The 144179-nt window shown below is 35.8% G+C and overlaps 4 protein-coding genes across 5 annotated transcripts; 2 read left to right on the forward strand and 2 right to left on the reverse strand.

Moving 5' to 3' along the window:
• Nucleotides 1–16040: 16040 nt before the first annotated feature.
• LOC140768595 (small ribosomal subunit protein eS8) lies at nucleotides 16041–19136 on the reverse strand. Its single transcript, XM_073108929.1, has 5 exons — nucleotides 19011–19136; nucleotides 18821–18893; nucleotides 18337–18673; nucleotides 16438–16613; nucleotides 16041–16355 (listed from the first exon to the last, which is right to left on the reverse strand). Exons 1-5 carry the CDS (start codon nucleotides 19012–19014, stop codon nucleotides 16268–16270), a joined length of 678 nt encoding a protein of 225 aa, XP_072965030.1. The 5' UTR covers nucleotides 19015–19136; the 3' UTR covers nucleotides 16041–16267.
• Nucleotides 19137–31024: 11888 nt separating this feature from the next.
• On the forward strand, nucleotides 31025–83107 carry LOC140768848 (DNA topoisomerase 3-beta). Of its 2 annotated transcripts, XM_073109284.1 has the most exons (15): nucleotides 31025–31162; nucleotides 31245–31301; nucleotides 38163–38266; nucleotides 44923–45016; nucleotides 47649–47748; nucleotides 48474–48717; nucleotides 49913–50075; nucleotides 50167–50286; nucleotides 58955–59034; nucleotides 60836–61114; nucleotides 75277–75445; nucleotides 75602–75730; nucleotides 75846–76058; nucleotides 81348–81527; nucleotides 82161–83107. In XM_073109284.1, the coding sequence occupies exons 1-15, from the start codon at nucleotides 31139–31141 to the stop codon at nucleotides 82800–82802; spliced, it is 2598 nt and encodes an 865-aa protein (XP_072965385.1). In that variant the 5' UTR covers nucleotides 31025–31138; the 3' UTR covers nucleotides 82803–83107. The 2 variants fall into 2 exon arrangements, with proteins under 2 accessions (XP_072965385.1, XP_072965386.1); XM_073109285.1 differs by lacking the exon at nucleotides 31025–31162 and having other exon boundaries at nucleotides 31257–31301; nucleotides 44928–45016.
• Nucleotides 83108–91631: 8524 nt separating this feature from the next.
• Nucleotides 91632–92965, reverse strand: LOC140768603 (uncharacterized). The gene has a single exon (XM_073108939.1). The coding sequence runs from the start codon at nucleotides 92834–92836 to the stop codon at nucleotides 91976–91978; it is 861 nt and encodes a 286-aa protein (XP_072965040.1). The 5' UTR covers nucleotides 92837–92965; the 3' UTR covers nucleotides 91632–91975.
• Nucleotides 92966–109592: 16627 nt separating this feature from the next.
• LOC140768561 (uncharacterized) lies at nucleotides 109593–110812 on the forward strand. Its single transcript, XM_073108883.1, has one exon. The coding sequence runs from the start codon at nucleotides 109674–109676 to the stop codon at nucleotides 110541–110543; it is 870 nt and encodes a 289-aa protein (XP_072964984.1). The 5' UTR covers nucleotides 109593–109673; the 3' UTR covers nucleotides 110544–110812.
• Nucleotides 110813–144179: the final 33367 nt, after the last annotated feature.

A 144179-nucleotide genomic window follows, 5' to 3' on the forward strand; every position in this document is an offset into this window, starting at 1 on the left:
CAAGACTTTCAATTTTTGTTGGACCCATCAAGTCCATGTGAACTAATTGTAGCACACGGTCAGTGGTAGCTGTATTTACCTTCTTATGTGAGATACGAATTTGTTTTCCAATTTGACACGAACCGCACACTCTTTTTGACATTTCTTTTATCTTAGGTATTCCTCTTACCACTTCATGTTTGGACAGAGTAAATAATTCCTTGTGATTCACATGTCCAAGACATTGATGCTAAAGATCTGCAATGTCGAAAGACGCACTGTTACATTTCAGTTTATGTGAAGTTCCAACGACATAGCAATTATCAGATGTTCTAAATCCATAACATATAACATTACCATCATGATCTAGAACAGTATAATCATTTTTGAAGAATTTTACCTCATAATCTTCATCACAAAATTGACTGATGCTTAGTAGATTTGCTTTCAAGCCCTTAACATAAAGAACATTTTCGAGACTAGGAATCCCTAGAGTACTTACCTTTCCTTTACCTATTACCTTTGATGAATTTCCATCTCCGAATGTCACAACTCCCCCTTCATGTTTTTCAAGATTAGAAAATAACGACTTGTCACCCGACATATGTCTTGAACAGTCACTGTCTAAATACCATAAATCAGAATTTAAAGCTTTCAAGGCTGTATGCACAACATAACATTTCAAATCACTTTTCTTGACCCATATGGTTTTTGTTTTCATCCCATAAATGAAAGCAGTTCTAGGTTTTTGCAAAAATTTGCAATGTGGTCGAATATGCCCTAGAATGCAGCAATGATAGCATGTCGGAACAAACCTTTTTCTACTCACCTTATGTCGAGGAGAGTGATTAGAGTTTACCTTTGGTACCGTCGAAGATTCACCAGTTTGTATATTCAAGTTCTGTTTAGAAGGGTTCATCCACGATTGCTTTGTAAATGCGGTTGATGGCTTCAGGTATTCTTCCTTTTGTATACCTGCAGAAACAAATACAGTTTTATTATTATTTGAATTACCAGTGTATCCAACACCATACCTGTCTTTTCCAGAGATCTGAGCTTTTAGAATTTCGTCAAGTTTGTTCTTCCCTTTCACAAATGTAACTTCCTTATGCAATCACTCTAGTTCAATTTCATCAGCCTTCATTTTATTAATTGCATTGTCAAGTTGTTCAGAAAGGTCTTTGACACGTTCAAACTCCAATTTGTACATCTCTTCAAATTGAATTCTTTCTGGTTCAATTACCTTGAGTCGTTGAAGTAGTCTAAGATTGCTTTTCTTGAGTTTAAACGACTCCAGGTATAAGTCATTATATGCCTTTTGGATTTCAGATTCATCTTCCTCAGCAGGTAACATATCCTGATCATCTGTACTATCAGTATCAACAATAGAGTCAGTATAAAGTAGAGAAGAGGTAAAAGCTACAAAGTTTTCTTCGTCCTTTTCAGAATCATCAATAGATTCATCTGAGTCATCCCAAGTAACTTTCATAGCTTTGCCCTTCCTCTTAAGACGATTAGGGCATTCTTGTGCGATGTGTCCAAAACCAGAACATTCAAAACATTGAACTTTATTCTCAAAATTCTTATTTTTCTGTTTGACATTGTTGTTGGTACCACCTGTATTTCAACTCACAGTATTCTTCCTTTTTACAAATGCTTTGCTTTTCTCAAGTTTTTCAGCATTTAACTTGTTTGGTTTCCGAAAGAATTTATTGAACTTTTTGACAAACATAGCCAACATCTCAACATCTAAATCACCTTCATCTTCAGACTCCTCTAAATTTTGTTCAACAGTGGATAGAGCTATCCCTTTGGACTTCCTCGGTTTTGAAAGACTGGACTCAAATGTTTGTAGATTTCCTACCAATTGTTCAACTTTCATTGAATCGATATCCTTACTTTCCTCAATAGCTGTAACTTTTGCCTGAAATCTTTCTGGAAGGGACCTAAGGATCTTACGGACAATTCTGTTTTCAAGAAGTTTCTCTCCTAGGTTGAAACTAGAGTTGACTATATCACTCAGCTTTGCATAGAACTCATCAAATGTCTCATTCTCCTCCATACGTAGGGTTTCAAAACTAGTAGTCAACCTCTGAAGTTTCGAAAGTTTTACAGCCATGGTTCCTTCGTGAGTAGTTTCTAAGATCGTTCAGGCTTCTTTTGCTATCTCACACGTAGAAATTCTTCTAAATTCTTCCGAGGAAACACAACTAAAAATAGCATTTATTGCTTTGCTATTCCAGCCGACTTTGTCATAGTCTGACTTATCCCATGAGTCAATCGGTTTCTCAATAAGTTTTTCATTCACCATGTACATTGGTGGACTCCAACCGTTCACAATGGCCATCCAAGATCTCTCATCTATAGACTTCAAATAAGCTCTCATCCTAGCTTTCCAATATCCATAATTTGATCCATCTAGAATAGGAGGTCTAATAGATGAGGGTCCATCTCTTTGAAAATCCATGCCTATTTGATCTCTCTCAAAGGGTGAGAGAACCTGCTCTGATACCAATTGAAAAACCCCTAGACACACGTATGTATCTAACCTCTAGGCAATGATATTTCTCGTTCGCTTAAGTAAAAGTTGGAAGAAATATTAAAAACGAAAGTAGAGATGAACACGGCCCGAGTGCGTTCGAACGGCCTAACTTAATCTCAGGTGCGTTCGAACGGGCCCAAGTGCGTTCGAACGCGACAGCTTGAATTCTTCAGGTTGCGTTCGAACGTGTTTGTGAACGCTGCTCTCGATCTGTGTGAACGCAGTACCCGCGTTCGAACGCGCTTGTGAACGCGGCTCTCTGTCTGTGTGAACGCAGTGCCCGCGTTCGAACGCGCTTGTGAACGCGACTCTCTGTCTGTGTGAACGTAGTGCCCGCGTTCGAACGCGTTTGTGAACGCGGTGAGAACGCGACGGCTTTTCTCCAATGATCTTGCAATTCTTCACACCAGTGATATTCTAGACTTGTGTAAAGCTCAAATACATGAAAAAAATACACTTAGAATATTTTGTACAAAATTGCCAACAAATAAAAAACCTAACACACTGTACCTTGACAATCAAAATATTGTTCAACTTGAAATACCCAATCCGTTAGATCACCGCCTTAGAATTTTGGAAAGTCAAAACATGCGGTTCTCCCCCGAATAGCTTTGTCAAGTTCGCGAAAGATCCTTGGTTCAGATCTAAACCTTTGTGCATGTTGATCACCTTCTCTAAATCCTTGAGCACGTCCATCACCAACTCCATAAGAATCAACCTCATCCTTATAGTGCCAATCCTCCTCATCGACGAAGCGCACCGGTACTCCACGCCTCTCGGGTTCCACCACCATCGGTCTTGGGTTTTGTAACGGAGGTGGGGGATGATGTGAAGGCATAGGTAGGAGGGGATCATTGACACTCATATGACGCACCTGGACCTATGGGATATCGGTTCTATGGGATCCCACCGCTGGTTCTTCTTAAAACTCTGTTCGTCGTTGAAAAGATGATGAACCCTATCGATTCATGATATATTCCTTGAATTCATTATGATCCTTTTGTATGTTGTCAACTCTATGCAACAATATTTGGAACATGCCCCTTAGTTCATCCATATTCGAACCCATGGACGTTGGTTGACTCGGTCCTGTCATGGTCGCTCCAAATGAATCAGCCTCATGGTTAGGATCATCGTGCATTGAGTCCTCCCTTGTTAGTGTGCTCTTCATAGGTCTTCTTGTTGATGTCATCTTCCTTGTTTCAACCATTAATGGAGGTCTGAGGTTCTCCTGCTCTAATACCAATTTGATGGAGTCTGATACCAATTTGTTAGGCTCTGATACCAATTAATGAGCTCTGATACAAATGATAGGATCTAGAACCAAAAATAGGCTACGCTTAAATTCGTTCAAGATCTGAATTTATCATAGGAATCAATCCATGCAACTATAGGAAAATATTCATCAGATATTCTTCGGTGGTCAGAAAATTATGAAACTAATTGAGTTGGATCTGTAACTTCCTAATCTATAGTTTTCGTATTTACTCCCTTCACAGATTCGAACTGTAGCAGGGATAAAAATATGGAATAACATAGGTAATGGTGGAAATGACGGGTGGAGTGGATGTTAGGGTTATAGATGGGTATGGAGATGAGGGTGGATTGTGGAAGTGATTAAGGGAAGTAGTCAAAGGAAACGAAGTGGTCGAGATCCCAAAGAAGAGGGGTGACTCAACAAACGAGGGAGATTAGAAGTGAGGAGAAACCTTGCCAACAGTAGATGTGGAAGGATGGTGAAGAAGGAGGAAAGAGGAGTCTAGAGAGAAGATAGGAGGTAAGAAGCCAAGAATCCAATAGCATAATGAAGTTGGTCGCCATCCACATATTTATAGAGGCTAGCCAACAAGTCCTAAACTAATATAAAACCCTAATTCTAGAGGATCTCCGTCAATCGCGTTCGAACGCACTCAAAAAAGTTCCTTCTCTGGATTTGCAAACGTGACACATACGTTTGAACGCGGGCGTTCGAACTCGCCCGACAGCGTTCGAACGCGGGCATCATAAGGCGTTCACAAGGGCGTTTGAACGCGACTCCACCTGTGTTCGAATGCAACCTACAGGAATTTTATTTTAATAAAAATAAACACCTAATGCAATAAGAAAAAAATCCTAATTAAGTGTATCATATAGCGACATCTTACAAAGTCATGGTGGACTCCCTAATTAAAAGATGAAATGCATGTTTCTCTCGCCACCAATGCTCAACTAGAGTTGTAATCAATGACAATAATCTCTGTTATTTTGTAAGCAAAGTAAAATCCACTCTGGATAAGAAAATGAAGAACTCGTGAATGTGGCACCCACTGTCTCAAGGTTCGTATAAAACAATGTCAACGAGTGAGGCTACTAGGATCCTATAATTTGCAAAACCAAAAATAAGTAAGTCATATAAACCACTTAAAGTATGTCATATGAATCATCTATAACAAGGTTTTTAACCAATAAAAAAATCCAATGACTAACAATAATTATTCCACCTTCATTAAGTCTTAAGGGAACGGAAAAGATGGTAAGTAAAAATAGCTCTTACCTCGCCTCTTCAAATAGCCTCAGACCTATGTTGTTTTTTGGAACCTCAAAACGAATCCATCCATAGGGCCTAGATCCTCACATACAGCCATATGCTCACAACTACATAAAATTACATTCATAAGTATGCTAAAGGTTATGACATAAAAAAATAACATGACACATAATATAGTAAACATGCTAAATATTTATGAAAGTGCAAAATTATTATATTTAAAACAGTTTCTGTGTAATTCTTCATTTGTAACATGACAAGTTCATCGATTATGGCCTTGCTATTTGTAATGCCTATATGTGATTACTTGACTCCCTTCCCTTTCATCCATCTCATTATGAATCCTTGTCAATTTTGCTTGCTCTTTACTAATATGTTTTATTAATGGATCAGGTAATAAGGTTGCACCATCGTACTCGAGCCAATAATCTTGATTGCTAACTGGTGTAAGCTTGGGTCCTCATGTATTCATATATGCTTCCATTGTATATATCTTATCAACAAATTGCATCTAGTCAAGCATAATAGACTTACAAGTGGTAAGTAAATGCATGCAAGGATATCTATATTGTTGCCATTTTCCACAAGTGCAAGTGTTGTTGCTCACATTAACTATTTGGTCATGTTCACCTCTTTCTATACTTCATAAAGAACATGCAGTGGTAACACTAAATATATCTTGATGGTAATGAAATACATGCATAGTGTATAAGTATGCTATCTCAAGATCTGCACTTATAGCAATAGTGATATTAGGCGTGAACCGTTTGTTAGTTCTTAAATAATCATCTCTTTGTTTGTGCCTCTTATAGAAGTAGTAATCTGAGTGAAAAAATATTACTTGCACCAAAACTGTTATTGACGAGAATTGAGCATTAAGCAATACGTTATTAACCACTTTAAGTCATGAGTCCGCAACAATGTCCACCATCGTGAGCTAAAGTTCATTTTTCAACTAGGATGTCATCAAGTCATTTCTTTGCATCTAGATGTAATCGCTCGATTCTTGACATTAGAAAGTTAAACTTTCGGACTTGATTTTCCATAACAATTTGATAAAAAAATTCTTTAAAATAGTATTGTGGAAATGGTTATTAAAATTTCTAACAATATGGCGCAAATAAATGCAGTGATAAGCCATTAGCTTGTCCCAACCATTACTGGAGTTATTCACAATTGCTAATATCTTAGCATGCCGATCTGAAATCAAATAAATTCTGTCTTTGATGTACAATAAAATGGTGCAAACATGCAAGAAACCAACTTAAACCCGACATATTCTCACTCTTTATAATAGCAAATGCAAGAGGAAATATCTTTTCATTTCCATCGATGCTTGTAGAAATAATTACTATACCTTTATATTTACCATATAGATGTGTGCCATTAATACTTATTACAGGCCTAGAATGTTTGAGTCCATAAATTGAAGATCCAAAGGACTAAAAAACACACCTAAATATCTTTGTATTTGGGTCATCCAATCTGACTTTATCCTAGTGAACCACTATATTAGGATTTTTGCATTTTACTTCCATCATATATGAAGACAATAGCTTACATGATTATGCCCAATCACCAAATAAATTTCCCTTGACCTTTTGTTTTGCTTTTTATGCTTTTCGGTATAAATTTTGATAATGATAAGTATAAATAATCTCTTGTTTGAGAATAATTATTTTCATACTTATATTTTTTTTCTCACAGAATCTGTAAATTCGTGAGCTACAAATTTGATATCTAATTGATGATAATTCATATTTAGTGAAGGGTTGAGACAAGTATGAGAACCAATATATTTTGTTATTTCCCACATACCATGGTTAGTGTGAATATATGCTCATACTCTCCATTGACAAATAATATCTTATTGACACTTCACATTTAAAATGGTAGGACTAGAATATTTAACCTTGTAGGGTAGTGTGATGCAATTATATACTTTTTTAAATATATCTGCAACTCTTCTTTGCTTTTAAACAATAGACTAATACTTGGCTCACCACTAATATTCCACAAAGCAACTGATATACCATGTACTTGATTACTAACAACCATACAAAGTGCTCAATCTATGTTACACCACTCTAGTGGAGGTTCAAATAAAGGTGGCACAAAATGATCATGATCATCTTGATCAGCCTCTAGTTGTTGGTCAATATCCTTATCAAATGTGGAAGCATGATCATCATTTATTTCTACACCACGCATAATATCTACTATGTGCGATATCAACTCTACCACTTTATTGACTTGGGTCTACGGTATACTGATCTTCATTACTATTCAGATGTATTACCGATTGAAATATATAAAGGTGCACATTATTAAAACTTGACTAACTTGAACCAGTATAATATTGTTCATGATAATTCAGATCAACTGGTGCTTCAGATATCAGTAGGCTGATGTTGTTAAACCTTAGTTGACTTAAGTCTGCATAATATTGTTCATAAAATTTTTTTTAAGTTTACATATATCACTTGTTCATTAGATTGTATAAACAAAGTAGCGAATTTCATCAAACCACCATGTACTCTCTCATTTGGCATAGACTCTATAAATAATTTCACCAACCACCACTTATTCAAACAAATCAAGCATTGCATCCACAATTTTGTCATCAACAATCAACATAGTATTAAATCACGACCAATGTTGCATATCTGACAATGCAATTCCAAGTTTCATTCAACCCTACTTATTCTCATAAATATCGATATTTTATCTAATAACTCTTTATATCTTGACCTCTTATCCACTCTAACAAGTCTTTTCATTCCATTATCATAGTTAACACCATTGAGCCCTATCGTAATTGATCCACTCTAATAACAAGCAATAGACACAGATTTCAAAATCATAATCTATATAAAAAATAGTAAGAAAATCTGTCAAATATATAATTGAAGAACTATACGACTTCCTAAAATATCAAAATTTATTAAATAGATGAAATTTGGCTTGACATAACATATTGATAGTTAGAATTGGAATACATGATCATATGAACAATCCCAAATATAAAATAATGTCCCATTTTTCTTGCTTTCTTGGAATAATCGGTGCTTTATGCTTATAATTGAAGAGAATAGTCTCTAGGTATATGACAATAATGCCAAAAAGTTATGGAAGTGAAAATGATGATTGTAAATGTAGCTATTAAAATTGCCTAACTCCTATGCTTACAGACTTTCCTATATGGCTTCTCAATACTTAAAGTAAACTAGGTATAAATTCTCTATTCACCTACAATGGCCAAAATTGAAGAACATACTGTATAAAATTAAAAAAAAAACCATATGGTACAAAATTTAAAATTGAAGAACATATAATATAAGATAAGTTTCAGCAATTGAAGAATCCACTTCTTAGGTTAACATTTAATCATAAGTACCGACAATGGATTTTTTTTTAGCAATTGAAGAATTCCCTTCTTAGATTAACATTTAACCATATTACACTAAGAGAGAGCTTACATTGAGAGAGAGCTTACATTGAGAGAGAGGGAAGAAAATGCCATGAGAGAGAGGGAAAGAGTTGTCGCACTACTCGTCGGCAATCGGCCAGCGACCCACGGGGACTGTGAGATAGAGGGAGATGGCAGCGAGAGAGAGAGAGTGAGGTCAACATTAAGAGAGTGCGTGCAATAGAGAGAGAGAGAGAGGGGGAGGGAAAGAAATGCTCACTACTCGTCAACAACTGACCAACAACTCACGAGGACTATGAGGAAGAGAGTCACGTCGCTCGGGTATGAGAGGAAGAAAGGGTTGGGAAAATAACTGAGTGTCGTGGGTTGGTCTTTGTATAAGTTAAATCGCTCTCTAGGAGAGTGATTGTTAAGTTGCTTCCTAAGAGAGCCATAAATCACTTTTACTGAAAATGATATATATGGCTGCTAAATAAGACTGTGGGACTTAGTTGATTAATCGTTTTTCTATATAGTGATTTATAAATCGCTTTCCCATAGAGCGATTTATCAATTGCTTTCACTATTACTTAGAGATAGGACTTGATGATTAGAGGAATAGTAGTCGCTGTCCTAAAAAGTGATTTCCTTATAGTACTAGTTTAGAAAATACAATTCACTGTAGTAGTATTTTGGTCAAAACTCATGATTCGATACTAATCAATTAGTTATTAAAAATAATTTTCATCTTGTTGGTACATTAAGGGGGTATATAAGACATTTTATTTATGTGACTAGATTAATTAGTAAATGTACTAGAATTTACATATTTTTTATTTCTTATTTTTATAATTGTTTCTTTAATAATAGTAGAATATGTGGAGAAATTTATCGATGATTTTTTAATATTTAAAATTCAACCCAAAATTTTAAAAAATCAATTATTTTAATTGAAAACTTTAAGTTTAAATATGGGAATTAGTCTATTCTAATTAAACTCAAATTTATTTATAACAATAAATAAAAAGAAATTTAAAAATTTTACTTGCCTCGGACTAGGTGGGAGGAGTGCCGGCTTCTACCAAATTATTATTCTTTTAATTTTTTATTAAAAAAATAGATAGCTAAGAAAGTGAAATAAAATATGATTAATTTACCCTTACAATTTAAAAAGGGTGATCAATCTTCCTGTTCATATGATCGATACTCAGGTTAATTCAATTTAGTATTATTTAATCTCAACCATTGAATTAGTAGAGAGAATTTAGTAGTTCTTATTGAATTATTTATCTAATTTATAAAAGTTCACGAAAGTAAGGAGTATGGCGAAGGGGAAAACCCCCCAAACACCTGCAGGGGGTGAGGACGTTTCACTTCAGAGGGCCTTTTCTTCCAAAGCAACTGAGCCAGATGATGTCAACCAGCCTGGGAAACATTCGCAGGAAGATTTCAGAGGAGCGTCAACGGCAATCTTGGGTTTCTATGGTCGCGAAGGAGCATCAATGATGGCTATTAGGGAAGATTTTGGAGGAGATCCTTAACAAGCTCAAAGCCCAAACAGATGATTGCGTAATGGTGGATTTGATAGTTTTGGACAATTGCAAGGAGCGATAGAAGTTGTCTCTATTTGGCCAATTCCTAGGACCTTCTATCCCTTTGCCATGGCTAAAAACCATGTTGGCAAAGCTCTCGAATGAGATAGATGGATTTGCGGTGTTCGATATGGCCGAGGGGTTCTACGTCTTTCGGTTTGAGAAAGAGGAGGATATGCTAAATGTACTCACCAATGGCCCCTAGACCTTGAATGGGAGAGAGCTTAATCTCATTAAATGGCGTAATGACTTCAGATTGTCGCCAGAGGCCTTCTCGACAACAGTAGTGTGGATCCAACTACCGGATCTCCCATAGGAATATTGGAAGTTGGAGTCATTAATACTGGTAGCAGCTTACTTCGGCAAGCCACTATGTGTTGATGAGGCAACCATCGACCAAATCCGAAGCCGTTTTGCTAGAGTATGTGTAGAAATCGACCTAAGTAAGTCATTGAAACAATGTTTAGCTCAGCCCCAAGTCCCATTGTGAGAGGTTGGGCCATGTTGAGGCAGCCTACACGGAGAGGCACGCAAGTGATCATAGATCAGGCCATCCTAATGGGCCAATGAAAGCAAAGCGGGTGAGAAAGGAAGAGCTTGGCGGCAATAGCGAGGCAATGACACAATCCACCTATGGACCATGGATGAAAGTGTCGAGGCGGCATAAGCCCATGGCAGCCAAGACGGCGGGGAGCGAGTCAATTCCATGGTAGGCCAAGACAACAGTGCCTTCGGCGAACAAGGTGAGAACACAAGGTGGGGTTCGAGAAGTTCGGCGAGGTGAGACAAAAAGACAACACGGAGGCCTAGGCACCTTAGGAGGAGGCACTGCACCAAAACATGGAGAAGTGCACAAGCAAATAGGGTCTGCTCAAGATAGAAGATCTCCTTCAAACCAGAGTCGCCTGACTAGAGCTAAAAATGGAAAAGGAATTCTGAAGCATAGGGAGTTACTAGAGGCTAAAGTGGATAAAATGTCAATCTCAACTCCTTCTAGTGAAAGAGATAGAGCTAAGCGACTCAAGACCAAAGTAGTTGTCCTAGCATCCACATCTAAGAGTGCATTAATTGAGGGCGTGGGGCCCAAGGCCATGCAAAGGATTGAGAGTCCTACAAGTGGATGTGTTAGCGGGAATCAATATGGGGTGACTTATGTGGCAAGGATAACTGGCTATATTAGTAATGGGTGCATTCGGCCAGCCAAAAGCTCCTTTGTCAAAACAGTGAAAGCAACGAAGCCAAATTTTAACAAGGTTTTTATCCCCTCAAAAATATACTCGAAGGGGATAGTCCAGGATGGGATCGCCTCCCTTAGCAAAGGGCCTACACCTGAAATAGTGACGCAGCCTCCGAAGTGTCACGTTAGGGTTGTGGAACAGCTCAAGAGGGAATTGACCTGTGATCCTAAAGCATCCAAGGAAGACCATATGGAACATGGTCTACCTGACCCGCAGGCTGTTGTTGTGTATGTGGCCGGTTCCCAAGTCACGAAAGCTGCTGACGAGTTTGGGAATGAAGAAATGGATTTGGATAAAGTAATGGGTAAGGGCATGCCTGCTGCCAAACAAGGGAGGAATGCCTAGTGTCGTCCATTATCTTAGGTGCTTTGTTAACATGAAAACGGTAATCTGAAACGACAGAGGGGCCTTTAAGAAGGAGGCCTTGGACAGAGCCCGTGATCTTAATAAGGAGCATGCTTTGGACTTTCTATGCTTGTTAGAAACTCATGTTGGTTAGAGGAAAAGTGGGATAGTGGCTAGGGCACTAAGGCACTAGGGAGAGCTTGGTCTCATTTTAGTGTGCTTACCTTAGGTGCCTTGGGGGGAATGATTGTTTTGTGGAAGGATTGAGTTGGCTGGGTAGACGTCATGGCAATATCAAGATATGCTGTGCACCTAGTCATCTCACTTGAAAATGGTAAAACTTGGAGGATGTCTATTGTGTATACTAGCAATGACGTGAAGGAGCAGGCTAAGCTGTGGAGGGAGTTAGACGCATCTGCTCCAGCAAACTTGCCATGGGTTGTGGCCGGGGACTTTAATGCTTTCCCCTCAACTAAAGAAAAGAAAAGTGTGGCACAAGTAAGCTTGGATTCTAAAGCTAGGGGATTTAGGACTTTGTGGATGAGGTGGGCCTATGCGACTTAAGTTTTGCTGAGGTACCATTTACTTGGTGCAACAACCTGTTCGGGGAAGACAGAGTTTGGGTATGGCTGGATCGGATACTTGCCAACCCAACTTGGCTCAACAGGTTTCAGCAGAGTCATGTCCATCACCTGGACCACTCTACTTCTGACCATGCCCTACTTCTCCTTGTAGATGATGATGGTTGGTCAAAGGGGAAGAGGCTTTTTCGTTTTGAGCTTAGGTGGCTAGGGTATGAGTCTTGTAGAAGGGTGTTTGAAAAAAACTTAGTCTTCGGCAACTAGGGGTCATACCATGCAGGCCTTTTCTCACAAAGTTCTCAATCTACATAAGGAGCTTCGAAACTCGAGTAGATGCCATGTGGGAGATGAGGAGAAGAGGTTAGGCGAGGTTCAGCACTCCATCGTTGATCTGAAGGAGCTGGACGCGACCTTGGGGTTGGATAGAGATAAAGAACAGCAGCTGAGGAGTCTCTATAATCTGAAGAGTGCTCTTAGCCGGCAAGCAAATATCAAATGGCTCCAACGATCGTGCTTGAGATGGGTTCTAGATAGGGGTGAAAACGGGTCATATTAACTCCGATCCGACCCAATTCAGATTGGATTCTGATAGAAAATTTCTATCCTATTCAAATACAAATAAGAATACGGATAGAGTTTTTGAAAAAAAATCAGATACGGATTTGGATATAGGTTGTATATATTTTTCGGATTCGGATACGGATATCGGATATCCGTTTATCCTCATATTTGTTTTGAATGATTTACAATTTAAATAGTAAATATTAATATTGTTACTAATAATATATTATATATTATTTATAGAGATTAATTTCTCAAATTTTACATATTTGACATACAAAAAATTTATTTGTTGTAAAACTTTTAATATTTTTGTATTAATTATATCTAAATAAAATATTATAATTCTTTTAAATTTAATCAATATTCGTTTAAGATCCGATCCTTTATCCGAAAATTATTCGTATCCGTTTAGTTAAGATATAGTTTTAAATTTTGCTATCCGTTCAATATCCGTATCCGTATCCGAATCCATAACCGGACTAAAAATATGAATCCGGATATGGGTTGAGCACTATCCGATCCGTATCCAATCTATTTTCACCCCTAATTCTAGACGGTGACAGAAATACGCGCTTCTACCACCTAACTGCTATGATCAAATGTAGAAGGAACCGTATCTCGGGCATTCTGGACACAACAAAGGTGTGGACGGAGGATCCGGAGGTGATAACTCAATGCTTTCAAAATCACTACAAGGAGCTTTGGGGACCACGGGTGCAACTCAACGAGGAGTTTGATAGGTGGGAGGAGATCAAAAGACATGCAGACCATTGATGACATGGAGGCAGAGCAGCTTACTACGCCCATCACTAAGGAGGAGATCAAAGCGGCGATGTGGAGCTTGCCGCGTGGCAAGGCGCCAGGCCCGGACGGTCTCCAAGTAGAGGTGTACATCGACTTCTGGGATATCATGGGCAAACAATTGTGTGAAGAGGTGGCCAAATTCTTTGAGCAGGGCTTTCTTCTCACACAGTGGGGGAAAACCTATATAACATTAATCCCGAAGGAGTTTCCAGTCTCAGTTAAGGACTATCGACCCATCGCTTTGTACGATGTGGTGTACAAAGTTATATCGAGAATATTGGTCAGCCGGTTGAAACCGTTGCTGCCTAAGTTAGTCGAGGTGAAACAAGCGGCTTTTGTCACCGGCAGATCAATCCAGGATAACACCTGGCTGCATAAGAAATAATTTACTCCATGGTGAATGACCGTCGAAGCCCTCCGTAGATGATGATTAAGATGGACATGGAGAAGGCATATGATTGGGTGTCGTGGAAGGTGGTGCTTCGGACGCTTGAGCTGATGAAGTTTTCATCTAAATGGAGAAAGTGGATCGGCACCCGCCTGCAGTCTCCCAGCTTCGGCATCCTCATCAATGGTAGCCCAGTGGAGTGGATTAAGCCTCATCGGGGGCTGAGGCTAGGCGACCCGATTTCTCCTTATCTCTTCATTCTCTGCTCGTATCTCTTAACTGCAATCCTCGACACAAAGGTTGTGGAGGGGCAGCTTGAAGGGTATAGGTATGTCAGAGGCCATGTCTCTCACCTACTTTACGCGGATGATTTGCTGTTAGTAGCTAGAGTGAACCTGGCTAACGTGGAGGTGCTTACTGAGGCCATGGAGCTATATACGATACTTACCAACCAGAAGATTAACAGAGATAAGTCAGCGGTGTTCCTATCGCCTTGGCTTGAAGAAGAGACGAAGAACTGTTTGAGAACTCGACTAAACCTTGAACTGGCTACTATGCCTTTAACCTATTTAGGTATCAAAATCTCTAGTCATCTTATTCTGGTTATTGGGCATCGGGATCTTATAGAGAGAGTTTGCTGGAAACTAGCTTGTTGGAAACGCAACACTCTCTCTCTAGCAGGGAGAATATCTCTTGTAAAGTCCACGCTCTCATCCATTCCCTACTACTGGATAGGTTCCACCAATATCTCGAACTCAGTTTTGGATGAGATCGAGAAGATTGCTAGGTCCTTCATTTGGGAGAAGAGTGCAGATCAATGTGGGTTGCACCTCATTAGCTGGGAAACGGTAACAAGCCTAAAGGATGACGGCGACTGGGGAGTTCGCTGCCTTCGTACGGCGAAACACGCTCTTCTCGGCAAGCATGTCTTGAGCGTGCTTAGAGGGCGAGACACTCTTTGGGTGGGCATGGTCCAGTCAAAATATGGTTCTCTAGATCCTTGGAATGCTAAGCCAAGCCCGTCTTGTTCCTGGCTTTGGAGAGCGCTGTGCCAGACCACTTCTATGTTCGAAGGCGGGATTTTGACGATGTATCGACATTGCAGAAGACACCGAGCTGTTAGGGGAGGCCTAATGTTCGTCGATCCTGTTGGGTCTTCAACCTTGCATAGTTAATGTGGAAATCTTCCACGTCGATTCAATGGTGGCTGAGCTCATGCAAAGTGGTACGCGGGACATGCATAAATTGAGTAGCGGTTTTAGCAGCCACCTAGCCTATGAAATTGCCATCATTCCTATTGGTGGGGGGGAAGTGGAGGACAGCTGGGTGTGGGCCCACGCTCCATGTGGAGAGGCCAGATCCAGTTCCATATATGCATTCCTTGGGAGGCCCGCGGAGGGGAGCTGGCCAGCTTGGGCAACGTTGTGAAGCCCTAGGGTGCGAGCCTTTATATGGAAGACCTTTTGGAATTGTGTCCCAACTAGAGAGCTCCTATACAAGATTAAATATGGACCGAATGACCCCTGTACTTATGTTCAAAATTAATAGGCTTGATAGGGGTAAAAAAAAGTTCAAAAAGATATACTGATTGTCATTCAAACTGGAAGGTAAAATTTATCTAACAGAACAAAACTTTTATTAAACAAGGAATTTATTATGTTTTTGCATATTGGTCAGCTTCGAACGAACCCGGTGCACTTTGCAAATGGTGAAAATCAAAATTTTAAACGGCAAAGTAAATTCATTGCAAGTTCTTACGTGCTAATACAGATCATGGAAACAAAAATGACCAGCTCTACCCTGGTTATTTCTTATAAGAAATCTAAACGACACTTTCCACTCTTTACAAGCTGCATGTATTTTTCAAATGCAATGAGGTGCTTCTCATAATGGCACTAGCACAATAAGCCCAAATTTTTAGGACAGGAATAATTCAAGAAGAGTTTATGCAAAACTACTAAGCTCTGTTGTTGAACTCCAGCAAACAATGTCAATTGTATGACACTTGCATACAGAATAATTTATTGTATGATCTACCAAAACTTCTCTCCCTACATAGAATAGTGAAATATGCTCAACATCTTCTTACCCTAAACAGAACATTGTCTAGAAAAGCTCAAAAGTGACAATCCAATCGGAGAACATAACTGATCAAGTGTTCTTATAGTGACAAAAGATAAAATGCATTTTCAAAATCTTTGAGACATATAACTTGGTTCTCAACTTCGAATCTTAGAAAAAAATTATAGATCAGACAACTTTGAACATGACGACAACTTTAACTTGTCCCAAGTTCACTCAAGCAGCAGCACCCGACCCACCTTTGCCTTTCTTCCTCTGAATCTTTTTCATATAAAACTCCAGCTCCTTACCTTCCAAGATATATCTGTTCGGCAATATCAAAAGAGAAATACAGCAGTCAGTGTGAAATTAACACAAGGGAAAATGAAAATAGCCATTTTGCTTACCCATCAGATCTTCCACATTGACCCGGACGAGAAGAAATGCAAGCCAACAATCTCCCCGTACCAAACTGCTCTTCAACATGAGAATCAAGATTACGACCCTGCTGGCGCTTCTCCAACTTCCTCGTAACATGGTTGCTCTTCTTTGCTTCCTCTACAGTACCATCACCTTCCTGCCCCTGTACAAACAAAATAAGAAGTAGCTATCACCTAGGATGCGCTTCAATGCATACCAAACAACAAAAATTAGATAAAAGTATTTCCACATAAGTCTAATTAAAGGCAATTTAGTTTGCCAATAAGAACATTGCCTATGTTTTCTACATGCACATGTTATAGTCGTTCGGCAGCGAGAGATAGTATAGCTACTAGTGCCAGCGATAATCTTGATGATCCTAATGATACAACTACTGGTGAGATCATCTCTTCCTCATTTGCTGAGGGAAGTCAAGAAGGCATAGAGATTGAAGACAGAGAAACTGAAGATGTACATACATATCAGCGACGTCGTTATCAGGATGTTGCTTCCTAAGATGGTTCATTAAATATTTATTGTTTCGAACCATCACGGGATCCATATTCTGATTATTATCCTCCTCAGTATCCTCAATATCCTTAGATAGAAGATCTACATATTGATTATTATCCACCTCAGAGACAATAAGATCCAATTGATATGAATGATATGATGCAATCACTCTTTGGAGCACCAAGCCCTAGACACTATTATTTACAAACTTATGGTGATTATGATGAAGACGACCACATGGATTACGAGAGCCAACTCGATATTCATCGAAATTTTGTCTTTTAAGTAATTAGTACTTTTATTTAATTTTTAGGGCTTACATGTGAATAATTATTATTTTCTTCTTTTGTCATGTTTTCTAGATTTTTTAAAATTTTCCTGCATTTTTAAAAAATATTTAAAATTTTATGTAATTAAAGAAAATCTAATCCGATTCGGACAACCGATACGGCCAATATGGACGATCTGACCAATACGTATCATTTTCCCGGAAGGCCGATCCCAATCTCAATTTTTTGAACCTTGATGCAAACACAAATATGACCCGTTAATTAAACGGGCCAAAATTTATAAACACGAATACAACTTGTTTATTAACAAGTTACACGGGTTATAAATAAGTTATCGGATGGCACAAATTATTTAAATTTATATAAGTTATTCAAGTAATAAACGAACTTCTTCGAGTTATAAAATGAGTTTTTTGTATTGTAAATAGATTAGTCGGATAATAATTGAGTTAGTCGGATAACACAAATTATTTAAATTTATATAAGTTATTCAAGTAATAAACGAACTTCTTCGAGTTATAAAATGAGTTTTTTGTATTATAAATAGATTAGTCGGATAATAATTGAGTTAGTCAGATTTTAAATGGGTTAGTCAAATCATAATGGAGTTATTGAGTCATAAAACATGTTATCAAATCATAAACGAGTTATTGAGTCATAAACAAATTGGTACATCGGGTCATAAATAGTTGAGGTAAAAAACATGAACACAACACTTTTAATAATCGAGTTTAATAGATTGTCTCATTTGCGACTCCAACGTGATTAGACTAAACACAAACCTATTTAAAAGTTGAGATATTATATCGGGTTACTGGATCGGGTCAACTTTTGATCCCCCTAGTACCAACTATTTATCAATCTTTAGCCACAACAATGCATAACACTTCATCAAATATTAAGAGAATGTGTTCAATTCCAACTAATAAAATAGCGTACAATTATACTAAAAGACAAGGTAAAGTTAAACTACACTTAAAAAATAAATCTAAGAAAAAATAGGCAATAGATATGAGACAGGCTATATGCAACACATACATCCAAAATTTGGGAAAATATCGCAAGGAATCAAGCATGAGGTACCTCAGTAGCATCCTTCTTGGTGACAGCAGGACCCTTCTTCTTCCTACCAATCTCAACGCCATAGTGCTGGAGGTACCACTGCTTGAAAGGTGCAGCATCCACCTGCACAATGGCACTCTTCACAAGAGTCTGCGTCCTCACAAGCTCATTGTTCGAGGCATTGTACACCACATCAAGGATACGGGTTTTGCGGGTCACAGCTTCGCTTCCCCAGGAGTAGTTCCCAGTGTCCAACCTGAGGGCTCTCCATTTAACGTTGCCTCCTCTAACCCTGACCCTCCTAACAGTCTTGTTGCTCGACAGCTTCGTGTTCGCCGGCTGCCGACCCATCTCATACCTTCCATAAACAAGCCCCAAAATCCAAATCAATCAACATCACCATAGCAAAGTTTCAAACTTTCTAATAAAAAACAGCTACGTAGATCGCAATTTTCATATTCTACGATCGGATCTAGGGTTTAGGGACAGATAAATGAAGGATTACTTCCTCTTCTTCCTCCAGGCCTTCTTCTTCCCTCCGGTGGCCCGCCTCTTGTGCATGGAGTCTCGAGAGATACCTGCGCGCGAAATAAACGGACGCCATTGGAGTCGGTTCCGATAAAGAATCGAAGGGATCTATAGGTTTAATCCAATAAACGGGTGATCGAAGGGGGAGAAACGAGGGTTTTGCTTACCCATTGTGGCAGACAAGCGGCGGCGAGGCGGGTAGGTATTTCTCTTCTCTGTTGTTCTCCCTCGCGCGGCTCCCCTCCTGATAAAAAACAAAACGAAAAAACCCTAATCCTAACTATAAAAGGTGGCCGACTAGGAGCTTTTGTATCGAGAGAAGGGTATTATATACCATCCGGAAATTATGAACCCTCCGCGTCACCGTGCCCCGAGATCCGACCAAGTCCATTGATACTTAGGATGGATCTGGGCTAGGGCTGTCAAAAGTGGGCTCGGCTCGATTAGACTCCATACTTTTATATATATATATATATATATATATATATATATATGGCAAATACTTTAATGCAACTTTAAAAATTATAATCTTAATTCAATGGCTATAATAGTTAGTTTTCATACCCGGTACCTGTTTTCGGTACCGGTTCCAAAACCACATTACGTAAGAAAAAGAGCATATTAGTTAAGAAGATTAATTACGTATGCTTAATTTTTTAATTTTCTTGTTATACCCTTGAAGATCTTAACCATTAGATGTTCATCAAAGTGATTGATAAATAATTAACTTTACGGTACGGAAGAAGCGCTCTACATGTTTTTTTTCTTCCGTTAAGATTTCTCTCTTAAATATAATTATGCCTTAATTATAGGAGATATCATTTAATATTAAATAATTTAAATTTGATTATTTGGAGATAAACTTCAATTTAAATATAATTCTCTATCTCTATCTATTAAAATTTAATTTAAATCAATCTTAAACTAATGAGAGATATATATAAATAATAAAAAATAATCAAAAAGATAAAATATAATTAAATTTTCATCAAGTTAATTATAAAAGACATCAATACCCTTATTTTGATATATATACATTACTCTCAGTTAATGATATATATATCTTTTACTTAATAAAATATTAAAATAATATAATTGTTAAAAAATAATGTGCAAGATTATATATCTAAAAAAAATTACCTGCTGAACCGGTAATATCTTTCATTCCTATTATGCCCTTAAAGATCTTAACCGTTAAATCTTTATCAATTGATTGATAAAGAATTAATTCTATTGCACGGAAGAAACCCTATATATATATATATATATATATATATATTATGTTCACATAAATTATTAGAATTTTTATATTAATTATTTATTTGTATCACTGTATATTTGTATAAGCTAATTTTACCATATAGCATTTATATTTTTTAAATATTTGGCTTTTCAGATTTTTTTTTTTATTAATATCGACGTTCAATCAATTAAACTTAAATAAGCATATCGAGCTATCGAGCTAGGCTCAAACCTTATCGAATTAAAAATAAGCTTAGTTGAGCTATATTTTACTAACTCAATTCGAGCATGAGCTAAAAATATTCTGCATCTAGCCAAATCGAGCTAAGTCCAACTCACTCAAGCTCGATTTTGTTTAAACCCCCTAGATCTAGCCCACGGGGATAGCCAAGAAGAGCTCCATCTATAAAAGAAAATTTGAGGTTTTCTTTTGCATGCGAACTTTCAAAAGAATTTTAGTTACTTATATGGCCCCCTCTAAAATTGGCATTTCGTATAATCTTTTATATGTTAATATGCATAAATAACCTCGTAGTTGCATTTTAAGTTAAGTCTTAGAATATCCTTAACTAAGTGAAATACTTAAAACTTAGAATAAAGATATTTTTATCTTTTTGTATTAAAATTTTAAGAAATATTCACACAAAAAGAAATAATTTTAAAGATTATACATAAAAAATTGTGTATTTTAAAAAGCATACATGCAAATATCAATTTAGGGGAGCATACAAATAAATAAGAGATTCTTAAAGGTATATATGCAAAAAAAATATCTTACTTTTTTTTTTGTTGTTCATTAGTTTGAAAATCCCCCTATTATTTGGATAAATTATCTTTGTGCTGTGTTATAACTATTTTAGGCTATGTTCACTACTAGGAACCTATTGAATTAGAGTATGGCGCATATTTCTTTTTCTTCACTTTGTGAACTTGAGTAAATGACAAATGGTCGTATTTCTTTTTTGGTCAGCTGGTTAGGAGTCTATGAAATTTTGTGATTGCGAAGGCTGACGATCAAATTTGTAGTATTTTGAAAACCTTAATGAGAATTAGATTATTTTTGGAAAGGAAAAGATATGGATGGGGTATTTACTATTGAGGCCAAAATCCTTGGCATGGCCACCACGCATTAGCAAACAATTTATCTCTTTTGATGGGACCCACTCTTTTAGATTTGATAGTCTCGATCCACACTAATCGATCTAGTGATTTAACAAATGGCTTAATCTGACATACCTCTAAAAGTATTTTGTAAGTATATTAAAATTACTTTAGTCTGTGGACCCTTTTTTCCAAAATAAAAGTCAATAACTTATATTGCTGCTAACTGGTTGTATGTATTTTATTTTTTTAGGTAGGAAGATGAACTTTCTGTCTAACCTAGGATAATTTGGTAAGTCTAGATAAAGCTGCAATGATATTGTTGCATATGCAAAGATTATGGTTAGTCGTCTGTAGAAAGCCTAATTTTGATGGACATCAATTAAGTAAAATTGATTTTCCTTATCTACTTGGTAAGCCTTTGACCTTTGTCACTGTAGGATATCATCTTTGAAATATTGTCTCAATTTATTTAAGATTATTAAGAGAGAATGAAGCCCTCCATAAGCATTAAGAAGGTCAGAATTAAAACTTTCTGATACCTACAGTGTGAGGAAGTTCTAGAAAGAGAAAGTAAGAAGAATATGGTAGGTGATATAGATGTTTAGGGAGTCAAAGTTGTTTTATCATTTTCTAACCTTAGGGATATCATACATTTTGACATTTATAGTGTTTGACTAGCACTTAGACTGAAAACCTCTAATACAATTATAGAAAGTGAAAGTCATTTGTTTCGCCTCTATAACCTTTATAAGTGTGGTAGAATGTCTTCAAAAATTTCTGCTCGCATTTGAGCTGACTAGAAATAGTTCAAATTGTTTCTGCAATATTACAAAATTTGACTTGATTATAAATAGTGTAACTTGATCATACATGAAACTTTAGATTGTACTTCATATTTACTAGTATTTTGTGTTCACTAATTTGTCATTATAATTTATTACACTTACAATTTTATTAAAAATAATAATATTTAAAAAATAAAATTGCTCTATGACCTTAACTTTCTGTTTCTTTTCTTTTATATTAAGAGAGAGTTTTCATATAGCTAATTATTAAAAATGGCGTGTCCTCTCTGCCTCGTCCTCTCTTCTCCTTCTTCTTCCCTTTCCCTTGCCGTGCACGCCACATTCCCCACCTCCTCTATCTCCTTCCCCTCACCGTAGCCATCCCCCCATTTCTTCTTCACTTCACTACCCCTCTCCCTCTCTCCCTCTCTCGCGGGTTGCCGACACTGGAGCCGACGAAGTGCCGTTGCCGACGAAGCCGAGCGCGCGGATCGTGGTAAGCCTCAACCTCGTCGTTAAATCTCGATAGCTAGCTTCCCTCTCTCTCGCGATCATCCTCGACGGCCGCGACCCCATGTCCGGCCGCCGGTCTGAGGGCTCCGGTGGGAGGAGAGAAACCCTCCCTAGATAGGCTTCGGGCCCTTGGTGAAGGGAGGAAGGACCCCCCCTATGGCCGCCGGCCATAGAGCGCGGCCCATCGCCGTCGGGCCCTCCTCCCCTTTCTTTTCTTCCCCTCTACCTTTTCTTTCCCCCTACCACCCGTCGGTCTCGTGGCCGTGCCGCCGGCCTCGTGGCTACGCCGTCGGCCTCGTCGCTGCACCACCGGCCTCGTGGCTACGCCGCCGGCCCTATGGGCCTTCCCCTCCCCTCCCTCTCTTTCCTTCCCTTGGAAGGGAAGGGCGTGTGAGGGTGTGGGTGGTTTAACCCCCACCCATGCCCCTGCTGGGCTGCGGCTTAGACCGCAGCCCACGAGACTTGTGGGCTGTGGTCCAGCCACAGCCCATGAGCCCATCAGGCCTGTGGGCTGCGGTTCAGACCGCAACCCATGGAGCCCGTGGGCTGCAGTTTGGACTGCAGCCCACGAGCTATTTCCCCTTACTTACTGAGTTGGGCTTGGGCCTAACCCAATACCCCCAGCCTAACCCATTTGGAGCCATTTGGACCCTATAATCCCGTTTACCAATTTTCCACCTGATTTAATTAGCCTAACCCCCATAATGACAATTTAGTTTCATGTGAATTTTAGGATAACAAAGGACTCGCCCTAGTAGACCTTGACTCATGTATTTGCCAAACATAAATGTTCTAATAAGATAATTAATTCTATTAGTTTGCTAATCTTACGTATGACGTTACTTGCGTGAATTAATAGGATTGACACCGCGTGAGGAGGATTTTAGGATTCCGGAGGAGCCGGCTAGCTGACGAGTTTTACCATACTGTGGAGACCCCCTAGGCGAGTAGAGTTATACAAATCTAGAATAATATAATTACAGTCATTATACCTGTCATGACACTGTAGGAAATGTCGGTATTAATGCATGCATTTAGTACACCATGTTATATTTTTACATATGTAGTTATTGATAACTTGTTTATCATAATATTATGAGAATGTTAATGTAGCATAAGATAATGCTCTACATGTATCCTATATGGTATAGCCTTGCATAGATGTATATTTGTTGTAAATATAGAATGTAACGATCATGATGACTATGACATGCTTTATACACTTATAGACATTGCACCACTTCCACATATCATTAGTAGTTGGATTCTGATTAGACAATACCCTTACTCACTCAGCCCAGGTTTAAGGGTAGAGTGTATTTTATATGACTATACTATTAGCGGTCTACACCTGAGGTCGCCTATGTGGCATTCAGGTAGTTATACTGCATAGTCAGAGCTAGATTATGATGATAAAAGAATATGATTGTGAGACGGGGATATAACTCTAACGATACCCGATGACACAGGGTTAGGGCGTCTGTTGATGAGCAGAGAGCTCCTTATTCTCCCGCTGAGGGCGGTGATGATTTAGAAAGAGTGAGATATGGGCTTACGACCGGGGTCCTTAGTCTGATGGCCACAGACAACCGGTCACTTGTAGTGTCGCCATATACGTGTAGGTAGCATTATCGCTAGATGTGTATATATCCCCTCTCGATGTATGATTATGTGATGGATGATTGTTTCTTGAGAGTATTTACCCTGTGTGGTGAATAGCTCGGTGAGCGATGATAAGTATGATTAATGCTTTGGTAGGCATGAGATGACTAAACTGCTATTTTATTGCTATGCATAACATGTAAACCCTATGATTGAGATGTGTACGAATAAGAGATTGTATCAGGCTTTATATCTGTGTGGACTTATCGTGATACGTTTAGAAACTAGCATGTTCCAAGATAGTGACTGGTAATCTTTATCAATTACATTGATTTAGTAACTCATGGCAAGTCATTTCAACAAGCAAATTGCTATTGTTAGCAAATATAGGCATACATTGGATATACACATGTGATTTCATTATTTTAGATTGTATGGATCTTACTCGCTGGGTTTTAAGCTCACCACCTCGTGGTGGCATTATTTCAGAGCTAGGGGACATAGGTGCGGGTAGCGAGGAGTAGCTACTTTTCTTTTTCAGTATGTCTGTTAGTTGTATTAAGCCCTGCGATGGCGTTATGATGATGTTGTATTTTGGACTTTAGCATTGTATTTTGGATGTATATTTGGAAGGCTTGTTGTGTCTTGTGGAATTTGTATCCGGACTCTTATAGTTGAGTTTATTTATAGTAAAATTGTGATGTTGTGCCTTGTGAAATCTTTGTACTGACAGGTCATGTGATGCATCGCGTTGGGGTATTTACCCACGCGGTTTACATGTGTATTTGGAGGTTTGGGTGCTTCAAGTGGTATCTATGATCCTAAGTAGATTAGATAGTTATGCATAAAACAATAATGAAAAGATTTGAGACAGGTTAAATAGCAAAAAGATTAATCCCAAAATATTAATCTATGAATAAACATATACAAAACATGACCTTAAAATTACAGCTTATTTTAATCCACAATTTCAAATATGAGATAAAAACATAGATAGAATAAAGTAGATATAAAAACATAGATAGAATAAAGTATCCTTGATGTGAATAGAGAAATGCTTGATCACGAGTTAACGATCAAGTAGATGTGAAGATATTTTACTCAGTTTTACAAACCAAATCTGGACCGATTTGGGCATAAGAAGATTATGAATTTAGGTGGTGGTAGCCTCACGAAATATGTCTCTAATAGCTCTAGTTTTAAGTCAATTAGATGTTTAGATGAAGGATATAATTAAAAATAGTGGAACAAGGTCAAAATGGAGCAAAACGGTAAATATCTGACGTTACGGTGATCGTCGGAGGATGGCGAACAGCCAAGAGTGATGGTGAATAGCTGTAAGGTAGGGTGGCTTATAAAAGTGATGGTGGTTATGGGTTGAATGTAGAATTGGAGTTTCTAACTTAGATTTATTCATATAAAAATAAATAGCTATGATTAACTTATTACTACTCCTAAGATAAACTCAAGACTGAAATAATTTAACAATGCTTGGATGCTTCGATGAATAAATAAAAAATAGTCATCGGTCCTAATTTTTTATTATGGCCTAAATGTAGCATTAGTTTAGAAATAGTGATCGGGCGTCTTCCTCAGATAGCTATCTTTTTCTTTTTTTACTGCAACACTAGTATATGTGTGTTCTTGTCGTATGTCACACTCTAACCCTAAAGATCATAAAGTATTTTATCATATTACAACCTCTAACCTTATTGTTTGTAAATGCATCAAGATAGCTGTGTTGATCTAAAGCTCTTCTAATCTTTATTTTATTTTTCTTAATTATTACATTTTCTTTCCAACTTTGGCAGATGCTTAAGAGTCCTAGAATTATTAATAGTTACTTTTTTGTGTTATCCCTTAAAAAAATATACTATAGTTACTAAAACAAGTTGAAGATATAAAAAAATTCTGAAGTATAAAAAATGAGATTTTATATATTAACAAATTGATACTATGATTAAGTAGAAATATTGTTTATTTTATTTTACTGAGAGACATGAGGACTTAAATTGATATCGTTGGGATTCAAACTTGAGATCACTTATACAAAATTTCTCCTCTATTGTCACACCTTCTCCTATTAATCTCTTTTTGTCATGATCTAGTTAACAACCCCACTAATATAAAAAGTCATACAACTATACAAATCTACATCTTCACTGGAAGAGATGGTTTCTCTAATGATGATGTATTTTGAAGATTGTGATTGCTAATTATCAGCAATGATTGCCTTTTTCCTTTTTGTAATACTATTAGTAAATGTGTGTTATTGTTTTTCTACTCTAGCCACTTTACAGCCCATGCCTGCTTGACCTGAAAGTCCGTAGAGGATGTCATTAGAATGGCAGTCTCTGACTTATTTGTTGCAAAATGTGTCGACGTAGCCTCATATATATATATATGGAGAGTGAGGCCGGGGAGTATTGCAACTGGAGAGGTGGAACAAGGGCCAGGCCATTGCCAAGAAATGGTGATCGGAGAGGGGCCGACTGAGATGGAAGTTGCTGCATCATTGAGAAAGAGTGAGAGAGGTTCCGGTGAAGGAGGAGGCGTGAAGGGCGAGGCGGTTCTAGTGGAGATTGACTGAGGAGGGGTACAGTTGGAAACAAAGGGCGGATTTGGAGAAGATGGGGGGGGGGGGGGGGGGGGGGGGGCATGGTGAGGAGTGGCGGTGGGCCTGGAGAGGAGCGACGATGGGCATGGTGAGGAGCAATGGTGGGCTTGGCGGTGGATGCGGCGAGGAGCAGCGATGGGCGCTGAGGGGAGTAGCAGGGGCGAGCTGAGAAAGAAGATGAAAAAAGAAGAGGGAAATGGGGAAAAGGGAGAGGAAGAAGAGGAACGAGAGGAAGAAGAGAAAGGGGAAAGGAGGGTCTCCCCCCTAGCCTGTCAGCTAGGGAAGGGAAGACGGCGAGGGAAAAATCCCTTCTAGAGGGAGGGAAGACTTGTGCCAAACCCTAGTAGAGCTAGTGCCGGCACAAGAGAAATATGAATTTCGTACTTAAACTACAAAATTCTAATACTATGTAATTTAGCAAAATATTCATAATATATGTATATATGTATTTAACATTCAAAAAATACGAAACTAATTGGATAAAATCCGTGACATCATGATCTAAAACTTTTATATTTGGGGTTTTTCATATTTAAAATTTATCTACAGTGAAACAAAGAATTTGATAAGAAATTCTTAGTTTAAGTATGAAATTGGTAGTTTACGTATGAAATTCATAGTTTAAATATAAAATTCTGACAATAATTCACAGTTATTTAAGTATATATTGTAATTTACTTATAATATTAGATTAACTTTTTTATTCGGAGTTTCTTTAGATTTGAAATATATCTATAGCGGAATGAGAAATTTATAGTTTAAGTACGAAATTCATAGTTTAAGTATAAAATTTTGACAAGAATTTATAGTTTAGACTATCTCTAACTAGTCTCTTATTATATTAATTAAAGAGCGATTAGAGAGACTTGTATAGAAAAAATATCTTTAATTAATCACTTTCGTAAATATTTAATAACTTTTATTGGTTTTTAACAACTTTTGTTATTTTTTTTACATTGTAGAATTTATATATTTTACAATTACAATTTACATATAAATAAATTAGAGATAGTAATTGATGAACAACATTTTAGGATGTTATTGAGGCGGTATGTAATTGTCTTCTTTGATGACATCCTTGTGTACAACTGCTCATGGAAGGAGCATCTTGTCTAACTCCGCGAAGTGTTGCAGATTTTGAAAGACAATGGTCTGAATGTGAATGAGTCCAAGTGTTTATGGGGTGAGAGTGAAGTATCTTAGCCATATCATATCAGCGACGGGAGTGGAAGCTGATCCCTCTGAGGTGCAGAACATGGTGCAATGGCATGTTCCAAAGACATTGAAAGAATTACGGGGCTTCCTTGGATTGATGGGCTATTACCATCGATTTGTTGCCAACTATTGCAAGATCACCGCCCTCTTGACATTACTATTGAAGAAAGGGGAGTTCTAGTGGACTGAGGCAATAACAAAGACATTTGAAGAATTGAAGAAAGCAATGACCATGACGCCGGTTTTGACACTACTTGATTTCACCAAACCTTTTGTGTTGGAATGCAACGCGTCAAAGATTAGAATTGGGGCTATCCTCATGCAAGAAGGGATGCCAGTGACATACATGAGCAAGACGTTGTCAATGAAGAACTAGATAATATCTATATATGAGCAAGAGATACTAGCCATTATCCATGTTGCCACTAAATAGAGACCATATCTCATCAGGCAGCGATTTGTAGTGTGTATTGACCAGCAAAATCTTCCCTACTTCGTTGGACAATAGATACACACTCCAACACAACAGTAGTGGGTGATAAAGTTGCTGGGCTACGACTACGAATTAGTGTACAAGATGGAAACTGAAAAGCGGGTTGCCGATATGCTATCGTGGCAACTCGAACTGTCCAATCTAGCCATGACTTCGATCCTGATTTTCCCTTCTCTTTCAGAGATTAGATTTGCATCTTTAGAAAATCTAGAGATGAAGGAACTCATGAAGAAAGTAGAGGAAAAATTAGCAAGCTATCTCGGGTTCGAAGTGAAGGACGGTCTACTACTAGACCAAGGGCGAGTGCGGGTACCGGCCAAATCTGAACTGCTAGTGACACTAATTTGCCACTTCCATGATACTCTTATAGTGGGGCATAAAGGAATATTCAAGACCTATAAAAGATTAACACAAAATTATGTATGAGCAGGAGTGAGGAAAGATGTGTTGTCGTATGCTAGAGCTTGTGAAATCTGTCAGCGTGCTAAGGCAGACTCGATGAAACCGATGGGGCTGTTGCAACCTCTCCCCATTCCGGACTAAATTTGGGAAGATATAGCAATAAATTTCATTGAAGGACTTCCACAGGTTAGAAGAGATACCATGATAATAGTGGTGGCCGACAAGTTGATGAAGAGTGCACCACCTCGACGCCGGTTACTCCTAATCCCCCTCGACTATCGGGTCCTCCCTCCTTCTTGGGATTTCGACCACCTTCTCTCTTCTTATCCTTCTCCCAATAGCACATCGTGCCACCAAATCCATCACCATTATAATCACTCTCATCACCATCATCACTATCACTTGTCATCTTCACCTCCATCGTTACATTACCCTTTTTTTCCTTATCTCTAGTCAGAATCTACGAAGGGCGTGAATATCAAAAACGTAGGTCAAGAAGATCCCAACTAGTTTCATAATTTTTTTGACTATGGGAGAATATTTTCCTCCATCTGTGCGGATTGTTTTCTTGCATCCAAGCTTGATTGAGTAATAGACGCTCGGTTCATATTAGAGGCAACATGGTGTAGCCCCCCATGCATCCCAGGGGCACCCAAACTCAGTATCAGTACCCACAGCAAGAGTACAAGTAGGTGGAGCTCCCGGACCGGTTGGAAATGACCCAAAGTCGTTGGCTGATGAGTTCCTGTAGTGAAGGTGAAATAGAGAGATATAGTAAATGAAAATGAAATAATTACATGAGGGTTAGGAGCTAACCTAAGAATGGTTTTGGGGGCGTATGGATTAGCTTGGTTCAACTTCGGTGCTAAGGTTTCGTTCGCTCCGGCGTCAACGACACTAGAGAAGAAAGAGGGAGGACGTGAAGGTGGAGTGAAGAGGGAGGATGAACAGTGGGGGGAGGGGGTGGATTAGCCAAGGTAACGCACGTGATCGGCGCGTGCATCACGGTTTTTTCTTCTTAGGTGTTACACGCAACATCGAATAATTACTAATCTATATTTTAGTCATGAGTTAATTATCATGAAATGAATATTGAGTTTAGACAATTTATTACTATTGTCTTTATCTTTTATTATAGCTGTTAGATTACTTTTATCTTTGTAGGAGTAGATATTAACCATAAAAACGAACCAACCTTCCAAACCCTACCCGCTATCTTCCTATATGAGCCACCCTGTCGTCCGCCACTCTCCGACAATCGTCGCAACATCGGATAATTACCAATATGTCCAATTTCGACCTTTCTCCACTATTTGATTATATCCTTTCACTTCGACCTCGAAATCACGTTAAACAAAAGCCATTAGATCCCTAACTTATGAGGCTATCACCTATTAAAATATCATAATTTTCATACAGACAGACCTGTCCAGATCTAATTCGTATCATAGTGGTAGAGAAGGCCATCATTTTTGGAACTAGATCTAAATAGATCGATCTGTTTCTTCATCCACCTTGATCGTGTTGGACTGTAGTTATGTCGAACAACTATGACCAATGTAACATTCTTATGGCCCCGTTCACTTTAGCTGTTCATTGGTCATAGAGCTCTTCACAAGTAATTTCTCTTGGTTGAACTAATGGACTTGTTGTTACGACGATTGGCGATGCCTTACAGACCAACTTCGAAGTCATAACCTGCTTTGATGATCCTTATCGGTTGTCATTTTCTGAACATTAGTAGGTGAGTTGTTAGAATAAGGAAGTTTGGCAGAATTTGAGAGAGGGGAGATAATGGATGAGATCGAGAATCCCATTATCTAAGAGGAGAGTTGACATGACATGAGAGATTACTGCAGTTAAATTAAAGGGTAAAATATTAATTATATTAGAATATGTATAAAATTTAAATTGGATGAATAACATTTATATTTTGAAATATGGCTATAATGATATTTAGGGCTAGGGTTTATAAACTATTTTTTGAACCCAAAGGTTAACTCATCTCTAGTCTCCATCACTCCACACGTCGCTCCACCTCGACGGCTCCTCCGGGAATGCCACTCTATTAGACCCGTTATTGGGGGGACTCGAAAGAGCGGGGTCGGGTCGGACTCAGGTCCGATTTATCTCGGGCAGGGTTTGGGCCAGGTGATTTTGTTCTTCTCTAGTTTATTAGGAGTGAAAAAAACAACCCAAATAATAATACTGAGAGTTTAGGTGACGTTGCGCTTCTCTGCGATTCTGATTCCATAACACCCCATCGTTCCCCCCCAAATCTCGCTCTTCCTTGCCGCCTGTCAAACTGGGCTCTGTTTCGCCATGGCACCGCCCAAAGTCCTGATGGTAAAAAGAGAAGGTTTTTGAATCCTCCTACTCTAATATTCACTCTATGCTTTGGGCTTATGCATCTCCTTCCCCGTTGCAGGTGGCCGAGAAGCCCAGCATCGCTCTCTCCATCGCATCCGCTCTTTCCGGCGGCCGGGTGAGTGCGCTTCCTTTCGTCTTCCTTCCGTCCGATTCCAATTCTGCTCCCATATAAAAATATAATGTTTGATGATTTTGGGTTTGTTTTGGAAATTTCAGTTTTAATGTCTTTTAATTCATGAAGAGTATTTCAATATCCAAAGATATTAAAGAAAGAATTCTAACAGATTGCTGTAGCTTCGGCAGCTCTACTGGAGCTGTAGTCGGGTGATGCAAGATAACAGAAGTTTGCAAAGTTCTCTAAGAAAAAAAATTGGAAAATATTTCATTGAAATACTAACATACCTGGGGCTACCTGTGACACTCAATCCTTACCGGATGCCAGAAAAACTGTGATGATCTTGCTCTAATAGGTTTTTCTCAGGATGGAGAAGGAGGGGTAGTGAGAAAGATAGGTGCTGACCCTTGGCCCCTGTGATATCTAGTACATTTCAGTAAAAAAAAAATCAGATATGAGCCAAAATGGATATTAAATATGAGTTTTTCAACTAACAGATTGAACCAATTGCAACTAACTTTTGAAGTCTTTTTTCCGGTTTTGAAATAGCGTCCAAAATTGACATGGTTTCAATCTGATGTACTATGCAGAAACCATGTTCTTTTTCAATTTCAAGCCACATTTGGAGGAAACAAGTTGGTTTTGGTTGAATTTTGAAAACATGTAGACACCTTGAGAGTTTTAAGAGAAGTGATTAGTACATTAAGGGATACATTTTAGAAATAAATTAGGGCCCAATTGTAAGTCTTGATTATGAACATCACATAGTGTTTCACATAGTTAGAGTCCTACTGGGATTTCTAATTGGTATAGTTACCCTAACTAGTTTTCTTTGATGTGTCTCATAACAAGAAGCATTCTGATAAACTGATGCAGAAAAATATATGGAAATACATAAATCCACGCCTATGGAGAGGGAATATAGGAAGACATCTTAGGTCTTTTTTTCTGCCTCCAACTAGGAGGGAAGAAGAATTATATTTAGACTTATTTATAAAATAAAATGTTCTTCAAACCATGGAACCCAGTTTCGGCCGATTCCGAATTCGATTGGCTGTATTGATCAATCTTGCTCGATACAGGTGTGGGTGGTCAGATATGGGTTGGATCCGACCCGTATTCGACCTCCCCGGTCCACCTCTCTCTTTCTCTTTTTCCTCTCTCATTTTCTACTCTCCCACCAAATCCATCGGTGTCCAAGCAGATGATGTCGATATCCGGCGATGTGCTCCAACAAAGATTCAACGATCTAGACCTCCGACAATCTCTAGTAAGTTTTTTGTTTTTGTTTCTTTCTTCTCTCTCTCTATTTCTTCCTATCTTTCTCCTGGCAACCTTCAGTGAGCCTCCTCTCTACTCTCTCTCTCTCACTCCCTCTGAGTCTGCAGTAGAAAAAATCTGCTGCAGTAATAGTTAGAGAGGAAGAGAGAGGAAAGGAGGGAAAGAGAGAAAGAGAGGGATGCGGGCTTGCGGTAGTGAGAGGGAGAGGAAACGAGAGAGAAAGAGAGAGGAATGGAGGGAAAAGGAAAGAGATTGTGGTCTGCAGTAGTAGGGGGAAAGAGAAGGGAGAGAAAGGAAATGGAGGAGAATTGAAAGAGAGATTGTCGGTTGTGGTAGGAAGAGGGAGAGGGAAGAAGAGGGGGGAAGAGAAGAGAGAGAAGAAATGGAGGAAAAAATATAGAGTTGTGGGCTGCGGTAGTAATAGAGAGGGAAGAAGAGGGAAGAAGAGGGAGAGAGAGAGAGTGAGGAAGAGGAGGGAGAGAGAAGTAATAAAAAAAATTAAAATTATAAATTTTTTTTGCCTTGTGGCAACAAGAGAGAAGGAAATATGGATAGAATTTTTTTTTTGGGGATTTTTATAAATCACACTTTACATTTTATCTATTTTGTGATTCACACCCCGTCTTTCGGAATTTTATAACCTAATCTTTTATTTTTTCCTGTAATTCTTATATAACAACCTGATATTATATTGACTAACTAATGTCAACCAAGTCACTAAAATACTCCACCATCTCATATTTTCTATATCCTTTCACCATCTCCCCTACCTATCTCCTCTACTGTTACCATCATTGTTGTCACCATCGCTACCTTTTCTTGTCTTTCCCTCTCTCCCTCCTCCTCATTCTCCTTCTCTTCTTCTTCTTCTTCTTCTTCTTCTTCTTCTTTGGGAAGAGAAAAAGAGGATGAAGAAGACAGGTAATTTAGGTATTTATAAATTATTATGTATATTATAATGAAATAATTTTTTTCTAGTATTGTCTAAATTAACCCAGGATTTTAAATGAGAATTATAGGAGGAAAAGGAGGGATCGGATTACAAAATCCTCAAATATGGGTGTGAATCACAAAACATGTAAAATGTAGGGCGTGATTTGTAAAATTCCTATTTATTTTTTTTTTAAAATTTAAATTATTTTATCTTTCATTTTGATCTTTGTTTAGGTTTAGTTATATTAAAATTTGAAATAGCTTGAAAAGAAAAGTCACACGAAGGTAGAAAAATATAACAGGTTGCATTAAAGTGGTTGTAGAATTTAGAAAATAGATGTTGACTCATCTAATAAGTAAAAAAAAGAAAAAATAATTTGTATATTAAAAATGGTTTGTGAAGAAATGATGTATAACCTTGAAGATATTGATGATGATAGTCGTGAGCAAAGTGGGAATGATGATGATGAGGGAAAGATGATGTATAACCCTGAAGATATTGATGATAGCAGTGAGCAGAGTGAGAAGGATGATAATAAGAGACAGATGGGGAAGGTAATGAAAGAGAGCAGAAATGTGCATAGAGAGGAGGAAGAGATGACAAGAAGTAGTAGTGGTAGTTTTTAAAGACCTATATCAGTTTATATACAAAGAGAAAGAGAATATGGAGGGAACGGTTCTACTCCTAAGACTCCTGATGTACAACAGAATATGAAAATATTAGACCAATAAATATATATCTTTAAAAAATAAAAGGTCGTACATAGACTAGTATTAAAAGAAATAAAAATACAAAGAAGCATATTGATAAGGTTATCTTTAATTTTTTTTTCTGTAATCATATTTCTTTCACTATAGCTAATACATCTTAATATCACACTATGATGGATGCTACAATCAATTAGGCTTTGTGTTTTTCTTTCTAATTCAAATGATAGTGCTACTAAATATTTTGAGTTACATATAAATGAGCTTCGCACATACATTAAGACATTTAAGAAGTATTAGGATAAATTTAGTTGTACATTGATGTGTGATGGGTAGACTGAATAAAATAGAAGAAATATAATTAATTTTTTGGTATACTCGGGCATAATAACAATATTTTTGAAGTCTATGGTTGCTATTGCTCATTTTAAAAGTGAAGATTATATTTGTCATGGATAAGATAATAATAGAAATAGGTGAAAAAAGAGTAATTCAAGTGGTTACTAATAATAGGGCCAATGATAAGGCTGTTGGAAAATTACTTATGATGAAGAGACATCATATATATTGGACATTATGTGCTACACATTGTATTGATCTTATGTTAGTGGATATTGCTAAAGAGCGTGAAATTTATACGGTCGTATATGATGGTTAGACGATAATGAACTTTATATACAACCATAATAGGATTCTTAATTTATTAGGAAGATAACTGGTGATAGGGAGATCATCAGACCTGGCTTTGTTAGATTTGCTACTTAATAGCATTGAAGAGCATTATGTGCTATAATAATGATATTATATAAATATTTATATCAGAAACAGTATCTCAAAACTTGTTATTATGATCGGGATAAGTTGTCTGAAAAAATAATTTTTATAATATTGGTTCTATTAGTCACTCGTATAGGATTAGACTATTTTTTAATTATATAAAATTTTAAATATTATTTAAAAATGTAAGAAATTTTCTAAAAATCTAGAAAAAATAATAAAAAAATAAGAAAATAAAAATAAAAATTTATATAACTTATTCAAAAGCTAAAATTTTGACGAATTTCGAACTAGCTCTTATAAATTCCTATGATCTTCATCATCATGATCATGATAAGTATGTAAATATTAATGTTTAGGACCTAATACTCCAAAAAGTGATTGCATCATAGTCATATCATATGGATTTTGTTGTGCTTGAGAAAGATAATAATCACTATATGGATCTTATGTCTAAGGATATTAAGGGTCACTAATATTTATCAAACAATAAATACTCAATGCACCATAATTATAGAAAGCGACATTCTCATGATGCTGCTGCTGATATATATGTAAATACTTAATTTCTTTGTCTTCAATCTCTATACCTCCTTGACATTTTTCAGCAAATGTAGAAGGGATGATTTCGCCAACAAGTGTATCATTAGGATCATTAGGGTTATTATTGATGGTATGTGTACTATCTTTTGCTATCGAATGACTCGTACCGGCCTCTTCCTTCATTGTGATCTTTCCCAATACTTCATCTAATCATGGGTTATCTCTATCATTTAATAATTTATTCTCTAATTCTTTGATCCATGGAGTTAAGATATCTTATTCATCAAAAACATACTTTAAATCTAGCAACTATTTTATTTTTTGCCTTACTTTTTAAATTTCTTTTCTTCAGTTTTATATTATAATGATAAAAGAATGAACTTCTTAAATCTTTCTATTGTCAATTAATTACATTTTCTAATGTGGATTAAGGAAAAGTAGTCTAGTTTCTTTCACACTATAATGAAGACATAATTTAACTTAAAATTTTCTTTATTATTACTGTTAAATTTGATACATTTTTCTATCTATAAATAGACCACCATTCAGCTGAAATGTTATGAGATATAGCTATAATAACTTTAGCAGTACGAAATTGTCTAGCTCTCAATTTATATCTTTTCATCTGAAATATATTATTATATACATTTGATAAGAAACTAATTATTTTGAAAGTTAAAATTTGAAACAAATAAAATTATGTTAAAAGTTAAAACTTGAAATAAATAATAATAAAATTATTTAATTGAATAACTTACATTTCTATTGTAAAAAATTTGTTTATGAATGTTGGTTCTAACTTGTTGATTATCTTTTTAACTCCTAATAAGACTTCAGTATTATTGTTGACATTTGTAGAAAATTGAAATCTTGGATTAAGATAATATATATAGAAATTTAAATTTGTAAGCATTTAAATTTTTAAATAGTCATAAATAAAATTAAATTGGTAAATAAAAGTATGCCAACCAATAGCATGTATATCTCTACATAGTTTTTTTGTTTCATTTGGAATAAATCTATCTTCCACCACTCTCTGTAACTTGTACCCATATTTTTTTATTGATTTTTTTGCTATGCTTATAGCCTCATATAAAAAATTTGTGTTAGACTTATCATCACTGTCCACAATACTTGATCTCGATCAGGCAAGTTTCAGCTGAAACAAACCAAATCAGGAGAGAGAAAAGGAGAAAAAGGGGGAGGATAACAATAAAGAAAGGGAGAAAAAGAGAAGAGAGAGAGCGAGAGGGGGTAGGGAGCTCATCGGGAAGAAGGAGAGAGAGACAGAGAGAATAAAAGAAAAAATTACATATCTAAAGTTGACGGAGCTAGATATATGTCGGAGGAGTTCATCAAAGGTTGACGGAATTGGATCTATGTCAAAATAGTTTGTCAGACGTTGATGGAGGCCGGAATTACATTTGAGAAGTATCACTTTAGAGAGAGAGGGAGTAGGAGAGGAAGATGAGATTGCGTGGGCTGGGGTGGGGTAAGGGGTGGGTGGGGAAGGGAGAGAGGTTTTGAGGGTTCGGATTTTTTTTTTTGAGGTGAGAGAGAGAGAATAGAGATGAGATTGGAGAGAGAGAGTTAGAAAAAAGTTTATCTGTGTGAGAGGGGGAAAGGAAGAGAGGACGAATGCGTGAGTGGTACGGAGAGAGAGAGATTGGGATTAAAAAAATATTATTATTTTTTAAGTTTTAGATTTTATATATGAATAATCTATATTTCTATATTATTATTATTTTTTTCTAAAACTTGTATTATTTTTTGATATTTTAAAAATTATTATAAAGTATAAATTGATATAGACAGCAGATACTGTCGATACGACTAATACGTATCGTTTTTTCAGATGGTCTATTCCGATCCCAATCCTATACTTGAGACCTTAATTTGAACATCAATTTGAGGCAACATTTGCTAGAACATGTGCTTGAGCACCACCTTTATTCATATGCTTGAGGCCACAAATTTACTTGTTAACGTGAGAAATATGAAATGACATTAGACTTTTAGGCATATTTTTGTTGCATATGTTGCTGCATAAGTTAGTTTATTCTTAGTTGTCTTCCGCATGTTCCCTGCATAGATGTGACTATTTTATTACATCCTGAGTCAGTGCTTTAGATAAAGGGTGTGGAGTTCATCTACTGAATAGCAGTAGTCCAGAACATCCTCTTATATTCAAGTCCTCTAAGTGAATATGCTATGGGCACCTCTTTCAATGGGAAACATCATTGTATGTAAACTGACTCCTGCCAGAGGAATGTTGCACAATCTTTTATAGTTTATTCCACCATCAGAAGTGCACACCCAATTTCCTAGAATCGATGCATCTACTTCTCACAATATTTAACAAAACAAACTCATGAAATTCTTAAGATGGTATGTTTGTCATATATCTTTTATTATTTAGAAAGCCACCTCCAGCCTCTTTTGGTACATCTACTCTTGCACTTTCATCTGCATAAACTTATCTAGCTTCTGTGAGATTTTCTCAATTTCTCCACTCAATTTGCTATTTAGATCTGTTTTTTTAACATCTACAAGTAAGTTTAATGTTACATTTATTCTTGCTAATTGTTTGTGGTCCATGCTCATCTTAACATGATTCAGATGTCTACACGGAGGGGCAGTACCGATGTCCATGAGTTTGAGGGAATGTTTCGGGGATCTCATGCATATTTTAAAGTGACATCTGTTATTGGACATGTCTTCAGGTTGCCATCTTATCTTTGACTTTAACTATAAGCATTCTTTTGCATAAAATGTCATCTTCTCATCTGAATGTTGTCGATCTTGCCTTACTTTTCCTTCTTCATAACCTTTTTAACTCTGCATATTCACGTGATGTTTCAAGATAGTGTAAGAAAGTTGCTGTTATGCAGTGTTATTTCAATTTTTAAGTTTGTTTATTCTACTCCTATGGCTGATATGGATGTAAAGTACTTCTAGATCATTACTAGTTGATATATGCTGTTGATTTGGACTGTTCTCAGAGAAAAGGAAGTATCTCTACTTTGGCATAGTTGGTAGCATATCAGCACTGCTGACTATCTAAAAACCAATTTGTATTGGAAAAAAAATAATGGAAAGAAGACAAGAATCGTAATAATGTCACATTGTCTCTGCATTGGTTTTGTCTCTCCCATTCTTGCCCAACCTCCCATAAATCTGCCTTGTCGTCACTTTGCTCTGCTACATGTGTTGCGCTGCCATGGCCTTTAACTAGACGTCTGTTCCTGCCACAATGCCGCATTGTGGCTCTACCATTCTGATGTGTGATCCATCCCTCTATTATTGTTCCCAAACCTTCTTTCCTACCTCTTTCTTTCTCTTGTACTTCTCTTGGTTTTCACTTGCTTGTAGGGATTTACATTTTTCATTATATTCAAAAAGACTAATGACGGGGATTCTCTTGGCTTTTGAGGCAGCTCCAAGAGATAAGCAAGGGCATAATCATCCATTCCTGCACAATTAACTACTCCTATTGGATACACTTATAAGGATGGTTAACTAAGTCAACGAAGTAGAGTAAACCTTTTATTCCTTTTATAAAGAATGAGTTGTTTTGTGAATATCTAAGCACTTAAATTTTTTCCACCCATGAACCTATGCGTCCTAATGGTTCTGAAGTGAATTGCTCTAAGCGCTCTATAATTCACCTGAACCTTACATTCAGGTTGGTATCAGAAGAGTTTGAGTTATATAATTAGGTGGAAATTGACCAAACTAGCTAGTGCGACCATGAAAAGGAGGTAAGGTTGTGCTTGAAAGTGAGTTGTAGTTGACAGCTAGTAGAGAAAAATATTCATTTTTTTGCCATAACTAGATATCAGTTCACAAAAACAAAATTGATGATGTAGCCTAGGGACGAGGAAACATGCCAATACGGAAAAAGATAAAAATGTACCTAAATCTACCCCTAAGGAGAAAAGATAGGGCTTATGTGAATCTCTTTATCTGCCTCCAAATAAAATTTTCAAACTAGCATGACTAGATATATAAGAAAGATACAAAATAACCAATCTAATAGTGGGAGAAAAAATCAGAACTATATAATGTAGGGGATAAAGAAAACATGGAATTCACTACAAAAGAAATAAAAAGGAAGTAGGAGAAGAGGGATGAGAAGGGAAGAGGAATAAATATGGAACCCTATACAAAATTATTATTTATCTGATCTCCATCCTTGGTTTTTCGGAATTCTCAACACCTTTATTTATAGAGATTAGGAGATTGCATCAAATCAGAAGTTGTTCTTATTCAGATTTTTCTTAAACTAACATATAACTAAACTAGGACTCTTTTAACTTAAAAAATAATCAAATCCTAACAAGCTTACCTCTAGATTTTTAGGAGTTTTAATCAAATTGGACTATCTGAAATCATATCTAATTTTTTATAAATGAAAATATATTGATAAATAAAAATAAATAAAAATTTAATTCTTGTCATTCGCTTTCACGGTGCAAATCTTGTCTTGAGATTATCTTTACAATCTGCATCTTGAAAACTTTTTTCATAAGATAATTTGATCATTATGCACTCAGTCTTAATATTTGAAAACTAGATATTCTTTATGATTGAATCAGATCTAAATTTGCTTTGGTACCAAATTGATGTGGCCTAGGGACGAGGAAACCAATCGATACAGAAAAAGATAAGGGGGTACCTAGATCTACCCTAAAGGAGAAAAGATAGGATTTCTGTTAATCTTTGTATCTGCCTCCAAGTACCATTGTCATAGTAGCATGGTTTAATAGATAGAAAAGATAAAAGATAACCTATCGAACCTTGAGAGAAAGAAAATCAAACCCACATAGATTGTGGGGGATAGGTGAAGTATGGAATCTACTACAAAAGAGAGAAAAAAGAAGAGTAAAATGGAAAGAAGGACAAATGTAGAATCCTTGACAAAAGTATTATTTCTCAGATTTCCATCTTTTTTCTTTTCTTCAGAATTCCCTTCACCTCTCTACATAGAGATGAGATTACATCAAATCATAAATTGATCTTATTAAGCTCTTTCCTAATCTAATATATAACTAAACTATGACTTTTTAACTTAAAAGGCAACCAAATCTTGATAAACTAACCTCAAAATAAACTAACACCAAAACTCCTAGATTTTAGGTTTAAACTAATTTGGACACTCTAAAATAAAATCTAATCATTTAGATAAAAATACATTGAAAAATAAAAAATAAACGAAAATCTAATTACCATCATGTTTGGGGACAAGGCTTTGGTAAACTTATGCATTGCAAATTGCCAACAATAATATGAGTTAATGAAGTAGCTCACATTTGCTACATTGAGAAAAACAAGTATAAAGTCTTCTACCAACCCCTCTATTTTTGTAATTATTTGTGTTGTTTTGAATAATTTAGATTTCTAGGTTTGAAGGTCGAAAGTCAAGATTGTTGCATCTATATAAAACTGCTCTACCAGTACAAAAGCCACTATGCCTCGAAATTTTAACTTCTAAAAGGAAGCTAGTCATCATTAAGGATTTGTTATGATAAAATTTGCAAACAATATGCAGGGGAGGGGTGTCAATCTAGCTCGCAACCCACTTGAGCTCAGCCTATTTTTGATCGTGGCTTGAGCTTAAAATTTGAGTTTGTTTACTAAACGAGTCGAGCTATAGGTGAGCTTCCATAATGGTCTACTTCTCTGAGGATTTAAAACTCTGAACTTTTATCTTAATATCATAAGGAATCCTTCGGAACTTGAGTCATCCCGAGAAGAATCAAGCCATCTCGGTAATTCAGCGAAAGTTTCGCACGTCGAGGATTTTAGTAGACTTGCACATGGAATGGCTAGGCGAGCTCAACACTTATTGGTGTTGTTGAGAAGTTGGGGTATTATCTTATTATTCTCCATTCTAACAAGTCCCAAGTCCCAACCCTTCTACTTTGTAGCAACAATGAATTGACTTTCTAGCTTCCCTTGCCAGATTGATAATAGATTATTTGGCATGAGGGGGTGTGGGCGTGTCACACATTGTTCCGGCAGTGTTGATCACTAGTTGGTAAGCCTTGATCTTCTAGCATGATGGTCCTGCCAAATGCATCAAAAACCTTATATTGGAAATTTTTGACTATATAAAATTTTTAGCGCCTCTTGCTAAAGAGAGATTTTGGCAAGAAAAATTGTTTTATGTTCCATTGATGATATTGCATTCTTTGTGGCTTCTTCCAATTTAATATGCTTTTATGTAAATAAGAAAAAAAGTATGGACAAAAGAAGAGATTTCTACTAAATTGGCACTCCTGAATATTTATTTTACATGTTTAATACACTTTATAATTTAATTACGAGACTAGGTGTGTTTAGAGACTGTTGACTCAGTCAGTGATTTCCAATATATGAAAATTTTGAATCCTCTAAAAAAATTGCTAAGAGTGAAGTAGTACTTTTTAGGGATAATTTCCTTTTCACCCCTTAAACTATCACCCATTTCCACATTGACCCCCTGAACTTTTTTTTGGTACATATTGACCTCCCAAACTATCAGAAATACCTCACTTGACCCCTTTCGTTAGGGTTCTGTTATTCATTTCCATCCAAAAGATGTCACGTGATAATCACCTGACAAATATATGACAATTTACCCTCATACATGTGCAAGTCACATGCTAAGTCATGAGAAACTTTTATGTGGACAAAAATACCCCTCATTCTCTTCCTCCATTGTTGCGGTCACAACCTAGCCCACCGCAGCCTCCACGGCGTTACCGTCGTTGCCTCTTCTGCAACCATGGCATTGACCACCGTCGCCTCCTCCGCAGCCTGCCGTCGCCCTCCTTTTTGGCGTGCTCCAGCTTAGATCCACTGCAAGATCTGCATCCCCGTCAAAGCTGGATCTTGGATCAGTGTAGTTTCGGCAACTACACCGTTGCCTCTAGCGACTATAGCTGATCAAGGCGAGACAAATCCGCCTCTTCTCCGAGCCCCGCCTCGGCGCCTAAATATAGAAAAATTTCTAACAATTTAAAAAAATGAAAAAATAAAAATAAAAATTCTCACATATGAAGTTTAAAAATTAAAATATATTAATTTTTTCAATACTTTGATGAATACTGAGTTAATTCTTGTAAATTCCTGTGGTTGTCGTTATCATAATTATCATAAATTTATAAATAATGATGTTTATGACCTATTGCTCTAAAAATGATTGCATCATATTAGTCATATTAAATGGTTCTTATTATGTTTGAGGAGGGTAATAATGAGTATATGAATCTCGTGTTTGAGTATTATTTTTAAAATTTTTTAATAATATTTTTTATATATATTTTAATTATTTTTTTTAAAAATAGTTCATACTACAAACTTTTTTAAAAAATAAAGTGAGTTAGTGTGGGCTTAAAAGTTTACAAGCCTGTAATCACTTTATAATTTATTGTGATTTAGTAAATTTTAAAAAACAAATTGGAGGGAAATGTATTTATTTTGGAGGGAAATTATAGATAGATGAGAGAAGATTTGAAATAGAGGTACAATTATTACTTTGATGTGACATGAAAAAGTGAAAAATATTTTTTTTTAAGAGAAATTGAGTATGTCATGCAAATAGTACTAAAATATTATTATTAAAATTATAAAATATAGATGCACGTTAGCTATTTTAAACTATTGTTCGTCGGATAAGTCGATCCTAATTAAGCCCGATCCGAACTCTCTGTCTCTTTCTCTCTTTCACTCTTTCTTTTCACTCTCTTTCTTTTCACTCTCTTTCTCTTTCACTCTCTTTCTCTCTTTCACTCTTTCACTCTTTCACTCTTTCATTCTCTTCTTCTCTCTTTACCATATAACTATTGTTTTTTTTTACGGATAAATCTATCTTCGGCAAACTCCAGCATTGTAGATCTAACTACAACGAACTCCCGTATATAATTTTTTAATTAATTTCTTTTTTTCTCTCATTTTTTTTCATTTTTTTATTCCCTTTTCCTTCTCTTTTCTTCTTCTTCACTGCACCATAATTTTTCTTTTTTTATTTGGTTTTCTTCCATTCACTCTCTTTCTAATCTCTTCTTCTTTTTATTTTTCATTGCAGCATAGTTTTACTTTCTTTATTTTCTTATTTTTGGTAATTTTTTTTTCTAAATTTTTAAAAGTTTTTCTGTATTTTAAAATAATATTTAGAATTTTACATAATTAAAAAGTCTGATATGATCTAGGCGATTGATACGACCAATACTTATCATTTTTTTGGAAGGTCGATCCCAATTTTTTTGAACCTTGTTTTAAACTCATATTAAATCTATTAGTAATTTTTTTAATAACAATTTTTAACTTTTTTTTCTCCTGTGGATACAAATATTCTTTTTTTCAGGGTTATTTTTTGTGAGCCATGGTGAAAGAGGATTTTATAATAAAAACTTATTTATTTTTTTGGAAGAGAAAGAGAGAAAAAGGAAGGAGAGAGAAGAGAGAGAATATTGATAAGACATAAAAATGATAGATTTAAATCATGTCAAGGGTAGAATTAAAATCATCAATTTAAATTTATATTAGAAATTTTATTTTATTCTTATTTTGTTTATTGGGGACTAAATTTGATTAGGTAAAAAAAGGTTAGAAAGGTATTTGGTTACTAAACTTGGCTAGGGATTCCTAACTAAGTTTCAAGGAACCCTCCCCTAACTCAAAACAAACAAGACCTTACCTTCGGCTTTGATGATCTTAGATTCTATAATCATTTAATATTTTGCGGCAACTCTTTAGGCTAATTGGTGGGGATACCACTTTTCATCATGTTTATTCTCGTAAGCACAAAAGGGCCGCACCCGTGGTCCTTTGGCTTCACGAGGGTTGTGACTAGTCACCTTCTAGGGCTATTTTTCATCTTTTGTCTTTTAGTCACCTTCTAGGGTTATTTTCGTCTTTTGTCTTTTACTTTATTTGGCCTATATAAAGGCTTGTAATCATCTTTTATTGGTTAATGAATATTTTGAGAGCTTTTGCCTATTGAGTGTTTGTTGGTGGATTCCAACGTCGGTGGATTCTGACACCCCGATTAGTGGATTCCTCGGGTTTGATTATTTCTCCCTACTTTTTCTTCTCAACTCTACAATCAAGACGTTGTTGTTCTGCATCACTAATGCCTTATTATGGACTTGGACATCAAGCCTTATGCCTTTCCCATATTATAGGATAGGCCATGCTAAACATACTATATACGTCCCTCCTTCACCACTCCAAATCTTTTCACCGCTCACTAACACAGGAAAAAAGAAAAATGAAAAAGAAAATATATGTCCTTTGTTATTGTAAATGTATGTGTGTGTATATATGGGTATGCATTAGTTTGTCGTGGTTGGAAATCTTATCTTCTTATCAGCTTCATATTATTATCTTGTAGTGTAGATTTTCCGCCTACATATCAGAATTGGGAAGCAACTGATCCTGCGGATCTATTTGAGGCCCCTATTTTGAAGTCAGAATGCAACCCGAAGGTAATGTCTCTTTATGCTTATGAAAATTACATTGGTGTTGAAGTTGTTCAGGTATCCCTTTTGACAACAGGCTAATTGCCATGTTAATGTACCTTTAGGCTCAAATATTCACAATAGGATATGAACATACATAGAAGTGCAACTTGGGACCTCCTAAGCATGGATACTTATGTGGGTTAGGGATAAAGTATATGAGACGATATAAATGCATTTATACAACAAAAACAAAGATGAGATATGCTAATTATTTGTGAACTTATCTATGTATATGACTTTTATGCATGCATGCTTCAGTGAAAATATACACTTATGTATAAATGTATTTTATTTAATTATAACGTCATTGATTTTGTTATTATTAGTCGAGATTGGAGAGTACCCAGTGTGACTGGAGAACCTTGCTTTGTGTAGATCTCCAATGTAGCAAATACATCTCTGCTGAAGCACATTGGTCTTTACCTAAATGTCAAGATGTTAGAAAATGTAGGCAGATGCACATAGAGGTGTACAGTAAGGTATATCTGTCCACATGATAGAGCACTTTTAATCTGTTTTGAGGAAGGTTGATGGGGGAACAAGCCATAGTTATTTGACACATCTATTGTCTTCTGGAACATTATCTTTCAGCGGCAATACACTAAAATGTTTATTATACTTAGCCTCATTGGTCATGTGCAAATGTTACAATATAACCTGAATTTGATCCCAGATCTATTGGTTGAGGTAGATCTACACTTATAAATGGTGTATCTTCCATTACCAATTTGATGGTGGATCTAGGGAAATAGACCTTCAATGGTTGGAGGCTTTGAGAAGTATCAAAATACTGTCGCAAGAGATTAGTTCTTATGATGGCTATGAAGACTGACCTATATAAAATCCAAACAGCTAAGAAGGCTACAAAAGAACAAAAGGTTGACATTGGTAGGTGGCTTGTTGAGCATGTTGCAGTAAACAAGTATGAGGGGATTTCTCTCAATATCTCTCTCAATTTGAAGATCCAGGATTTGAATTGATGTCCTTTCATTGATTCCTCTCTTTGCATCCAATTCTTCAGACCCAACAATCTTTGAGAGGGTGGTGTACGTATCGGTGATAGGGGCAGTAGTTAGGGTGTGGATCTTGACCTTCATGCTACAGTAGAGGCATCTCGTGAAGGGTTTAGTGTATATTTTTCATAGATCCACCCTAAAATTGCTGGATCTATGGAAAGTTGAAATAACTCCAGTTATAAGTGTATATCTACCTCAATCATGGTAAACACATTCCTATTTCACTTAATTTTCAGAATTTTCTCGAATTGTTTTGATTTTGGAGGAAAAACCAAATTCCTCCCAAATTGCACTAATTTAAAGTCTATTTTTCATATACCTTTTATAAGTCTATATGTACCATTGCCCACAATACAGTGTCAAAATCCCATGAAAACATTAATTACTCTGTGCGCACTTGCATAGTCATTCTTGCCTAGTGACATATGGGCCTATGGGGTACTTTGGCATGCCCTTGTACCACATGCTATGCACTCATCAGTGCAAGAAACATCCTTCAATTACCTCTGCTAGCCCATCGACACTGTACAACCATGGTTTCAAATTTTTGCTCAAATTTGAAATGTTTTGTCGAAACATTTCACATTTCTGTCTTACCCTATCCAAAATTGCCTTGGAAACCAGCATCAAGCCCCAATAATTATAATTTTTTGAGTATCTTTCAGATATCCGGTTGGATTTTGCTGGAATCTAGCTTGTGACTAACCCAACATCGATCCTACTGCTCACATGTTATTAGATGAAGTACAAAAAATTGAAAGTCAAGAGAAAGATGAGTAAATTTATACACATATAGGCTTGATTAGGTATGGATTTTATCCTTCCTTTTTGGCCCTAAAGGATTCTTTCCAACTTAAAGCCTGAGAGCCTGAGAATATGATCCATTATCTCGTTTTCAACACAGATTCAAATGATGCAAGAATACAAAACACTCTTTTCTCCATTTCTCTTGCACTCAGCCCTCTTGTCATCTTCTCATAATGACGAAGACCGACAATACTTTTGCTTGTTTCATAATGTTATGTTGTCTTGTAATTTTTCCTATTGTTCTTAACCTTTTGTTTAGTTTATATATTTCCTGGTACTGTTTAGAATATTTTTGAAACTTTCTTTATTGGAAGAAGGCTGAAACTGATACCATGGAAACTAGATACGGCATGGCTGAAATGTTTTGTTTTTTTTCATAGAAATTTTGATACTCTCCCATGCCAAACATGTTGACTTGTGGAATTCAGTGCTGGCCCAATTCTGACAAATATAGTGACCCATGTCAAATCGGCACATTTTATCCAAGGGGAAGCCTTTTCGTGCCGGACATGTCAACTGACATATAACCTGATGGCTAACTTGTAGTCTCCCCTCTCAATTATCATGGGAAACATTATTTTATGGTTATTTATTAGTAAATATTAAAAGTCTATGTTTATTTGAGCGATTTGGCATGTTAAGTGAACATTGTTGATAACATGATTGCATATGCTTCTCAACTTTTAGGTGTCATTTGCACCCAATAGATTATTCTGCTTAATATTCATTGCACTTAATTTGAGATGAAATGCTGACAAGCTTATATGTGAAAGGCTCATATCCATAGACATCTATCTCAAGAAGCTCGAGGATGTGCCTACTTGGTACTATGGTTGGATTGTGATCGTGAAGGTGAAAATATATGCTATGAAGGTACATTTCATAGTATCTTCCCAGAATGATGACAAACCTGCATACGTTTATGACTAATTTTATTTGATAATACTGAAGTGAAATTAGACTAATAAGGTTCCATAAATCGAATTATTTTTATCTTTCCCGTGGATTAGGCTGTAAAGAGTAAAGACTACTAACTATGTATCTAGCTAAAATTGCTATATCCCAACATGGTATTCATCTCTTCTTGAAAAGTTCACTTTGAGTGTCCTGAAATTTTTTTACTTTTCGATTAATCAGTGAGGTGTTTTCAAAAATATATTGTAGACTGATTGAAATATCAGTGCTTACCTTTCAGTATGATGGAAAGTATTTTTGGTTTCTTTTGAGCATATATTTTTCATAGATACAAGATTGGAAAAGGTTTACTCAAATAGATTGATGTTCATTCTTTTTAAAATAACATTTCACAACATAGGTAGGCCATTAGAACATTCGTCTAGGATGAACTTATATAGTTTCGATGGGTCTGCTGATGAAACTGAACATGAAAAATAGTAAAATAGTAAAAATATTGAAATGCTCATCAAGGTTAATCTGTTCTTAGGCAATCTTGAATAGCAAAAATATCAAACCTAGCATTAATTTTACCTATTCTCTTCTCTAATATTTAAGCAACAAAATACTTTGGTCCTTTAGATCTTGGGAATCTTTTTGGTAAGATGAACAGAAAGTTGAAACTAAGCAACTCTATTTTCCAGTTATTGAATGTACTGGAATTCATGAGGCTGAGTCTGGGAGAAGAATTTACCGTGCCAGATTTTCATCTGTTACTGAGAAGGATATATTCAGTGCCATGGACAACCTTGTTATGCCCAACAAAGATGAATCATTATCTGTAGATGCACGTCAAGAGATTGACCTGAAGGTAGGAGTAGCATTTACTCGTTTTCAGACCCGCTATTTTCAAGGAAAGTATGGGAACCTTGATTCCAGGGTTATTTCGTGAGTTCTCATATCCCTCTGCTCTGGCAATGTTTATGCCATTTTTCGTCTTCAGTTACCTAATAGTCTTTCTAGCACCTCGTTTGAAAAGATACCAATTTTGAATCTCTATGCTCTACTTTAGTAGGTTACAGTGTTATAAACTTGTCCAATGTTTTCTTTGTTTGTTATTATCCTGTTAAACACCTTCTTTCTTATGTTCTCTGTTCGATTAAATGCAAATTGAATGATTAGTGTTTTCTGAAGTCGAAGTCTAAATTGCTGGTTGAAATTCTCTTTTTCCATTTTGTTATATTTCTTTAATCATGAGATTGTAGGGACCTACAATGAAATTTGAATCTTTTTTATTAATTTGTCTTAACCTAAAGAGACTTCTCCTATGTGGGTTTGCTGACGAGTTTCAGAGTTTGATTGAAGCAAAATTGGTTTAGCTGTCTGGTAGGGTATTTCTTAGTTGCTCAGACCCTCAGTGTTATGGTTGTTTGGAAATAGTTTGTTTCAGTCCAAAAAGCAAGGAGATGATATCCTATCCTTTAGAAGACCACCCAGACAAGTTCACCTTTCTAATACCACCTAGAGAAAGCATACCTTTTGAATTGTTACTTTATTTTGTTATTTTCTCTTATTTGGGGAGACCAAGTAATTTCAAGACTCATTTTTTCATTTCTGTGAAAAGAAATTGGAATACCTAAATCATATGAGATACTCCCTACCTCTTTACTGATAACTGTTAATTGTCATTATTTTATATGACTTGCACTTCGATTCCTCTTTTTATAATCATAATTTTGGTGAAATTATTGAGATCCTAGTTTGTTGTTACTGAAGCTTATTTACTGGGAGGACTCTTTTTTTCTTCTCTTTTTTGTTATCTGTTATTAAATCCTTGTTAGTTAAGTGTTGTACGCTTCTTAGCTATATTTTCCTTCCAAATCTCCTTTTCTTTTTCTTGAAGTTCTCCTTTCTAAAAGTTAGTCTTTGGTTTTAAGGCTTTAGCTATATTTTCCTTCCACATCTCCTTATCTTTTTCTTGAGCTCCTTTCTGAAAGATAGCCTTTGGTTTTAAGCCTTTATCCATCATATGTCTCAGGTTATATTTTAGACTTAACCTATTTAAGTTCTTAACCAAGATGCTGTCCTGTGATGTTAACATTCCATATTTGAGGTCTTAACATATACTCTATTCGATGTTCAGCTATGGTCCATGTCAAACACCTACTCTTGGATTTTGTGTGCAACGCTACTTGCAAATTACCACATTTAAACCTGAAAAATTCTGGTCATTGAATCCTTATTTTATTAAAGATGGCTATGAAATACAGCTGGAATGGGACCGCAATAAAGTCTTCGATATTGATGTAAGATTCTGTCCTGTTGGTGCCTTTCATATCCCATTTATAGTTTATCTTTATATGTTTTGCCAAGTTTTCTCTTTCTGCCAAATTGCAGGTTGCCACAATGTTCCAAAAAATGGTTGTTGCTGATGGAACTTTAAAAGTAACAGATATATCAACTAAAGAAGAGTGCAAGAGCCGCCCTTATGGCCTTAATACAGTTAACATGCTTAAGGTATCACTAGCAACATTATTCTTTACCTAAACTACACTATTTAAAATTTGTTACTTGGGTTTGATTCCTTTCCATATAATGATGGATTACCTTCGTTTTGCACAGTTATATCTTCTTAGTTGTTACATTTGTTATTCTTTTCTTAACACATTCTTCTTTTATGGTCTGTGATATCTAATTAAACTGAATGGATACTATCTTGAATGTGGCATTTAAAGAGTTTATTTTCTCTATCTCCTTTGATGATAGCTTATTTTATTGGGTTTGATAGCAAGAGAGGTTCCCATGTGCAATTCGGAACACACTTCCTCAATGGAGCATTAACTGATTCATCACCTGGCCTCTGGTTAATTTATCATCAAGAAATAGCAACTGAATATGATTTAAAGAATAAATTCTTAACAGAACAGGTATGAGTTTACATGAGAAATCCTAGAATATGTGAATTTTTTTTAGCTATACCAAGTCCAAATTCTTTTGGATTGAGAGACTTCAAGATTGATTTAGAAGGTTGAGTTACTAATATATTGTTCTAATACCAAACTCTAGCAAGACAACTAGGTCTATACAAGTTGATGTAGGAGCATAAATATGATACCAGTTTGATGCCTACAGGAGTAGGGAAGGGATCGGATTGAAAATGAAAGGTTTAGGACAAAAAATAGAGACCAAAATAATAAGTAAGCTTTTTAAAGGTTTCAAGACTCAATATCGAGATCGAGATCAACCGCCTGGGGAAATAGTATGTATCGACCGCTTGTATCGGACTAGACTATTTTTTAATTACGTAAAATTCTAAATATTACCTAAAAATAAAGAATTTTTTTAAAATTTTTAGAAAAATGAATAAGAAAATAAAAATTACTCACATATAAAGCCGAAAAACTTAATTAATATATTAACTTACTTAAAAGTCAAAACTTTGATAAGTATCGAGTTGACTCATAAATTTTTATAGTCTTCATCATCATAATTAACATAAATTTATAAATAATGATGCCTATGTTTTGATGCTCTAAAAAGTGATTGTATCATTACTAGTTATATCATATAGATTTTGTTGTGTCTGAGAAACATAATAACTAGCATATAGATTTCATGACGACTCTAAACAATAAATACTTGATGCACATCTTCAGTTTTTCTGTTTTCAATTCTCATACCTTCTTGACTTTTCTTAGTAAATGTAGAAAGGACGATCTCACTAATAAGTGTATCATTAGGATCATTAGGGTTATCACTAGTATTGATATGTACTATTTCTTATTGCTGAATGACTCATACTAGCTTCTGCTCTTGTTGTGGTCTCTCCCAGTACCTTATCTAACCATGAATTATTCCTATCATCTAATAATCTATCATTTACTTCTCTAATCTATGGAGTTGAGGGGTCTTCTTAATAAGAAATATGATTTAAATTAATCAACTATTCATTTTCTACCTTCTTAAATTTCTCTCAATCTCATATTATAATGTCAGAAAATTAATTTTTTTAATCTTTCCATTGTCAATTGGATGCGTGTTTTGGTGTGTATTAAGGAGAAAGTAGTCAAATTTTTTTCACGTTGTGTTGAGTACACATTTTGACTTAATTTTTTTTATTATTGATATCAAATTTGGTGTCTCTTTCCATTTATAAATAGACCACTATCTAACTAGAGTTTTAGAGATACAACTATAGCAATTTTAGCAAAACTGAATTGCTTAGCCTTCAATTTCTTGCCATTTGAAATATATTATTGTATACATTTTATAAGAAATTGATTATGTTCAAAGTTAAATTTTGAAACAAATAATAATAAAATTATTTAATTGAATCGTAACTCACTTTTCTATCACAAATGATTTGTTTATGAATGTTGGGCTTTAGCCTGTTGATTACGTTATCAACTCTTAACAAGACTTTAGCATTATTATAGACATTTGTAGAGAATTGAAATTTTGGATTAAAAAAAATATTCTATAGAAATTTAAAATTAAAATTTGTAAGCATTTAAAATTTTAAATATTTATAAATAAAAATAATTAGTAAATTAAAAACATTCCTACTAGCAGCATGTTTATCTTGATGTAGTTGTCCGTTTCATTTGTTATCAATCATCCTCCACTTCTTATAACTTTTGCCCATATTTTCTTATTAATTTTTTTGCTATGTTTGTTGCCTTATATAAATAATTTATCTCAGACTTGTCGTCACTATTTATAAGTTGTAATAGTTTGCCAAGAAGCTCATATCTTTGATGGCAATTACAATACTATACCAAAATGCATTTTTAAGAACTATATTTTTCAAAATTTTACTTAAAGTTTTATATTTATATTTCATATTCTTAATTTTTATAGACCACTCATGTGATGTAAATATTCGCATAATATCATCTTTGGTATGATGTTCTTCAATACTAAAAAAATGAGTAGCAAATCTAGTGAGACTGGTTCTGATGATCACCCTCCACCAGTTATCTGTCTAAGTAAATTAAGAACCTAAATATGGTGGTATATAAAATTTGTCAAATTCTAACATTTGTGAATGATCATGTCAATTCATGCTCTTTGGTAATATCCTCTAATATAAGACCAGTGTGCAGCATATGACATCCAATATAAATGATATCTCTTCATCATAAATAATTTTCCGGTAAACTTATAATTGATTACATTATCAGTAACCACTTGGACTATTCTATTTTTACCTATTTTTTCTACTGCCTCATCCATCAACTAATAAATATAATTTGCACTTTTGAAATAAACAGTAGTATCCACAGACTTCAAAAATATTATTCTCATGCCCGAGTATATTAAGAAATTAATTATATTTTTTATATTTTATGTAATCTACTCTTACACATCAGTGTACAACTAATTCATTTTAATACTATTTAAATGTTTCAATATAAGTCTGAAGCTCATATACCTCTGATTCTAGATATTTTGTAGCTATATTATTTGAATTAGAAGGCGGAATATCAAACCTTACTGATTGTATAACATCTATTATAGTATCATAATGAGGACTATCAACTACATTGAAAGGAATATGATTGTAAAAGAAAAATTTAGAGATAGCCTACTAATGTGCTTCTTTGTATTTTTATTCTTTGAGAGCCGTCTTGATAGTAGTGTTAAGATTTGATTTTAGAATTATGATTGGCCATGTACTTCAATACACTTGAGATACACAAAGCCTTAACTAATACTTTTTTAAGTCCAGAATAATAAGAATTTAATAATGAATATCAATTCTAATAAATATAATCCAACAATAAATAAAGTAACTAAATATCATCTTTAATGTATCTCTAATGAACTAAAATAATAGATGGTTTAGAATATAATGTCTAATACAACTAAGGGATAAAATATTAAAATCCTAATTGGAGGTAAGGATCCCAATACTCGCTCAATAGCCATGTTGATCAGTATGTAAAATATTAGAAGATGGATCCCATAAGCCAATAATACAACTCAGTATGTGAAATCCACTCAAAAGTCTAGATAAATATAAAATTCGTAGACATAACTTTAGATAAATCCAAGTCCAACGATATTCATCGACAATTTCACTAAGCATGCTTATATCAACAATAATAATATAACATAAATAATAACAATGAAAGTCATATATTATAACATGCTTGGTATCAAGAAACTAAATTTTTCTTCATATTAATTATGCTATATGTCTCAATTGAGTCAATGCTCTATGGATTCATATCAACTAGAAATTATCTCGAGATGAGCTCGGATCTTTTTCTCATTAGCTGATATGGTTAGAATCACCAATTGATCTTACTATATTATAAAAGCATCGTATCTCTTTCTCTAAGGATCACTAGGAGGTGTCACTATATAATAAAAGCATATCGTCTCTTTTACTAACCGTTTAGCGAGATTAGAGTCAACTTAAGAAGTCTTTCGATTTAATTCGGGATTGGCTCCTAATCTTGCCAAAGTCATCTAAGAAAGTCATTTTAGTGATCTAAAATAATACTCTCATGGACATCCAGGTAGATTTGAGTTACCACATAAAGTCACAAGCGATCGATACCGAAACTATTCTTTAAGTCATACCAAATATCATCTATGTTTTTCCACTAATATTCATGATCATAAACATTATTATTTGCACAAAGTATAGCAAAACAATAAGTAATATATTTTGCATAGAAATATAATAATTAATTTGTACACAGAAATATAATATTGAATTAATATATAGAAAAATACGTGATTATGTAAAAGGTATGAAATACACAACAGATAAAAATGTGAGTGAACCTATTCACCTAAGTCTAAGTGACGCGATTGAAATCTCTAGTTCATATGCTAAAATCAGCATCTTTAATAATAAATAAATAACATAATTTTAATTTAACCAATATTATGATTTCTAAAATTTAAAATTAATTAGATTATTCAAATGGGCTAGATTAAGCTCAAATGGTTGGGCTAAGCTTTAGTTGGTTCACAGCCCAACGCCCAAACCCAATAACCAACGGGCTGGGTTGTGGGTTAGCTCGTGGCCACCAAAACCCAATAAATGGTTTGGGCTTAAGGCCCAAACCCACTAATATTTGTGGACCCGGCTGTGGGTTAGCCGGGTTGCACCCATGACATATTAATTTTAGGTGGGGTCTTTTGGATGAGAGATCCAGACTCAAACTTGAAATTGAATTAGATTGGCTTGCGTTGAGCTCGAGCCTGACCTTATCTTCTTGATCAAGGAGATCAATGAGAGAGAAAGAGAGAGGGAGAGTGAAAGAGAGGGATAGACCATTAGCAATCACTGTCGTCGATGGTCCACCAGTCGCAATGTAAGTTTCTTGCCACCCTCACAACCACACCTACCACACAAGGTGGATTGAGAAGCCGCTGAAGACAATCGATAGCCCTATTCTATGGTCAGCAGCAATTGAATTAGTTTTTACAACAAATTAAGCTAGGAGGGCTCAAAAGAAATGCACCCACGACACCAGGCCAACGCCTTGAACAATCGATGCATGAGTGACAGTGACTCGAAACCATCAATCGGCTCGATTTATTGACGAAGCCGCAACACCAAAAATTTTAGGTATTTATGATATAACCTATTAAACTTTAATTAATTACATGTGGTGGGAGAGCACTTATTGGCGAGTCGAGTTATGTTCTTTGATTGCTTTGGCAGTGCTTCAACGCTCTAATTCGGCTAGAAGGATAGAAAAGAGAGAGAGAGAGAGATAGCATTGTATGGAAGAAAAGAATAGGGTTAGGATTTTTGATTTATATGGTAGGTTTTGAATCTAATTTGGAAACCTACGAGTTGGCCGAGAAATTCGCAGCCACCTCCTTGTCGTGTAATAGGCAAGTAAAGAAGGGGGTCGCACGTGCAGTGCATGTGAGCAATTTTACTTTTCAAGTTCTTACAATCAAGTGAGTTGGCCGAGAAACTCGCAGCCACCTCCTTGTCGTGTAATAGGCGAGGAAAGAAGGGGGTCGCACGTGCAGTGCATGTGAGCAATTTTACTTTTCAAGTTCTTACAATCAAAGTTCCCAGTTTCGACTGATCCCAAGTGGGATCTGCCGAAATAGATTGGGATCAACGCGTTGGTTGGTTTTGGTTGGGGTATCTGCCATTTCGGCCGATCCCTCCCGAAACTGGCGAGAACGAGTGGGATCTAACCCAGACCCCATCCCCCTACCTACCTCTCTTTCTCTATTTTCTCTATTTTCCTTCTTTCTCTCTTTTTCTCTCTCTTTTTTCTTCTTTCTCATTTTTTCCATCGGTGACCGAGCAGATCTCTAGTGACATTCTCCGATGAAGATTCAATGACCTCAGATGAGTTTTTTTATTATTTTTTTTAGTTTTTATTTTCTCATTCCCTCTCTTTTTCTTCCTACATATAGTAGATCCGATGACCTTTACTGTTGTTGCTGCAGTGAACTAGCAGCATCAGTTGCTGAGAGCCTAAGAGAGAGAGGCAGGAAGGGAGAGAGAGAGGGGGAAGAAGTAAAGAGAAAATATGAACCTTGTCTATGTAAGTAAATTTTGAGTAACTTTTGAATTTTGAGTGGGAGAGAGAGAGGGAGCTCGATATTCATCAAAATTTTGAATTTTAAGTAAGTTTATAATTTTTTTAGTTGTTAGGCTTCATATGTAAGTAATTTTTATTTTCTTATTTTCCTTTCATTTTTTCTAAATTTCTAGAAATTTTTCTGCATTTTTAAATAATATTTAGAATTTTACGTAACTAAAAAATAGTTTAGTCCGATTTGATACGAGCGGCCTATACTATTGATACAGTCGATACGTATCGTTTTTTCAGACAGTCAATACCGATCCCGATACTAGGAACCTTGCTTAGATATAGTTTATGTACAACCATTTTTTATTTGAAGATATATATATCTATTGGTTTAATATTTTTAGACTCTGTTGTAAAGTTTACAAGTAAAATTGATGCCCCCATATTCACTTTCTCCCTGTATGTGAAATAATTTAAATCTTTGAAAGTTACAACTGCTATTTTTTACCTTTATGCATATTTGTGCTCTTTTTTAGCTTCTCATTTGTCTCTCCTTGTAGTTCTGCCCATTTTCCTCACTGCTATTATCATCAATGTGTATAGGATTATGTATCAATCCTTCATGAATAATTGACTTTTTTTGTTGTGTAGTTTGCTTATTATTTTTTTTTTGCCTATTAGATGAATCAACATCTGTTTTTTAATTTTCATAGCTACTTAAGTGCAAGTCATTATATTTTCTTATTTTCCAGCCAAATGTTCTTTCAAACGGCTAAGAGCATCTCCAATGCTTTGGGCTCCAAATATGGAGCCAAAAATGGAGCAAGAGCCTGGTGCACTCCAATGCACCGGGCTCCATATATATTATAATAATAATATAATATATATTATTATATTAGTTATTTTAAATTGCTTAATAGATCATCTTAGCATTATTATTTTTTATTAAAAAATATATGGTTAGAAAACTCTCATCGAGATCTTTAAAATAAGATTAATATTCAATAGTTTTAGAAGTAATTTTAAATTACTAATTTTTTAATTAAACACATCGAAATTACATTACACGAAATAAACATCGAAATAAGCATTACATGTTATTAACTAAAAATATCAAAATTACATTACCTAAAATAAGCAGAAATTAACCAAGCATAATAAAAGCAATAGATGTTTAATATTCTGGTAAGTCATCTCCGTAGTCACCGGTTCCGGTTCCGTAGCCACCGATAAAAATTGGGAATAATTTTGAGTAATTATATTTTAGGATACATAATTTATTAGACTCATTTTTATAAATAAAAAAAATTTAAATTTAAATTAACTCAAAAGTAATTTAATATTAGACTCATTTTAAAGGTCTCGATGAGACCTTTCCAATGGTATTATTTTTGTTAAAAATCGATTAGTAAAACTAATTATATACTCAGCTTAATTAACTAAATTATTTAACAAAAGATACAAATGGAATTAAAATTATTGAATATAACACTTATTGGGCAATTTTGGCATTTTCAAAAAGTTGATATGACAAATGGAGCCCGGCTCCATTTTCATGGTGGGGCTCCAAATTTGGAGCCCCATTATTCATGGCTCCAAATTTGGAGTCTCATTTAGAGCTTGGTTGGAGCTCCACCGGGCTCCAAATTTGGAGTTTTGGAGCCCGGTTGAAGATGCTCTAATACCTCCCCTTATTTATTTTCCACACTAGTTGTATTTGATACAATTTTTATCTTGCTAAATAGTATTGTAATATTGCTAACCAATGTCGGTATGATGTGACTTTTCTATTGGAGCTATTTCAATTTTCACTATAAGTAAACTAAACCTAAATCAAAATAAAATATAAAATAATGTAAAATTTTAAAAAATAAAACCCTCTCTCAAGATTTTTTTCTAATTTCTTTTCTTTTGTATTCCTTCTCTTTCCCTCTCTATCTCTCTTCCTCTCTCTCAAATTATTTACTACGGAAAGAATATTTCTAATTTTTTTTAATTATTTTCTCCATTTCTTCTCTCCGTTCACTTCCCCTTCTCTTCTTCCCTCTCTCTTCCTCCCCCTTTCTCTCTCTCTTCCTCTTTTTTCTCTCTTTCCCTCTCTTGCTTTTCCTGTTGCTGTAGCAAATTTCCTGATAGGGGAGAGAGAGGGAAAGAGATAGAAGAAATGTATCAAATACATTGTCTTGGTCATCTTGTCTTGGTCGGAGAACATCGCCAGAAGTCGAGGTTGCCGAAGATCTACTTGATTACCTATGGTGTAATCGTGGAAGTGGTGACAAAGATGAGAGAGAGAGAGAGAGAGAGAGAGAGAGGTTGGGAGAGTGGGAGGGACCTGGGTTCGATCCGACTCGAAATGGATCAGGCTGATACCCCAGCCAAAGCCGGGATTGGCTAAAACTGGAATCCATGCAATTAAGATGATGATTTTAGTACCAATTAGATTATCAGTAGTTAATGATGTCTGATTTACATGTCATCACATTTGAATTGAAATTAAAGTACTATCCTTCCCTTACAAAAAGTGCACCACTCCATTGTCAGCGTACAAGAAAGCAGATTCCTTTTTAGCTGAATACCTTGCAGTTAAGTGATTTATTTATCCATCAAATCAACTGTGAAATTCAAAGCTTTTGTCTCATCCTTCTTCTATTTTTTCCTAGGTTGCATCAAGTGCGCTAGGCTTTGGACCTCAAATGGCCATGCAGTTGGCAGAGCGGCTATATACTCAGGGATTTATCAGGTCTTCCATAATACTATACTGCAGATATCAACTAACTCTTTTCCTATCTTCACAAAGATATTTATTATTTGTTATAAGAGAGTTTGAACTCTTAGATCTTGAAATAACTAAGCCACCATTATCTTAAGTCCTTGAAATTTGTCAAAATGACAGACATACTCAGAGTGAGTAGCTCAGCATAGAATATTACACTAGAGAGATTTTTATCTATGCTTGACTTTCGTTGTAGAACTATTTGTAGTACTTGTGTTAACTGTTGAGATTGTAAAATAGTTACAACCATGGATTGAAGTTTTGGCCAATCCTGATCTGTATTGCCAAAACGGATCGGCCGACATGGCTGATTTGGCTGATCTCCGATCTGAGTCATCTGAAGCGCTTCAGAAAACATTGTCACTGAATATATCTCTAGATGCTTGGCTCCCTCATACGAATGAAGCTGATGAAATTGAGTCCTTTGTGCAGTAACTTATATTGGTTTTGATGCAGAGAATTGTCAAGACTGTAGTCTCAAATTTGTTGAGTATCAGATCATAGGAATTAAAGAAAAAGAGGTAAAAAAGTAAGAAGTATCTTAATTCTGAAAGCCTGATCTTAACTGCCTTGCCTCAGGTCCTACTCAAATATTTATTGGGTATTCTAAAACTAGCCTAATTTAGAAAAATACGAATATTCCAGAATTGAATATTTTTGGGCAAAACCAATGACTCCTTAATATATGAAACACCAATCATTATGCTAGTCCAAACAGAATCAGATTCTGACATCTATAAAGAAAGTTACTTCCATAAATATCGGTAGAACTATTTGGAGGGTGCAAACAATCTACTTTGGTAGAAGGCCTTCAATTATGCTGATCATAGGTTGTGATAACTTTTGTTTCTCAACATGTTTTCCTTCAGCTTACCAGGTTTCATCCAACTCTGATTGTGCACTTTCTGCATTACATTTCTTCTATTCCATCACCAACTGTTAATCCCATTCAATTTTAAAAAGAGAACACCATAATCACATGTATTCTTCTGGCATTTCAGATATATATACTGTACCACAAATAACCAATTAAAGATTATGTAGGATACATTTAGTGTAAAGCTTAAGTCATCATGCTCTATTTGGGTCAAGCTATCAATTACTTGATCTTCACTAATATTACTAAATCACTTTACATGTGTGTTCAAGGTCTCACAAAGTGAGGTCCCCTCGGGAACTTTTCTAGTCAAACATATCATAATTATGTAGAAGGTATAACCAGAACCCTCTTGTATGGTTTACCTGCAATCAAAACTCTGTGTTAGATCTATGAGATTATTAGTCAATATATGAATGCATTCTTTTTAAGTGTTTTATTTTAATGTATATTATCACAGAATGAGTGCTACAATTTGAATCCAGATAGTAATGCCCCTCTTGCAAGTATATAATCAATTAATAGGTGATAAGATGGGAGGGAATGAACTTCTGTGGCATGGGTTGCTTGTATTGCATGGTATGATATTTATTTTTCCCTACATATATTAGATGCCATTAGGATACAAATTTATATACTTCTAATTAATTTATTTATTCCAAATCCGAGGTGTATCCTATCCTCTTTCTTTAGAATCTGCCAATCACCATATCTATATGGAATTGTATCTTTATCCATGATTTGTTGATTGCTTGTCAATTTGTCATATGCATGTTTGTTGTTACAGTATTTTAACGTAATCCTACAACTGTCTAAATGGGTTGCTTCATTTGTTATATTATCATAATCCATTGAACATTCTAACCCATTTGAATTTTTTTGTATAACCAGTTATCCACGTACAGAGAGCACGGCATACCCTCCATCATTTGATTTCAAAAGTGCACTTGGAGCACAACTTAATAATCCTGTATGGGGTAGTGATGTCAGAGCACTACTAGCTGATGGGTTCCATAAACCAAGGCATGGATCAGATGCTGGGGACCATCCTCCTATTACTCCTGTGAAATCCGCATCAGAAGATATGTTGGGAAACGACGCTTGGAAGTTGTACCAATACATCTGCCAACATTTTATTGGCAGTGTCTGTCCTGATTGCAAGTATACGAGGTAATATTATTCTCGTTTTTGTGACAATAGCTTGCTTTCTATATGTAGTTGTACCAAACCGTTTTGCTATCTTTCTACATATGACTTGAATACTTTGGAATTTGCCCTATACTGTATGTAATGAGGACCAGTTCATGGACTTAACGCCATCTTTTTGGTGACATTGAACAGAATGGGATGTTGCACATCCTTTAAGAGGTTTTAGTCCATGAGATGCCGTAATAACAACTTAGAACTTTTTCTACATGTATCTTGCAATATTTCATCAATTTGGTGCAACAGATCTTTATCTTCTGAGTATTATCTGGAATATGGTTGCTAAAAGCATGCTACCATCAACTTTTCTTCATCTCCCTTTAACTTTCTTTTCTTCCTTCTCACTGGGATTAGGGTTAGATCTACCTTTCATATCCTCTTCCCCTTTCCCCCTTGCCAGAGCTTTGAGAAAAAACTTTACTCTCACTCCCTTTCAGTACTGAATCCTTTCCTTCTACACCCCAAAATCTCATCCACACCTGGAAATGAGGAGGTAGTAATTTTAATTCTCTGACCTAGATCCATTTATCCTGCTCTACCAGAATCATGAAAGAATGGTGAGATCCTGATCTTGAACTTCCTGCCTCATCCCTTCCCAAAATCATCCAAATCAACCCCCTAAATCACCTTACCCCTATTCTTAACCAGATTCAAAGCCCTAGGATCTTGGTCCAAAGGCTGGGAGGATGAAGGATGAGACGACGAGGAAGAAACCGCCATCATGTCTGTTCTTGAGTTTGACTATTCGAAAATATATGGAACTTGTTGCTTTTCTTTTATGACCATTGTTTGTTCTAACGTTTACGTTAGTTTAATCCACCATGATGGCTCTGCATTTCCTGATACACATTATAGCTTGATATTAAAAGCCAGTCCGTAAAAAGATTCGTAAAATACTCACCACACAATTCAGATCCTCCATTGTCGCCCTTAAATACATTTGAATAACAGCAGGTATAAATCTGTCAGTTTTGGAGTCATTTGGAAAGTTTACATAGTTTATAGCATGGATTTTGAGTGCTGCCTGCATCTGTCTAGGTCAGGTAGCACAGCTCATGTCAGTAAGAAATGCCTCCAATACAAAGAAGAAGATAGGAAAGAGAGAGATGTGGTGAACAAAGACATAGGAGTAGACTGAGGCAAGCAGTGGGATGGAGAGTAGGTAGAAGAGGGAGGGAGAAGATAGATATAAGAGGAGATAGATTGGTGGATACAATTTGTTGGGCATGAGGCAGAAGATGTGCTGTTCAGATTGGATCGAATAGCCTAAGCACAAGCAACGTGCATTGAAACCCATTTGGGATCCAGTGTGAGTCATGCAACACAATATAACCCGTTATGAAATGGTATATATGTAATAAGACCATTCCTGTGTAGCTCATATATTACTAGTATATTCCTATCCTTAAGGGATGTTGGAAGTGATAATGTTTTGATACTAGTGGTTGCGAATCATCTTTGCTTAAAGATTTCATTATTTGTTATTCATACTTATTTTTTTTTATTTAAAAAAAAAAAATCTTTCATGGCAGCTACCATGGCAGATTCACCTTCCAACTGCCACATTATTTGTGGCAGTGGAAAACAAGGATTGGAATATGGTGTCTGCCATGGCAGATTATGACAGCTGACATGACTAATGCAAAGCTATTATAGCAACTTCATGTTTCTTTTTACCTCTCCTCGCTGTCCTTTCTTTTTTCTTTTTTGTTGCTGCTGTGATTGTCAAACAGAGCTGGCTTCCGACTATCTATTTCCTTTTGTGACTTTTTAGTTTATGTGAATATATATTCTTATTTTTCTGCCATTGTTTCTATTTTTTTAGGATTTTTGTAATCTTAATTAATTAAAAAAAATTGTCCTAAACAACTGATGCAATAATTAATACATTGGCCGGTACAACAGAAACAAATGTTTTTTCTTGTAAGGGCAAGTTGCCGGTTGGATCCAACTTTTGATCCTACCCAAATCCAACTCAAGGCATCAATAATTGATCTCCCGAGTGTTCCTGTGACTTGTTCTCACTTTCTCTTTTTTCCCCTCTGTTCTCTCCACTTTGCGCCTCCTTTCAAGCATTGTACTTTTTCGGCTATCTATGTTGCAAAGGTGTTGTCAGGCCATCTCTATTGTGTTCCATCTCTCCTTGTTTCATTTTGTGGTTTTTCTGACCACCTCCTTGTTTTTCTTTCTTATTATCTGGTTTATGCCAGTAATCCTTTTTTGAGTTTTTAAGATATTCTTAAAACATGTCTTTTAGAATTTTATGTAATTAAAGAATAATCTGAAACCCAAATGGCTGATATGTGCTTGTCTTTTCTGGTGACCGATACTGATTACTTCTTTAAAATGCTATTACTATAATGTTTGTTGGTTATGATGGATAGAAAAAAGTGATTTGAGAAGGTCCGGAGCTCTGAATTTCTTTGAGTAGGAAGTTCTGCTGCATAGGCAACCAGATTTGTAGTACTGGAACATAATTATTCCACTTCCGTCCATGACACTTTCAATGGCATGGATTTGTTTGATACAAGTTATGAGGCTGCTTGCTTTCCCATCTGCCACAACCATTGTTGGAGGAGAGGAAGATTTGGTTTGACGAGTAGCATGGAGCAGTGCCAGAGAGCAGTCCTCTTTAGAGTAGGTTATTGGCTTCTGTGGAATAATTGAAGACAAAGAAACTCCATTTTACATGAAAACAGACCATCATTTCATCAACGATCTCTACTGTTTGGAATTTACTGCAATTGCCATCAGCCAATGATTGGCTGCCAATTTTTCAGTTTAGTTGCTGCATTGTTATGAAGCCATTTGAAGGCTGCCATGTGCCCTTACTGCAGAAAATTCCTGCAATCAAGTCTGTAGAGGGTGTAAGATACACAGAAGATGAAGAGACCACTTTAGAAGAGGGGGCAGGTGTCTCAACAGGTGAAAGATAAAGTGGCAAGTATCATCCATGTAGGCATGATTATTTATGATTTTTTTAATCCCAACAGACCTATGAAATTGGACTAGTTGAGCCCCTTTTTTAATTGCAACCGCCTCCTATTCAACTGAGGTGACCTGCTCTGGTTCAATTAACTTATGATCTGAATTCTTTATCAATAGCCTAATTACCGGAGAGCCCTAAATCTTCTAAAATAAGCACTCCTTTATATGCTGTTTTATTCATTTGCCAATTTTAACTTCAAAACATATCAACATTACCACTTAGAACCTTGAATTTGAGGTATCTAAATTTTAAACTACTACTAATTATAAAATTGTTGAAAATATAGTGAACAACAGATCAAATAAAAGTTCATACTTTCTGAAATTGCAGAAAGCCCTCTCACAGCATAAAATACTAAGGTTCCTAGTATCGGGATCGGGATCGGTATCGGCCGTCCAGAAAAACGATACGTATCGGCCGTTCGTATCGGATCTATTTTTTAATTATATAATATTCTAAATATTATTTAAAAATGCAGAAAAATTTAAAAAAATGACAAAAAATAAGAAAACAAAAATTACTCACATATGAAGTCTAAAAACTTAAAAAAATGTATTAACTTACTCAAAATTTAAAACTTTGTTGAATATCGAGTTGGTTCTCGTAAATTTCTATAGTCTTCATCATCATAATCACCATAAGTTTGTAAATATTGATGTCTGGGATCTGATGCTCCAAAAAGTGATTCCATCATACTAGTCATATTGTATGGATTTTGTCGTGTGACTTGCGTTTGAGGAGGATAATAATCAACATTTGGATCTTGTGCCTGAGAATACTGAGGATACTGAGGATAATAACTAGTATATGGATCTTGCGATGGCTCCAAACAATAAATACTCGATGTACCATAATCATAGGAACCAAAATGCATCTCATGACGACGTCGCTGATATGTATATATATCCTCAGTTTCTCTGTTTTTACTCCTTATGTCTCCTTGACTTTCCTCAACAAATGTAGATGGAATGATCTCACCACCATATGTATCATCAGGATTATGACTAGTACTAGTAGGTATATTATCTCTCGCTGTTGAATGACTCATACCAGCCTCTGCCCTCGTCGTGGCCTCTCCCAATATTTCATCTAACTATGGGTTATCTCTGTCATCTAATACCCTGTTCTCTATCTCCCTGATCCATGGAGTCAAGGGGTTTTCTTCATCAAAAACATGATTTAAATCAATCAGTTCATTTTCTGCCTTTCTTCTTAAATTTCTTTCCCTCAATCTCATATTATAATGACAAAAAACTAACTTCTCCAATCTTTTCATTGTCAATCGGTTGCGTGTTTTTGTGTGGATTAAGGAAAAAGTAGTTCAATTTTTTTCACACTGAGATGAAGACACAGTTTGATTTAAAATCTTCTTTGCTATTGGCGTCAAATTTGGTGCCTCCTCCCATCCATAAATAGACCACCATTCAGCTGGAGTGTTATGAGATATAGCTGCAGCAACTTTAGCAGTACTGAATTGCCCAGCTCTCAATCTATATCTCTCCATCTGAAATCAGAAATATATTATTAGCTTATTGATTATATTGATTATTGAAAGTTAAAACTTGAAACAAATAATAATAAAATTATTTAATTGAATCATAACTTACTTCTTTATCGCACAGGATTTGTTTATGAATATCGGGCTCAAACTTGCTGATTACCTTTCTAACCCCTAACAAGACTTCACTATCATTATTGACATTTTTAGAGAATTGAAATCTTGGATTAAGAAAATACCCTGTTGTAACGTTATTAGGCTTGACCCTAGATTGGGTTGAGGGAGAAGAGACAAGGAGAAGAGAAGAGTTGGGAGAAAAATGTTTTGTATTTTCCTGTTGATGAAAGAGAGAGCAAGGCTCTATTTATACAAGGTCATGATAAAATAAGATAAATGAATAATATATAAATCTAATAACTCTAATACCCCCCCTCAAACTCAAGGTGGATCATAAACCGAGAGTTTGCTGACTAAATGCTCAAAACGTGGAAGGGGAAGAGACTTTGTGAAGAAGTCGGCAATCTGCTCCTCAGTGCTGAGGCGATGGAGCGAAATAATGCCAGCTCGGTACTCCTGACGAGTGTAGTGCATATCGACTTCAATGTGCTTTGTCCTCTCATGAAAAATAGGATTTTCAGTAAGCTTTTTAGCACTATCATTGTCGACATGAAGAGGAGTTGGGAGGGGTAATGGAACACTCATATCACTAAGGAGACGACGAAGCCAAACAATCTCCTTCGTCGCCGCACACATAGCACGATACTCTGACTCAGTACTGGAGAGAGACACCATATTCTACTTCTTACTACGCCAAGAAATTAGGGAATCTCCTAGAAAAATGCAAAAGCTAGTAGTAGACTTTCGATTAGACCTGTCACCAGCATAATCTGCATCGGAATAAGCTCGCAGAGCCAAGATGGAAGTCGATGGCATGAAAAGAGAGCGAGTGATGGTGCCACGAAGGTATCGAAGAATACGTATAAGAGCGGCATAGTGGGCAGATCGAGGAGCCTGCATGAACTGAGTAACAAGACCAACTGCATAAGAGATATCAGGCCGGGTAATGGTCAGGTAGACGAGTGCCCCAACCAACTGACGATATCTTGTCGGATCTGGAAGAAGTTGACCATCATCGGGCTGAAGCTTCACATGAAGCTCAATTGGGGTAGTACAGGACGAGTATCAGTGATGGTGGCACGACAAAGAATGTCTGTAATATACTTTTGTTGGGACAGTAAAAGGCCGTGTGATGACTGAGCAATTTCGATACCCAAAAAGTATCGAAGAGAACCGAGATTCTTCATCTCAAACTGATGCTGAAGATGCTATTGGAGAGAGCGAATACCGGCCGAGTCATCTCCAGTGATAATCATATCATCGACATACAAAAGAAGGAGGACCCGACCCTGAGTAGAAGAGCGCAAAAACAGAGATGGCTCAGATGAGCTCTCCTGAAATCCGTAGGCTGTGAGAACACTGCGAAATCGATCAAACCAGGCACGAGGGGCCTGCTTGAGCCCATAGATAGCTCGGCGCAGTCGACAGATGTGACCTAGAGGAAGAGGGAAACCAGGTGGAGGATCCATATATACCTCCTCATTAAGAAGACCATAAAGAAACGCATTCTTCACGTCCATCTGATGTAAAGGCCACTGACGATTAGAAGCAATAACAAGAAGAGTGCGAACAGAAGTTATCCGGGCAACTGGAGCAAAGGTCTCCTCATAGTCTATCCCGTACTCTTGAGTAAAGCCTCGAGCAACGAGACGAGCTTTGTACCTAGCTATAGATCCATCAGGTCGATACTTGACCTTGAAGATCTATTTACAGCTGACAGGCACAATGTCTGGTGGGTGAGGGACAACATCCCAAGTATGCATCTGCTGAAGGGCCTGAAGCTCATCTGCCATGGCTTGCTGCCACTCTGGAACCTGGATGGCCTCACGATAGGACTTGGGCTGAGGGGTGGAGTGGATGGCTGCAAGAAAAGTGTGAAACTAGGGGGAGTATGTAGCAAAAGACATCATAAATCCATACCAGTTAGGAGGGCGATGCTCACGCTCTGGATAGCGATGAGCGGGTGTAGGAGCCGTCATAGTAGAGGATGGGACGATCAGAGGGATACTACCAGTAGAGGAAGGCTCAGCTGTAGGAGGGGGACACGACCTGCGAGTGTAAAAGTATGAGAAGGTCGTCATGGGAGGGGGGTTCTCCTCTAGAAGAGGTGGAACCTCAGTGAGAGAGCGGTCTGGAGAAGCAGATGGAAGTGATAGTAAAGGAGTGTCGATGGGTAGAGTATCAGACAAGTGGGGGGCAGATGGTGGGGTTGAGGTAGGGATATTCGAGGGGACGGAGGATAGGATAGGTGTAGAGAGATCCAGAAATGATAAGTCCGAAGGAGCCAAAGTGTCGGATGTGAAGAAGGGTATCTCTTCCAGAAAAGTGACATGGCGTGATATCCTAAGACGACGAGCATAAGTGTCATAACAACGATAACCTTTATGCTCAGGACTATATCCTAGAAAGATGCATTTAGCTGCTCGAGGGGATAACTTGTTACGTTCACCGGGAGGAAGAAGAACAAAGCACGTGCACCCAAAGATACGCAGATGACCATAGGATGGTGAAGTACTATGGAGACGCTCGTACGGGGTCACACCATCAAAGACTGAAGATGGAGTTCGATTGATTAGATAGAGAGCAGTAAGAAGAGCCTCAGCCCAATAAGAACGAGGAACAGAAGCCTCAAAGAGAAGAGCACGAGTGGTCTCAAGAAGATGACGATGCTTCCGTTCGGCAACACCATTCTAAGCAGGGGTATAGGGACACGACTGCTGAGGTAGGGTGCCGGCAGAAGCATGAATAGAACGAAATTCAGAGGAAAGGTACTCCCGAGCACCGTCAGATCGGAAAATTTTAATGGATCGATCGAACTGAGTATGAACCATGGAAGAGAAATCACGATAGATTTGACATACTTCAGAGCGCTGACGCATGAGGTAAACCTAAGTGAAACGAGAGAAATCATCAATGAAACACACATAGTAAAGGAAACCAAGACCCGAAGACAACGGAGCTGGGCCCCAAATATCAGAGTGCACAATGTGAAAAGGGGAATCAGAGATATTTGCACTAAGAGGGAAAGGAAGGGCCCGGTGTTTTGCCAACCTGCAGCCAGTACAAGGGGACAAACAAGAAAAATGACTATTGCCTAAGCATCCAGACCGGGATAAGGTCTTGAGACGCTGACTCGATACATGACCTAGACGCCGATGCCACAGATCTGAAGGAGGGAGAGGAGTGACTGGACAAGCACTGGGGCGAGGTGATGGCAAATGAAGCTGATCCAGGTAGTAAAGCCCGTGGATCCGACTACCGATCCCAATCCTCTGGCCTGTAGACGGGTCCTGCACAACACAAGAAGTAGAAGAGAAGGATACAGTATAACCAGAGTCAGAAAGCTGAGTAATAGAAATAAGACTCATGGTTAGGCCAGGAACAAGCCAAACATCAGATAAAGTAAGACGACTCGTGGGATCCGTGGTAGGGGTAATGTAGCCAATGTGAGAGATGGGATAATAGGTCCCATCAGCTGTGTGAACATGAGGAAGGGTCATAGGGGCAGGCGTGAGGCTAGTAAAGATGGAAGAGTCACCAGTCATATGATGTGAGGCGCCAGAATCAAATATCCAGGGTTTGGTCATACCAGAAATAGCAGAGGCAGAAGTAGAGGCACCAGTGAAGCTGAAAGCTCCATGAATGAGTTGTTGAATCTGCTGGAGTTGCGCACTGCTGAAGGTGGGATTGCTGGAGTGATCTGATGAGCTCGTGCTTCGTACAGCGATCGAGGAAGCCAAGTGGCGACTTTTGTCCTTACTTGATCCCCCCTTGCCAGAACGGGGAACAAGCTCAGGATGAAGTCGATAACAGCGAGCGGCAAGATGATCAGGACGACCGCAATGAGTACACATGGGACGCGATGAGTGATGATCTCGTCCAGGCACATGAGAGACGCGACCAACAGTCGAAATATCAGGCGTGACTGTTATAGGAGCAGGAGTAGCACCAAGCACACTCTCTATGACAACAGACGACGGTATAGAGGTGACCTGCTGAGAGGGTAAAAGACGCTGCCTAAGCTCCTCAACCTGTAGCTCAGCTATGACACTGTCCAAACTCGGGAGAGTGGAGCGATGCAACAGATGCCGAGTCAAATCTCCAAATTTCGGACGAAGGGCATTTAGGAAATCCATCAGATGATCCTCGTCACGGTGGCACCGAGCAGACATCGAGTCAGAGGGACAGAAAGTAGGCTCCATTGAGGTAAGCTCACGTCATATGTCAGTCATGCGGGCATAAAAGTCCTGAATAGAGAGCTGACCCTGTCTGACCTCCTGAGCCTCGCGACAGAGCTGAAAGCGACGCATCAGACTCGACTGAACAAATCGGCGACTAAGATGGGCCCATATGGCCTGAGCAGAAGACAAGGTCTGAAGCTGAGGTCGAAACGATCGATCAATCTTAGGGGTGAAAACGGATCGGATACGGATCGGATAGTGTTCAACCCATATCCGAATCTGTATTTTTAGTTCGGATACGGATTCGGATACGGATATTGGACGGATAGCAAAATTTAAAACCATATCCTAACTAAACGGATACGGATAATTTTCGGATAAAGAATCGGATCTTAAACGGATATTAATTAAAATTAAAATAATTATAATATTTTATTTAAATATAATTAACACAAAATTATTAAGAGTTTTACAACAAATAATTTTTTTGTATGTCAAATATATAAAATTAGAGAAATTAATCTCTATAAATAATATATAATATATTATTAGTAATAATATTAATACTTACTATTTAAATAAGCAAACTAAAAACTGTAAATCATTTAAAAAAATATGCGGGTAAACGGATATCCGATATCCGTATCCGAATCCGAAAAATTTATCCGACCCGTATCCGAATCCGTATCCGAATTTTTTTCAAAAATTCTATCCGTATCCGAATCCGAATCCGAGTCGGATAGAAATTTTTTATCCGAATCCGATCCGAGTCGGGTCGGATAGCGGGTCGGGTTGGAGTTAATCCGACCCGTTTTCACCCCTAATCAACCTGCAAGATGAGGTAGGTGCAAACCTCTATGTCACGCAGGGCCCACTCATCATACTCCAGAGACGGAACCTCCGACTGAATAGCCTTGGGTGTATCAGATTCAGTAGAAGCCACAGTGGTGGCCTGGATGATAGTGCGAGGGGGAGCACACCCCGTAGAGATGCCATCGATGTGCCCGAGAAGACGACGACCGCGGAGAACTGTCTCAATGGAAGAGGCCCATGTGGTCAAATCCCGCTGAGTCACAAGTAGAAAACCGACTAATGATACACTCTCACGACCGACCGGGACATAAGACGCCATTAGAAGGGACGACAATCTATCAAACACCTTGAAAGCGATTCAAGATTTCCAACTTGATCCCACTCAAGCCTTATGTCGAACACTTGGTGAGCAGGACTTTTGAATAGTGCAGCAGAGAAAAAAAAGAAAGAAGGGGAGCTGCGGATACAATAAACCTTCACGTGGTGGGTACTAGTTAAGAAAATGCTGCTGTTGCAGAATCGAAAAACTGCAAAAGAAGAGGGCTATGGAGACAAGGACTTTCGTCGAACACCTGGTGGGCACTAGCCCAAGAGAAAAAAAATTTCTGCTGCTGTTTTTGGATTGAAGAAATATGTGGTCGAGCTGTTGCTACTGCTGCTGAACACAGCGCTGCTGCTGCTGCTGAACGAAGAAGATGGTGAGAAGGCCGAAAAAAAAAACATGTTGTGCTGCTGTTGAAAACAGTGGCTGATTGCTGCTGCTGCGTCTGCAGCTGTGGTGGAGGCTGCGGCAATGGCTACTGCAGCAGCAGACAAGCTCGAGGAGTGAGGGGGGCAGCTCTCGAGATCGAAAATGGTGAAAGAAAGAAGAAGAAGAAGAAGAAGAAGAAGAAGAAGACACAATCGAAGAGGGAGATGGAGAGGGACTGTTGGAGAATGAGAGATCCAACAAGTGTCTCTAGAGATCGAGATTGCTCTGATACCATGTAACGTTATTAGGCTTGACCCTAGATTGGGTTGAGGGAGAAGAGAGAAGGAGAAGAGAAGAGTTAGGAGAAAAATGTTTTGTATTTTCCTATTGATGAAAGAGAGAGCAAGGCCCTATTTATACAAGGTCATGATAAAATAAGATAAATGAATAATATATAAATCTAATAACTCTAATACCTGTAAAAATTTAAAAATTGTAAGCATTCAAATTTTTAAATATTCATAAATAAAAGTAAATTAAAACTTAAAACTTAAAAGCATGCTTACCAGCAGCGTGTATATCTCTATGTAGTTGTTTGTTCCATCTAGAATCAATCATCTTCCACCACTTCTTATAACTTTGGCCCACATTTTTTTTTATTGATTCTTTAGCTATGTCCATTGCCTCATATAAGAAACCCATCTCAGACTTGTCATCACTGTCTACAAGTCTTAATACTTTGACAAGAGGCTTAAATACTGCGGTGGCAATTGTAATATTATCCCAAAATGTATTTTCAAGAGCCATATTTTTCAAAGTTTCACCTAAAGACCACTCTTGTGATGTAAACATCTGTATAATATCATCTTTGTAGCGCATGATGCTCTCCAAGGCTAAAAGGTGAGTGGCAAATCTAGTGACGCCGGGTCTGATGATTTCCCTATCACTAGTCATCTGCCTGAGTAAATTAAGAACCCAACCATGGTTATATATAAAATTTGTTAACCTCTGACCTTCACATATGACCATGTCAATTTCAGGTTCTTTTGCAATATCCTCTAACATCAGATCAATACAATGTGCAGCATATGACATCCAATATAAATGAGGTCTTTTAATTATCAATAAATTTCCATCAGCTTTATAATTTGCCCCATTATTAGTAACCACTTGGACTACTTTTTTTTCACCAATTTCTTGTACTACCTCATCCATCAACTGACAAATATAATCTGTATTTTTAAAATGAACAGTAGCATCCACAGACTTTAAAAATATTGTCCCCATGCTAGAGTACACTAAGAAATTAATTATATATTTCTTCTATTTTGTGTACTCCACCCATCACACATTAGTGTACAACCAAATTCATCCCAATATCGTTTAAATGTCTCAATATAAGTATGAAGTTCATCTACCTCTGAGTCAAGATATTTAGTAGCAATATCATTTGAACTAGGAGGGGGAACACCAGACCCTACTGATTGTATAGCATCCACTATAGTGTAATAGTAAGGGCTATCAGCTACATTGAAAGGAATATGGTTGTAGAAGAAAAATTTAGAGATAGCTCTACCAATGTGTTTATTTGCATTTTTAATTCTTTTGAGAGTTGTCTTGATTGAAGTCTGTGTACGACCCCTTTTTTTTTCTGAAGATATGTATCCATTGGTCCAATATTTTCAGACTCTGCTGTAACACCAGGAGTCCTATGGGTAAAACTGCTGTCCCCATATTCTCTCTCCTCGTATATTAACTGATCTAAATCTCTAATAGTTACCACCAGTGCTTCTTCTCATTTCTTCCTCTTCTCTATGCATATTTCTGTTCTCTTTCATTGCCCTCCTCATCTGTCTCTCCTCCTCATCCTCCTCACTTTGCTCACTGCTATCATCATCAATCTGTACAGGATTATGCATTAATTCTTCATGAATCATTGACTCTCTTTGTTGTACAAATTGTTTATCTTTCTTTTTGCCAATTAAATGAGCCAACATCTGCTTTCTAACTTCCAAAGACACTTGAGTGCAAGCTGCTACATTTCCTTGTCTTCCAGCTAAATGTTATTTCAAACGGCTGACACCACCACTCATTTCCTTTCCACACTAGTTGCATTTAACGCGTCTTTTATCTTGCCCAATAGTGCTACAATGTTGCCACTCAATATCGGTATCATATGACTTCTCTTTTGGAGCCATTGATATTTTAGCTCTGCAAGACTGCAACTAAAAAACATAAACAAAAATCAATTTATGAGGCATAATTGCATAAGCAGCACCAGGTGCTGCTTATGCAGAGAAGTTGCTGCTGCCTGCTGCTTCTGCTGCTGTGCTGAGAAGCAGCAGCAGCTGAGCAGCTGCTGCAGTGAGCAGCAAGCGCAGCAGCAGCTTGCTGCTGCAGTGCTGCTATAAAAGGGGAAAAAAAAACTGAAAAAAAAAACTTACCGAAGGTCGCCGGAGATCGAGGTCGTCGGAGAACGTCGCCGGAGGTCGAGGTCACCGGAGAGACGGAGATCTACTCACCACTCAGTCGCCGGGGAGAAAGAGAGTAAGAGATCCGTGAGAAAGAGAGAGAGAAAGAAAGAAAGAAAAGAGAAAAAGAGAGGAAAAGAGAGAAAGAGAGAGAAAAAGGAGAGAGGCAAGTGGGGGATGGGGACATCAATAATTGATGTCCCCCAGGTCGGATCTGACCCGTTCCCACCCGTTTCGGTCGGGATCGGCCGAAACGGCCGAAACCAATCAACCTGGATCGGGATCGGCCGAAACTGGGAACCTTGTAAAATACTATTGAATGGTTGAATACTTCTTGTATAAAAAGGTTTATGTTTGAAAGTTGAAAGGGCATTTGATGGAGGAGTATAAAGGCCAACAAATATATTATAGATGAGAGAATTGATACTTGATAGTTAGTCTCCAGTAAGTGTTAATTTATTTAGGTTATTTTCTACTTTTAATAATTTATTTTGCATATATACATGTTTTTTCATAAAATTTTGTATTTGACTCTGTATTAGACTCACTTTAAGGCCTTTTGGGTCAATAAATTAGTATTTGGTTAGGTTATATATATTTATTTGTATCTATACAGGTAGGGTACTAAGGTCTCTTTTGCCCTCCAACTAGGAATTTGAGTTTGTTCAGGTTTTTTTAATTCATCCTTTATTAAAACACAGGATTAAAATCTTTATAACAATGGCAATGGTTTCAAGGAGATAATGTAAAGAGACTCTCTTTCTTCTTCCAAGCATCAATGGCTATGAAGCCAACTCTTTGGTGTGATTCTAATGAGCCAGAGTGTTGATAATTATCCTCTTCCTCTAATATATTCTTACTACCTTTTCTTCTCTTTTTCTCTTTGTTCTTCTGCTACTGCATGTACTGATTTCTTGCAAACTAACCCCTAGTCCACAACTGGTTATCTAACATACTTGTTGTTTCTCTTCTTTCACTGTAGAAAACCAAGAAAGAATTACTTGTGGATTAGTACTGTAGCAATCTGTACGACTTACAGTGGCTGATGCGATATTTTCAGTAACATTTTTGGACTTACACACATTATTGGACATGCGGCCTACACATCATCTCACTCAATCAAAATCACCATTGGCAGAATAATGGTTTGGATTATAATGGTAGACTTGAGTAGTTTAGAGGGTTATCATATAAACTTTTGTCCTTGAGGGGGTCAATGTGAATAGGATGTAGTTTGGTGATAAAAGTGTAATTTTACCCCAAAAAAGAGAGTAGTAAATATCATATGTTTTCATTGTGCTTCCTAAGATGGACTATGTATTTTATGTTCCTTGACAATGAAGCCTTGTCTTTATGGCTATTACAGGAGTAAAGTTGAACTTAGAACTGGTGGGGAGATATTCCACTGTGTTGGACATCATGTTACAGCTAAAGGATTTACATCTATCATGCCATGGTTGGCAGTTACTGAGAAGAGTCTTCCACAGTTCAAAAAGGGTGAGAAAATCAGTATTCTGAAAGTTGACCTTTATGAGGTATATTGTTACACTTAACTATATTTGTCTTTACTATTATTATTGTGTTTTATTATCAGCATCAAGTTCTCTGAATATGCAAAATAAATGTACATTTCTTAGTTATTTGGTGATATAAACTTGTTATATATTCCTGAACTCTTTATTCATCCACAGGGAAGCACCACACCTCCAGATTATCTTAGTGAGAGTGAATTGATTTCACTCATGGAAAAGAATGGGATAGGCACAGATGCTTCCATTGCTGTACACATAAACAACATCTGTGAGCGTAACTATGTGCAGGTCTTTTCAATCCTTATTCCTTTTACATGCTAAATCTCTCGCTTCTTTTATAAGGACCTATCTTAACCATTACTACGACAGCTATAAGATTGATGCTTGAGCCATTTGTTTAAAGGTGAATTCTGGGAGGAGGTTAGTTCCAACAGCACTGGGAACAACCTTGATAAGAGGATACCAGTGTATTGACCCTGACCTCTGCTTGCCTGACATCCGCAGTTTTATTGAGCAGCAAATCACTTTGATTGCTGAAGGCAAAGTTGATCATGTTCATGTCGTGCAACATGTTCTTCAGCAATTTATGAAAAAGTATTCATATTTCGTTAAAAAGGTAACGTTTTCAGGTCAAGCAAGTGACTCCTTTGATAACATGATTATCTATTTTTTCAATGGCTATTTGATTGAGTGTAGAATTAAAGATCTTTACACGATATTATTTGGGTACTTAGCTATTATCCACTCTTTGTTATTATACTTATCCAAGTAAACTCCCTTAGTCTGACCTTTCTACAATTAGCTTGAAACTTTCATCCAAATAAGTGAATAACCTCCCAAAGGTGCATTTTTGATGTGAATCGGGTCTGATTAGATCAACTCACAAGAAAATTGGGCTCGATGGATTGAGTCTATTTATCTTTTACTTAATTTATAATGTAAGTCCTTAAGGCAAGTCTAGTTAAGTTATATAAGCTCTCAAAGTATGTCCAATTAAGTTATGCAAGCCCTTAAGACGATTCTAGTTAAATCAAGTAAATCTTAAGGCAAATCCAATTAAGCCTCTTTCCTCCTTTTTCTACTCACTCATAGGGTTCTAGACCCCCACAAGGGGGGAGGGAGTCGATTGAACATCTCAGCCATTGGCGGGAATTTTGCCCGCATCTGATCTCCAATTCTTGTTCACCTCGGATGATCGTGTTGGGTGAATTGTGACCTATATAAGACTTTAAGACATCCTAATTCGAGTCATGTAAAGCCTTTAGGGCTATTTTTAGTAGGACTTATGTACGCGACCTCTATATAAGAGGGGTTGGACTTCTTTATTTAATCATCCAAGTATTAAAAAATTATTTTAGCTTTGAGTTTTTCTTAAGAGTAAGAGTGAGATAATCTAGGAATAGAAGCATATTAATCTCTCTCTACCGTACTCTATTTTCTTCCTCCACCATCACCACCACCATTACCACTCTTACAATTGAGATCCATCACCTTGTATCCTCTCCATCAACACTCTTACAATTGAGATCCATCACCTTGTATCCTCTCCATCAACCATCATTTATCCTAACCATAGCATAGATTCCCTTGTTGCGGATCAACTTTAATTGGCCCGTAATAATTTGGTATTAGAGCTATCGTTATCCTCAGACCAGATGACAACCACATGACAAATGACAGCAAGAGTAACCCGAGAGACTTTCAAGGGTCCATCACCAACAGCGATTGGCCCATTACCCTAGAACACAAGTCAACTACTAAAACCTCCCACCCCACCACCGTTGATAACCCAACTAGAGGTTCTGTAGAGCTTGCTGTCAATACAAGTGTCCATGGTAGAGATGGTGTTCGCTATTCGTGAACTTTGTAACGAACAGACACCACTAGCACAAATAGAGAGGCGCACGGTGGAACCATTTTCAACGGCGCGCGCTGCAGCTCCTGAATTGAAGAGGACGCCCTAGGATTTAGGGTGGACCCATCCCTTGGGTGTGCACACCAATGGCCGAGTCCATTAGGGTTAGGCGCACAAGATGGAGTTCGGTGCACTGAAACTCTACCTCATCCAACGGCTAGGGCTTAGTCTAACCTGACGGCACCAAGGGCTTGGCCTGAACCACATGCACCGAGGCCTTGGATCGAGCCACCTGCAGTTAGGGTTTTGGCCCAAAATATAGCAGAGTAGACCCTAGCATAAACGACCTGCACTAAGACTTGTGCTTAAGCGACTCATGGCTAGAGATTTGCTTGAATCACTTGCGGCTAGGGCATGCAGTGGTTCGAACCATTGGACCGTGGAGTTGATGCCACAGTGGGGCCCCCCTCCATGTGGCAGAAGGGACCCATGTAGGGAACAAGGACATGCAATACACGAAGACGGGCTATTTGTAAGGGCTCAAGTTCGGATTATAAGACTTGAGTTTTGCAAGTTTGCGACAGGCAATCCATTAGACTAGCTCTATCAAGCGGATTAGTTCTGCCCCTACCAAGGGACCTAGACCACTAGAAGGTCTTAACAACCTCGTTCCACTTGGAAGAAGTTGTGATCAAATAGTTCCAGGCAACACAACGGACTCAACCCTATGTACTTTGTTTGGTTCGATCGAGTATAAAAACTTCTAAGCAATTCTGACTAAGCTAACTCAATAGACTACGATCCGAGCTTATCAGGAGAAATTTGAGAGGATTAGTAATAGAGTTTATGGATGTATGGACTCCGTTGTCAAAAGCACCTTCATCTCTAAACTCCGATGAGACATTCAAGTTGAGGTGAAGGCTGCCTATCTACGATCTTTATTAGAGGCTTTCTCCACTGCACGGATAATGGAAGATAAGCTAAAGGAGCTTTGGAACATGTTGCACAGTAGCTAGATAGAACCAGAGGAGACAGAGACACCCGCTAGCCACTCCCAGCCACTCTAGTCACGCCAACTAGGCTACCGTGGCTACCTAGGAATCATCTCGCTCTGAGGCCTTTTCTAGAGGAGAGAGGATCTCTAAGTTCCCCCATATGATTGACTTATTCCAACCCAAGTGGAAGATTTATGGGTTAAGAGGCTATGCTTTCATTGTGATGAAAAGTATACACCGGGGCACAAATATGTCCAACTTGTGGCAATGGTGATACTTATGGAGAAAGAGAGTGGAGTTGAAAATAAAGGACCAGAGGAGGCCGATCCACCTTAGGAGAAGATAGAACTGAGGGAGATGCCACCTCCACTAGTAAATCCACTCAAAGACTGCTTCTATGGTTCTCATTTTGGGGACAAAGTAAAAGGAAGCATAGTGGATTGATGCCAATCGGGTCTGATCGGATCAACTCATGGGGATATTGTACTTGATGGATCGGGTCTGTTTATATTTTAATTAAGCTATAATATAAGTTTAATTAAGTCATATAAGCTTTTAAGACAAGCCAGTTAAATCATGTAAGCCCTTAAGACAAGTTTAGTTAAGTTAAGTAAGCTCTTAAGATAAGTCCAATTAAGTCATGTAAATTCTTATGACATATCCTCTTAAAACAAGTCTAGTTAAGTCAAGTAAGTTTAAAATAAGTCTAATTAAGCTATGTAAGTTTTTAAGATAAATCTTAATTCGAGTCATATAAAGCTTTTAATGCTAGTTTTAGTTGGACTTATTGTACGTGACCTCTATATAAGAGGGATTGCGTTATTTTGTTTAATCATTCAAACATTGAAAAATTATTTTAGTCTTAAATATATCTTAGGAGTAGAAGTATATTAATCTTTCTCTTTATTGTACTCCATCTTCTTCACCACCACCATCCCTCTTACAATCTAGAACCACCACCTTCTATCCCCTCCATTAACCATCATTCATCCTAACCAAAGTGTAAACTCTCTTGTTGTAGATCGACTTTAATCAGTTAGTAACAATTTATATCTGTATGACTATTAGAAAGTGCCTATTCTTACTTTTGTTACTCTTTGTGGTTCTCTTTGTTGTCTTGTTCCTATTTCACACTTCCATTCTAATGTCCATAAACTAAAGTATGAAAGTGTTATATATCACTTCTTCAATTGCTTAAGGAATTTATTCTTTAGAACATTGATCATATATAGGAGACAATGTGCTCTTGTAAGTTCTTTAACAAAAGCATTAAATATAGTTACTTTACGTAATATTTCCTTGGTTGTTCTTATTGAAACAATGATTTCATTTCAACACAATGTAGTTTTATGATGATATATCAAAGTTATCACTGACTAATTCTATCTGTGCAAATGGTTATAGTAGAATATAAAATAAAAAAACTGTTATGTTTTACCAGCTTAAGTTTTTAGAGTAGCTAGTAAGTTAACAAAGTAGCAGAACCAAATAATGCTCTCTCTCCTCTTTAGTTCCTTCTCTAATTGGACAACTCCTTCACGGGAGGTGGCGTGCTAAATTATGATATACATTATTGGTCTATGACCTATCAATTTAAGCTTTTGGGTCAAGTGGTTGTCTAACATAGTATTAAAACTTGGTTTTCTAGAGGTCTAGAGTTCAAACCTCGCTTAGCCTCATTTAATTCCTATTTTCTATTATCCATTCTTATGCGGTATAAAGGGTCACACACTTTATTTGTTCATGTGTGATATATAGGGCCCAGCATGTGAGTGGGTGTGTTAAAGGTGTGATATGGATTGTTCTTCCGTTGCCTAACATCTTAAACTTTTTAGTCATTTCGTCATCTAAAATGGTTTTAGAGAAGAGGTTTTGAGTTCGAATCTTATCAGGCCTCTCTGTTGTTTTAAATATAAAACCTTCACTCTTTTAAGTCAAAATCCACTTCTTGGGCCTCTCGCAATGTCTCAAGCCTAGAAATGAGGGTGATTGTTAGAATATAAAATATAAAATATAAAATTATTGTTCTCTAACTACTTAGTTTTTAAAATAATTAGTGGGTTAACTGATTTAACAATTGTGACCTCATTCATGTATGTATAGTCAGTTTTGGGTACTAAGACACATTGTTAGGGTCAAAAGAAGATAACTATTTGATCTTTTCCAATTAATTGGTTTTGCCTGTAGCAATATTTTAAGGTGTACTGCATTTGCCAATATATATGACTGCATATAAAACTGGTCCCTTGATCACCTTGTATAGGTACAAGCTGCATAATACTGCAATGCAATCATTTGAGTCTTAGGTTAAAACTGTTCCAACTAAAATCTGTTAGTATAATTAAATAATTGATCATTGTGCATCTGAAATGCCTCTATTTCTGTCTGGGATACTTCTATCAGTATTTATTTTCTACCTATTTCGTCTACACATTCAAATAAGTATACCGAAATGTAAATTACATATGAGCCTGCATTGGAGACTTCATATATGCTTTATAAGAATTCCTTGGTTGTATGTATACTGCAGTAACCTTTCAGAACATTGTCTACACAGCATAATCTTAGACTCTTAGTAAACTCTCCACTATAGTGTATACCAAAAAGCCTATTCAATCCCCATTCTTTTGGTTTTCTTTGCTCTCTTTCTTTCCTTGGACATCTCACAAGAATAATTCTGATCTAGTAGGAGATGGACTCGATTTTGCAAGAACTTAATCTTGGTTGTCCTACATCAACAGCTATTTGGTCTAACACTCTATTAGTATGAGCTAAATAGTTCTATATCACATCTCATGTGTGTTGGTGTACGACAACAGCTAAGTTACCTTTCATGCTTTAGTTTCAAGTTTTTGCTAGTAATAAAGTTTACTTTAATTGAAGTATATCCAATAAGTTGCATCACTAGAATTGTAACTAAAAACATGATTATAATGGAGGTTTCTTTTACCAAAACTGATATGTTTTACATTAAAAAATTGAATACTAAACTTTCCTTTTCCATATACTTGAAGTTGACTATTTAGTTCTTTAAAGTGAAATTCCCATTTTGCAGATTGACAACATGGATGCACTTTTTGAAGCACAGTTCTCACCTTTAGCAGACTCAGGGCGTCTGCTGAGCAAATGTGGAAAATGTACTAGGTACATGAAATATATTTCCACTCAGCCTATGAGGTTATACTGTATAACATGTGAGGAGGTGTACTACCTCCCTCAGAATGGTTTGATCAAGGTAAAGCTTGCCAATTATATAAATCCATAGTCTGTTTCATTCATAGTCATCTATAATCATCGTAACAGCTGCTACTGTCACTTCTCATCTTTATGATTCAGTATGCTTACAATCTATGTCATTCTACTTTCTTTTGTCTTATTTATGCAAGAAAATTAATATAACATCATTTAGCTCAGGACCTTGCTGATTTACTTTGAGAGTATTAAGGCCAGGGATATATTATGACCATGGAGATTGATCTTAATAGGTCATATGACAATACAAACTGCTAGCTTGGTTAATGTTTTGAGGCAATAGGATTTTCTTTCCAGCTGTCTTAGGTTCATAGGGAAAATCATATGCTAGCATTACATTCGGCAATTGGCTCTAATAGCTGGCGCATGAGTGCCTACCTGACTCATAAGAACAGTTTTTTTTCCTTAAATCTATGCTGTCACTTCCATTACCTTTCAAACACAACATTTAGCATGCTATACACTAATTACCTGCTTCCACATTTTCATAATGGCACTAATGTTGGTGTGCTCATCTCAAGAGAAAATTTCTGCTTCTTGAGTTTATGGTGTCTTCCTGCTGCCAGGCTTTTTACTCCATTCTGCTCCTTGGACTGATGAACGTGCTTTTTCTCAGCTTTACAAGGAACTCGTGTGCCCTCTCGATGGCTTTGAATTGTTGCTCTTCTCGTTGGCTGGTCCAGATGGAAAATCATTCCCGCTTTGCCCTTTTTGCTACAATAGTCCTCCATTTGAAGGGATTGACAAGCTCTTTGGCACGCTTCAAGTTGGAAATTCTGGTAAGATAGGAAAAGGGGCTGGCATGCCATGTTTCCTTTGCCCTCACCCCACATGTCGGCATTCCTTGATAACCCAAGGAGTATGTGCCTGCCCTGAGTGCAGTGGAACATTAGTTCTTGATCCTGTAAGTGCACCCAAATGGAGGTTATACTGCAACATGTGCAACTGCCTTGTCTCCCTTCCAGAGGGGGCTCATCGTATCTCGACCACTGGAAAGAGGTGCCCCGAGTGTGACTCAACAATAATTGAGGTTGACTTCAACAAGAAGAGCACACCCCTCAAAGATGGAGCTACTTTGCATGTCGGTTGTATCTTGTGTGATGATTTATTGCACTCCCTAGTGGAAATGAAGCATGGCAGGTCCTTTTTTAGGCGTGGAAGAGGAAGAGGCCGAGGTCGAGGAAGAGGAAGGAGCAGGGGTAGGGGAAGGAGTGGTCTAAAGAACGAGGACCCAAAGATGAGTTTTCGAGATTTTTAAGCAAGGACAAGTTCACAAAGTTCACTTATCCACCATTGTGCTTCTTGCTTTGTCATGTGATGCTGTCCTCCGGAATTTTAGAGTAACTTTTTACATTTGTTATTCATGGAACACTGTGGAATCCTGCGTTTGTTTTATTTAGACTCTATTTCTACCCTTATTGAACAGAAATGAGAAAAGTTGACATAGGAAAGTGCATACCGTGAACTGTGAAGCAATTCTATGCTACGCCCCATGTTAAGCAAAAGCTAATATCACAACTATTACTAGCCTGTTTATATATTTTCCTAGACTGATAATGAGCACATCTGCTTATTTGTTTGCTCGATACAGATCCTGGAAGAGTTATTTGGACATTGGTGCACTGGAACTGCAAGATTTGCCAGCAGTAAGGAATGTTCTTTATGAGATTTTATGGTTTAATTTGCAACATGCTACTGACCTGAATAGCCATATTTTCTTTTGTGCATGTGCGAACTTGTGGTGTCCTAAGGTAAACCAAGCTGTTTTCTGTATTTTATTTATTTTTTTTTTAATTTATTTATCAAAATAGATTGCCTTCAAATTTAACTACTAAAATGAGTCTACTTTACTATAGTCCTAGGTAAAACGTTTAATTGTTCAACGTTTTACTAAAAGTACTAATAATATCAGTGTTTTCTTAAATAAAATGTTTAATCTTATCAGTATTTTTGTTGAAACACTTTAGATAATGTTTATATCCCTTAACCTAGGAAGCTTTTTACTTAAAAAAATATTTTAACAGTTAAACATTTTTAATAATAAATTAAAGTCTTTTTGGTATTTAAGTTTGGAGGTGATCTATTTTGGTAAATAAGTTTTAAAATAGATCTGGTTTGGTCAAAAACTCATCAAAACCATGCACTTTTGGTATTCCAAATGCTTAAAGAATCAGTCATGATCTCTGTTGTCTTCTACGTTTGCCCATATTTTGTGTAGCTGCAGGAAATAGCATCATATTCAACTAAATCTTGAAAGGCCAAAAAGTATGTACATAAGCTGAAACCACCAGTGAGTGGTTATTGCTCACATCCGTGCAAACAAATTAGACCATTTTCTGGAGTGAGATTGCTGTAGTTCTCTAACACTGACGGATCCCTTACAGGCACATCAATTGTTTGTATATACAGTTCCCAATCAAAATGATACTTAAGCTGCAGGAATTCAGGTAACTCAGCAGCTGTTCTTCCTTACAGTTTTTTAGCTAGTTATACAGTAGAATTTTGTCTTATGCTTAGTAATTTTCTGATATTAGAAAAATAACTCCATTGTTTCACAGGAAAGTAGAGTTACTTCCATATTTGCATCCAACGCTAATATCTCCATAAAGAGCAGCTCTTCACTCTCTGCGAACCTCAGCTAAGGTTGCACTTATTCCCAACAAGTATAATTACTGCATTTGGATCTGCATGGGCTGGAAGCTCATCAAGCCACCATGGTACCTTATCAAATCTTGGGTGTTTGGTGATGTCATAGATGATAAGGGAACTGACAGCGCCTTTCTTAGTAGCATCAATCAATTTTAGTAGAGTTGGTAAGTATTTTTCTCATGACCGAGGAGGTCATGGGCCTCGGTCATGGGTTTAACTTTAACTGCAAATTATATTGTTAATAAATTGTTTGATGGTTTGACTCAACGGTTTGACTCAATTGATGGCTCAATAGTGCAACTGATTTGGTGGAGCAGCTCTGCAGCGCGATAGCTTTGTTCGGCAATACATATGGTTTGAAGCCTAAATTAGACAGATTACTATATTGGCTAAAAGTTTGGTGGAACTTATATGTCTTTGTATCTAGGGAGGTTAGTCCTTTATCTAGTCAATATCTAGTTTTTGAGCTCATGAATGATAAAAAAGAACACTAGTTATGGTGTGGTATCTCTCATGTCTTGGCCTTGATGAGGTTCTTGTCAATGAGGATTTCATCTCTATTTTTCTCTCCACACAATCTACAGCACCGAAATCTATGGAATTGGAGTCATGGTGGATTCTTATCTTTGGTGTACGCATTAAGGTTCTTGAATGGTGTGGTTGTGTTATTCCATAGGCATAGGGACCAGCAGCCAATTTCCATGTGCTAGTTTAGTTGATAATGGTGGTCTCCAGTTGGCTCCTGCACTTTGATTTTAACTTCTCTGATTCATCATCCTATGCCGCTGCTGAGTAAACGCAGCACAAGGAGGCACTCTAAAACCTGATTTCTCATTGTCCTATAGGATTTAATGAGCCTCCTTTCCAGCCAACGGCGTAAGGCCCATCATTAGCCTAACAAACACTTTTTGTTCTTTTCTTCTTTTCCTCTCAGATGGATAAGAGCAACTATAAAGGGAATATTGGAACTTTGAAGATGTTCAACTTTTTACTGGCCGCTAATGGAAAAGAGATTTTTTTTTATAGGTCCGCTGGTCTTATCTACATTAAGAATAAAGTCAATTCTAGAATATGTATTCTTTTTTATAATTTCTAAAATAAAGTTTTTATTTTATAAATAATTATTTTTATATTCACTTATATTATAAAATAAGAATAATAGTTATGTTTAATGTGATATAAAGTAAAAAAAAAAAAGATATTTTATTTTTATAAAATTACTATAAATACTATTTTTTATTTCAAAAGAAGAATCACCTAAAGTACCCTTAGCAAATTAAATAATTGCAAATAGGAACTGGATGTATTACTAATATCATTTCATTATGCTTACCTAGGATCGCTCACATAGAAAGTTATTTGAATTAAATTAAATTGCCCACTCAGCGAGTTTTGGGGATGTATACATGTTATCTTTACTGGCATATTCAAGAGGGGATCAAAACTCAACTAGTAAATAACTTTTGTTTGGTGTGTAGACTGTAGACTTGGATCACTCAAAAGCCTCTGAAAGGAAATGGTTGATTATGAAATGGAGTAGGGTAGGATAAGGCCTTCTAATATGATACTTACTAGTTTTTGGACCTACACCCAAAAGGTGGCATGATAAAAATCTTCAGCTTTCCCTTCAATTATTTTCCGACCATCTTTCTTTCTCAGTGATAGTTTATTAGATGCCCCTCTTTTGGGCATGATATTTGTGCTCTCTATGATGTTTGATAATTTGTTTGATATTTGATAATTTAATTAAAATTCAAAAGATGAAATAAAATGGGATTTGATCCCATAGCCAATTAATTTTTAAAATCAATGAAACATTTTTCATTTCATCAAGTGCTGTTAGATTATATTTAATCAAGATATTTTTGTGGATTAAATCCTAGTAATTTACAAGTCCAACCAAAATTGATAATATTAGCAAAACGGAGGGTGGTTTTGGTTAATTTTCTAAATTAAATAATAATAATAATAATCATAAAGTAATCAAATTAATTTGCCAATGGGATAGTGCTCAAATAATTAAAGCAGCTTATATTAAATGAATATACCTAATTCAGATCAACAAACGACACCGATTTAATAGGGACATTAAGTTCTTAACCAAATCAATTTATCAATTTTAGTGTTAAAATAGTGAAAAAGACTAGCGTTCGTTATCTTTCCCAGAAGAGCTACAAAATATCACATCAATTCTGTAATTGCCTTAGAAAATATATGCACGTAGTACTAGGAATATGCCTTTCCACAAAACTCAGGAGCTTTTGCATGTTAATTAAAATTTTTCGATCTAGTGTGTAAAATTGAGAGTATATATATTTTTATAATTGATGCACATTTTATTATTGCACATAATCTATATATACGATGCACAGTAAAATTCATTATCACAGATACAATTAAAATGTAAAAGCTCATATAAAACTCTCCTTATAATATTTGCTAACTGTTGCTAAGAAGCCAAGGCCATTTAAAATCTATGGACCACACCTTATACTCGGCTAAAAGGTCAGATGGCTTCCTACCTTTCTTAGGCAGTTTAGCATATCTTGGGATAGGGAAAAGCCTACCGGCGCAAATAGTTTTATTAAGTCATTTGGTTATAAATTATTGGGTATACAAATACAGTAAGAGGATACAGAGTGACAGTTTTGGATACAAATTCTACACTTGGCTAGAACAAACATTACATAATATAATATAATATCAAATAAATAAAGACATAAATAAGCACCAATGCACAACTAGGAGCATATGAGGTAAGACGACAACTCGATAAATAGGTCTCTCAATTCACCCTTTTTTTTTCTTTTTGAATCCTTGATGAGCTTTCTTAGGGCTAGTACTCATTTACGGAATCGTAGACGGTGGTTGACAATTAATCTTTTGTCTTGTTCAAGATGTTATTTACTATAACGACATCTCTTTATGCATCTAAAAGAAGAATAATAGAAGTATGGATAGGGTTGAGAATCAGATGAATTAAATCCAACTCAATCTAACTCCATATCCAAATTTTGTTGGCTGTGGGTTGAGACTTTCTGTATCCATCTTAATATCCAGATCTCTATTTATATTCGAATAATCTATATAGGTATAGATATGGATTGAACAATAAAATCTGAATAATTATCCGCTTAACATTTATACTAAAATATTAAAATTAGTGATATAAATACTTTAAAATACTTTAAAATACTTCTATATGAATATCTAATCTATTTTTTTTAGCAATTCACAATTAAATTTACATATAAACTGGTTTGCATGAATATAAACATAAATACATTAGAAATAAAGAAGTAATGAATTGCATGGATATTATTGCGAATTGTATAAATATAACTATAAATTGTGTAAAATTATTATGAATTATAGTCAGAAAAAGAAGCTAGATGAGGAGTGGGGGAGATTTTGCCTTCAAGCTATCCTATTAGTTCGCCTCCTGGTGATGATTAGGTGCTCCTACTTAGTTGAATTATGCCTTGAGTGAGCATTTTCACCACCATCTTGCTAATCCCCTCCTTCTGGCTATGAGGGTAATAATAAGGTCAAACATGGCTGGTTCGGCCCTCGGAACAATGCGGTCGAGTGGTCATACCCTACAACCTCGTGGCTCCTCGAACATGTTGACAAACTCCTATGCCAGATCCATGGGTGACATTTGCATCAAGAAGACTCGATCTCGCTGTATAGAAGACTGATTAAAGATTGCAAACCAGCATCGGCTTGCTGTTGCAACTGGTCGCCTGCCAATCAAATTTGTGAAGTTGGAAAACACAAGTCCTAAACTCTTGAGCTATTGAATCCTCAAGATGATGTTGGCACAATGCAAGGCTAGAGAATACAAGTGGATGGTGAAGACCTACTCTTGATTCTTTAACTTGACACAACCACATATTGTACTAGCTCTCAAGGTGTTATCATCCCCAATGGTCACCACAAACCCCTCTGTGGGTTCCGACTTGAGCCCAATCTTTTGCAGCAACCTCTTATCAATAAAATTATGAGTTTATCCGGTGTCGATCAAGACTCGAACCACCGTTCACTTCACCATACCACTCACATGCAATGTCTTAGGCATTGCAATCCCCGAGTATGCATGGAGTGAGATCTTGGTCACTATTTCCTCCATATTCTTTGGCCTTAATACTCTTCTTAGTAGCCTGGGTACTCACCTCTTCGTCCAAGCCATCAATGAGCATTATTGATTCGATCAGTTTTGCACAACGATGCCCCGGAGTAAATATTTCGTCGCAACTAAAACACAGCCCCTCCTTTCTTCTAATTGTGCAGGTGTTAAGGCTCGACTCGTGGATTGTGAAGGCAACTTCACTCACTAGAGGGCCTCAAGGGTGGCTGTGGTGCCAATGGCTGTAGTTGTAGCCCTTGGGCTAACTCATGGTGCTTCCTACCACTAGGCTCAGTCTTGATGGAAGTCATTCGTCTCGAGTTGTCCACCTGGGTCTAGACTAAATCTTCATGGCTCGGTACTTCTCCTCCATTAGCATCACATCCTCAAATGATTCCTTCAACATGCGTGATCAGAGAGAGCACACGCCGTCTTAGATTTCAGTTTGTAAGTCGAAGATGAAGGTGCTCCATAGTTGTTAGTCAGTCCATCGAGGTTGACATTGACTACTCACACTATCAAACTCCTCATGAAATGCCTAATGGTCATCTTTTGAATGGACTTCGAGAGGAGGGCATCAAAGTCCTCGTTACTGACATATCAAAGCATCTCATGAGCTCAATGAAAAAATATTCCCACAATTCAAGCTTGCCTTGGGCGTTGGCTGACCAAAACCAATGTAAGGCCATTTCCTCAAAGTGAAAGCTTACTAGTAGCACCTTTTGCTCTTCCAGCATCCTTGATAGAGGTAAAGCTACTCCACTTGGTTGATCCAATCGATCAAATCCCCACCCTTAAACCATGGGTACTCCAAGCATAGGATCCTTACCAAACTCCACTATCACAATTCAGATCATGTCGATCACCAAGTTGGAGAGGAGAAGGGTGCACCATGACTAGTTGGTAGTCTCTTCAGCAGCAATCATCTTCCATTAATAGTGGGGGATCGTCTTGGCCACGCAACGGGTCAAAGCTGACAAGAGGCTCCCCATTAGAGTGGCCTATCTACTGTGGCTTGACCACTATTGGTCCATGCAAGATATGTTCTATTGGTTAAGGCTTGGTGATAGTGTGATTAGTGGTTCTCTATGCTAGAGTGGTGGAGCTGGTGGTGGCATGAACACTAGGGTCGGGGAAATCTACGTTGAGAGCTCTATTGTGCCTTCTCTAGTCTCTCTCGGTGCCATAGTCTCCCTTAGCATATCCATGATTATCTAGTTAGTGATGGATATTTGTTCGACAAGGTTGCCGAGTTGGACGTGGATTGAAGGTGGCTCAATATTAGGGTTCGAATTGGCCCTAACTTTCGAAGTCTCTACTACCGCCGAGTTGGTCTCATTAGCTACATGCCTCATCAGCATAGGGTCATCGTCATGAAGGTAGAAGCACGCCAAGGACAGTCTAGCTTTGATACTAGAAATTGATATAATCATGTTTGTGTATCTAGCTTGGCTTAGCCGAAGCTTAGGTTGGCTAGAAGAATGGTGGTGTAGTCTACTCGTGGGGCAATGATGGTAGTGATGGTTAGCTAAAAATGGTGATGGATAATGGATGGTAATGAGGGTGATAAGAGTAGTGGAATAGTAATTGGTAAAAGGAAGAAGTGGGAGAAAATGACCGACCCTAAGGGACTAAGGGGTATGATCAGATGGAAAGAGGTAGAGGACGGCGGAACAGGGTCGACCATGGGAGAAAGGAGCTAGGGTTGAGAGAGAGAGAGAGAGAGAGAGAGAGAGAGAGTTAGGTCAAGAGATAATTCCAATATTCTATAATGAAATCCAGTGCGCACCACTATGCTTTATAAGTGGCTACCAGTCTCTAACCAGTTTGGCTAACCTAACCGACTAACCTAACTTGACTTAAACCAAATAGCAATCAACTAAAACATAGGGTCTAAAGTGCAATTACAATAATCAAATGCAAAATGAAAGATAATTGGGATCTAATCTCGTCAGGTCCTATGCGAGGTGGTTTGGTCAAGCCCAAATTATATCAACCATTTTCTCATCTTCTATAGTCTTATTGGTTTTGAAGACACTCGAAGGAGTCACATGGCAAGTGGCATTAAAGTCTACCTACTAACCTTCGTCTACATTGACCATCATAAGTTTGGTGATCATAACAATCATATCATCCTCGATGACATTGGCCTTCTCTTTTTTCATTGGTTGTTTGCCTCTGTAGTTGCAGCATTGTCTTGTAAAATACCTAACTTTATCCCACACATAGAAGAACCCTTCTTTTTTTTTCCATTTTTCTTTGTAAAGTCCTTATTCTTGAACTTAGAAAAATCTTACCTTTGTTATGATGCTTTTCTTTATTATTTGAATTGGATGCCGAATTCTTAATGTTATGAACATTATCTTTCTTCTCAACGTTCTTCTATTGATTTTTAAGTATGTCTCTAAAATGAGCTTCACTTTCAATTTTAATGTGCATTATTAAGTCACTAAGATTTATAACTTTCTTCTTATATTTCAAAATACATTGATATCTTTTCAAGAAGGAGAAAGTTTACCAGTAATATTTAAAACATGGAAAGTCTTAGTGATAGGCTCTCCATTTTCTCCAATCTCACGTGGCAAAATTTTGAAGTTGATTTATTTGCGCGAGGACTAGTTTAGCATTATCCATTTGAAATCAACATACTTGTTACTAATAGCAAATAAATTTGGCATTTTCAATAACATACCTATATTCAAGTGCTCCATATAAAAATTTTATCGTTGTGTACTTGAAAATTTTATCGAACATCAGATTTATTATTGAATTGAGAATAGTGTAGCGATAAATGTCATCGTCATTGATCGATTTATTTTGTTTGCCACTGTATTCTTCTTCAAGTATTCCTTCCATTGGGAAATGAGTTGTGATCACATACACCACCTTTAATATGGTGAGTAGTAAAAAATCTTCAATCTTTATCTCTCGTAGTTGATTCCATCTAAGCGATAGAGCCTTTCTACTCCTTGTAGTTGATTTTATCTCGAGGATATAATGCCTTAACAATCAAGTTTTTAATAAATGTATTTTCTTAGAATTTGGGAATCAATCACCAACCCCAAGATCAAGAAGAAAATTAAAAATTAAAAATAAATATTTTTGCATAAAGAAAGGAAGATTAATAGTATGATTATTTTTCTTATCTTGTAGGTACTCTTCCATTTTATTTAAAGAGTTTTAGATGATGAAATATGCATCTCTTCCTTCACACGAATTAAAATTTTATCTCGAACGAGATATTAATTTCAAATGTTAAATAAAATTTGCTATTACAAAACTTAGAAGAAGAAAAAAAAAAGCCTGAATTACGAAGAAAATTCGGGCTAAATTGATAAAAACAAAATTGTTGCGTATTTTTTATGCAAATCACCCCCTCGGTCCCTTTACAAAGTTTATAATCAGGGAGAACAAAGAAAATGATCTAAATCATCCACTCGTATTTCCAAGATGCCAAGACGGACCCCATCCGCATCACAAGAGACAACCACCGCTCACCAGCTCATGACCGAGAGCGCTAACGTGCGCCGCTCCTCTCTAAATCTCTGATCACAGCCTTCCGCCGCGTATTTGGACGCTCTCGCCACACCTCACTAAAGTAAAATATCTTAATAAAATACAAAAAGAAAAGTCTCCGTCGTCTTCTCCTCCCTCTACCTTATTCTCGCCGATGGAGCGAGCCGAAACCCATCCGCCGGAAACCCAACGGCGCGGCACATGACCTCGACGGCGGCAGCCCCGGAACCGGGGGTCATGGGATTGGTCGTCCTTCGGTAGGGCCCGAGCCACTTGGCGAGCATGTACCGGCTCTTTCGCCACGGCGGCACGTCAAGCCCATTCCTCCGGAGCGATCTCCGCGCTGCCTCCGCCGTCAACCTCACCGCCTTCCCGATCGCCTCATCCATCGCCACCACCACCCTCGGCACCGCCGCCACCACCCTTGCGCACTCCTCCGTCGCCCTCGCCACCTCCATCCCCGCCGCGAAATCCGCGTCCACAATGTACCTCCTCTTCTCCTTCCCCGGCGAGATCACATCGATGTACTCGTAGCTCCCCGCGGTAATACCACCGGCAGCCTCCCACCTCGCCTTGCAGATCCCGGCTTCGTACCCCGCCGCCCTCAGCCGCGTCATCACCGCCCTCCGGAACGGTGATCCGGTCGTCCTCATCCCCTCCTCCTCCTTCATCGCCATTGTCACCTCGGCAGCGAGCCGGTTCCGGAACGGATCTATCTCGGCGGGCGGATCGAGGAGCTCGCGCATCCTCGTCGCCGCTGCCGTGGCCCGATCGGCGCCGTCTTCGTCGTCGGAATCTCCGTCGAGGTCGGATCCGTCATGGCTCTCGGCGGCGGAGGCGCTGCTTTCGAGGAACGCTTGGACGAGGCCGGAGAGACAGGTGGACGCCTCGTGCTCGCTGCCGCTACTGGCGTAGCCGGTCATCTCCCCGCGGAGGCGAGCTCGAGCTTTCTCATCCAACGGATCGGTGACCCGCTTCGCCCGGACGTACACCGCCATTTGCCGGTAAAAATCCCCAATTAGAACGAAAGCAATAATTATATAGATGAAGGCTACCCAAGGTAGCTTCACCTTTTATACACGAAAGTTTTATAACCAGAGGTTTAATTCTTTTATTCGTCTTATTATTCCGTTCCTCTCAAGCATACAATAGCATATTCTTCCCGTCTATTAAATTTTATATTAAAAAAAAAGAAAAAGAAAAGAGAAGCTTATCCATTAGGCAGGATATTATACTATCGAGAGCCGCGTGAACCGACTACGTGGCAATTTAAATGAAATATTGACACGTGGGAGCCTCTGTCTCTCTCTCTCTCTCTCGCTTGTGAGCGAGTACGAAACAGTGGCTGTCTAGTTTGATGCCTGACAGCCTGAGTGAAGGTACTCTTTTGTATCCTATTACTATGTTTATGGTTACAAATTATAGTAACAATGAGGTGAATAATTAAAGTTAATTTATAAAATTAGCATTCAGTAGTGATACTAGGATAATATTTTTCTCCCTGATCCAATTAAATATTTTTGGGTTATTACATCGAAAACCCATTTGATTTCCGATTCGACGGTTCAAAATTATTTTCGATTTCTCTTAAATTTGAGACTTTTTTTTTTTAATTTTTCTATTTTTATAATTTAGTGTCTTATTAAATGTTAATAGAATATTATAAGAAAGAGATAAATGATCCGTACTTATCTTTTTCTTTATCTTCTTCATTTTTTTCATCTTCTACGTCATATATTGCTGTTAATTTTTTTCTTCTTAATCATCATCATCTTTTATTGCACCTTTTTCTATCTCTTAATTTTTTTTATACAAGTCTCCAATCACTCTTTAATTAATAAAAGAAAAGACTAATTAGAGATAATTTAAACTATAAATTCTTCATTCTGTTATAAATATATTTCGAATCTGAAGAAACTCTGAATAAAAAAATTATAGATTATGATATCATAGATTTTATCCAATTGGTTTTATAATTTTTAGGCTTTAAATGATTATCTTGTGAATATTTTTTTAAAACCATGTACAACTAAAATAAGTACGAAATTTATACTTAAATATAAATTTCATGCTTAAACTAAGAAATTCTAATTTTTACGTAATTTAGGTAAAATATTCATAAGATATGTATTTGACATCCAAAAAATATGAAACTAATTGGATAAAATCCGTGACATCATGATCTAGAACTTTTGTATTCGAAGTTTCTTTATATTTAAAATTTATCTGAAACAAAAAATTTGATAAGAAATTCGTAGTTTTAGTATGAAATTCGTAGTTTAAGTACGAAATTTATAATTTAAGTATAAAATTCTGATAATAATTCACTGTTTCTTAATTATATATTATAATTTACTTAAACTATAAATTTCATTCTTAAACTATGAATTTCATATTAAAACTATGAATTTCCTGTCAAATTCTTTGTTTTACTGTAGATAAAGTTTAAATATGAAAAACTCCAAATATAAAAGTTCTAGATCAGTATGAAATAACGAAAGTTATTAAATATCAATGAAAATTGTTATTATATTTACGAAAGTGACTAATTAGAGATATTTTTTCTATACAAGTCTCTCTAATTGTTCTTAGTAAGAGACTAATAAGAAATAGTTTAAACTACGAATTATTGTCAAAATTTCATACTTAAACTACGAATTTCGTACTTAATCTACGAAATTTTTGTCAAATTCTATATCACAGATTTTATCCAATTAGTTTTATATTTTTTGAATGTGAGATGCATATCTTCTTAATATTTTGCTGAAATTTTGCAGAATTAGAATTTCGTAGTTTAAGTATAAATTTTGTACTTAAATTAAGAAATTTTAGTTGTGCATAGTTTAAACAAAGTATTCACAAAATAATCGTTTGAACTCCAAAAATTATGAAACCAATTGGATAAAATTTATGAAATCATAATCTAGAACTTTTTAATTCGGAGTTTCTTCATATTTGAAATATATCTACAACGGAATGAACAATTTATAATTTAAGTATGAAATTTGTAGTTTAAGTGTGAAATAACGAAAGTTGTTAAAAATCAATGAAAGTTGTTATTATATTTACGAAAGTGACTAATTAGAGATATTTTTTCTATACAAGTCTCTCTAATCGCTCTTAGTAAGAGACTAATAAGAGATAGTTTAAACTATAAATTATTGTCAAAATTTCATACTTAAACTATAAATTTTATACTTAAACTACGAATTTTATACTTAAACTATAAATTTCTTGTCAAATTATTTATTTCACTGTAGATAAATTTCAAATATGAAGAAAATCTAAATATAAAGTTCTAGATTATGATGTCATGGATTTTATCAAATTAGTTTCAAATCTTTTGAATGTTAGATGCATATTTTTCTAAATATTTTGCTAAAATTATGTAAAATTAGAATTTCATAGTTTAAGTATGAAATTCATACTTTAAGTACAAATTTCGTACTTAAGCTATGAAATTTTAGTTGTACGCAGTTTAAAAAACATATTCATAAGATGAAGTCCAAAAATTATGAAACTAATTAGATAAAATATATGACATCATGATCTAGAACTTTTTTATTCGAAGTTTCGTCAAATTGGAAATATATCTACAGTCGAATGAAGAATTCCTAGTTTAAGTACGAAATTCGTATTTTAAGTATGAAATTTTAAAAATAATGCATAGTTTTTTAAGTATATATTGTAATTTACTTGTAATATTAGATTAAATTATATTTTTGAAACGTTGATTAAGAAGTTTATTTATTTAAATTATCTCTAATTTTTTTATATGTAAATTGTAATGGTGAAATGTATAAATTCTGCAATGTAAAAAAAATAACGGTTAAAAATTAATGAAAGTTGTTATTACATTTACAAAAGCGACTGATTAAAGATATATTTTTTATATAAGTCTCTCTGATCGTTCTTAGTAAGAGACTAATTAGAGATAGTTTAAACTACGAATTATTGTCATAATTATATACTTAAACTATAAATTTCGTACTTAAACAACGAATTTCATACTTAAACTATAAATTTCTTATCAAATTCTTTGTTCCACTGTAGATAAATTTTAAATATGAAGAAACTTCAAATATAAAAGTTCTAGATCATAATGTCACGGATTTTATCGAATTAGTTTCATATTTTTTGGATGTCATATGCATATCTTCTAAATATTTTGCTAAAATTATGCAGAATTAGAATTTCATAGTTTAAGTGGAAATTTTTATTTAAATACAAATTTCGTATTTAAACTATGAAATTTCAGTTGTGCATAGTTTTAAAAAAATATTTACAAGATAATCTTGGAAGTTAAAAAATTATGAAACTAATTGAATAAAATCTATAACATCATGATCTAGAACTTTTTATTTAAAGTTTCTTTATATTCAAAATATATCTACAGCGGAATAAGACATAGGTTAAACTATCTCTAATTAGCCTCTTATTTATTAATTAAAGAATAATTAGAGACTTATATAAAAAAAGAAAGAAGATAATGATGAAGAAGAAAAAAATTAGCAGCAATATATGAAGTAGAAGATGAAGAAGGTGAAGAAGATGAAAGAGTACGGGTCATCTCTTTCTTTTATAGTATCCCGTTAACATTTAATAAGGCATTAAATGATAAAATCGGCAAAGTTGGAAGAAAAGTAAAAAAAGAGCCTCAAGTGCAAGAGAAACCGAAAATGATCATAGCTTGCTAAATCGAAAACCAAGTAGGTTTTCGGTGCAAATAACCCAATATTTTTTGTAGGAATATTGCATGATTACTATTAACTATTAAGACAATGGATGAGATGGTAAGAAATTTGACGAGGATTAGACAGGTGACCATGGTAGCTTGGAGGCTGAGCATCAAAGGTGGAACCAAACTTGGGAGTTTCTCTGATACAAATATCTAAAACTATGAGGGGCCTATCTGTAAAAATAGTTCAATAGTTTAAGCTGGGGGACCATGGTCAATTATGTAGTTCCTCCGCCCGATCGGTGGATTTTGCCCCACTACTTATCAATCAGCATTTGCTCAAAACAAGAGAATGCATTCAAACACTGCCGACGGGACGAACAGATATTGAAGACAAATTGGATATGGGTGCCTCACTCTATTGAGGAGCTTGTGGTGAAATCCATTTATTCTTTTCTCTAGCGGCAGTTGATGGTGATGTGGAATGGGTGGTGGAAACTATGGAGGCACATCGAGAGTGCTATCTTTCTATCGAAAGCTAGCTTGGCAGCAACTACTAACTCCTCTATAGTCTGCGGCTTCATCAAGATGAGAACTGTAGTTTGTGTGGTATACACCGGGAAACTGTCAACCACCAATTTTTCAGTTGTTGGTTTAGCTTGGGATATTTGATGTAGCTAGGGTGCTAATTGGGGTTTTCTCAATTGCAAGTGAGAGAGGACTGGCTTACAACTAGGTCACATGCTAAGGTTGAGATGAACTACAAGTTCCAAGCATTGGCAAATCTAGAAACAGTGCAATGTGGTTGTCTTTTGGTAGTAAGAGGATCTACCATCCAAGGGTGGCAATCCGCAAAGCTGTTTAGATGGCTAAGGACTATGCTAAAGTAACCATAAACAAATTGATCGATCACTTGTGTAGGAAGGATTTTAAGTGGAAAGCTCCAGAAGAAGGATGGATAAAGCTTAATATCGATGGCAGCTATGTAACACTTGCCACTAGACATGTGCCTCTCATATGGTAGAACTCATGTAGTTTTTGTGTAATTTGCTAATCAATGTTTCAACATAACATACACAAGAAATGCCTAACATTTCTCCAAGTAATATAGACAACAAAAGAAGCTCAAAACACCATAGACCACAATAGGCTTCAAAATATATATCCATATAGCCAATACAGATGTCTACGTAGGCGGTATTGTAGGATCACTCCGCCTAAGGCAAATATCGCAACCACTCACTCGATTGATTTGCCACAAAGCATCTCAAATATTATTCAATGCTTCGGTTGACTACTTTCATTTGGTCGTCTATTTATGAATGGTAGGCCGAATTGAGTGCCAACCTTGTCCTCTGCAATTTGAAGAACTTTATCAAAAAGTCACTAATGAAAATATAGTCCCTATTAGAGATGATCGCCCTTAGTATCTTATGGAACTTCGTTACTTCTCTGACAAAAATTTCAACAACTGCCTTTTCTAAAAATGGATGTGCTAGAGTTGAAATAAGCATACTTGCTCATCCTGTTGACAACTACCGAAACCACTAAGTAACCTAAACTTCAAGCAACTCCTCTATGAAATCCATCGATATGTCCTCCCAAATTTGCTTCAGAATTGAAAATGGTTGGAGTAGTCCAGTTGGCTTGAGAGACTCGTCTTTTCTTGTTTGTAGATTTGGCATTCTATGACGTAGTGTTATACATCCGCCTTCATTCCCATCCAAGTATAACTTTAGACAAGCCGCTTGTAGGTCCTCCACACCCGTTCATGGCTTATTGTTGGAGTGTCATGGAAGTGCTCCAACAGCTGGCAACGTGTCTCTAAGTTCGCAGGTGTACACGATCCAAAATCAGCCCATTGTGTGTATCAAGCTCCGAATATTGCGTCTAGTCAACTATGACCTACTATAACAGCTCAAAATAACCCTAGTTAGTTGTACCTGCATGCCTTAGGTCCTCCAAGAAGGGGAATGTGGGAGTGGAGAAGGTCGGAAGGCTCACCTGGCGTCGAGTTGCATGATAGAGCATCAACAAACTAATTTTTGGTCCCCGTCTTATACACCATCTTGTAATCATATCCCTATCAACTTGGATACCCATCTCTACTATGTAGGAGTGTGTACTTGCTGCCCCCAAGAAGTACAAAAGGTTTTCTTGGTTTGTACAAATCACAAAACATCGTCCAATGAGGTAAGGATGCCACTTGGTGATCGTGTAAATGCACACTCTCACAATTGCGTTCATAACTACATTCGAACGCACTCCACACGCATTCGAATACGACTTACAGAAAACTTATTTTCTTAGGAATTAAATATTAAAAAAGAAACAAAGACACTCCTAAAGTGTATCCTTGCTCGAGACGACATCGGTGAAGTCCGAATCGTATCAGATCATGCCATTTGTTGAAATCATATAACCCAAATACTTCATGTGCTGCTCTCCTCATAAACACTTTGATTTCTTAACCTTGAGCTTATGCATCTTCAGCAAATTCAGCACCTCTTCCACGTGCTGCAAATGATCATTCTAAGATTTGCTATAGATAAGAATATCATCGAAAAATGTAAGCACATACAACAAAATAAGGGACAAAACATTCATCAAGCCATGGAACGTTGCCAATACAATTATCAAGCCAAACAGCATAATTTGGAACTCATAGTGCTTGTCATGAGTCTAAAATGTTATTTTGTGAACATCATCTAGGCGCACTCAGATCTTGTGATATTTGGTCCTCAATAAAGTACCCGCCTACTTGTCCAACAACTCCTTAATGACCAAAATAAGGGTACCGATCTTTTATAGTGATGGAGTTCAGCACCCGATAGTCCACACAGAATTGCCAACTCCCGTTCTTTCTTCCTAACAACCTAGGTGACGAATATGCACTTCGACTAGGCTGTATGATCCCTTGGCCTGGCATCTCTGTCACTAGTCTAGAGATCTTCTTCTTTTGAATGTGAGGGTAGCGGTAAGGCCTCAATTCGCTTGTCCGATGTATGGAATAATCTCTATGCAATGGTTCGCCTCATGCCCTAGTGGTAACCCCTTCGTTTTCTCAAAGATGAGCCAAATCATCAACTATAAGACATGAGCCAAATCATCAACTATGCCTAACTCATGTGTCTCCTTAGGTTTAGTGGGTAATTAAGTTGGGTCCACGATGCTCGGTAAGCCAAGTAGCAGCTACAAGGTAGCTCTTTAGTGTGGCCGATCGAATGCTATCAAATCGCACCCTTCTACCATTGTTCCTAAAGCTGAGGCATATCTCTCTAAAATTGAATGTGACTGGACCCAAACTCAGCAGCCGTTATGTCCCCAAGATGATGTTCGCTCCACAAAATGCAATCAAATATAAGCTATGACAAATGTGTGTTCCTAGATTCGCACCTAAATAGCACTACGTTTGTTCTATCAGCTCAAAGCATCGTTGCATCGCCAATGGTGACATCAAACCCTACTGTCGATTTTAAAGTGAGTCTGATCTTCTAAACCAGCTACTCACCTAGGAAGTTGTGCATGCTTCCCATGTCAATAAGGATACGCATGGTATGCTTCCTAATGATGTTGTCCACTCGTAAGGTCTTCGACAATATAGTAGCTTTAGAGTAAGCATGTAATGAGATGTTTGCCTATATCTTCTCCGAATCAATCTCATCCTCAACCTCACCATCAATAAGCATCACTGAACCAATTTGCTACGCGCTATGGTGCCCTGAGATAATCTTTTCATCGCATTGGAGGCATAACCCTTCGGTCATTCACTCCATCTCGGCAAGTGTTAGAGTGCGCATAGAAGGCCTAGGGGTTGTATTCACATTAGTGGAAGTGCAAAATGGTGACTGCTATCCTGCTGCATCGGGTGTCTAACTCTTATCAAGGGGGGCTAGGTTGATTATCCACGATACTCAGGGTAGCATAGTGCATATGGCATGGGAACCTTGCCCTAGTGTCTCTGCTTTGTTTGGGGAATTTTGTGCCATTCATTTGGGACTTCACACAATAAGTAAAGACTACAGATTAATCTTAGAAATAGACTCCTTGGAGGCGGCTTAGATTCTTCGCAAGGAAACAAAGGCTTATGGTAGCTAAGAAATATGGTGGTTGAATGCCTAGATCTACTTAGCAAGTTTTATGCTTTCCTAACATGTACTTAGGGATGTTAATAGAGTGGTTGACTGATTAGCAAATCGAGCTAGAGAGGCCTCCTCGTTTGTGCTCTTAGGGCAGGATAACCCCTTTCTCCCATATCTTTGTACTCAAATTTTGTTCAATTTTTTTGGTGAGGTAACTAGACAGAATAAATCCAGCTAAATATAGTTTACTATTTCAGAAAAAAATGCATTCAAGCACAAATTAATGACACATCACCAAAGACAGAGCAACCATTTTATTTATTGAAATGCCATCGGGAGAGAATGCATCGACCACAAGAAGAAAAGAAAACTCTTTTTTAGAGGGTTTTTAAGATAGTTGCCACATAAAACTTTTAAAATTACATTGCATTTTTTAAATATTACAATTGCTAATAAAAGCATTTTTAGAATTATGGTTATGGCTGATTTTTAACAGAGTATTATTAAAGTTAATAAACATATAAAATGACTAAAATACCCTCCTTTTTTTTAAGTTGAGAGTATAAATTTTTTTATCAATAATTTTTTTCTTATGTAAAATAAGGCATATTTCATTTTATTTTGGTATTGGGTAGGATAACGAATAGATTTTAAACTATTTTTAATAATTTATATAAGGATAAGATAGTCTTTTTTTAATATAAGTTATGTTTTAATCATGATTAGCTAGATTTATTAAGTAATTGAATTATGGTATTTTTTTAATATTTTAAAAGAATGTAGTAGTAATTATAATATTTTAAAGGGAATTTTACAAATCACACTCTATATTTTATCTATTTTATGATTCACCTCGTTGAGGTTTTTGTAATCCGACACTTACTTTTTCTTTATAATTCTTATTTAACATCATCCTTTAATTTAAATAATACCAGCAAAGAAATATTATGTTATAATATATGAAATAATTTTTAAATACCTAAATTATTCATGCTTTCTTCAAAGAAAGGGCAGAGAGGAGAAAAAATAATGGTGAGGGTATTTTAGTAATTTGATCGATATCAGTTATTTAAAATAACGTCATGGTGTTAAACGAGAATTATAGAGAAAAATAAGGAGTTGGATTACAAAATCATTAAAGGCGGAGTGTAAATAATAAAATCGATAAGACGGAGTGTGAATAACAAAATAGATAAAATATATGGTGTGATTTAATACCCTATTTAAAAAGTTTTGGGCAGCAATTATATAAGTGTCTTAAATTTAATAGCAGGGGTTCTATGATTGTGCTGATCATTCATTTATGCATAGGACCAAACTGGAGGCACTCCTCATGGTTAACCTCAAAGACAATTTAAAGACTAATAAAAGTCGGCGGACCAATCTCAATAGCATAATCAATTATGTCTTCAAATGGCTACATCACACTTTTTAACCATTGCATTACCTTGTCTAATGAACTCCATTCCCCCCTATTCTATGTTAGAAAATTCTGCGTAGAGCAATCACATCATTAGATGCACACATTCAATAATGCTGATTGCTCTCGAAATTGATATAAGAGAAGCATAAGATAAAATCGGGCATGATTAGAATCATCGAATATATACATATGATCGATATATTGACACATAATGAAGGATTGGCCCACACCTTATCCCTATTCTCTCTATCCACACTTGAGATAACTGTAATGTAGGAAACCTTTCTAATGTTATCAAGTCCACAGACATTATGAGTTATATAGGAGTATAGCTAGGTAATTCGCATGTTGGTCAACATGATAGATGGTTTTATTAGTGCGCAAGATAGCCATGAACAGGAGCTAACAACGTGCCAGAAAAAGACACTATGTCCACCTTGTTGAAAAAAACATGTTTGATTTTTGTTTAAAAAAAAGAGAGTAATTCACAAAATAAAATCCAAAAATGTCCAAAAGATAAATATAATATGTAAACAATATCCACGTCCATAAATTCTCAAGAAACGATGTCCAGATCCGTCTCCTGTCAATTGGAAATTAATACGTATACGAAAATATCAAGACAAAAATGCTTCGAGTCCTTTATATCTTTTCTATTATCCCTAACGGAGTCATTCATGGTTTGATATCCTTTCCGGCCTACCAAGATTTTGACTTCTACGTTAAAGAATTATGAACGCCGGTATTTTTATTCAATCGACTCGCCATGACGTTAAATAAGATATAATGCTTCTTCGTTTTAATTTAAACTAGAAAAAGTAAATAAATCTTTACGTGTAGATCTCCACGTCAGTTGGGACGTGTAATATCTGTTCTCATTCTTTTGAGAAAAGTCGGCTGAGTCCAGTCATGTTATTAGACAAACAAGAGTTAGCAATGATACAATCTATGGCTTAATCTTTATTTTTGAAGTTTCTTTTCTGGACATAGAATATATGATATAAAAGAGTTCGATTTAGTAATTTTATAATCTATCCAAAATCGTTTTTGTCTACCAAAATTAATTTATCATCACCTTGCGTTTTGCAACCTTATCAGGTTATTGCACCCGACCAAGATATCTTATGATATAATGACAGTTGAGATGCATGAATAAGGGATAAGGATTAATAATCAATCTAACGTGGCACAAGAGACATAATTATAATATGATGCCCAACGAGGTAAAAATATCTGGAGATAAAAGATAATCCAATTTAATTATACACAGTCATATAATGTAGTTGAGATCAGACATATGACTAATTATTAATTGTTTGCATCCATAATCATGTCAAATAGATATAAATTCTCATAATAGAGAAATAAGAAGAAGAATTAATCATGTCAAGGGGATATGGATAAGAATAAGGATCTGTCACATATACGTTACTATAATTAATATTATCGTCACATTTGACTAGATTAGCTGATGCTAACTTATCTGCCAAGCTAAATGCGTAGATTGCTCGTTAAAAATTAAAGTATAACTCGTGATATTTAATGTCTTAACTTACAATGCTATCTTGACTACCTCTTAACAAACATATAATCTAATGCCTGATGACATAAACTTGAGTTGAACTTATACAAATATAGAACATCTATAGCCTCTTTTTTGCCTTTTTCCTAGAAAGATCTACACTAGATCTGTGCATGTCTGCTCACTGGTATGCAAAAACTATGGAAGAGATGTCTGTATAGATATGTTCTTCTTAAGAATAATTATATAAATCAAGCAGTATTTTACATAAAATATATACTGGTTTTAGTAATACTGGGGGTGCATTTGTTATTGACTAGCTATTGTTGTTTAACTTTATTATTTGTTATTCTAATAAAGTTACTTCATTTTTGTGACACATTTACTCCTAGAAATATTTTGAATGTCCTTCTCATTACCTATTAGATAGATTTTTTTTTTTGGTTCAAAAAATTACACGTGAATATCATTTGATTAATTTTATGTTCTAGGAAACACTCGATAGGTTTATTTAGTTGCAAGAAAGTGAAGTTCAATAAATTACTGATTTTAATTAAATAAATTTTTTTTTAAGAAAGTGGTCAAAATAAAAAGGTGAAGATGTTTTTGATAAGTAAGAATATTAATTTTTTGATTTATTTTTAATAATAAAATATTAAAAGTAAAAAAGTTTATACAAGTAATTATTTTCTTTCCTTATTTTTTTAGCAACCAAACATATTCTTAAAAATGATAAAAGTTGAGGGTGAAATAATCATTTCACACTTCCAGTTTGCACTACGAGGAGGTAAGAGATTTTTCATAGTTTAGAAGTCAATGTGTATAAAAAATATGGGTAATGGGTCCTTTATTGATTAGGTGTAGTAACCAAATAATATTACTCTTTCTAATCATTTATTACTATTTTTTTATTAACAAAAGTTGTTCCCAAGCGCAAATGATAAGCTTGAGCTAGATCCAAATTCAAAGCCTCTTACTCCGATATCATATGTATTTATTGGGCTTGATTTTAGTTTTTTATTTTTTTATAGATGAGGTATTTTTAGGATTGTCAGGCTTGACGAGCGGTTCAGGCTCGGCTCGATCAGAGCTGAATCGAGCCTGAGCCGTCATAACAGGCTCGAAATTAATATTGAGCCGAGCCTGAGCCGCCATAACAAGATCGAAATTAATATCGAGCCAAGCCTGAGCTGGAGTTGGCTCGCTTAGGCTCGGCTCGATAGCCTGACTAGCTATAACTAAGGACACGTGGCATAAAGAAATATTCCCACGTGTTTTTCACTAACCCATCCTCAACCGTAACCCATTCAATATTCATCACCCTCACCTACCCCATCCTCACCCTCAATTCCCTCACCCATCCTACCCTCACCTTCACCCTCACCCTCACCCTTACCCTCATACACCCGATCACCACTTATAACCTCACCCATGCGCCGCCACCTCCTCTCTCTCCGTCGGCCTCCTCCTCCTCCTCCGTTGGCCTCCTTCTCATCCACTCCGTCGGCTTCCTCCTCCTCCTTCATTCACTATCTCCTCGTCGTTGCCTCATCCTCCATTCATCTCCGACTATCAGCAAGCCGCCGTCCATGCCGTCGCCGTCCACGCCGCCATTACCTCATCCTCTAATCAAGCCCGACCTTTGCTCGAGCTCAGCTTGGGCTTGGTTAGGCTCAGCTTGAGCTCGACTCAAGTTGAGCTGAGCTGAGCCGAGCCTAAGCAAAATTATGAGGCTCGAAAGTAATTTCGAGCCGAACCTAAGCTAGAGCCAGTTCGCTGAGGCTCGGCTCATTTATACCCCTAGGTATTTTCTCTTTTCTTCTTCCAAATTTGCTTTTATACTAGTTAGTGTTAATTAAATGTTGATGTGACAATATAGGAATAAAGAGAAGTAACCCATGCTATTTTTTTCTTCCTTTTTCTTCTTCTTATTCTTCCTTTTTTACTATTGTCGTTATTGCTGCTTCTTTTTATTCTTTTTTTTTCTTGTTCTCGGTGCTATTGTTGTTGTTCTTCTTCTTCTATCTCTTAATATTTTTTTTTCTATGCAAGTCTCTCTAATCATTCTTTAATTAAGAAAATAAGAGACTAAATGAAGATAGTGGTGAAATAATTAGGATTAGTTAAATAATCAAAAACTCTATAATCAATTCTTCAAAAAAAAGAATTGCTTAATTCAAACTATTCAATTTCCTCTAAAAATTTTTTAATCTATGTTGCAAATAAGTTACACTATCTAGTTATGGATACTACAAATTAACAAGATAATATATTATAAATGTCTCTAAAACTTTGAATAGAATAGTATTTATCTAACTCTTCTCATTCTCTTTCTTTTTCTAACAGTATTTCATAGTTAGTTTACAAAACTTGTAAATTAACTATGAATTTTGAAAAAAAAACTACGAATTATGTCATAGTTAATTCACAAATTTCATAGTTAAATTATAAATTTTTAATTATATTTACTAACTTTCTTTGTCTTCTATTATTTTCACTAACATTAAATGTTTATCAATCTTTTTAGCTACTCATTGCACCAATGTTCTCTTTTTCTAAAATGTTGATTATATCATTTGATTATTGTAACTCTTTCAATTAAAAAAAAAAATCTCATGCACATTTAAAAAATTGTGTTAGATAAATAAAAGTGTTCATGTACATTGGAAACGTATTAGTGATTATGAAATATCTCCAAAAATTTAAATAGAGTAGTATCTCTTTTATTTCTTTTCATCCATCTTCCTTTTATGATTATCGTCCATAGTTCATTTACAAAATTCATAGTTAACAAACAAAGTTTTTAACTCTACTCTCTTTTTACTTGATATTTTATATCGCACTCTTTTACTATCATATTTTCCTTGTATGAGGTTTGTATATAATTATTTCCAATGAAGAACATAAAGAAGATTATTCTTTTAGCTCTTTCAATTGGGAAACAATCTAAATAAGGTTGATGCTATGAGTAGCTAAAAGAAATTAAAAGAGCTAAAAGAATTAAATGCTATAATCAACCTTTAGTAAAGAGATAATATTAGTGCTATGAGTAGCTAAAAGAAAATGGACAAATATATATCTTTTTTAGATAATTCTCTTTTCACTCTTGAACTATCACTCATTTTCAAAATTACTCTCTAAACTTTTTTTTGGTACATAATGATTCTCTAAACTATCAGAAATATCTCACTTGACCCCTTTTATTAGGGTTCCCTTACCTATTTCGATCCAAAAGATGTCACATGATAAATATATGATGATTTTACCCCTTATACATGTGCAAGTCACAAGAAAATTTTTGATGGACGATAATACCCCTTCTCATCCTCTCCCTCCATAGCTACGGTCACCTATTCTTATCTAGCTCACCGCCATAGCTTAACGCCGTCGTCACCTCCTCCACAGCCCACTACCAAAGCTATTGCCTTCATGGTGTTGACCATCGTCGCCTCCTCCGTAGCCCATCGTCGATCGGGAGCGATGTGCTCAAGCTCAAATCCATTGTGCTCATCTTCCATAGCTGTGAGATCACAAGCAAGATCCATATCCTCTTCGACTTCAACTCTGTTGAGGACCTTGTTGGAGTTGGATCTTGGATTAGCGCAGCTTCGATAGCTACGTCGCAGCCTTCGGTAACTGCGATTGATTAAGGTGAGATAGATCCGCTCACTGCTCTAAGACTCGATGGCCATCGGGGGTGAGGCCGTGAAGGCCAACATCCCCACCCTAGGGCCCCTCATCCTCCTCATCGAGCTCGACCTCATTTATCGCAAGCCCCCGCCTTCACCAGCCTCATTCGCCCCCAAGTTAGGGTCGGCCACCTTAGGTGTCTTGCATTATGTCTTGCTTCCTTGGGTTGTTGACGTAGCAATAGAAGCAGCAAGCCCTCCTCCTTCCTTGTCGCCATCAACCTCCATGTCCCACCTCCACCAACCTTGTCGACTCCCACATGAGTAGGCAGAGAAGGGAGGAAGGTTGAGCGACAGTGATAATGCACCCTTCATCCAAAAAACAACAAGAAGAAAAAGGCAAAGGATCTCCTCGTCACTTTCTCCTCATCTTCGCTATCAGTCGTTAGATCACCTCCTCTACCTCTACCGACCCTGAGACCACTGACAGTAGCTTCCCCATCGACCTCAGCCACGTCCTCTTTGAGTTCATGTATGACGAGGGTCACAGCACCGATGTCAACCTTATCCGCCATAGGGACCCCCTTCATCGACAAGCCATGGCCGGCCAAAGGCGATCGTGCGTCACGCCTTGCTCTTGTTGGCTGTCAACAGGATGGGATGTGCTTGGAGTGGAGAGGAATGTGTGTTTAGAAAGGGGATTAGTGCAGAGAGCAATGAAAAAATTTAAAATATTTAATATTAGTTAAACCACTTAATTATTCTATTATTGTAAGTGGAGGGATAATTTGATTAATTTATCAACTCTGTCAACGACATTAGGGGTTGAGATATTTCTGATAGTTCAGGGGGTTAACGTGTACCAAAAAAAGTTCAAAGGGTTATTATGAAAAGAAAATCATTCAGAAAAAGAGTATATATAACTTCTATATATAATAAAGTGTCCTACAGTATTTAATGAGATGACATAATAACAAATTTAGAAAGAAGAAATAGAAAGTACCTTAAGGAAACCAAAAATAGACTCGATCGGACTATGATCCGTGGAAGAGACCTAAAGGCAGACCAATTGTGTTTTTTTATGCAATTTTTCTAAGATATATCTCATGTATATATATATATATATTTTTGTTTATTTTCAGAACATGACTCATGTATATCTACTACTCATATCTTAGTCACACAATTAGAGAAGGATTAAATAATAAGGTTGCATTTAGATAGGGAACAAGTATAATTTTATTATAGTATGGTGAGTCAAATTAGTTTTGTATCCAAATAATAAATTTATTTCAAAAACTAATTTAATAATACCTCTCGCATCTCATTATACATCTAATATTTATATTTACTAACAACATCTACTTAGCAATGTACCTTTGAAAATAGATCACTTTAATCAATTATAATTCAATATTTCTCTCCACAGCATTTACTATAAGAGTATTTTATCATTTGCCAAAATATTTTCTATACTAATTATTTTTTATGTCACATCAACTATAATTATTACACTAGTTTACTTGTTTAGATCCAAGTACTATATTAGTCTAAATCAAGTTAACCTAGCTTAGTCAAGTTTAAAGAATAAAGTATAGCTAAACTTATTTAGGACTCATAACTATTAATTAAGAAGGATGACTTAAAACTTAAATATATATATAAGTACATATGCTATTTTCTATTTATTAATTAGTCCTCTTTATATACCAACTTATTCCAAGCATTTTATAGTGCACGTTTCAAAACAAAGTACGTAGTATTATATCTCAAGGCTAAACTAAGATTGTTTAATATATATATATATATATATATATATATATATATATGTATGTATGTACTTACATAAGAATAAAGTTGTATATCCAGATATTTTATAGAGATTGGGAAGCAAAACGAAACCATGCAACACAAAAATGGTTATCAAGGCCATTAAAACGGCGATCAGTGTCACGCTCACGAGGTGGTAAATTTGCAACCAAACGAAGTACGAAGGGCCAAGTCAAGTGGTCAACCCCAGATCTCTTTCTCTTACCGACATCGCCGCAAACCCCCTAACCGCGCCCCGTCCATAGACACGTGCGAGACACTGTGAATCAGAGCCATTGGTGCGCACGCCCGCACGCGCCAGACACGTGCGAGAGTTGCGACCCCACGAATTGTTAGCTGGATGCCGCGGCATATTCCGTCACGTGCTAAGCTCGTGGGGAACACTGCGGGCATATTCCCGTACGAAAAAAATGTTTTGAACTAGTTAATGGATAATCCTTCCCTAGATATGATATATATATTTATATACATAATTTTCTTATTTTACTTTTAACTGCTGAAGAATATTCTATTGTAAAATTCGCACGTATGATTTTAAATTAGAAGATTAAAGCTTTGGGTTCGTTTCTATCTATAAAAGGACGAAGATAGCAGGTGGTCCTTGATATCTCCAGAACTCTCTTCTATCCTATACGAATTCGCCAGAGCTGGGGGAAATTGCTTACCGGCAAATGGCGGTATTCGTCCGGGCGAAGCGGGTAACCGACCCTTTGGACGAGAAGGTCCGAGCCCGCCTCCGCGGAGAGATGGCCGGATACTCCAGTAGCGGCAGCGAGCACGAGGCCGCCACCTGCCTCTCCGGCCTCGTTCAAGCCTTCCTCGAGGCCGGCTCCGCCGGATCCGAGGATGAGAGATCCGACCGCGGGAGCGATCGCGACGAGGAAGGCGGTGCTGATCGGGCGGCATCGGCGGCGGCGGCGAGGGTGAGAGAGCTTCTCGATCCGCCGGCGGAGATGGATCCGTTCCGTATCCGGCTAGTCGCCGAGGTGACGGCGACGATGGAGGCTGAGGAGGGGATGAGGACGGCCGGATCGGCGTTCCGGAGGTCGGTGATGGCGAGGCTGAGGGCGATGGGGTACGACGCCGGTATCTGCAAGGCGAGATGGGAGACCTCCGGTGGGATCACTGCCGGGAGCTACGAGTACATCGACGTGATCTCGCCAGAGAAGGAAAGGATGAGGTACATCGTGGATTGGGATTTCGCGACGGGGATGGAGGTGGCGAGGGCGACGGAGGAGTACGGGAGGGTGGTTGCGGCGGTGCCGAAGGTGGTGGTGGCGAGGGATGAGGCGATCGGGAAGGCGGTGAGGCTAATGGCGGAGGCCGCGAGGAGATCGCTCCGGAGGAATGAGCTGCACGTACCGCCATGGCGGAAGAGCCGGTACATGCTCGCCAAGTGGCTCGGCTCCTACCGGAGGACGACTAATCCCATGGTCACCGGCTCCGGCGCCCCCGCAGTTGATGTTACGTGCCGCGCCGTTGGGTTCCATGTGGCGGCGGCGGATGGGTTTCGCGTCGCTCCATTCGCGAGAATTATGTAGAGAGAAGTGGATTTGACGACGACGGACAAATGGAGAATTTCTAGTCTAAATTTCTAAATATATTAATTATGAGTTTTTCTTTTGTTCATCTTCTAGAATAATTATAGTTGGGTTCGGTGAGAGGAAGGCATCCCCATACGCGGCGGATGCCAGCGACTAAGAGGAGCGGCGCTTGTTAGCGTGCTCAGTAGTGATATGATGAGCTGTAGTATTTTGTAATTTCGATGGCGTTTGTGGATAAGGATATATAAAATTAGTAGTCCCTTCGGTGGAATAGAATAGTTTGGACTTTGTATAACTAGGGTGGCCCGCGGTCGCTCTCATTGTCGATTCTTCCTAATAGTGATTAATTGTAACTTCGTATGGACTATGGCGGTGGTTCGACTACTGTTGGCTGCTGCGCTACTAACTCTTAGATAACACCATATATTTTAATGATTTTGTAATTATTCGACATAATGTTCCAATGTAAAATGATTAACATAGACGAATAGGTAGAGGATTAGAAGAATAAAACCACCGGTTAATATCTTCATGTTTGATTTGACATTTAAATTTTGGGAAAAATAATCGATATAAAATAAAAAGAGGATAATACCTTCCTCACATCCTTAGACTAATTTATTGGATATTGCTACATAGTTTTGTAGTTTTAGTCTCACACAACCAATTGCAAAGGCGCAAGATTGGTCAAGTTGTGAACCTTGATATCAAGCATTATATCTTTGAGTATTTTATCCATCTAAATTCTAAAATAATATTTCTAACATTCCGGTCTAAACAATCAACATTGCTAATAATCTCTTTTTAACCACACTTTGGTAATAATTAAAAGCTAGTTTTGCCTCTCCTTGCCATGTTCCATGAATGCTTGATTCACCAATATCTCATTAAGGGTGCTCCATTAAGAAAATTCCAATCTCACCACTGCTTCTAAACCACTACGCTCTCCTCCTCCAAGCAACATCCACCCACAAGTTAGTTAGCTATCCAATTTCATTGCTCCAATTGGTGCCTTCCCGGTCCCTTAAAAATTGTAGTAGTTGGATTACAATCATTTGCTACTTTCATCATAGCTTTTGCCAACTTGGTAATGAGATCAATATCTAGTTTGATGTTTTGGAATACCATTTTGTTTTTTGCCTTCCATCTTTGCCACATAGACAATAGGCTCTAGCTTCTTTGTTCTTATACTTATTCACACTATTTTTGGATTCACTCCTATAGGTATCTTGGATTGGTATCAATGCGCAATACTAGGGGGCTGACAAACGAAAGGTCCCTACAGAATTGGCACCCAAGTAGGAGGCATTTGATGGTTTCTTCATGTTCTAATCAAAGTGGGCAAATTGGATTGATTTCTGATACAAATTGATGCGATGTGTCTCTTTAGTTTAATCAATTAGTTGTTGGTTGAACACAAAATGGTGCATCCCTTCAAATTAAAACTATTAATCGGTTCTGACATGAAGGAATGTATCTATTCGTGACCAAATTTAACCTTCTGTTCGTATCATTTCATCGTGTATGTTTGCTGCTATAAATAGGCCATTAGTCTGTATTTGTTAATTATAAATTTATGTTCATTCCATTTACATTTTTAGTTTTTAGTTTGTATTCGAGATAGAGTACACCACAGTTTAAGTTCAATAAGGCATTCGAATAGCAGCTTCCTTTCAAATGCAAGATAGTAGTTGTATCCTAAGATATCGATGTTCATTATTACAGAAACAATCAACGGAGGGCGAATTGGTCTTAAGGATAATGTCTAACACTAAACTCAACTATACAGAATTTTATATTCTGTAATCTATAAGTTTATTTAATTAATTTATTTATTTTGGATCAAATTTCTTATGACTTTTGGAATTAGATTGTTATAGATTACAAAATTTTATATTCTATAATCTATAAGTACATTAGGATTCAGTTGATTGAGTTGAGTCAGTTAGACCTAGGCTAGCCTTGTTAGGCCGACCTAGTCGATTAGAGAGTCACTATATAATCTGTCATGAGTTGAGAACTTTCTTAGGATTTCCTCTTCTGCTTCCTATTCCATTAATAAAAGAGGTAAGAATAATGATACACAACACTTCAGAAAAATACACCCACTAGGGTAGTGAATATGATGATATCTAAATGTATGGATGTTGATATCTTTCTTACATAATAACGTAACATATTTACACTATCATGAAGGATATGACATCTACGTCTCAACAATACTTGACACGTCTTTAGTTATGTTAAAGGCAAAAAAAATTATATTCTTGTAATAAATAGTAAAGCCAACACCTAAGTTCCCAGTTTGTGAATCTCAGACAACTAGACATGTACATTATTGGTGGGACTTAGATAGATGGATATTATACTATTGATAAATAAAAGTTAAATATTTTGAGATATTAAAGTTAGAGATATGAAGGTAGGATGATGAAGACCTAACAATTAATGAGCATAAGGTGAGGGCATTTTTTCTAAGCCTAGTGACATCATGGTATGGATACCGAAGCATAATCCGGATGGTAGTTATGTTGATGGGTTTGTGACTAAGTTTCTTAGTTTGTAATGGTAGAGGATCAATTAGCTATTCATTGAATTATGGGCAGAGAATTATATAGCTATGACCTACCTTCTTTTGATATTTTTGGATGAAAATAGGTGATGGTAGGTGTGATGGGCATGTGAATGTTGAGAAAGTTAGTTTGTGTAGGAGTCTATCCGTACTAGTTAATATAAAAAATAAATATCTCTTTTTTCACTCCCCTAAACTATCACTCTTTTCTACAATGATCTTTCGTACTTACGTTTAGTATATAATGACTTCTTGAAATTTTTTTGGTACATAATAACTTCTTGAAGAAAGAGGTTTAGTGAGGTATTTTTGATAATTCAGAGGATCATTGTGAAAATAAGTGATAGATCAAGGAGTGAAAAGTGAATTATCCTTATAAAATTTGTGCATGTGTTATGTTGTAATGGTGATATGATATTTGTTTATTCATATATATATATATATATATATATATATATTGCTATTAGTTGCTACTTGTTGAGTATTGTAATTATTCACATGTGATATATCATATAGATTGACTACTATCTTGATGAGAGTATTTTTGGGGCAATTCTCTTAGTGAGATATAGACATATTTTATTGATTATCTTATAGTAATGTTGTAAAGGGGAATGCTTTTCCTCTTATTGTATTGTTTTGAGCAAATCTATGTGCTTTTGTCCTATTGATGAATATTTTGTGGCCTATAAACCTTTTTATTGTTTTGCTCTTATAATTTTATTTAGTGATGATTATATATTGCTAGTTCTTTCAGTCTCTATGTGAAGGTTTGGATCATTGTATAAAGTGGTCAACTAGAAAAATAAACCAAGTTCATGCATACAAGACTACCAATAAACTCACTTTTATATAACACATTCAAATACAAATGCCCATGACTGAAATACACCTCAACTTAGAAATAAGCACAATGAGGTGCACAAAAGTAAAGATCAGAATAAACTTAAAAGAAACCCCTAATCCAAAGGTAAGGATCACTTATAATTATTAGTCTAACTCTTTGACTGCTTCATATTGCTTTTTCCTAATTCAACTTTTCCTAACTTAGTAGTCATTTTCCTTTACTCCAAGTTTGATATTGACCTGTTTTGGCTTGTAGAGCTGCTGCAGCTTGACCACCGTATCAAAATGTAATTAAGCGTTATACTAATTTTTCGATCAACACCTAAACAAAATATTTTATGTAAAGAATATGCCTTCTTTCCTTTCCACGTTTTTCTGGACTGTTTATTTTATTAACTGAAATCGAAAACTAATCGGTCATCGACTTCCGCAGAATATTTCACCGCAAAATGCTCAACATAGTCATGGTTAATTTACTAAAATAACCTTCCAGAGGTAGAGGGAGGGAGTGGAATTCATCGACTACCGAGAGCGACGCCTTCAGTACGCGGCGCACACCAGCCGCGAAACGAGAGGCGTACGATAGGGCTCTCTGATCGTGACTTGACGAGTGTCGAAGCTACATTCCACTGTGACGTGGATGGCGTTTTGTGGATATGCAACGTAATGGATAAGCATGACGAAGGACTAGTGGTCACTATTTACTTTCAATTATTTTCTAATATTTATAAGAAAAAATCCTACATTATTTATTATTATTATTATTATTAACTTACGACTCCAGATAAGAGCATTTCTAACCGAAAACTCAGTGTACTGCAGTGCATCTAGACTAGTTTAAAATTTTTTTTATTAATTTAATAATATAATATTTCAACAAAATTATTTAATTAAATATTAGTAATATTAATTTATTTTTAATTAAAAATATATGGTTGGAAAGGATCACATTGAGATCTTTAAAACAATATTAATATTAAATTGTTTCAAAATTGATTTAAATTATAATTTTTTTAATTGCATAATTGTGATTTTTATTAAGATATCAAAGAAATACTATAATAAATAAGAAAAATAGTAGAAATAATAATTATAAATTATATTACATAACAATAATTATAAATTATATTATACCCATATTTGCATCTTGGGTATCCACGTAATGATTCGGCATGCATATTTTGGGCTATCGGATTACAACAATAATGTTAATGTACTATAATTTTATAATCTTTTAATTTATTTCGTAGCTAGCCTAAGGCATTGCTCCTCATGCTTATTAAGCTATTTTAGAAAAAAGATATAATACTAATCACTACTTGAGTGATGAGATATACTTGTAATGATTCACTCGTATACAATATATCCTAACCTTAGGGTTGAAAGATGTAGTATTTTGCTTCAAAGCAAGAAGGGTATAAGAAAGATGGGGAGCGACTATTGAAAAAGAATCAAAATTTATATATATTTAAAATAATTAAATATTACATTTATTTTAAGGTTTTGATGAGACGTTTCCAACAATAGTATTTAATTAAGAATCAATTAGCAAAACTATATATATATACTAAGTTTAAATAATTCGTGTATAAAAAAATACAAAGAATTTAAAAAGATGTATACATTTGGAGAGATTTTTAGATTTAAAAAGTGCAATATTGTTTGAGAGCCAAGTTCCAAAATTAACCTTAAAGTCGAGCTAAAACCTTACTAAAATACATTAGGCTCTAAATTTAAAGTTTGATAGCACGACTGGAGATGCTCAATGTAATCCGGTCCAAACAACACTACAACAATATAATTGTATACTTTAGTAGACAATTTTGTCAAAGATATGTTTAAGTATTTTATTTTAGTTTATTTGTGAAAGAAAAAAAGATACTCTCAATTATACACACGAGGGTTTTAACTTTTGTTGCAAAATCTAGAGAACAGTCGAGAATGATAATTTTCTCGATTGATGTAGTAAGGTGTGAATAATTATAAAAATAGATCGTATATCTAGGTCCAACTCTTCTTCCGCTTCAATTTCGACTTTGCTTTATTTTTCCTAGATATCTCAAAATAAGAGTTAGAAAATTTTAGACGCAAAATAAAAGCAATATATGTCTCGTTTTTAGATTTGAACTCCTCTTCTTTAAATTTGTCTGAATCATCTCATCTGGCCTTCATAATCTTAATCTTGATTTTTAAATTATGGTAATCCTTGACAAAGTGTTTATCATTTGGCACTCAAAATATTGACCCTCTTCCCGTGAAGGTTTGCCGCTTGGTGCCTTTGACAACTGGGATAGTAGAGGGATCAAGAGAAGGCTTTCTATTTTCCAAGCAATTTTGTTATTTCTTAAGTAGTGTTGGTGTTCTTAAAAAGATTCATAAATTCCTTAGCAAAGCCATAAAGTCTGAATCAAATTCATCATTTTAATCGACACACTCATTCATTTTGATGGATGAAGGAGCAATGCCTTTTAGTTTATGATGTGATTCAAATTTGATCGAGTCACCTCATGGGGGAGACATTGGTTCCGAGTCAAACATACATAAATATCTAAATTTAGTTGTTGCTAGTTTTGGAGGACATACAATTTCTGGCTCGGGTGGTCAAATGCCTAGCCAACGGCTGACAACTACATGATGTTGTTGAGACATTCTAATGCCCAGCTAACAGTGTTTGAATGCTTGTCAGCTTCGAGCAACTTTCGTTGAGGTGTTCGAATGTCTAAATCCAATGGATTTGAACACCTGAACTAGATTGCAACCTTTGTCAAGGGATTCAAACATCCAACCAATGGTGTTTGAGCGCCCATCAGCTGAGAAGTAGTCTTTATCGAGGCATTCTAACGCCCGAACCCAAGAGTAACCTTTGTTTGTGCGTTCGAATACCAGGCCAATAACGTTCAAACGCTCGAACCTGAGAGGAACATTCATCGAGTTGTTCCAACGCCCAACCAACGATATTCGAACACTCAAATGCCGATTTTAGATTAGGGTTAATTTAATTATTATTTGAGGTATAGGGATTAATTAATTTTCAGTCATTAGATTTAGCCTCCAAATAAATATGTGTAGAGTAACCAAATTTAGGATATTGAAGAATATTGATCATTTTTTACTTTCTCCTTTCTCTTATGTCCTCGTCTCTCGTTTCCTTTCCTCTTGTTTTCTCAAGTCCGGATAGTCATTTATCAAGGTCGTTGCCCTCATCCCTCCTTCAATTTCTGCTCCCTTAGACTCGTAGGATTGGCCTCCTCCTCCCTCCTCTTCCTATCTAAATTATAGATCTACCCACTCCATTAGCACCATTAACCCCTCCATCACCTCTTTCTAGATCTCATCATCCCTATTGCTGCCACCAACATCCGCACCATCACATCACAACAAATACACTCTTAAGGCATGCTCATATCAATTAGTATCAGAATCACAAATTTTCGGACCATAACCATCACTAGATCCATGGTAGCAAGGCACCCTGAGGAGACGTCCACAATAGTAGACCACAGCCATGAAACTGAGAAGAGAGTGGTCACCGTCGGCTTCACCATTGAGAAGGCACGAGCCTTAACCAACTATACAAAAGCCGGGGAGATGACGACTCTCCTAACCATGATGCATGACACCATGATGGGCATTCATAGCAACCTCGAGAACTCAATCATCAAATTCAAATAGGAGATCACCATCGATCATGGGCATCAACCCTAGATCCACCGTTAGATTGGGTCGAAACCATGGTGTAGCCATGGTTGATCGATCTAAACGATGGTTCTCCATGATCCTGTCCTTTGGAAGTTAAAATAGAGAGAATAGTTCCTAGATCCTTGTCGAGAGAGCTCAATCTTACCCACACCAGCCCTAAGATAGGCTGCCACGGCACCTGCGCCCACCGGAGTTAGGGCGTCTGTGGCGCATCGCTTTGAGGAGAAGGATCCATGGGTAGAGTTTGAAGAACTAGCATTTGGATGACCTCAATTTACAAATGTTGATGATGACTTAGAGGGCGTCGAGCATACCCTCAAGGTGGAATTGTGCAATTGAATTTTTGAAGTTCAGTAGAGAGATCTACTTGATTGGATCTACCACACTAAATAGTTTTTCCAATATTAGCACATACTAAAGATTTAGAAGGTCCTCTTGGCCTCTTTCACTTAGAAGAGACTACCATACGGTGTACCAAGCAACGTAGCGAGCTCGTCAATTTTAGCCATGGAATGAGTTTGTGGAAGCATTATGTGAAACACCCCTACTAGGCATGGACACATGCACGCCCACACACCCACTTGACACGCATGACGTATGTGACCTGATGAGTGAGGTTCGTCATGCATAGATATACCCTTGTGCTCTTAAATCCATCACAAAATAAATCATGACATCGTTAAGTTAAACCTATTAACATATCCATATTTAGATCTATAATAACCATACTAGATAGCTATATAAACTAGTAGGTCATACTCTGGTAGGGTCTACACAGGACATGACAAACTATCAAGATACAACTAAAATCACATATACATGAGTACAATATAATTGAATATGTATTATACAATTCATCATTTGATACAATGGAGTACAAATATCTAATAACAATATGACTCAATATCTAAACAAACTATTTTTTATATCATCTCACATCTATAGCTCACCTCATATTTATTCTAAAATATCTTCTTAAGATATCTCAAGTCCCTATCACGTACCATATATCTAAAGGGGTTAGAAAAAATAAATAAAGAGAGTCATAAGCTAAAGGCTCAGTGAATAGATATTACCCCGAATCAGTGATGCTTAAAAAAGAGTAAATTATGTACGTACTAGATAATATGAATATGAAGGGAACATCATATCATGAATGAGTATATAAATGTATTCTCAATAATAAATAAACGTATAATAGATATCATATCATAATTAATCTCCATGTTATACCATTATCATAATAACTCTTTCAAATATACTATATATGATGCATGCCGACCATGCTCATACTATAATATCAAATACAATCATATATGATACATAATGCTCACTCGATAATCAGATATATTGGATAATAATAAAATCATATGCATTTCTCAATATCTTAATCATTAATGTCATCTCTGAATATTATTATCATACTAGACCACCGTGCACGGTTAACACCTGGTATCCAATCTTATCATCATATCCAAAGGTTCAAAGTATACCATACCATCCACAAAGTGTATCTCAAACATAATCATACCCTGCCATCTACTAAGAGTATCAATATGCATCTAGATTAGGCACCCTTCTAGCTGATAGAAACTACTTGAGGATAACTCGTCACATATGCCCTAGCGAACGACACGTGTCTAAATGTCTGCTAGGCACACAGACTGACGACCTTAGATGTAAGGTAATAAGATCGCGACTATATCGAGCGATCAATCATTCACCAAGTGCATCTTAACCCTCGCGCCCACTCGGGTATCCTCACGCTTTCTATCAACTATCTTATCAATCAGATTTTATACTTTCTTTTTAAGTGACAGATCATATGCATTTTATACGGTATTTATTATAATAAGTTATGTATATTAAGAATTTAGGTGAAAAATGAGTCAAAGAAGATATAATGCGATGCAATATCGAATCGTTAATACATCTATCATACGCATACTCATGCTAGTCTATCACATGCATACTCATGCTAAAGATCATCTTGACATAAAGTCATAATAGTGTAGTCATTTCTAATCATCTTTATATATCAATAGCATACTCATATCCAAAATTAATCTACTCAAATAAATGATAAAATATGCTCGATTAAAATCATTTCTAGATAAGATCATATAATCATGCTAGAAGCTAAAATATGCATATACATAATTATATAATATATCATAATTTGAGAAAGGCATCTAGGGGATAAGACTATTCACAGTCTAATCAAAAGACACAAACCACGCCTTCTTCACGTCCGTCAATCAAGCATCAACTCATTACTAGCAGATTCAATGGGGTCTCAAATAAGGGGTTCGGGATCTGAAAATGTTTAGGTAATATAAAGTTAGTCGTTTATCTCATTATAATCCATTCAAGTAAAATATGATAGTTTACTAGGTTTAAAATTAATTAGATTCATAAGATAAGTTTAATTGTGATAATATTAATATGCTATTACCATAATTTATATTTATTTAATAAGAATCCTAGTTTGCTAATTAAAGAGTAAGTAATAGATATATATAGTAATTTATCTCTTTCTTTGTATATAACTATGACCATATTTTGTGATATGTACTCTTATTTAATTACAAATATAATCTTACTAATAATTATTTTGTGATATGTACTCTTATTTAATTAATCATTTACTATATGAAAAATAGTCATCATCCAATTATATAAAAATAATATGTAAACCTAATATTTCCTAAAAATAGTAGACAATAATAAGATGCTAAAAATAATTATATAAGATTTTTATCAATATAACTATGCATTAATCTAATAAACAATGGCTAAACCATAGATAAATTTATATGAAGGTATTTATAATTATAATTAATAAATTATTATGCTAAAAATACTTAACTAATAATTATACTACTAAGTGTAATTATCAAAATAATTAATTATCTAAATAAACTAATTTACGTTAAATTAGAAAATAAATTATATAATTATCCGGAAAGAAAAAATTAATCCTCTTTGCTATAGCGCTGGGTCGAGCCCAGCACTATTGTAGAAAGAGGAGGAGAAATTGAGGAAGGAGGAGAAAGGAAGAAAAAGAAAGAAAGAAAGAAAGAAGAAGAAGAAGAGAAGGAGAAGTGATGGGATCGGGCTAGCAGGGAGGAGGCTGGTCGATGCTCGCCAGCCAGCGATCGGCCTCTCACTAGCGGCTTGGGTCTGCTGAACCTAAGACCACGACAGAGAAAGTTGAGAGAGGAAGAGAGAGAGAGAGAGAGAGAGAGAGGAGAGAAGCAAGGAGAAGGGCTCACCTCGATGACCACGACGGCGGTAGGCTGGCGTCGGCAAGTGGGGGGAAAAGAAAGAGATAGAGAGGGTAAGTGAGAGAGAGAGAGAGAGATCGAAAGAGAGTGAGAGAGAGGAAGATGAAGAGAGAGAAGCGATGAGGGAGTGCAGCGGCAACTATGGCCGACCATGTCGTGCCATGCAATAATTCTTTTTTTTATTTTACTCGTTGTTATACTATGTGTGAAGTTTGAATCATTTGATTACGAAGACTTCCAAGCCGTCCTCACCAAGTTAACTTAGAAGACCATAATGAGGGCTTATCAAGAAGGGTTTGAAGGCATTAGCAGCTAAATCGGGGGCTGGTCGAAGTCGACTTTGAAAAGCACATTTATCATCAAGACATACAAGTTGAAGTTAAGGTCGCCCAGCCATCGACGCTTCTCAAGGCCTTCTCCACTACATAAGTGATGGAGGAAAAGTTTTAGGAGCTACAAATGTTGATAAAGAACAACTATGCCGTACCAGACATGAGGTCTCAATCTTGGCCATTGGCAGTGATTTCAGTATGTCAAGCGCTATCGAGTATCAATTTCAGCTAAGACTAGCAGAAGATCCTATTGAACAAAGGGGATCTCAACTACCTAATGCACTCAGCAACATCAACAATTGAAGTCTCACCCCTAACCAAGTGGATGAGTGACATTCCAATGGGTTATGCTTCTATTGCGAAGAGAAGTACGTGCTGGACATAAGTGCATGAAGATTTTAGTAGTGATCATGTTACTAGAAGTGGTGGACAAAGAAGAAGATGGCCAGCGAAAGATGGGATTTAACACCAAATCAATGACACTTTGCATTTGATAGTGGGGATGTCTAAGCCACCTTAGACTGTGATTGTAATACCTGCCACCAAACACGTGCCCCTCACGTAGATAGAACCTATGTGATTATCGTGATCTGCTTGTCGATGTTTCAACACAATATACAAACGATAAGCTCACATTTTTATAAATAAAATAGATAAAGAAGCCCACAACACCAAGGCCACAACAAGCCCAAAATGTATATCCATAAAATATAAGTCAAAGTTCACGCAGGAGCTACAAGCTATCTAGTTTAATTTACATGAATTGAATAAAAATAAGAATTAGAAGACTAAAAGTCAGTCTTCGCCAGATCCTCTATGGGCTCGAGGTCATTTACTAATCTGAAAATGATTCCACCAGTGGTGGTGAGCGTAAAGCCCAATAAGTATTTACTTCTATAGTCTATAAGTAGTGTAAACAAGGATGCAATAATAGGTAAATATGAATATTGACATCATAATAAAATAAAATGGATCATATATTCCTTGTTCTCCCCTCTACTTCAGCCTTTTCTTTTTCCATCAAAGACTCCACATATTTTTTAGCTCTATTCCACTTAAGGGCTTCCAAAATTTTCAACTTTTCCTCTTATTCCTCCATTGAATTTTCACATACTCATTATGCTTATCTAATACGCACATGCATCAGCAAACAGTAACATACCATGTGGTAATCTGGGCTAACATGTCCTCAATCTCAAACTCACACTAACCTCCATTCATAGGCTATGATAGTACTACACCACATAATATACATCATCTTAGAGTACTAAGTCTATAACTTAGGCTTATGCAGAGCTACACCTATAAAGTACATCAAATACTCACACCCGACCACACACATACACCAAAGGGAGGGTAGACCCTAATGGTAGAATCACCAGCCCATCACCCAGCGAATAGCATGACTGATTGTCCGCCACTACAGACTAATGACTTCAGTTGTAAGTCTCTCACATAGGTCAATATGACACATTGATACTACCATCTGAGCCCTTGGCTCTACATTATCATTATCACCGTGTGAAAATCATGAGCTGTTACTCACGAACGCCCTCACCCTATATCATTGGGTACCGCTATATCCTATCGTTCTCTCTCTATCTTAAATACCCTAAAGGGTATGACTCTCATTAATCGATAGTAAATCACCCATCGTTTAGCGAAATGGCTACCGGATTAACTATGATCAATAGACTTAGACCTTAGGCGTGAGCCCTAATATATATAAGTAAAATAGTATCCCTTACCCCTAACCCTAGATGGGAAGATATCGGGTATTATCGAGACGTAATAGTCACCCCCTTTATGGTCATACACGTGTGCAAGTGGCATAATCTTATACATTACAATAAGCATAATAGAACACATATCATTATCATATTTTGTGTGCTAACGCACATGTTCATGTGCAGCAAATATATGTAGAAATTACAATATGTGAAATCTTACCGAATAGCAAAATAAGATTAATATGCATGATGTGCAATAATAACAGTAAGAAACACATATACACATACATGCTATGAATGTAGTGATGTCATAATGTAAGTTATTTCATTCTCTACACTGCTCCTAGATTATAAAAGTTCACTTGCCTAAATTGCTTTCCTAATGCTAGCTACCGCTATGCTACAGAATTATCCTCATAAGGTATGAAATCCACCTCAATAAGGAAAATAATAAAAAGCATCAGAAGAAATACCTCCCACTGATTAATTAAATAACTTTACTGACGTTCACTAAAGGCTTAGGTAGGTCCATTTACGAATTCCTATATTTATTAACTAGGTTGAGCTAGTATAGCTATACTAGCGCCTAACACATAATTAAAAGTAATTTAAATTAATTTACCTTGAATTTTCGTTCTATGATTATTATCACTTAGGTAAAGCACATGGGCAACATTGAGTTAATCCTCTTTATTAAATAAGACAAACTGCTTAGCATAATTTTCCTACAGTAATCTATTTTAATTCTCCGACAAGGGCAATTAACCATGCTAAACACTACCTAGAACTAAATCCCTATTTAGAGCAATTATTAAAATTAACCAAACAACTCGTTATCGATAATTAATATTAAGGCTCAAGTTGACAAGAATAAAAGAATAAGTTGTCAAGCATAATTAAAATGATTATGATGCAACTAATCAGCTTGGCCAGCTAAAGGCTAAGCACAAACCCACTAAAATCGGGCTCGAAGCCCCAAGGAAACTATGCTTAAAGGCCTCATGGGCTAGGCTACAACGCAACCCACCAACAAACCTAGGCTGGGCTGCTTGTAGCCCAACCACACCCCAAACTTGGGTTTGAATACACCCAGCTTAGCCCGACATACAAGTTGGGCCGCACCCAGCCTAGCCCGACCTGACACATGGGCTGGGCGGCACCGAGCCCGACCCGACAATCGGGCTGGGCTACACCCAACCCAGCCCGACTCGACAGAGGGGCTGGGCTGCACCAAGCTTGACCCAGCAATTAGGTTGGGCCGCACTCAACTCGAGCCGGCACTCGGGCTAGCTACACAAAGCTCGAGTCCGAGACACCTCGTCCTTCCCCACCCATACCGAAAAGAGGAAGGAAGGGTGGCTGTCAATGACCACCGCCTTTAAGCTCAGTGCATGTGCTCGGCATGTGTGCACAATTTTTTATTTTATTTTTTTGGATGTTACAATGATGGACATGTGGTGTCATAGCCTCTAGCAACTTCACCTAATAGAATGATGTGACTTAGATCTAATTGGTTTGAACCCTGTTATGAACCACTGGTTGAGTGAGTCTAATCTCATTAGGCTGAGGCGACGAAAGAGGGTCAAGGGCGTGAATATTCAGCCTTGGCTAGTTATTTAGTTAATTTTATTATTTAATTGCTTAGTAGTTAATTGCAATTTAGTTCCTTGGTTAGGTTAATTGGCTCAAGCTCTGTAAGGGCTGAAGGAGTCAAGTAGGTAGCCATCAGACATGTATGTGTGTGCACATAATGGTAATTGGTTAGGAATTTGGTTCAAGTGGGTATGACCCAAGCTAACCTAGCTAGGTCAACTTAATCGATGAGGGAGCTACTATATAATCTATGGTGTGCTCATAATGAGAATTTTTGAATGAATTGGTTCCTTGCCCTAACCTTATATCATCGAGCTCCACCCCAATCGTGGCCATTGCTATTGCCACCCTACCTTTATCGTTTGACCGCCCCTTTTAGACCCTAAGAGACATCTCCCCTCCTTCTGTCTAGCTTATACACTATCCCAACCCATTTTAGCCATTTTTCCATCATCAATAACCCTAACCCTAGCCATATATCCATTTCCCATCAACCACGTCCATCCTGTATCCCCCTCATATTTAGTCACTTTATCAGCCATAACTATCGATCTAGCTAGCCAAACAACTAGATCTTGAGTGCATTAGATTCCTTATTTGTAGAACAATATATTCAAATCTAATGTTGTTCTAATGTGTAGATCATCTAGCATTGCCTTGGCAAGTTTTGTCTTTAGTTCTATCTAGAATTGCTACTTGGATTGGGTTACAACTCCTCAAAGATAGGGTGCGAATTATAAAATAGATACAATATAGGGTGTGATTTGTAAAAATCCTTATGTTTTTTTTTTTTTGCCGACTCTTTGTCATTGTAGCATGTTAGACTAGGTCATATGAATTTTGATACAGTTAATAAATGGTTAAATTGGATTTATTTCTTTCAAATTTATAAAATGTTAGAAGTAAATGTAAAACTCGTGTTAAAACCAAGTCGACTAGAAAACCATTTTCTAGGGTAAATAGAGTTTCTACAACTCTACTTCAATTGATATACTTTGATGTTTTTGACTTGAATCATAAACTCAAAAGATGTGGTAAAAGCTATTTTATTACCTTCATTAATGACTTTTCTAAGTTTGCATATGTCTATTTATTAAGGACAAAAGATGAAGCACTTAATAAGTTTAAATTATACAAAATTAAAGTTGAGAATCTCCTTGGTGGTAAAATAAAAATGCTTAAAAGTGATATGGGAAGCGAATATTTTAACAATGATTTTGATGCATTTTATGAAAATAATGGTATAATACATCAAAGAATTACTCTATATACACCATAATAGAATGGTATGACTGAAAAGAAAAAATAGAACTCTAATGGATATGGTCAATGACATGCTTGATCATTTGAGTCTTCCAAACAATCTTCGGGGTGAAGTAAGCCTAACAGCTGCACATATTTTTAACAAAATACCTTCTAAAAAAAAAATGTCTCCTTATGAATTATGATTTAATAAAAAACCTAACTAGGGATATTTAAAATTGTAGAAGTGTCTAGCTTATGTTAGTTTGCCAAATCTTAAAAGATCCAAGTTGGAGCTGAGAACCACTACATGTGCTTTCATTGATTATGCTTCTAATAGCAAAATATATGTTTTCTAGAGATAAATACAAATGCTGTGATTGAATCTAGAGATGCTAACTTCTTTGAGGATAAAACTTTTAAGAATCTAAATATCTAGAAACTGATTTTAACAATCAAGGGAAATCTCTAGATTATGATTCTTTTGAAAATTCTTTGAAAATGTAGAAATTAGAAAATAAAAAATAATTAGAAAAGAAATAAATTTTGGTCCTGATTTTGTGACGTATCTTGCAAAAGACGCTTCGAATTCTATTTTGAATGAATTTTGTCTTTATCTTAATAGAGAGTGATTTTTCTAGCTTTGATGAAATAATGAAATCAAAAGATGCCATTTTCTAGAAGGAAGCTATAAATGATGAAATGAAGTCCATTTTGTCTAATAATACTTGGACATTGGTAGACTTACCTTTGGGATCTAAACTTATTAGATGTAATTGAATATTTAAGCAAAAGGTTAAATCTGATGGATTCATTAATAAGTACAAAAGCTAGATTGGTGGCCAAAGGGTTCAAACAACCTAAGGGTATTGATTATTTTGATACCTATGCCTCTGTGGCTAAGATATCTTCAATTAGAATCTTAACTTTGTTAGCATCAATATATAATTTCAAAATCTATCAATGGATGTGAAAATAACAAAAGTTTATAAGATCAACCAGAAGGTTTCATTTTGCAACATAAAAAAAATAAAGTATGCAAATTGATTAGATAATTATATCTTCTAAAATAAGCCCCTAAGTAATATCATGCGAGATTTGACAATGTGTACTAGTCAAATGTGGTGGACAAATGCATCTGTTATAAGATGATAAAATGAAATTTGTAATTATATGCTTATATGTGCATTAATATATTTAAAAAGTTCTTATCATCTCACTTTAATATGAAAGATTTGATATTGCACATACTATTCTTGGTGTGAAAATACACAAAGATGGGAACTCTTTTGTATTATCACAAAGTTATTATATAGAGAAAATTCTTAAGAAATTTTCTCATTTGTTTAATAAAATTTCAAAAGTTCTTATAAGCTTGAAGCTTGATATTGATAAAAACTGATATGTATCATGACTTGAGTACTCAAGGGTTATTGAAAGTTCGATGTATTCAATGCATACATATGTCAAGCTTATGTCGTTGGCAAATTGAGTAGATACACTAGTTATTCTAATTTTGAATATTTGAAAGCAATATCTATTGTATTAGGATATTTGAAAGGTATAGTGATGCAAACTAGAACTGTGTAAATGATGATTCTAAATTATAAGTGGATGGATTTTCACTTTTGGAGGTGCTAGGATCAAGGAACAGACTTGTATTAACTCATTCTACCATAGAGTTTGAGAGAATAGGTTTGTTGCACTTTCAATGGACGAGATCTATTTTGATTATAACAAAGATACTTTCTTATTCATTCGAACGAAGCAAATTTTTATAGCAATAGGCAAAGAGGCTGAGTGGTTAAGAGATATTTTAATTGATTTGTCAAGTCATTTTATCATAAGAATATAGCAAATTATATAATCGAAAGTCAAGACATATACATCTTAGACATAATTTTGTGAGATAGCTAGTAGAAAATGAAGTAATCACTGTGGATTATTTTTGATCCTGCACAAATTTAGTGGATCCTTTGACTAAAGGCCTTAACAAGGATCTAATTAGAAAGATATCTTATGAGATGGGTTAAGGCTAAATGAATAATATCATCAAAGGTGATGGCAACCTACATAAACCATAAATTTCCATGCTCTAGGTTTAAAGGGAAAAACAAATATAGAGGGCGGTAATGTAGCACACTACCTAGACCTACTTAGAAATTATTTGGTAAGATCTATGATCCTGTAATAAACAAATTAGATTAAATTAAGCTCTTAATAAGTTTGTATATTATGTGTGTTTAATCTATATGAGGATCTAAAAGAACTCTACCTTTGTGAGTGCAAAGTTAAGCCACTTTTGTTAGAGTTTAGTCAATTCTTAGCATACTCATAAAGTCAGGATTAGTGCATGGCCATTTAGCCGTCAATGCAAAGTTAATGCAATGACTTTATCTCTATTAATATTTTAATACAATTTTGAGGATTTTACACTACCTGAAAATTCTATTCATGTGATACTTTCTTTTATGTATCAATATTTTTATATAACAACAAGCATATTTGAAATGAAAGTTATTATTCTTTATTTTAAAATAAGTGGGAGATTGTTAGAAATATTAATATTTTTATGGTGTTATTTTAAAATAAATAAATAATTTTGTGAGTGGATGTTTAGATGAGGCACATTTTCATGATTGTAATTAATTGTTAGTTATTTAACTAGCATCTTTTCAATTGCATCTTTTAACTACTCTAACTACATTTTAGTTATATAACTACTAGCACTTTTTAGTTAGCGTCTTTTTATTTTCTATAAATAGAAGATGGTAATATTATTTTAAAAAAATTTCAAAGATCTTAGTGCTTTGCAAGTTGCACCTTAATTCGTAATAGTGTTGTCTCCCGATAATTTATTGTTTTTGTAATTTTCAATCGTAACAAGTGGACGACAAATTTATTGAAGAGATAGATTTATCTTTACTTGACCGTTGCAAGGGCCTAGCCATTTGATTTCATTCGGCTCCACTTTTTAGTTTTTCAACATGTTAGAAGTCAAACCAACATATAACATATGCATGAATATTATCTAAATTTGCAATAGTGGCTTTTGCACTTATAAGGTAAGTTAATTCTTTTCTTAAAACTTTTTAAAACATGCTTCATGCAAAACATTCTTCCGTTATTTATTGTTTTATAACTTTTTCACTTTTGTAAAGCCATAATGAGTTAAAAATAAATATCAAGAAAAATTTGTCTAAGAAAAATGGATGTCTTCAAAAAAAAAATTGAATCAACAAAATTCACAAAATCCAATCAGAAATTTCATAATTTTCAAAATTTCAAAATTCATAAAACAGATTTCAAATCTTTCAGAATTTCAGCACATCAAATTTTGAGCAATCAAGCAATTCCAATTTTTTAGATTTCAGCAATTTGAGAACATAGAGAAATTTGCACTAAAACCACACTTTTTTTTTTAATTTTTGTTAGTTAGGTCCGTTCTCGAATTCCTTTGCACATGAGGTTTAAATGCTATTTTCTTTCCAACTTTGTCTTTTCCATAGTTAAGTATAGCTTAATGACTTTGAATAAAAAATATTGTTTCCTTTTGTAATTAAAGAACAAAAAAGGTTTTGCTTGGGAATATCTTATTGTTCCCATCGCCTTCGTTCTTCTAAACTTGAAGAACGAAATAGAGTTTTATTCTGGGATATCCGTCGGTCACATTGCTTTCAATCTTCTAACCAACTGTAGTGTTTTTACTTCACCGATCATGTGCTTCCTTGAAATCTCATCTAGGGTTTCATAAAAAGAAGTTGTTCATCTCTGTAAAGCAAACAAGATCTTTTGCTCCATTTTTTTTTATTAGTTATTTTGTATTTTTAGTAGTATTATTTAGTTATTTAGTAGTCTTAATGTATGTATGAGGGTGTTAATGCTGACATTTAGTAGCGTTGCTATTTTGAGGTTCTTGTTAATTTATTTTTATCTTAAGTTTTTGTTGGAGTTTGTCATTTCGTTCATATTCTACAGTGAAGAAATGAAATCAAGGGTTACATACCTACTTTGTAAGGATTTGTTAGAGCATTTACTCAGAAAGTCCTCTTTGATTTCACGGGACCATTATTGAGACAGTTTAATTTGTTTTGGAGGTTTTTATTTTTTATAGTTAATAATATCAGAATCAGTAGTTTGTACATTTATATTTGCATTATATGGATTATTGATGAATGTGAGAACATATGAACAACTGTAATGTTGTTTTTGTAATTAAATTACCAATTTTTGCTTTCGTAGTTTATTGTCAAAATTTATAATTTTGTTTTTGTAGTTTATTAACAAAAATCATAGTAGTAATATTGGTTTTGTAGCTTATTGAAAAAAATTTAAACTTATTATGTTGATTTTGTAGTTTATTGATAAAATTTGAACTTGTTATTTTGGTTTCTTAGTTAATTGAAAAAAAAAATCAAACTTGTTATTTTGATTTTGTAGTTTATTAACAAAATTTGTCATTATTATTTGTATTTAAATTACCAAATGAATTTTTATTTCCTAGTTTTATTACCAATTGACTGGAATTGAATTGTTCCTTAAAGCTTTAAGGTGGTATATGTGAGGTATATTTTGTGTGTTGTACACTTATATTCCTACTAGCTACCTAGAATCTTATGTTCTTATTATTTGTACAAATAATTTAAATTAATCTAATGGCAAAGATCAAGAAGAGAGATTTCACTTATCATCGTCAAGATGAAAAGCATGAATTGATAGAACTTCAACTAAATCAGACTCCTCTATCAAAGAGGAAGAATAACTTTGATGATAAATTTAAACTAGTTAGACCTTTCCATTAAAGAAGAAAACTGATAAGGCCAGAAAGAGATATAATTTTGAATGTCTGGAGAAACTGTAGAGTGTTTAAATCTTACTTAATTACTTCAGATGCTATACAAGTAAAATCAATCAATTGTTTAAGCTCATTCATGATTAACATATAGAGATTACTTTCAAAACACCTTTAAATTTTTTATTTGACTTTCCTCATGTTCCACATAACACAACACCCTTTCGAGAGGTAATTAAGAAAATGAGGAGTGGATCAACATTTGTTTATGAAAAATTTAAGTTTGAGTTGAAAGTAGTGAAAATTATCATAAATCTTAGATAATCTTTGAATAGTGAAGATGTACTCTTCAACATGAGCAATCCGAAGGGTTGAAAAGTAAATGATGAAGTCTATGACATTCCTTTTTTAAAGAGATATTTTATTCATAGAATAGTAATAATGAGAAAGCAAATTAAAGTTGTGTTGGAGAAGTTGTCACCTTTAGAAGACGAAGAGAGTATCCTTGAGTATGTTAGAGTGTAGTGTACATTTTGTATATATTGAGCACTTGTTTTTATTTCAGTATAGTAATTATGGTTGTCTTAGAACTTATCTTCTATATTAAAAATCTTCAATATAGTTGTAAATATAGTTGGGGATTGATTGCCCATGAGTTCGTTTTCAATTTCCTTTTATTGATAGTAAAGAAAGCTAACTCCAAGAATTCGACAGGGACTATAAAAGTAAACTTTACATGAGTAGATGTACCATTGTATTAATGGTAATCATAATTATGTTAAAGATTATATATTTTTTATTTTTAACTTTTACTTTTCTAGCTATCTTTACTTTCCTTTTCACATGGTTGGTTCCTAATGCATTGCTAAATTTTAAAATTCAAGTTCTCTAACATGACTCCTAGAATTGTAAAGTTATTTATTATAGAGTTATTTAATTTTTTTTATGGAATGCTTATGTAAATCTTTTCTCCTATTCATCTTACTCAAAAAGAAAAATAAATGGTTAAAGGATTGGATTATGACTCAAGTGGAATTCTATTAATTTATATGTGTTGAGAAAAGAGAAATACTCATCTATGTATAGATTGAGTTGTATACTAAATTATTTATATTAGATTATCAATAAATTTTTAATAGACTATATATATGCAAAATTTATTTTCTTCAACAGGGATCCAATTTACAAGTCCTTAGTAACCAAGAATCATATAATCACATTTTATTTAAAGTTGTGGATGATTTGAAGAGTAGGAGTACATGAGCTGGATGATTTAAAGAGATGAACGAGTGGTATAGAATAAGAAATTATGAAATTGAAGATTGAAAATATCGAATTGAAGAGACATTTTTAGGAGATAGATGATATACTTAGTTAGGATTTTATCTAATTAGCTAAATCTAGCTCTACGCAGTTGGATAAGGTCGACAACCTCTAGATCTACAACTTTGATATTCATAACTTCTCCAGATTCGGAACATATCTATGAGAAAACGAAAGCTTAATCCAAAAGGTATTCGGAGAAGATAAGGAATACTGGTTTAGTTGGTTTGTTAGGGTTTCATATTGTTTTAGGCCTTGTTGGATAGCCTCTATAAATATGTGGATGGCACCCAACTTTATATTGCTATTGGATTCTTGATTTCTTGCCTCCTATCTTCTTTTTAGACTCCTCCCTCCTCCATCTTCTTTGGGATCTCCACCACTTCGTTCCCTTCGTCTACTTCCCTTAATCACTTCCACAATCCATCCTCATCTCCATACCCATCCATAACCCTAACATCCACTCCACTCGTCACCACTATCATCACCCATGTTATTCCGTATTTTTGTCCCTGCTATAGTTCGAATCTGCGAAGGGTGTAAATATGAAAGCTGTTGATTTGGAAGATACGGATCCAACCCAATTTGATTTGTAATTTTCTAACTACTAGAGAATATCTGACAAATAGTTTCCCATGATTGCGCGGACTGCTTCCTACAATAAATTCAGATCTTAAGGAATTGTTCTATAGCCGATCTTTTGGTTCTAGATCCCATCAATTTGGTATCCGAGCTTTAACAAATTGGTATTAGAGCCTATCAATTGGTATCAGAGTAGGCGAACCTCAAACCTCCATTAATGGTTGAAACAAGGAAGATGACATCAACAAGGAGACCTATGGAGAGCACACCGACAAGGGAGGACTCAATGCACGATGATCCTAACCGTGAGGCCAATTCCCTTAGAGCGACCATGGCAGGACCAAGGCAACCAACGTCTATGGGTTCGAATATGGATGAACTAAGGGGTATGTTCCAAACATTGTTGCATAGAGTTGACAACATACAAAATAATCACAATGAATTCAAGGAATATGTCGTGAATCGATTGAGTTCGTCATTTTCTTGACAACGAACGGAGTTTCAAGAAGGACCAGCGGTGGGACCCCATCAAACCGATACCCAACAGGTCTAGGTGCGTTATATGAATGTCAATGATCCCCTCCTACCTATGCCTTCACATCATCCCCCACCTCCGTTACAAAACCCAAGACCGGCGATGGTGGAACCCGAGAGGTGTGAGTCACCGGTGCACTTCGTCGATGAGGAGGATTGGCATTATGAGGATGAGCTTGATCCCTATGGAGATGGTGATGGACGTGCTCGAGGATTTAGAGAAGGTGATCAACATGCACAAAGGTTTAGACCTGAACCAAGGATCTTTCGCGAACCTGACAATGCTACTCAGGGGAGAACCGCACATTTGGACTTTCCAAAATTCCAAGACTGTGATCCAATGGATTGGGTATTTCAAGTTGAACAATATTTTGATTGTCAAGGTACAACAAAAGATACAAAAGTCTAGATGGCAAGCTTTCACCTCTAAGGAGCGGCATTGCATTAGTATAGATCGATTATTCGTGGTGATGAATTTATCGGATGGGCTGATTTTTGTAGGAGGATTACACGCAGATTTGGGACAGCGGCATATGAAGATTTTGCTGCCACATTAAGCAAGATGGTTCAAAGGACTACCGTATTGGAGTACGAAGCTGAGTTTGAAAGAGTTAGTAGTCGTTGTGAGCCACCGTGGCCTGAACGTACATTGATGAGTACATTTATTTTAGGGCTGCGAGAGGAGATACAAGCCTCTATAAATATGTGGATGTCACCTAACTTTATATTGCTATTGGATTCTTGATTTCTTGCTTCCTCTCTTCTCTCTAGACTCCTCCCTCCTCCCTTTTACCATCCTTCCACCTCTACCGTTGGCAAGGTTTCTCCTAGCTGCTAATCTCCCTCGACTGTCGAGCCACCCCTCTTCTTTGGGATCTTGACCACTTCCCTTAATCACTTCCACAATCCACTCTCATCTCCATACCCATCCATAACCCTAACATCCACTCCACTCATCATCACCACCATCACCCACGTTATTCTGTATTTTTGTTCTTGCTACAGTTCGAATTTGCAAAGGGAATAAATACAAAAGTTGTAGATTAGGAAGATAAGGATCCAACGCAATTGGTTTCATAATTTTCTAACTACCAGAGAATATCTGACAAATAGTTTCCTATAGTTGCGCGGACTACTTCCTGTAATAAATTCAGATCTTAAGGAATTGTTCCGTAGCCGATCTTTTGGTTCTAGATCCCATCAATTTGGTATCCAAGCTTTAACAAACTGGTATCAGAGCCTATCAATAGAAAATGAGAAAATAGCTGGGACTGTTAAGTGGATTGGTTCACCTAGTGATTGCACCTCTGATTGTATGTTTTCCTGGATTCATGAAAATAGAACTTGTTAGTTCATGTCTTTCAACTATCTAAAAGACTAATTAAGATGCATGCCCAACACTTTTCAGCCTTTGTATTAACCCACTTTCCATCTTTCTTTCGCCGACTCATCTGAAATATTTCAAGTTGATCAAGTTCACGATGATGTAGCGTTTCCTCCTATTCACAATAATAGTATTAAATTAATTATAAGGATAAAATTTTAAGTTACATAAACTAAAGCTAATAAAACCAATTATTACAGTAGAGTAGGCAAGCTGTCTGAAACTCATACGACTTGTCAAATGTGGCATCTCCTAATTTTTTGATAGATTTATTATTTCTGTTGGAGACAACCTATATTAACAAGTAAATTGTTAGTTATCTACATCTAAAAACAAAAAGAATAAAAGTTAGGATTGACATAAAATAACACATATGGAGATAATTACTTGTGTAATTCTTTAGAGCCCCAATATTCACAGAGCCAGGCCCAGTCATCTCGTGATATATCTATCAGGAGGATAAAGAGCAAGTCGCTCGTGAGGTGTCTTTCCTTTGCTATAGTAGAACTTCACTAATTGTGAGCAATAGTTTTTATATAACCTGTTAAGAAAGCGAAATATACCCTTCTTTTGTTCTCCTTTCCATGAAAAGCAACTCTGTTTCACATTTAAAACAAATACTATTAATATGTATAAAAAAAATGTTACTTACTCCAAAATTAATATATACGTACTTTAAGGTGAAGGTATATATTTTCTTTTACAGTATCTGGAATTCTTACCAATTCTTTGTTTTCATAGGAACAAGCTATCTTACTAGCATTCTGGCCTCAGAAGCAAAGCTAGCAGAATCTTTACCATTAAAATCACCTTGCTTTGTAAATTTAAGGTCCTTAAGTTTTTCTCCTTGAGCTAATTTCCTTACTTTGATCCCAATTGCATTTCCTCGCCCATTTCTTGATCGATTATTGGAATCTATTACTCAGATATGATACAAGTATCAAATGCCATAAAATGTTAGTGCATTAATTAAATTAATATGAACAAAAAATTTTAGAAAATAGAAGTTTAAATTTGATACCAGTAGAATTTTGTTGTCTAGTAGTAGCAAGATTTTGAGAAGAAGGCTCAGTCACTAAAGATTGCATTATTGGTCCAAAAGGAATTTAACGATGACATAAATTGTGTAGGAGCTCAACCTTCTATACGTCCTGTAGATCTGAGGCGTCCTTTTCCACTAACCATCTTAAGAAAAATATATTCATAATCCATGTGAAATATCATAAGTGAGAAACTCCAAAATTTGAGATAAATTATATAAAATTGCTTACTAAATCTAGGAACTAAGCACACCGATGAATAATGTTAATAAAGAGAAAAGTCAAATAACTCACAAACTAAATGTTACGAGTGCTTTAAAAAAATAAGGTGACTACAAAGCTATAAGATGACATTACACTGATATAATGTCTTACGAAGAATTAAGATGTAAAATAGAAAAAAATGACCATGATGTAACATAATTTTAGGCCATTACTTTAACATCCATAATATTATCTTTGATATTCTAATTATTATCTTGATCTCTATCAAGAAAATCTGCATTGATAGCTACTATTAGCATATCAACAAGGATATGGCCATCTCCAGTATTCTATTTATGCACCTCTTCACCAACTTTAATGTTATGGTTAGTATGAACTTCAATATCATGTTGTTGGTACGGGTCCTCATCGTGATCTAATTCTGACTCATTCATACTTGGAATATTAAAATAGTCTCTTGGTGGTGTCTGCACTACAAGATACCAATCTTTTCTGCTATTAGTTGGCACATAAAAGATTTGTTCAGCTTGGCATGCCATTATAAATGGTTCATTTGTATTTAAAGGAGATTTGTTGTTGGCACTTATGAACCCATGCACATCTTTGACCCAACCAATATATTCATGCTCATTTGGAGAGTCCCACCAAGTACATTTGAATGAAACAATGTGTCTTTCACCATATTCAAGTTCTATGACCTCATTTAAGATACCATAATAGTCACATTTTGAACCTTCCTCAATGTTATTGACAACAATCCCACTATTATGTGACATGCTCTTCCCTTCAACTTTTTCTGTACGAAATCTATAGCCATTCACAATATATCTACTATAACATCTAACTCCAGCCATTTGTAGTGAGATGATCTATAAGATAATATAAATCATAATATAAATCATAATATAAATCATATTATAAATAAAAGCATATCTCATATAGATTAGGAGAGAAAATTCTGATATTTATATAACTTACATGATTATAGAACCATTTTCGAAAATCTTGTCTATGAGCTCTCGATACATTCTCAACAAGTAAATCTTCAAGCAATTTTTTATGCTCAATAGAAAAAGACAAGTCATTAATTATTTTATAAAAGTAAAGTAATTGTAATAAAGGATTTATAAGTGCATATAATAGTTAAGGGTCTACGTCTTACTCAGCAAATGGAGTGACCTCATCCAATTGATTTAGCATATACTACTACACTTGGTCCAATTCATATTCACTAAGCCATCATATTTTTCCTTTTTTGGATGTTGGTCGCCCATTTTTTTGAAAAATCCAAAAGGTACCATTATAATCAGAAGGACCACCATGAAGATACCGTGAGTAAAATGTTAAAATCTCCTCGGCAAGATATCCTTCTGCTATTGATCCCTCAAATCAACTTTTGTTTTGGATATAATTTTTTAACCTCCTTAGATACCTATAATCATCATTATATGTTAATAGTAATATATTCCTAAAGTAAAAACATACAAGTTATGAAAAAAAGTAGCATTTAAGAAAACTAATCTTTCAATAGGATACATCCATCGATAATGTACTGGACCACCAATTTTAGCTTCACTTCTAAGATGGATAAGTAAATGGACCACAACATAAAAAAAATGATGGTGGAAATATCATTTCTAACTTGCATAATGTTATAGCAATTTGTGATTCCATCCTTTCGAAGACATCTACCTTTAGGACCTTCGAACACAAATCTCGAAAGTATATACTCAACTCAATCAAAATATATGCTACTTGTTTTGGTAAGACTCCATGAATTGCTAAGGCAAGAAAATGTTGCATCATTACATGACAATCATAACTCTTCAATCCAAATATTTGACGATCTTCCAAATTCACACAACGAGATATGTTTGATGAAAATCCATCTGGAACCTTTGTCTTTTAAAAATTTGCATGCTGTAGTCTTTTGGTTTGCATTCAATATGTAAAGTGTATTTGGCAGTTTATACTTATCACCATGTGGTACTAGATGCAGATCTTTCCTTATATTCATCTCTTGCAAATCAAGATGAGCTTTCAAGTGATTTTTAGTCTTCCTTTCAATGTCCAATAATGTTCCTAGAATATTGTTACAAACATTCTTTTCAATATGCATAACATCTAAATTATGGCACAAGAGATTTATTCTGTAGTACGGTAAGAGAAAGAAAATACTTTTCTTCTTCCAATTATTTGAGTATCTCTTTAACTCACTTCTCCTAATCATTTTTCCAAATTTATTCTCTCCAAAATCCTCTAATTGTTTCAAAACATCATCCCAGCTCTTCGCTTTGGAGGTGGACCTGATTCTTTAGAATCATCAAATGACTTTTTATTTGTTCTCCATTTATGGCTCATTGGCAAGAATTGTTGGTGATCCATAGATGCAAACTTGGCACTATGTATAAGCCTACATCACCATGTATCCACATTACATGTAGGACATGCTAAATTGCCTTTAGTGCTCCACCCAGATAAGTTAGTATATGCTGGAAAGTCATTAATTGTCCAGAGTAGTGCAACACGTATTTGAAAATTTTGCTTTTTAAAGGCATTATATGTATCCACACCTTGGTTTTAGCTCCTCTACCAAAGGTTGTAGGTAGATATCAGTGTCATTTCCAGGAGGCTTAGGTCCAGGAATAAGTAAAGTGAGCATTATATAAAGTTGCTTCATGCATAACTATGGAGGTAGATTATAAGCAATAAGAATAACGGGCCATGTGCTATAAGAAATGCTCATTGATCCAAAAAGATTAAAACCATCAGTAGCTAAACCAAGCCTTACATTTCGATTATCAGATGCAAAAGTTGGGCGCATTACATCAAATGTCTTTCAAGTTTGGGAGTCGATTGGATGTGCCATAACTCTATCAAGTGAAGTAGAACAACCTACACTGTGCCATATCATATCTTTAGCTCTTATTAGTGACATAAATAATCACTAAAAATCTACTTGCAAGTGGGAAATAACGTAAAATCTTGTTTGGTATCTTACGTTTATAGTAGAACAGTGATCAATATCTACATCTTTTTCCAAATTTCTATTCAGTTTATACTTGGAGGCTCCATATATATAACATAAATCTACGTATTTAAAATTTTTCCAGTACAACATGCCATCATTTACACATGCATGTATCTTCTCATAGTTTAGACCCAGATCTTTAATTATTTGTTTGGATAATAGCTTAATAATCATATTAAATCTCTTATCACATTAATTATTAAGATACTTTATATGAAATAACTTCACAAGGAATGATAGCTTGGAGAATTTTTCACAGCCTGGATAAAGAGGTCTCGAGCATCTTCCAACAATCCGTAAAATCTTGCAACCCCTTCATTTGGTTCTTCCTCTAGATCTATACTTGTTCCACAATTTAAGTCATGTATCATTTCATCTAAATTATTATGCTCATCTTTGTCATCATCATCGTCAACTTCTTCTATATTGTTAAGTTCAATAATATCCTCTCTATGTGCTACCCAAAGGATGTATGTTCATAAAATTCCATGTGTAATTAAATGATCGTAGACTTCTTTTCAAGTCCTCATGCAAGCATTATTATATTTCCGACATGGACACAATATTTGATGTTCATGTGTACTGTGTTGAAAGGCAAAATTCAAAACTATCTAACTCTTTCTTTGTACTCATTGCTTAATCTATCTTTATTTTCCACTCAGCTTTTATTTATTTGATCCATTTGTAATCTAGGCAATAAATAAACTTACAATTAATGATATACATATTACAGTATCACTGATCAAGGAAAATAAATTATGCTATCGAATCACAAGCTAGCTTACTCTTCAAAATATCGGTATAATTCTTAGTTAAAAATCATAGCTCAGCAGTAATTGCACGGTTTACAAAGGCAAAGCACTGTTTAAAATTAATAAAAAAGATGCATCACTAATAGTTGTATATACCCCATGATTTATTGATTGTTTATTTCATGGCTAATTCAATAGAGTAAAGTTGATGCTAATTATTCAATCTTAAAATAAGCTAAAAGCATTCAATAGTAAAAAAAAACCGAGAATATATACTAATTTAAAATACTTAAATCTAGCTTTTTTTTTTATGTATGTGAACAGAAATAGATGAAAAAGATGAGAAAATATAAAATAAAATTCATCATAGCAATATGAAAGTAAACATAAAGAATACCTTGCAACGAGAGATATCAAGATTGATTTAATTTGCTAGTGTATTCCTTCGTGTGAAATAAGATAGAAAGAGAGGCGAAAGTACTAATAAAGAAGACAGCTAGATGAAAGTGAAGATAAAGCACTTAACTACTTAAGATAGATGGAAAATGATTAGGGATTTAGGAAAATCAAATCGTGGATGAGATTTGATCATGCGCGCACAAAGAGAGAAATTTTCTATGTCGATTCATTCTAAAATTTTTAAGTTGTGAGGCCCGTATTATTTTATATAAAATTATTAAAATATTTTATATTTACTGGTGAATGAACATGTATTGATTTATATAAATTGTGAGACCCAATAGCATTCAGCTTGTTTAATCCCTTTGAGATCTCAACTTTATCAACCTCATGATCTTTTTATCATGTAGATTTGTTTATATCATCATGAATAGATAAAGATAAATAACAAATCTATATTTCAAATTTCAAAAATTATACTTTTTCTTTTCTTTTTATAATTTATTGTTATTTTTCCTAGCTTATGCTTATAATAGTGATGCATGAACATATTATTTGTAATCAAATAGGTATTGGAATTCAAGTTGGACTTAATAATTCAAGTTTTGTATCCCTTATTAGTTGTCACTAAGTCTTTTATAGAGTAAGTTATATATGTGTCCATCTTAATTGAATTATTTTTATTTGGTTTTATATTTGTGTTTGCTTTACAAATGTTTACACAAAAATTTATACTTTTACATAATTATTAGTGACAATCTTGTGAAATGGTCGCTCAAGTAATACTTGTTGTGACACTTATTTTATATTGTCACTGAAAACTATTATTTATGTCAGTTTTTATACCTCATCATGAAAATTAAAATAGTTATGACGCATATTATATAATTGTCATAATTAAAATCTTTTATACGTCAACCTAACAGAAAGTGATGCAAACAAATCTATCTTTTATGTCCTTTTTGTTAATCGTGACAAATATATAATCACCAAATACTAACCTTCTATGGCAGCATCCAACATCTGGAGATAGGCATAGTTTTAAGAGGTGTTGCATTCCATTTCCAACTAATATCCATCCAATGGTGGAGTGAAGATAGAAGATTGTTCCTAGTAATAGTTTGAGAGGTTAGCATTATTGTTGATCGAAGAAGTCTGTAGTACCGCTACTTCATTTCAATATTATACGACAGATAGACAAAAGAAGTGGAGGGCCCGTTACAAACTAGTTCTCTTCATTTTGTTTCTATAGTAGGTGTTAATTTGAGAGAAAGAAGAATATGACACTAAAGACGGAAGAGCAACTAGTAATAAGAATAAATTTCCATTAAGCGTACGAAACTTATAAGTTGATAAGAATTTAAACAGCCATGTAATTATAGCTTTTACTTGGTAAAATGCCACTATTACATATTCCCTTAGGAGATGGTAGGAACTACTTGGGAGTGGAGAAGACATTGCAACAAATTGTCGCCTTACCTGATGCATTGCATATATATAATTACTAAAGACAAATCAATGAGACAAATTAATAGTCTGCAATCATATAATGATGATTAATTAAATTCAAAACTGCCATGTGATGATGTCAATTTATCATAAAAGTGCAACTGTTAGGGATCCTCTTAGGATATGTGGGGCAGTGGAGGAGATGGTATTGAATAAACGACAGATTCACGAACTTCATAAATATCGTATATATAAGTATGAAATAGATATGATGACCTTATTAGGAATTATCCAAGGAGACGTGGAGATTTCTCGGAAGTGGATGAGATGGGAGTGAAGAGAGGCATCAATTCACGTACAACTTTCATAATTAGGCCAATTTTATTATTGCATCTAGTTTCGTACACTATGCCAAAATAAGTTTTTCCCAACATTTATTTACTGGTGACCAAATCTAGAGATCTTTTTAATATGTCAAGAAAAACTAACGATGATGTGGAGGTATATTTTTTTTTAAAATTTTGATAGCAATTGAGATACAACTAATATCGAATGAGATGATCTTGACAATATAAACTGGGCAAGAACAAATATCTGGTATAATGATTAATTAACCTTTAGAAATGACAAATGCAAGAGGAGATGATCAAAATGATGATTTAGGAGATGAAGGTGATTTCAACAATAATATTTCTTTTCATTGCATAGTTCAGTATTAGATACACTAAAAGTTGATTTTAGTAATCTATTTTACATTGCCGATAACTATTGAATTCACAAGCGATCTTGTTCGAGTTAGATGTAATAGAAATTATTGCAAAACTTAATTCTTTTTATTTATTTTTTGTCATGTTTTGTTTGAATTTCTTCAATCTTATTTTGTATTTATCTTTTCCTGCTTCAATTAGTTAAGTAGGGTAGTAACATGAACTTGGATTTTTGAAGAAAGTTATGTTTTGACGTGTTATGATTTATGTGTACCTATTCTTTTCTTTTTTTTTCAGTCAGATTTAAATTCCTATTGTGTAATCCTACTGTTGCTTTTGGTATTAATAGATTATTATTATCTGTTCTCATATTATTTGGTTCCATATGTTGAATTAATCTCTTATTTAACTAAATTAAATTTTTGTAGAAAAGTTGCATCTACAATGCGAGGATCAAAGATTCAATAAATAAATACTAATAATACATTTCACTCAAGTACTACACCTCAACTTAGGCAAACAAACACATAACCAGTTCACCCTATATTACAAACATCTACTATTTAGTAGTTAAAATAGTCCAATTGGAAGTCAAATGAAAAAAAGTATTAGGTTGCATGTTATGGCAAGTGAAAGCAACAATATACCTATAAATGATCTTATTAATGGAGAAAGCTATGCATCAAATAATCCTAATGAGAAACAATCACCTCATAATCCGTGATCTACAACGAACTCAGGTAATTTATTTAGCTTTTCTCGTATGAAACTATTATTATTTTAACTCAAAAAAAGTTGATTAATTTAATATATTTATTACTTTCTAGAGAATGATGTCAACAAGAGATATGGCAGAGGTCCAACCTGAATGACAAAAATTTGGCCTTTAAGAGAAAGACGGGATTAGTTGATAAAAGTGCAATTTAATGAATATAATCAATTAATTAAAATAAGTGAGTCAAAATTTACTTGCTTTCTTAGTACACATAGTATTTTTTTCATTTCCAAGTTATCTATTTTCCAAGTTAAAGTACTAGTTATATATAGTATTTTTTTCATTTCCAAGTTATCTATTTTCGTATATTTATACATGGTTAATGATTTCTTATAGTCAAAGTATGATACTAATAAACAAAAAACATGGGTTATCAAAGTTCTTGGAAAGAAGTGGAAGGATTTTAAAGGTGAACTACAAGATGATAGGCTACATAACGATTCCTTCAAGATCTAGATTCTTGGAAAGAAGTGGAAGGATTTTAAAGGTGAACTATAAGATGATAGGCTACGTAACGATTCCTTCAAGATTTAGATTTATTGTATGAAGCAGTCCACGTAACCAAAGTAAAATATTCACCAGATATTCTTCTGTAGTTAGAAAATTATGAAACTAAGTGGAATCGATATGTAACTCCCTGATATATGTTTTTTGTATTTATGCCCTTTGTAGATTCGAACTACAACTAGGATGAAAATACAATTTAGTGCGGATGATGGTGGTGGTGACGAGTGGAGTGGATGTTAGGGTTATGGATGATAATAGAGATGAGGGTGGTTGATTGATGTTGTTTAAGGGATAAAGACAAACGGGAAAAAGTGGTTGAGATCCCAAGGAAGAGGGAGGACTCGAAGGAGGAGGGAGATTAGGGTAAAAAAAAGATCAAGAGGTAGGAAAGTAATATTTCAATAGCATAATAATTTTGGCTGCCATCCACACTTTTATAGAGGCTAGCTAACAAGCCAAAATAATAATTATTAACTCTAATTTTAGTGGACTCCTGCCGATCCATGTTCGAATGTGCTCGATCGCGTTCGAACGCACAAAAGGCATTCTCTGTCGATACGAACGCGATGTAGACATTCGAATGCGGCGTTCGAACGTGCATTTCGTATTCTCTTTTTTTGCAAACCTGATGTAGGCGTTTGCAAAGGCATTGAAACGCGCCCCCAATCGTATTCGAACGCTATCTGTAGAAAATTTATTTTAATAAAAATAAATAACTAATACAATAAGAAAATACTCTAACTAAGTGTATCATAAGGACACCATTTTGATTTTCATGACAATAATGAAGATCGACTCACTAATCATGATCCTAGAATTCTACCACAAAAAT

This window comes from Typha angustifolia, chromosome 10 (genome assembly GCF_048772165.1).
Source record: "Typha angustifolia cultivar Huaian chromosome 10, ASM4877216v1, whole genome shotgun sequence".
Taxonomy (NCBI): Eukaryota; Viridiplantae; Streptophyta; class Magnoliopsida; order Poales; family Typhaceae; genus Typha; species Typha angustifolia.

Bases quoted from the DNA above. Each gene is read 5' to 3' on its own strand.
- LOC140768595 (XM_073108929.1), bottom strand. The intron at 16,614-18,336 runs GTACCTCATGCT...TTGTTTGTACAG, and splicing joins CCAAGAAGGATGCTACTGAG to GGGCAGGAAGGTGATGGTAC. The intron at 16,356-16,437 runs GTAAGCAAAATG...ATTGCCGAACAG, and splicing joins CAATGTGGAAGATCTGATGG to ATATATCTTGGAAGGTAAGG.
- LOC140768848 (XM_073109284.1), top strand. From the start codon at position 31,139: ATGGCACCGCCCAAAGTCCTGATG. The intron at 50,287-58,954 runs GTATCACTAGCA...ATTTTTTCCTAG, and splicing joins ATACAGTTAACATGCTTAAG to GTTGCATCAAGTGCGCTAGG. The intron at 59,035-60,835 runs GTCTTCCATAAT...TTGTATAACCAG, and splicing joins TATACTCAGGGATTTATCAG to TTATCCACGTACAGAGAGCA.
- LOC140768603 (XM_073108939.1), bottom strand. From the start codon at position 92,836: ATGGCGGTGTACGTCCGGGCGAAGCGGGTCACCGATCCGTTGGATGAG.
- LOC140768561 (XM_073108883.1), top strand. From the start codon at position 109,674: ATGGCGGTATTCGTCCGGGCGAAGCGGGTAACCGACCCTTTGGACGAG.